We start from the raw sequence: 144,179 nt of genomic DNA on the forward strand, positions 1-144,179 counted from the left end.
CATTGCTAGAACTTATACGACGATCAAACTTACCAGCGCTGAAAAAGTTAAGTTTTTTTATAAAATGCAATTTCTTTTTGGCTATGTAGTAACGGGCAAAAAATATTTTTATACTTTTTAAGTTTGGCCAATTGATTGTTATAAACACAAAGTCGCTAGCAGTAGTAAATTTGTAACAGGTTGTTAACTATATTGCTTGTATGCATCTGTTTATACCTATTCATGGCACAAATACAATTAATCAGCTATACGTTTTATAAAATTAAGGGATCTATCTTCAACCTATACCTAATTTAATAGTCTTTACTGAATATAAAATAAACAATTACAAAACATTTTGATATTCTAATATCCTTACCCCCATTATAATAATATAAAGTTAAGATAAAGTTCAATGAAGACCAAACCACAAATTTAAGGGTGTTTTCACTGGATAGCAATAAGCGTTAATTTTATTTGTACTCGGGTGCGATATCCGGTTTCGACGGAAGTTCACGCCTACCGCCGCTACCGCTAAGTAATGAGGCTACTGTTACAAACATTGTGCTCATTGGATAAGGCAATAAATCAACTTAACCTACACAAACCATTTTGAACTTTATGCGAAGGGAAAATAACTCTATTTTCTTTATATCGAAATTACCATTCATGAACCGGCATTAATATTTTGGATATTCTTGAACGAGCATCAATGGAAGTGATCTTTACTTTCCACTTTATATATATACTTAAGTATATTATTATTTTATTTTATTTTAGTGTTATAATTTTAGAATTATTAAATCAGAAAAGCGATATTTTAAGTTTGTGTTTTAGAACATCCGTTGACAGTTGGAAAGCTACCGATTTACTAACGCAAAGAACATAAAGCTTTATAAATCAAAAGCTAATTTGGGAGTCGGCAAGCGATGCGTACCGTAATGTGTTCTTTACATCAAAAACACATTTAAAAGAAGTTAGATTGGCTTACTGGAGTTGGCGTGGGGCCATACGTAGTTGGAGCCTTTTCGCCGCCCCAAAGCCAGCCTAATCTTCAAAGATTTGCCCCAGATTGTTTGCAACCATTTTGGTCCATCAAAATATGACGGCGTAAAACTTTACTCTGATAAATTATTTCAGAAACAAACATCTCTAAAAATATTCAGAAGTGTAAGACGTGAATAACTATAGGTGTGTGAGGTTGCTCTAGATTTATTGTAGTGTAAGTATAGTATAGAATGGAATAGATGTCCACTTATAAAAATTTATTCCTATTTGTTCATTATTGATGCATCCGTGCGAAACTGAGGCGGATTATTATTAAATAATATAGTGAGTCGAAAATATTTGTCTGCTGTTTACTTTTCACTGTTATACTAGTAATTTCATTATACAAAGTTATTTTTAGTATAGCTGTACTAAAACTAACAAATATACACATATGTGATTTTAAAAATATCTATGCATAGTGATATTAATAGATTATATATTAGATATTTAAGTGTAATATTATTTCCATTCCAATAAATTGATTAGATAATCCATAAAACAACAGATATCTTATATTTTTTTACAAAAACATGTATTCTGCCTAACTTAAACACCTATATTTTGAAATTTGAATAAAAGATTCATATTTAAAACAAGCTTTATTTAGTTTTAACCTAATCATCCTTAGTGTCCGTAGTTACGTAGCTATCTTTACAGTCATTCAGATTCCACATAATTTAAACAATTAATACATTCTATCATATAAATACACTTCATTGCTTTAGCTTAGGGATATATTTACAAAGACTATCTAAGTAGCTATTTTCTTATAATTATTAGCAATTTGGCAACATGATTAACGGTAACATTTAAATACAAAAATCTTTATTATATAAACTATAATTGACAGAAGAAAGTTGGTTTTCGTAAGAAATTATGGACAAGCATATTGTGTTTTGAAATAACACAATTACAATGAAAATTAAACCGTACTGATACCAGGCATCGCCATTATATTGAATCCTGTCACAAGCCTATTTTTTTTAGACTTTTGGTTTTGAATGGTCACATACATTCTTATGGTCATTCATAATGGTCATAATACATTTTTAATTGTTTCTTAGTAATTTCGTTATAAGTACTTAAACACTACAAATAATTTTCGTAATAGGAAAGCGACAGAATTCAACATTAGAAAGATAAATGTCCATGAAATAAAAGTACATCTGGTACGTCTATGTACAATTCATAGTCTGTAAAAATTATTACTTTACCTTTTATTTATTTATCAATAGATTTAATATAAATAATCTTTATTTTCTTTGTCTCCACAAGATTATTAACTCCACTTCCACATATTTAAACTATAATGTAGTTTAAATCAATGGCCTATTGGACAAAAATATAAATTTCAATATTGATCAAATTCGTACCGGACTGGAGTTACCTATAACATAAAAAAAATATATTTTACAGGTTGGTTGGAAAGACTATAATATTATATACTCCCCATTTAAAGAGTGATTTGGAATAAATAATATTACTCATGTAACATCTTGCATACATTTCAAGTTAAATTCTAAATAAAAACTGTTTATAGGTAGTATGGTTCAAACTAGAATGAAATAATGCAGCCTAAATAAAACATGGCTGTGTAATATCTTTACACATAGTACGAGTAACTACCATTAAATTTAATTTGGCATACCCAGTACTTCATTCAGTTTTAGGACTTATCACAGTGAACATGAGGTTTAAACATGCAGTAAAATAATTATTGAATAACCATTCAGAGATACGATTATTAATAATATATTCATTCAGTCTTACTCTATACAATACAAAATAATTATTATGATATAATAGTGCACTTTATTTTATATCAATACGTGTGCAATGATTTGCTATATTATATTGTGGTTTAGCAGATGCATATTTTTTAGTTCATGCTCCCGTATGTTAATTGCCCTCGTAAAGTTAGCCCAGATAGAACATTACATAGAAAAAAAATACTAGTCTCTTCCGTAGTAGGTGTGCCTCTAAATTATTAATAAGAGAATGGAGTGTATACTTATAATAATGTTCAGTGTATTTATAATTGATAAATATATGTATATATCGGAAATTAACATCAAGGAGGGTATTTATATCGGGGTGAACCACGTTTGAGTCTTATTTTATAATTTAATACTGAATGAAAACAAAACATGAAATCTACTAAACCACGATATCAAGTTCAAGGAACTGTTGTATACCTTAATTATGTGTATATATTTTATTTAATTAACAACAATGTTTATTTATATAATAGGTAAACATCGCCTGATACGAACAGAGGTCTATTAACTATTGTATAATTAATATAACGACGATGTAGCTTCTACCTTTAATATATTTTTACACTAATTTACCTGTTTTCAAGGACATTTAGTCTTACTTATATGTAATTATTTTTCATTCAAAAACTGCTTTCACATTATGCATCTATATTTAAGTTTTGGTTGTATTTTATTGATTCAAAAGCATTGTACCTACACTAAGCTCTTTACATATTTTTAAGTTATCTCGTATGTGTTATTTAAAAAATAGCAAAATTATAGAATAAAGACGGCTTTTCTGGACAATTATCAAATAGAAAATCTGTGAAGTTTATTCTGTCAAACACTAATAAATTTTGGTGTAAACTACATATTTTTATAATAGTACAAACTCGAGCGCTATTGTTTTGTTCACAAATAAGGATAAATAATAGTATCATTTGATACGGCACTTAATTGCACAGAGACCAGAAACAGACCCTAATTAGATTTCTAATACGGGGACCAGCGTGCTTCTTCTTCCCTCCTCCTTGAGTCCATATGGTAAGCCGTTAGATTGTTTGACAATTCAATACATGACTTTATCCTCAAGTGTCATTGTAATTGGCAATAACTAGACCTTCACACTTACAAGTGCGTAGTGCACTTGTAAGTGTGAAGGACTAGTTATTATTTCGTTATACACATAAACAAATATAAACATGTAGATGAACATTAACACTTAAACAAATTACACTTGGAATGAGGTAGGTATAATAGGAGCCGCTGGAGCCGCCAAGGAATCTACTTGGGGTTTCGCGACTCTGGCAAAAGGCGCGAGATGGAACGCGGCGAGATTTTAACCAGAAGTCCGGCAGTAATCTCCAGTACCTACCATACCTACCCGGGGATTTATCCACGTAAAGAAAAAAAGAAATAGTTTTAGTTTTATTATCGAATAATAAACATCATTTAGATAATTTGTGTATATGAGTTTTTGTTTTGAAGAAACGCAGTCTAATTTTAAAACAGAACTTTGAGAGTAATGCAAAGGTCATATATAAAAAAATATAATTAATAAAAATACACAGTCAACAAAGAATCCAAATTAAGGTTTTTATTCCTCATGTAAACAACATCTTATAGGTTGTTTTTAAGTTCGAAATAACAAGACATATAGGTAGGTTATTTACGTTTTACCGTATAGTAAAAATGAATATTAAAAAATATCTATAAAAAAACTAATTATAATTTCACTTTCTGTAACTAGTTATTAATTGAATACGATTAAATATTTATAAATAATTATATAGACTAAAAACGAATCATAATAATATCGGGAACAATTTCAGATAGGTTGCTGTAGCTGGTGCTTTTGAGTAGATGATTTTTTTCTAACCTTAGCGCTATTGATATAAGCTAAACATTCGTAATACATTGAATAATTGTGTATAAAATGGACTGTGTGGATTTGGATAAATATAATTTGATATTTTAAAAATAAAATGGTGCAATCGATATTACTAAAATCCATAGATGGCTTCTCCTCCAATCTGCACCGCCTGAAATAAAAAGATGTATAATTTAGATACCTACTACATATATACAATCCTACACAAAAATAAATAGAGATTTTTGACAAGATTGTAGTACGTTTTGATTGCATATAAACAAACTTTACACAAATAATAGCTATTATCAAAAATATTCAATAGATAGCTATTACGAGATCTCCGTACAGATAATCAGGATAAAGCTGATATTTACCTGTAACTTGGGAAGCACCACCCACCCAGTTGAGGTGTGTCTTCCCACCACCCTCGTCTGTTTTCTGCTTCTCTTTATCAATCTCATTTAGATTGGATAGATATTTTGTTCCTGTCAAAGATGGAAATTTATGCATATATGAAACATGCAATGTAAATATCAATAATATTTACAATATAACCATTTTGTTACGTTTATACGTAATTAAAGTTTTCTAATATATAAAATTCGCGAAATGGCTTAAATATATACAATCCTGAATATTCACCCTTCTACCATCAACCCATATTTTTTAATAGCGATTATAATTTATAAGGCGAAACAACGTTTGTCGAGTCAGCTAGAATACTAGACAATGTTTTCTTTTTTTTTTTATAACAATCACTTACCATCAGGTGAGCCGCATGCTCGTTTGTGCCCGAGCATGCGGCTCACCTGATGGTAAGTGATTACGGCCGCCCATGAACACCCGCAACACCAGGGGAATTGCAAGTACGTTGTCGGCCTTTTAAAAAGGAATAAGCTCTTTTCTTGAAGGTTTCAATATCGTATCGGTTCGGAAATACCATTGCTGGAAGGTGATTCCACAATGTGGTTGTGCGAGGCAAAAAGTTTCTAGAAAACCGCACTGTGGAAGACCGTCATTCATCCAGATGATCCACCGGCGGGTGGTACGGTGGTGAAACTCAGCAGCTGGTATCAATCCGAACAATTCCTCAGAACACTCCCCGTGATATATGCGGTAGAAAATGCACAGAGATGCAATATCTCGCCGCAAAGCCAATGGGTCGAGTCTGTCACATAGACGTTGATTACCAATGATTCTGGCTGCGCTCGGTTCTGAATGCGGTCAAATGGAAGTACCTGGTATTGTGGTGCTCCCGTCCAGAGATGAGAACAGTATTCCATGTGCGTCCGGATCTGCGCCTTGTATAATTGCAAGCGATGGGCCGCCGTGAAATACCGTCTCACTCTACTGAGCACACCAAGCTTTTTTAAGGCTATTTTAGCCTTGTCTTCCAAATGACTGCAAAACTGAACGTCATTGGATATATCAACGCCAAGGACCTCGAGATTTGGCTTCATATCAAGGAGAGTGTCTTGAAACTGAGGAGATACGATAAATGGATTCTTTTTAGCGGTAAACGCGCACTTGTGTCTTCTTGGGGTTGAATTGAACACAATTTTCCTGACTCCAAACCGAAACTTGATGGAATGAAGTTTCGATTTGGAACACAAGTTTGTTCCGGTACTCTATAACTTTTGCCTGTGACATATTAGCATGGCCGCTGTACAAGGCATCTCCGGTACTGTCATCCGCATAGCAATGAATGTTGTTGATTTGTAATATATCATTGATATGCAGAAGGAACAGAGTCGGAGACAGCACACAGCCTTGTGGAACACCAGCATTCACAGAGTGTGGAATGGTCGGAGCAAGCACCATCGACAACGATCTTGATGCTCCGATCAGCAAGAAAACTGGCGACCTATTTGTATAACTTCGCAGGCACCCCGAAGGATGGTAGCTTTGAAAGAAGAGCTTTGTGCTAAACCCGATCAAAGGCATTCGCAATATCCAGACTAACAGATAGGGTACAGATAAGACAGATACAGTAACAGATAGAGTAAGGGGGAGGCCCTTACTCTCAATAGCCTCTGCCCATCGATGTGTCAAATACACTAGAAGATCACCAGCTGAGCGACCCTGGCGAAAACCATACTGACGATCAGAAATCAACAGGTTCACTTCTAGGTATCGTAGGGGTTGACGGTTGACAATCGACGCCATGGTTTTTGAGAATAAGGAGGTGATGGCTATGGGCCTGTAGTTAGCTGGATCTAAGCGATCTCCCTTCTTAGGGATCGGATTAACCAAAGCCGTCTTCCAAAGTTTCGGGACTACACCTGTAGATGTTTAAGCGCAAGAATAAAATTAGACCAGCAGACTTTACCCATTATAAAAATATATCTACACGTTATTTTACGTGCACTTACAAATACTATATCAAGGAATAAACTCCTAGAATAAGTTGACAAAATAAGATTCCACTACGTATCTACTCGGAAACAAGAATGTACCTAACATTTATTATATTTCTTACAGAGATTGTGGAAGTCATTAGGTAAAGGATTCAATATGGCAAGGGACAGTGGACAGGGGTCGGCGAGCGGCCGGTTATTGAAAAGTTGCCCAATATTGTCGCGTGGTTGGCCCAGCGTAAATTCGTAATGGGTGCAAAAAATAAGCCGTCTGTGTTGACGTTGTGCAGCCGCTACGTCCCGTCCGGTATAAAAACAACTCGTTGCCGTAGCAACCTAATGGATTTTTCAAATTCAACGATGTATTTATATAAAACATGACCAACATTAATTAAGGATCATATTCATAAAAAACCCTATTGTTTAATAAACTATTGAACCTGTCGAGCTAATTTCTTAATTTGATAGAACGTAACAAATAAATCTAACAATTAAAATGTTTGTAGAATGTCATAATCTTTGTCTATATACATAATAAAGTATTGTAGTAAAACTGTAGCGAAGGTAAACAATACTATCTGTTAAGGTTTCTCGTAAAATTGAATGTAAGAATTAGGATGAAATTTGAATATATTGTTAAATATAACTAAATATTTTTGTTACTATATTTTAATACGTCATCCACTATTTTAATAAATAATCTATTAATAAAATATTAAATTGCGTCGTAGATATGCATTATTCATTGTTGTTGTTTGATGAGTACAATAATTAGAAAACTTGTAATAAAATTATATTATTTGGCACTGATATGGCGCAGAAAGGAACAGAAACAACATATGACGATAATATGGTGTAATGCAGGATGTTTCTAAGCTGCGTCAGCTGTAACATAACTAAGAATAGTCTAACTTGCCAATATATCCGGAGTAATGGGGCAGGCTAAAAACTTATGTACCTACAACAAATAAAAATGTCGAGTACGTCATGTTTATTCTTTGTAAGTATCATTTTGGTAGTAATAAATACGTATGATATTACCTGCATCGTAATATCCGTTTTTTTATTTCTATAAAATCACTAACCACCTACTTGGTTTTAAATAGTCGTAACCGGCTACGGATATAGCGGTTACTGACATGGAACGGCAGATAATCTTGTATTATAAGATATTTGGTATTTATATTCAGCAAAGGAATATGCGCTATTAAATTGTGTTATTTCATAATAAAGGTGCTTCAATACTCGGTCATTAAATTAGGACTAATTAATTTTTATAGCATCCTATTGCTGTCTGTAGATGATGGACTGTTATATTGTTATAGCATAGATAACTTCTCTGTGGGTAATAATATATTATACTGTTCAATTTAATTGTAATATACACAGAACTCAAACATTATAGAATCTGTTTAAAGTTTTGGTCTATTAACTAATCATAAACCCTAATTTTATCGTTTGTGATAAGAGTAAAATATATATAGTACCACTTCATAAAACGTTTGCGTATAAACGATTTGTTTATGTTTTATGAGGGCCCATAATATTCGAAGCCAGTTTACAAACTACAGGCTGGCGACAAGCAGATCGTCGTTTCGGTTTATGATCAATAAACAAATACGTATAACGACCACTAATAATAACTGAAACAGCAGCAAACAATGAAAACTGAACGCTCTTGTGGATTGATATGACTCGTAAAGGTAATATTATCTCTTAATAAACAGAATCACCGACGTAAAATTGTTGTTCCATGCATTTTATTGACGGTATCAGATATTGATGAGTTTGTTCATACACGAAATATTATAAGTATTTTTTTTATGAATTAATAAAATATTTGATACTATTATTCGACTAACATTAAATCTGAACTGTTAAGTTTTAATTGACAATTTATGTGGTATAGTTCAACATATTGCCTCAACTTGCGAAGGTCATGGGTTCGATCCCCGTACAATTTTGACATTGGTTTTAGTTTAACATCATCACGTTAAGTCTGTTTTCATTCTTCTTTTACCATACTAACTGAAACCCTAAAGAAACATTATTACTTGCGCACGATGCTACGTTAAGCAGCTCCTGCTATTTCTCTATATGGTTATCATAAATATGAAAATGTTTCCAACTGTTTGTTCATATCATCTTTTCAAGATAGGTTGTGTAATGAGGACGGACATAGTTTCGTATTATAGGATTTATTATTATTAAATAGACATGTTATACCTTCCGATTTCTGTTTGTAAATATTACCTTTATCTGTTAGCGGCGTATCTCTGCGTGGCGGTCTTGACGGTGGCGGTACTGTCATAGCTCTAGGATCTGGAGTTGTAGTCGGTGGCGACGACGCTGATTAAGAATTATATCATATTAAACTAAGATTTAACATATAATTTGATTATTGACTTATTGTAACTTAACTGACGGTGGCTGCATCTTTGTTTGTTACTTTTTTCCCGGATATTAATAAAATTGAACTTAAGAATAGATTTTATCATGAGGAAATTTTATGATAAGATATTTTACGGCAATACGCCCGGTGTTTTGCCTCAAAATATAACCTCGAAGAGGGTGTAATAAAAGAAAAAAGTTTATTGAAGCAGATGAAATCTCGGGTAACAGGTAGTACTTTAAAAAACTATTTGATTTTAATAGTGATTAACTGCCAATTTTGTTTTTGAGTTCACAAAACTTTGTTGTTTTTGAGCCATGAGGAGGAACATAAAAATAATTCCTACAAACCTTAATACTTAATGATGTTTTAAGTTTAAGAAGTAGTTATAAAATTTAAGAAATATTTTCCTATAAATAGTATTAAATTATTGATTACTTACTGTATAAACGTATCGTTCCATCGGATTCTCCTCTTGGATTCTTAGCAACACATTTGTAAGTTCCATAATCTTCAGTGGTAATATGTCTAATAAGCAGTCTCATATGTGTTTTATAAGCTGGTACACCGACAGTATTTTCCATGTGATATTTTGCACTTTCATGGATCATATGTCCATCATCTCGTGTCCAATAATTTAAAGAAGTAGGGTGAGCTTCTGTGAAGCATTCCAGAGTTACGTTATAGAAGAGGGGAGCGCCGACTAACTGATGAGGAATCCATAACATTGGGGGAACTAAAACAAAAAAATTTCGATGAGAGTTCCCGCAAGCCGAAACTTACTGCACAAGTTATTACTGGTTTTAACTTACAATCAACGCTAACTTTGACTCGTTTCGACACTGTTGGTGGGACTCCATTACTGGCTATACATAGGTAAGCACCCATATCTAATCTGGAAATGCGCGCCATCTCCAAAACTTCTCCCTCCCATTCGGAAACTGAAAAGATTAAGTAAGCCTTACTCGTGATCGCAGTCGAAAATGTAAAGGGGTATCATTAACAAAATCGATTTCTAACCGGTATGTCCTTTACTGATGGATATTTTTGAATTGTCGTCCCGTTTCCACTTGATGGTGGGCTTAGGGGAGCCATTAGCGCGACACGTCAGGGTGACGTTGGCGCCTTCTCGGACGATAACGTCGCTGGAGCTCAAAGAGTCATCGATCGTCGGTGGCACTGCAAATTAGAAGTCCGTTTTACTTAAATATACAAAAATTAAATTAAATATACAAATACTAGTAATGTAACTCATTATTCGATATTATCAAATAATGAGTTACCCTTACTAGTATTTGAAATATTTTAATTCGAAACATACATGTTCATATCATATCATATTATTATGGAAGTAACCTATTATTTTAATATCATAGGTAGGCAATAAAAACATGATATTATAAACAACAAATTAAAATTGAAAAGAAGGAGCTAATCAAAGAATTGGACTGCTATATACGAAACTGTCTTAAATCAGTAATATACAAATAAATAATTTATTATCAGTGACCTCTTCATTTTCACTTATGTTATCTTCAATAGAATGCAATTTTATATTATTTTGTTACTAAAATCATATAAATTATAAAATCTTTTTGTTTATAATGTCTATAACCTTGATATAACTAAACGGCTGATCGTGAAGTACAAACCATTTTTTTTAAATAAGCAAACGGTGGTTATTAACTATGGTGTAATATAATGCGAATAATCTTACCAACTACATGCAAATAGCCGAATTGTGTTTTTGCAGTGACAGTGTTGATCTGGCACATGTATCGCCCACGGTCTTCCTCTCGTACGTCAGATATATGGAGAAACCATGTACGGTGTTTGTCATGGGTCACGCTCACTCGAGGATTCCGTGTAATCACATGATTATGAACAGTAAGAATAGCAGATTGTTCGAAGTGCATCCACGCCACCTGAATAGAAAAAAAAACAAATATTTTTATTATGTAAATAACAGCTGTTATAATATCTAGATTAGAATTTGTGTCGCTTTACACGTTGGTATGAGTTTCTGATTGCATTAACAGAATAATTGTAGTTTCTTTCCATACCCAAGATTATTTCAAAACTTTAATTGAATAATTTGATGTATATTATGAAATATTTTTTATTGTTTACCACAAGTAATTAAATTTACGTTTCAACATACATATACTCGTAATGTAGTGAGGAGAACGAAATAATCATAATTTTAAATAAAGCTTATAAAACCACAATATTAAGCCAAAAATAGACAAAAATTATAAAAATATTGATTTTTATTTTGTCAGTTTCCTAAAGTTTCTCTATAGTATATATTTTTTAAGATATCTTTCGTATATGAACTATTAGTGTCAAATTTGTTATATAGACGAGAACGATGTGATTCGAGCTAGATGTAGATACTGCTTTTGGCCTTCATCATATTTTCTAATAGTATTAAATATCATCAGAGCATTAACCAATAATTTAGTAAATCATCTATTACTAATGAAGAAAACATTTTATTGCAAATATTACTGGCGTGTAAATCACGGAGTCATTCAATCATGACCACACGAGAAAAGCAAAAAAAGAAACGGATTTTTTTATATGAAAAACATGTTACCAAAATATTAATGTATTTTTAAGAAACGTTAATAACGCAAGAACTTAGGGTGGAGAACATCGTGCCTCAATGGTTTCCAATCGTTCTTCCAATTGAAGCAGTGACGTAACGGAAATTAAAGAAAGCGGCGTTCTTCCGCCGATATTTTTTTAGGAAGAAAATAAAAATACTTATAAACGACATGATTATACAATGCGACATGTTCGAAATTTGAAATTTGACATTATGTTAATTCTGAAGTAAAAATATTATTATTGGTTGGTTTTAATATGTTGAACAATTATTACGGATACGAACATCTGCGTAATTCGTAGAATGTACAAAGTTACGTAACAGTTTTTGGCGTATCTAACATATCACACATATCTAACCTACGTTACATTTTATGTGAATAATATGAAAAATATAATAAATAATATAAATAAGAATTATTTTCTACCACTAATAATAAACATTATAATCACTACTTGGTTGACTATAAGAATAATTTCTACCTTTTACTACTTTATAATTATTTTAAGCAAATACTACCTAAACAATCAAGAACCTTTCCAGTATATAAATAATTTGATATGGATATATATATAAAATTAATTAAATATTTAGAATTTCAAGAATTAGGTATTATTGATTGTGTTTAATGTGTCGGTGCTCATTTAAAGCAATATAAATGGCGAACTTGAACCTTTACGAGTAGTCATTAGATGTCGGGCTGTAGCACGACATCTGTGTAATTGCACAGAGCTGCCATCGCCTCGCCATACCGCGTGCCGTCGTTCGTTGTCGCCGCTTCACACCAATTTCCGCGGCATTAAGCGCTTAAAATGCATTTTACAGAGATTGTTATACTTCCAGCAATCTCGCTACTTTAATTTTAGCTCCGGAATGATTAAATCACATCAAAACAAACTTGGAGAAACATGTTTAGATATTTAAGATTACAAATAGCTAAATTATAATTTGTCTAACTCTGTGTTTGTGTCTAGACAAAATCCTGCCCTTTATATGTACTATATATATTACGTACGATTGTATTTGAAAGTCTGGTGAAGTCTGATTGAAATTGATCACAAACGCTAGAAATAAAGGATACTTGATATTATATGTACCTACTTAGTCAACTTTAGTATTCCATATTAATATAATCTAAATATATATAACTCAAAGGTGACTGACATAGTGATCTATCAACGCACAGCCCAAACCACTAGACGGATCGGATCGGTTGAAATTTGGCATGCAGGTAGATATTATGACGTAGGCATCCGCTAAGAAAGGATTTTGATTAATTCTATCCCCAAAGGAATAAAATAGGGGATGAAAGTTTATATGAAACTTCAATTTTAAACCGATCGGGCTGAAAAGATAAAGCTACTATTATATAATTTTGAAAGATTGTAACTTATATAATTATATTAAACGTATATAATTGTAAAATCCACTAGTGGTGCCCGTGACTTACACGTGTATATTTAGAGGCGTCATCTATTAATACAATTATATGCGGCGTATTTTTTCTTAGCTTTCTATGGCCAATATTTTTATGTTGGTCTATATTTTTATGTTGGTTCGTCCTAATGCTGTCTTCACGTGAAATCTTAATACACAAACAGATAGTTTTCACCAAAATTCCAATTTATGTAAAGATAAAACCAAAAATTCTTGTCATATTTTTTGTGAAATATAAATACCTAATAGTTATTTTATAATAATAAACAAATTCAATATTACCGAGTGCATTTCTTTATTTCGTAATTCAATCGCAAGTTTGAATCACGGTTACTGGGTAGTTCTTTTTATCAAGATTGCGATGGCAATATAGGGGAAGTTTGGTAGCTAAAACTCGTGCCGGGTCACATCTTACCTATCTTAAGTGATGCGGCTCTCAACCGCTGTCTAATTTATAATGGACTTGAGGAAACTTCGCCCATTTTATTATGCAATGGGACGGTAACCCCTCTAATGACGGCGACCTGACTTGTCGGCGTAACCTGGGGCTCAACGATATTAAACAAGGCTTAATATTACAAGTGATTTATGTTAAAATAATTTCATGTAAAATTTAAACTTAACGTTCTTAATTAGAAAATTACCATCTTATCTCATAATAAAAAATACTGAACAGATTTAATTCAGCTGAAATTTTACCTCTAAAGAACAAATAAAACTTTTTACATTAAATTAAGTTACTCATATCATATATTGATTATGCGGTCTTCGGTCGGTCGTATTCATTTAATGATATATCTATACATTGTAATGTGTTTAAAAAAGGACCTGCTAATTAATTTAAAGGTAACTCCTATCAATAATTTCAATTATTTAACATTGGTTTCCACTTTCCATGCAAGTGCTGTAGTTTGTATCTTGTCTGCAATTAAAAATATAAGAAAATTATGAATGAATAGACTGAAGTTCTACTAAATTAACTTTAAAAAATCATTTTAACGTATCATTGTCAATAGCCTGTATTAAGTTTTATAGTCGAAAATAAATGCAAATTTTTAGTAAAACGTAGAACAGCGGTTGCCTAGTGGTGAAATTCGATCATAATTCATTTAAATTTTAAATTTAAACGTTGTAAATATTATATTTTCAAAGACTAAATATATACAAACTTATAAGAACATTTTTTTAAACCAATTTATAGTACTTTTTACCAATATTCAAAACTAAATGTTATGTTCTTTAATGGAGTAATTTACGTCTAATTTAAATAACTTTTGTCCTCACATATATATGGTTACTAATAACATTGATCAACGTTTATATCGTTACATTTTATAATGTTTTCAAAGAAGTGTTAGATTATGAGTAATGTGAAGGTGTCGCTGTTGATAGCGATGTTACGACAACGGAGACCGAGACAGCGGCAGCGGATGTAAATCTGATCTGCGTAATTGTGGCCGGCGTCTAATCTAATCACGGTGCGGTGTCCCTCTGCATCGCTCTGATTGAATTACAAGCCTCGGCACGCCTCGCTTCGCGTCTCTTCACCGTTTAGTGGACGCTGTTTTTAATGATCTCCAGATGACGACGAGGTAGGTAATCACTAAGTAATAAATTAACATTTTACAAGATAGTATTTATTTTTATAGCTATTATACAAATATTATTCATATATAACAATAAGTGATCACGGTTAAATTTCAATCATGCTTAAAAGCTTGGATGGATGTGATTAAAATTGTTGTACAGAAAGGTGCTAGCTGCCCGCGACTTGATTCACGTGGAATAGTAATCTCGACCAAATAAACAGAATAATCTAATATATTTAAAAATAATCCAAAAAATATAAAGACTTAAAGTTGAAACTTTATATGATATTAATTATAATGAATGAATTTCCATACAAGCTCTCATCACCTAATTTAATTTTTATCCTCTTAAGGGTACCGGTATCTGTGTACCAAATTTCTTTTTAATCGGTTCAGTAGTTTTGGCGTGAAAGCACGACAGACAGACAGACAGAGTTACTTTCGCATTTATAATATTAATAAAGAAAAGGATAAATCAGCTATTATTTTAATAGCGTTCACTATTACATTTTGTAATAGTGAACGCTATTAAAATAATATAAATATATATAAAATTGTAGAGCCAAGTTATGTGTGATTATTAAAATATTTGTGTATCTGTCTATACATCTTAACTGAGTTTAAACCGGTAGTTTATATCTTGAATTACGTATATGAAGTTGTATGTAAATTAAATTTTGGGTTTGGCAAATTCCGCTGTGTTTGATGAGCGTTCTTCGCTATAAAAGCACAAAGTTTAACTGGACTTCGCTTTATAGATACATATACAATTTATCCAAATCCTTTGGGTTATCGTGGATTCGTATAAAACATAAAAGGTATTCTTGAAAGTTTCCTTTTATTGTTCCCACAGTTAAGATAAAATTAAGGAGGAATCAAAATTGTTAGCGGTTAGAGATAAGCGTTGAGTGTTGAACTTGACGAAGTTGGCATCGCACGGTCGGGGTCGACACGAAATATTTTGTAACGTCCCAAGTTTGTCGGAATTAGGATTATAAAATTGCTTAGTGAGGGAAAGTGCCGAATGAACGAGAATGAAATCGGATTCAGAAATAAATTGCGGTCTTTCCGAGCTGACGGAGATTTCTATAAAACAACCCTGAACACGACCAAGTTTTTATAAAATATACACATTCAGTATAATTATAAACATTGTAATATTGTAGAATAATGTCGAATAATTTCTTTAATAATTTTAAGTATTTTTGGTTAACGAGTAGGTATTCTGAATGAGTCAGCCATCATAAAATTCTCTCACAGCATAGAGAGGTAAATTTCATTGTACTTGTATGTTACTGGATACCTATAATTCTTAACTGAGTTTTAGAATTATTCCCTTTTTAAGGAATAAGGATTTAAACGTACGTGTGCGTTTGATTTTTTGATGCAAACTATTATAAATGACTAAGAAAGTTATGAACAATATCGTTATTTGTACTGTCATCTGGAATTGGAAAGTTTTTATCATTTATTTTAGGTATCCTTGCCGTTAATAAAGCAATATTCTGATCGGTAATTCTCATGAATTATCCTATTCTATCATCTTCATAAATCTAACAAGAAATAAGTTAATAAGAGAGACAGCAGGCTATCTCTGTTCACTCTGAATATAAGTGAATAATGAAGCTACTTGATGCAAATATGATATTAGACATAGCGGTTGCGGGGACCTAATTTCATTCGTTTGCGGATCCTAAATGAATTAGGATGCGCTGCTCTCCATCCTGAAACTTATTTTATTTCCTTTACATTTGTCGCGTATCTTTAAAAAATAATAGTATTATAATTTATCCATACCTATTTCAGAAATAGTGTTTTAAATTTAGATTTAAAAAGTAATTATAACATATTAAAAAAATAAATCTACATACACTCCAATGAGTATCAAACATAAATAAAAGTAAATACAATCGATAACAATTACCAAAACTAGCAATGAAATTCGATATATATACAAACTCATTGTTCATTTTTTTATAAGTAAAATAAATAAATAAAATCGTTGATGTAACATTCTCAATTTATATAAATTACATAGGCGATTTGAGATAGATTTTTGAGTTGTTTAAAAATATATATTAAAAAATTCTGATATTTTGAGGTAAAGTTAAAAATGACTAATTCATTTTGCGATTGTCCGTATATTAATTATATCAATCCAATCAATCCAAATAAATTTATGAGACATTTATTTACAATACTAGACCAAATCAAAGCGGAGTGCTTTGATTTAGTCTAGTACTTATATTTATTTCATTGTCTCTAATAAGTATGTTAGTGCTTCAATCAAATATCTAGCACGTTTATAAGCACCGCATTTTGACATTTGAGTTGCAAAGTTAGAGTGGCCTATTAACTCGTTATCTTTTAACCACCTTTAATTTAGGCCCTTCTTTCTTTTTATCTTAATTGTTGAGGCATTAAGGAGGCAAAGTTGAACTTAGGAGGCACGGGAGACGCTCGTCCCTCAGGACATGGCTCGGAGGCGTCGTTTGATTTATAATGGACTCGTTGGAAACTTTACCCATTCTAGGGTACACCCGCACGCCGCACACCGCACCAACCTCTTTAACGACGGACCCTATCGCCGCAGGAGATGATTCGTGGACGTGTTTAATAATATTACGACAGATTTAATTATGGAACGTTTAAGAAGCTTCATCTTACTCTGTTATCGTACTTTGTTTGTTTCGAGTTGATGCCTGCTTGTAGGGTCTTTGTTGGTAGTTTTATTTTATGTCTAAGTTCGCGATACAGTTTATTTAACAAATAAAATCAATTAAATCTTTACTTATCAAATCCAGCAAGTTCAAATTTCGTCTAACGAAACATTTATTAACAACAAATTTTTCGTTTATATAAGTAATAATACTTATAGTCAGAAGTTTTCTTAAATATATTTTCTTCAAAGCAATTGAAACTGAGCAATTATTTTACAGGCTGTGCCCGCGGTTTTACTCGTATGAATCTTATTGCATATGTGTTATTCTGGTGTGTAAGTTATATATTACTGGAAAGTTTCACCAAAATCCGTTCAATAGTTTCTGCGTGAAAGAGTAACAAACATGTATCAATCCATAATATCCACATAATTCCACACAATCCACATAAACATTCGCGTTTACAATATTAATAAGATACTGTGGTTTATTGTTAATTAATCTACCCTTAGATACTAGTTCATTTTAATTTTTAAAAAAATTTAGCTAGATCTAAAATAGATAGAAATAAATGAGACTAAAAAATAGTTGGTCAAGAATAAATAGAATGAAAGCCATCTATTAAAAATATTCCGAAGTAGCAATTAACAGACAAACAATTGACAATTAACAGACAATTGTTTATTATTGTATTTTTAGCTGTACATGATTTTTCCGGGTTTTTTAATACCCTTTAATACTATTACCATTTAATATACTCGTGGTCAAGTCCTATTTTGAGTATCAGAGAAACTGATGAAAAGTAATAATTGTTTATTTTACAATGAAAGAGTATTCAGTACATAAAAAGTTTATGTAAATTGAGAAATGTAAGTACTGAAACATATAATACAATATGCAATAGACTAACACAGTCTAATGCAAGACGCTAATGGCATAGACAAGAATCAGTGAACATCGTGCACCAGACGGCTTAGCTTACTTCTACTAAAAGCCCACTTAGAAATCTCTTCAGTCGCGGATTTGTGCCGAGGGCTCTCGAACTTTTCGCGATTTATACAGCCAATAAGTTATTTTTGCTTGATGTCACTTTACTATTAAGTAACTATCGTAGAAATCTTCTCTAAAATGTTCCAACAAGTATAAATAGGCCTGTAATAATGGAAATGTATAAGTTTTATAAGGAAGAGTCCACGAACGAACATAATTGAAATAAATAACATTTTAATATGTAACAAATTTTATGAGCTAGCCTACTATCCATGTATTTGTGTATCTATATTTATATATTATTGATAAAAGGTATAGTTAGTAGTATTAGTAGGTATTACTTATTTTTTTAATCTCCATTTAGTCTATAAAATTTGACTAGCACAGACTTATCTACGAATAGTTCTTTTTACGTACTCCTAAAATAGGAGTACGTAAAAAGAATTATTATTTTATATACATGCAATTTGCAACTTTATTAAACTGCATTGTCCATTGATTTTAATGGATATAGACTAGTTTGTGTGTGACGGCCTTGGTGGTATAGCGCTTCGCCTTACTTCGGATGTCTCATGGGCTCGATTCCTCGGATGATGCAAAAATTTGTACCGATGAGTATGATTGCTTGTCGTCGGTCTGGGTGTTTTCGTTGTATTCTATCAATTTTCTTTGTATATTATAATTTTCTTTCTATCAATATCATTCAAATCAGACTAAAAAAAGAACTTATTTATAAAATAAATTTATGTAATTGGTTATTCATACAATTATAAACAAGCATAACTCAGATTGTATAAATAAAAAAGTAACATCTGACATTAATATTGGATTATATTACTGGGAATACGATCTTAGATAGATATATTAAAAGCGTAATATCTAAAACATGTATCATTTTAATTAAACATAAATCTATTCTCAATAATTTCGATCATTTTAAGAGCAACAATGTGGGGCGGGGGGCTGCTATTATTTGCGGAATTGCGACAAAAGCTCGTCGTCCCCTAATCTTACGCTGTTTGTTCATATTAAGCCGTATTAGAGCGAGCACACATTAAAGACAGAATTATACTAAAAATATATAAACTTTATATTCATAATTCAAGAACAATAATTTACATGAAACATAAAATTTTACTAGCATATCAAGTAAGATAATAAGAACTAAATAAGATAATGTGCGTATGTAAAAAGATATAATAAAGTTTGTAACAACATAATAGACAAGAGTATAATATACATAATAGAACATTGTGTTGTAATTAATGTAAATCTGAATGTCGCATTGGAAGATTGTACTTTATTAGTGTATGGATATCGGATATTGGAATGAATTTCAGATACTATCTGAATATTAGAGTCGACGCTAAAAAGGCACAATGTCTATTATAACAAACGACATAATGTGGTCTTTAATGCATTTGTTGTATGAATTATGTAATATAAGATAATGGTTATACTATAATAAGATATATATTGTCGTATTGTTATTGATTTCGTATTTTTGGCTTTGTTTTTACAGGATAGTGTATTGTGGCCCTAAGCGCTCTAGAAATACACCAGAATTTGAACAGCCGGTCCCCGCGTGTGCCGCGAGTGTAGCATTGCTGCGACTCATTGTGGCATGTTATTGCAAACCCACATACGTGCTACAGCCGACTATCTGACATTTCATGCCGATGAACCTACGTGCGCAGCGCATACTTTCAACATTTGCATAAAATACCTTACCAATATATTTGTATTGCTATAAGATGTTACATTATCTTATTGTTATAACTATAGAATAATTATCACACAATATATAATCATGGTATTACAAATACCTGATCACAACTAATGCATTTAATGAAATCGCATACATTTCGTTATTTAACTACCAGCTAGAAAATATGAAAGGTTTTTATTAGTTAAGTTTCTCCACTGAATGATGAAAAAATATTTATTGTATATTTCTCTATATAGAATATTTACAAGCCTAGATATAAAAAGGGTTTTTACTTTCATCGTAATATTTCTCATGACTCAATAATTCAAAAAAATACGGACGAAGAGACAAATCTTTTTAACCGATGCGGGAAACTAATGGCACAGGCGAGGCTTTCGGGAAAATCCGCTTCTTGTTGTCAATACAGGGCAACCGTGATGCCTCCCCCAGTTAAGCCTTTATTTCAAAAGTACACTATCTTGGCTTTTATTGCGCTCGCACCACAGACAGTCACAGATGTAAGTAAATGCAATAAAATGAAGAGAAAAACTCAATCTGATATCAATAGATGGATATAAAAATAGTTCTGTGATTTTACTGCTAGTCCCTGATGTTTTATTATGTACGTTCCCATGTTGATAAGTTTCATGGTCAGAAACTATGTTTAATATAACATTGTAAACTAAGAAATAAAATAAATATTTTACGCTGTTTGCTATTTTTGTTATTTTATTAGATACGAATATTTATATTTGCAACATGCACTGAACATCTATACTAATATTGCAAACGCAAAAATGTACTATTTGTTATCTTACCAAGACTAAAGTTATAATGGCTGAATGGATCTTAATGAAATTTTCTATGAAAATAGATTCTATCACGATTACATACTTAGATTAACTTTATCTAAAAAAAAAGTAAACGAAGTTGCTGGTAATACCACCAGCTAATACTTCCATGCCTTAACTTGGCTTGATTTTCAATATATGGAGATATATATGCGCTTCTGCAAATAGTAAAAACGACAAAAATTTAAATTCGACTTATAGTTTACACAGGACCAGAACATCAAATAAAGTCAAAGGAAATCCAACAGGCATATACATTTTCACGATAGGTTAATTCTTATCTGCGATTTAGAACAGTAGCCGATGGGGAGAGAAACCCAAATGAAGCAGAGCCCCCGGTGGGAGAGCGCGGTCGGGCAGTTAGGCGACAACGGCACCTTGCGGCTTATCGGTCATCCGGCTCTTCGCTCGGTTGTCGCTTCTAGTGCATTCCGATTTCAGTATTAGGTACCAAGTTAGCGGCACTCGGTGCTGGCGACAGCTGCACTCTACATCCGTCATTTCCGTTTAGATAAATTCAAACCTAATTGCAGCCACAGAAGTTTGAGAACCATGATGCCGAGTGCAAATGCTGTATATAGTATTAATCTGCTATTTCTACAGTATGATTTTAAAACTTTTACTCATTTTGTTGTAAACGCAACGCTTGAAAAGCTTATATTAAATTTCATATATCTGAATCTAGTGATGTGTGGGCTAAGCCTAGCGACGTCTCTCGGCTTAATCTTTTAATTTGTTGTTAGTGTTTCATTAACGGGGAGAAATCAGACGGAAATATAAATTGACGTACAAATTTTCGGCGTCTACTATATTAAAAATTCACGATCTCGTCCTAGGCCGGGGAAGTAAATTACTAGGCTATCCACTATTACTTTTTTCCTTGTTCATATACATCTGAATATGAACAAGGAATAAAAGTGTACATCTAAACTCTTCGCGAATTTTTTAAAAAATTCTACACAACATGTTTAATTTAAGGCTAAGTCAGTTATAGAAGAGAGGTGCAAACTCGGCGTAGGGGTTGTAAATCATATCCTTCTCCATTTATATGGACACTTTATTACGACGGCGCGGTTTAAATCAAATGATAAAATACTTCTTATTTTATGTTTTCTTTCGCTGCACGTATATTCACCACAAACATTCCTTTATATATATATATTAAAGAATAAATGTTACCTATGCTATACTTTTAGAATACTGACTGTGAGCAACTTTATACAAATCAAAAGCTTCTATTTCTTTTGAAGAAGTTATTCCAAATATTACGACTTCATAATTGCGTTGCTGGATGATATTGATACTCAATAACCATCATGTCTTATATCTTAATAATATTAAATAGAATGATGAGTTTATTATTAAGTACTGAAATAGAATAATACCAAAATCACAAAAACAAAGTACTTCATAATAATTATTAATAATTAAGTAATATATTATTATTAATTTTATAAATAATTTACCTTGTAAGAGCCGAGGTTCTTGACTGAGCATGCAAGTCGAACACTGCGACCCGCGGGTACTGTTACATTCTGAATGACGTCGGTGAATTCGGGCTCCTCCACGACTAAAACAATAGTAATAGTAAATTAGGTTAATTGGCAATCGTCACTAGTATCTAATATTACTAGAGAATATTATTATTTATATAAGCTATTTAAATATTAGAATCAGGAATGGCACATTATTTTCATAACGCATGATTGGAATGGTATCACAAGAGTATAATAAAAAACGATTAAACTGAAAGAAAAATTAATAAGATAATCGGTAATAAACTAACAATAATATAACTATAAGAAGCTAATAACATAGCAACATGTACTTTATATGTAGATAACTATAGACAAATCACATGTACAAAAAATCTAGTATCAAACTAAACAGTCCTAATTGTATGGGTATTAGGCTACGGATAGCTTTAATTCTTATCCTAAACTCGTTCTTATCATAAACAGATGCGCTCATGATTTCATATAATAATTTTAATGCTAATTGCTTAACTTTACTTCTTTTGATTTTTTATCTCGTATTATTATATTCTTTTAGTTTAAAATAACATATTCCAGTCACATAAATACAGATGAATTGGAATGATCTCTCTTTGCTTATCAAAAATCTGGCAAGACTTTGCAGTTATAAGGACATTTTTGTGTCAAAATACGATTTGTAATTTTCAAATTATCAAAGCAGAACGCTTTTAAACAAATTGAGTGGGCGATAAGGAATAATGTCGTCGTTTATCAAGCTCCAAGATAGATGGCTGCTGCTCTACTCTGCCCATTTTAAATGCGTTTGTCTACGACTTGCCAAATTGGCGCTCTTTGTTTTTCTCTTAGCTTCTTATTTTTATGTACCCGTAGCATTACACGACTAAACGAACATGTGTTGTTTTGTTTTTGTTTAGCGTACCAGTCGTTTAGTTTTGAGTGCATGGAAAGTGTAAATAAACAATTGTCATGCAGTGAACACAGAGGGTCGAAAAACCGTCTCTGGATCGCATGTCGGCCGGAGCGGCGGCGCCACGTCGCGCGATATATCGGTGCTGTTGCATAGCCTGCATGTGCTGCACATCGTTGTTTGTTGAATAAACTTGGTCCGTAGTCGCCTGCTGCAAACTTGTTTACGTATCACAATCTCGCACAAACTGACAACAATAGATTTATTTATCCCGTTTTCGGACAATGGATTTTCGTATTCATAAAGAATTTCCGTGGCGTTTCATGCAAAATAGAAGTAAGATTATAGTACTTTTAAACTGTATATTAGTGAAATAAATTTTCTTCGGTTAGCTAATTATATTAAAGGTTATGCCGTTACCTAAAACTAAATAATAACTAGTGTAAAATGTTAATTAACTATAATAAAAAAACTTAGTTTCTATGTACACCTAAGCATATAAAATAATGAAGGCTCTATTACTCAGATTTATATATTTATCTGAGCATGTCAATAAGATATACCCGGCTGAAGATGAAAGCGGTACGTATTTGCTCACCTGATCGTATTAGCCTAAGCACGATGCTCCATTTTCTACTTCGATGCTCCTAACTCAACCCATGTAAATCGCACATTACGATCCATGACGCACCCTATTAGCTGTGTATGCGTTTCACAGCCGATCAATATATTATTTGATTAAAATTGTTGAATTTGATTCATATTAATTAATTTGAATGCCATTTCAATTTATACTTCATCCTTAAGAAAAGTATCACTGGATCATTTATAACACATCCCCACTTAATAGGTAGTTACAAAGAATGCGGAAGTGAGTTCATTAATTTCGTTCTTCTTATGGCTTATTACTAGGATAGAGAGACAATTGACCTAAAACAAAAAGTTCTAAGTTGATGATATATTTGCAATCAATATAATTTACTTTATACCTAGTTTCATACATTAGTATCGTAAGGACAGAAGTAGCATATTTATGCAGCAAAGTCTTAATTTTATTCGTTTAACAAAAGCAACAAGAAATTAAAAACACGCATTGTATTTCAGTAGTCACACACATACCAACTCAATTAATTAATATGCTTGAGTACAGGTAATAAGAATGAGGTAGATAGATAATAAGAAGCTCGTGTTGCGGAGGACTTCTATTTGTTTCAATAATACCGTACATTTAAATTAACAAGGGTAACGTTGGCAATAATCTTACACGCCGCATAAGGTGATGTGGCGTATGGAAGGGTATTTAGAGGTTAATTAAGAAACCGCAAACATTGGCGTGCGGGGCGGGTAATCCCTTTGTAACCGATACACAGGCTGTTCTCCCATGACTATTGTGTCCTAATGTAAAGAAATTAATTTACGAAGTTTGTCTAAAAAGAATCATAGTTTATTTTAATATATTTATTCTCAATTACAGTGGTAGACTTAAACAAAATTGAATAACCATAATATCAAAATTTAAATGTTTAAGCTTTCGTTATTGTAATTTATGACCTATAATTTACAATAACAAAATTAAATAATGATAGCAAGATTTTAATTACAATCTTATTTACATGGTATCTTTTATTGTTTCTTATGAATATAAATTCGACTACATAGGCGAAAAATGATACAAATGTTCCAAAATGTAAATCGATACACTGAGTTATCTTAATGAAGGACAGTTTTTCGTAAATATAAAATAAAACTCATCTTCGCTTACATTATATCTAATAATTCTTATTACATTATAGTAAACTCCAATAAATAATATTGAAAGAGTTTATTGTTGCAACGAAATTTTCGCACTAAACTGATTAATTGGTTTAGTTGTAATTTGCCAAACAGCGCGTCGATGCGAGTAGCAATTCTAATAATTGCGGCCAGGATTGGGTCGACTAAATATTCCAAAACTAATAATGAATAGGAGGACCGCTTCGCCGGACGCTCCTAACTCGAGAATAATCTCATATTAAAGCTGCCCCTTATGCAAATGAGAAGCGGTCATTCGGAAGTCATCAGACTTGAAGGGCCGGACTAAGCCGCGGACGGTCCTGACTCCGCCGCTATACGGACAGCGGCAGGGATGTGAAAAATAATCGATTATGGAATTCAATAAAAAAATGGATTTTAATATTCCAAAAATAATTGATTGATAGATTTAGGTAATCGAACCCTTATCAAATTTTAAAATACCAATTCTGGCCCCTATTCCATGGCAATAAAATTATACTATAAACCTTAAACAAAACAAAACAAAACGCTAAACACTTATTACAAAATCGAAGAATACTTGCAAGATGTAGATGAGTAGTATTATAACGTCCGCCTCACATTGCAATGCCTAAATAATTTCCCTAAGAGTTTTTTGTATCCACATCCCTTGACTGCGTCAACGACGCGGCGACGGCCGACAGCGGTAGGGCTATCACCACAAATTGACAGCCGCTGTGCCGCCAGATTGATTGCAACCACGCGCTCACCTCGTTATAACAACAACGATATGTTCCTGACAAATAAAATATTCATGTCGAATGTTTGTTTTTAGAAATGTTACAAAAAAAAACTTATTAAATATTACAAAAAAAAAAAAAAAAATTTATAAGTTTCGTGATACATTGATACGCAATGTAAATTTGAAAATTAATTAGTATGGTTATTGAGTACTACAAGCGGGATTCTTTCCCAATTAATATAATAATAATCTCATTTAATAAAAAAATATACTATATAAAAAATATACCTTTCTGACAAAGTTTTGAACTTTATATTGTTTTCTTTCTTCATAAGGAAGGTAGTCTACTTTTTATATATTCAAATGTTAATAATAACTTTTGTTTACTCAAATAATATTTCTTTTTAAATAATACTTTAATAAACAAAATGAAAAGTAACTCATTCTTGACCGTATAATAATATTATCATTTTTTCATTTCGTCGTGATAAACGCGGTCCCAGTATACAAATGTTTAAGTTTATACGTCCCTTGTCACAGATGTTGTTTGTAATATTCTCTCATACGATCAAATTCTTTTAAGAGATCCGTAGATAAAGTACATGGCGTCGGGTGTTTGGCCGGTCTTGGACTTTCACTTATTTGTATGCTCCACCCTTCGCTGGGACGGGGACGTGACTATTCGAGATACATAAACCCTGAGTGAATACAGAAAATAGAAATAAAGTAACATATTATCTTTTAGTGGACGGATTGTGGAAAAAAATAAGTATCTATTTGTTTTATGTCTAGCTTCATCATCGTATAGGTAGGTTTGAATGATCATAAAATTGATTGTAGGTTACTTTTTGATTATTTAAATATAAAATCGATCACATGTGGGAACTCCAAACGCTATGAAAATTCAAGTTATCCAAACTAGAGACTACTAATTATGTATTTAATTAGTACAAGTCAGTATTTTATAATAAATACTGTTTTAAATAACAAATATATATATACAGGTAATCTGTACACATTAAGAGTTATTCTGTCCGCGTGTCCATAGGAACTTGATCGCTTTATGTTAGGTTAATTGAGAACATTTTGTCGTAAGTTCTCCCGGACAAGTAATATCGCGGTCACTTAGTCGGAAGCTCGGAGGCAGATGTTGACAAGCCGCTCCGCCCTCTTATCGCTGTCCGCCCGTCCGGCGTCCGCCTGTCATCAACGCTTACGACTCACGAATCACCAACCGACAACATCCATTCAATCTTCTTTGGTTACTTACCCAATAGAAATGTTATTGCCGATGTATTTTATGTAGGGAACATTTATAGTATCGGTATTAAAAAAGACTTAATATCAACACGGATATCATATACACTGAAAATATTTATAGAAATCGTAAGGAATTAAATGGTTATACATTTAATTCGACATCGATTATTACAATTAATCCATTTCATCTATACCTACTATTAAAAAGATGCTAGTTTTTGATATATATAAGAAATATCCATTCAGTAATAAAATTAGTTAAATTCCATTTAACCGTCTTCTGATATAGTAGACTGTATGCATGTCCATTTAAAAATAATATATTTTAGATAATATATTATCTAAAATATATTATTTTTCCTTACTATTAATATAATTAATATTTATTTGTAACATGCGTAGCAAATTTTCGTGAAAATAAAAATATTTATATATTATTCATATTTACGAAGTTGGCAAGTTCAACAAGCTTGACAAAGTCAAGGCCAAGAACGCGACAAAGGGCAAAAAGATCAACATAAAAATAGGTACGCGCAGCATAGTGAAGTGAGTACTCGAGCGAATCAACGCTCGTGTAATAAAGTTTCTTAAGGCTGATCACTAATTGAACAAGTGTTTTGAGGCTGACGGGCGTAAGTCGGGAGATCTAATTAAAGCACCTACCGCGGTGCGCCACCGAGCGCCAGTCGGAGCCTATTATCACGCCTCCGCCTCCTATTAGCATTGTCTCCTCGAGGGCGATACTTATCTTTATTTAAATTCACTTCTTGGTAATTGGGTTGACGAGTCGACAACGTGATTTGCATTGATGAAAATTGGCCGGTGTACTCGGTTCTCCTAACTTACTTGACGCCTAATTTGTTTTTATTGCGTTTGTAAAACTGAAGCGATTTTACGACTGATACCTTTCTGTTTGGACCGTATAATTAACAATAACTTTGGGATTATCCCTGTTGAATTTTGGTAAACAAGCTGCACTACAAACTACAAAACTACAAAAAAAAACTGATAACAAAACATGAATATAGAAAATTAAGTAGATTTACAACTACAATTGTAATACTTCCATTATATAGCTATTGTCACTTTCAATTGAATAGTAAACAGAGCTTTTACTTTTTTGACAATCAATTCGAATTTTTACGCGTAGTTTCTATGAAACCAAATGCATACGACCCACCAAAGGCGTCACTTGTACCATTTTTGTTAGCAGCTCCAAACGAGTGCAGTCAAAGAGGATGCGCTTGGTTATTTCTCATTACGGCACACGCGATAAAATCACACAGAGTCGTTGCCTCATTAAAATCTTCTGGTGCGCGCATCTGTAAGCCTTTTGTAAAGTCGGGAACGCGCCGCTCTTGACGGCTTTCACGTGTCATTTCGGGCACAATGCCGCACAGCTAGGGAACCCACGCTTGGCAATTTTTGCTCCGACATGCCAGCGCGTGCTTTTTATCAGTTTATCGAGGAATATTTTATGCGGATACTGTTATTATATTCGCCTCACGTTATATTTGAATTCTGTATGAGTGACACATCTTAGATATAAAGTAATACGATTTATTTGCGTAGATATCTTTGATGTTGACAAAGTTGGTGTGGTATAGTTCATAATGGTTGGAATAGTTATTTCAAAAAATTATATTATTTATTTACACCTACTGCGATAAATATTATAGATTTAGAGAGAGATTATTTAATGCATCGAGACTATTAAAACTTGATTTACAGAATAGTTGAACATTAAACATTAACATTAATAAACTAATAAACAATTAAGTTACAGTACAAAATAGTGTTCCCTGCCAAGGAAAAGTTCATTATAGATCCTATGTTATAAAACTTAAAATACTTTTAACTTTTGTATAGTTTCGTGATATTCACGGTAAGAATATCTTGTCAGATTTAAGAAAGTAATATATGAAAGGAATACCGAGTTTTTTAAATTCGTGTATTTAGTACGATGATCAATTTCTTTTCAGATTTTACTATACATTTACCTTTAGGAATAAATTTCATATATTATTTTTCTATATGAAACTGTAATAAAAATGTAATCACAGTGTGTATGCAAAAAAACAGTGAATTATGTGATATCAGTGCCGGAACTAAACGGATTACGATAATTCTTTTTGCTATCTATAGAATTTAATTCGTTGTAGGTCTCATACGATTTTTAACAACATAGAAATACAGTTTTATATAATGGAGCGAAAAATAGGTTGTAGTTGATAAAATATTGAAAATACAGTAGTACAATCGGGCGCAATACGCTATCTCGAATTTAACGAACCCACTTTGCATATTCACAAGGCGGTGTGGCGGGTTACCGCTCACTACCGTCGCCGCTCACCTACCGACTTGGAATGGTAATGCCGGCCATTAGCTGCGCAGTGTGCAGCACCCCTGTGGCCCTACAGCCTCCTAACGGTTGCCCATTACCTCACTCTTGAATACCACAAATTAGCTTCACGCTGATTTTATTAAATGTTCTATTTATGTAAGCGGCATACCATTTCTAACAAAACATTTATTAAACTCTTTATATAATTATTATATTCCGTGCATATATAGATTCTGAAATGAACTGCCTGCTGTGGTTTTCTCTAGAGACTATAGCCTGTAGTTTTTCTAGACAGACCTGATGTTGCAAGCGTCTATATGCTACGATAACCGTTTAACATTAGATGTGCTGTGGACGCTTGTTTGCCATCATTGTAGTATAAATATCAACTGACTTTAACAAAGCGGAAACTTTAACAAATATGTTCTTCTGTTAACTTCTGAACTACCAATCAGAAGTAAAAAAAAATAAGGTACATACTTAGTTTTTATTCGTCCATTAGCTATATACTATGCCTCGTCACAATAAATTGAAATGGCTTTGCTTGCGTGAACCGGATAATTGAGAACAGTTTCTAATTCAGGCGTCATATCTGAGCAATATAAATTTTCTCTCCAAATCTACCCAAAATACAAATTATAATCTAAAACCTCAAAACACTGAAATATGACATTTCTAAGAAGTCCAAAACAAGAAAAAATATATTTAATCATTCATCTGTATTTATTATGTATACAGATTTTTCAGTATTGATTATTTGTTAGATAAACAACTTATACGTAAAGTATTGTATATATATATATATATAGGTACTTAATTTTACTTACAGGTACTATTAAGGATAGCAGTGAAAAGATATTTGATTAGCTATTGATTCCGATATTCCTTGCTTCTCTAGAAGCTTTCAGAACTATTTATTGCTCGTCCAAGGTTTTAAGAAACCTTTTTTAATTAAATGTAATTAACTAAGAAAATTGTGTGTGACTATTTGCTGCGCCGTTTTTATTTCAGTTCTAAAAACTTCAGTAGAAAATTCTAGATCAAGTAGAATTACATTTTTCGTAGTTAGAAACAGATGCAGGTCACGACCGACGGTCGCCCCAAGAACATGCACGCACGTAATAACCTCCCACATGCTTGCACTACGCGACGACAGCACCCTGCTTCCTTGCGCAATCATTACTACTTGCACAAATATTGTCTGTGGTAATGTGTCCTTTATTTTATAATTTCCTTGAATCCATACTGAGCATTCAACGGCTAACAAGTTCCATATATACCAATATAAAAAAATACGAAAATTAGGATGTTCCTTAATACCCGATAGTTAATAAATGAACTTATTTATTATTTTTCTAACAATAATTGGTTTTACGGGGAATTATTTCAATAGAAATGGACATATGCTGTTTTTTATTCTCATTATCTCACTCATGCTAAAATAGTAAAAAAATAAAATTAACTTATTGTTATACTTGAGCAGATATGACTGAACAAAAACACATGAGATTCAAGTCCGTGGTAGACTAGATAAGAAATTATTTATAAAAATAATTCGGTGATATATAAATAACTTTTTGTCTAGCTAATCAATGCACGGTCATGAAATTCTCCACATAAGTTTCTTAGAACATCGTTAAACATAAGTGATTATTAACAGTTAAAATTGACAAGGGATCCAAATATAAAACGTTCCAATTGCATAAATTCATGGGAAAGAGGTAGTATTGTAGTTTAGCAACTTTAAAATGGGTTTTGTATATTACTACATTCGAATTTTTATTCAATGCCTTTATCATCTCTCAATTTTTTTTTATTACTTTAAAATATTTATTCGAATAAGTATTTGACGTTCATGCATCGCTGTTAGTTAGGTCTGCATTGCGATGCAGCGCACGGATGCATGACGCGGTGTCTCTTGGGAATCGACATTCTACTCTTTGCCGTTCCGATTCAACCGCGATTGTGTACTCTCCTTGATTAAACCCGGTCAGCGAATATAAAAATTGTTATCATAACTAATCAATTCACTTTGGACACTCGACTACTAGTGAATTTGCTGTATTACTTCGTATAATGCCAAGTCAGTACGCACCCCGCAGGAAGATGAATGAAGCGGAATGTCATAGCGACAACAACACTGACTGAGCACTTTCTCCCTGTTCAATAAAGAAAATCTGTTGTGTTAGATACCTTTGATCGGCGAGCGTTCCGTTAGTATGTAGATATATGCTTAGCGAGTGCAGTTACGTATTCTGTCGTCGGCAGCGGATCGTTATCTGTTTCCACTAAAGGAAACTGGCTTTTCTACGAAAGAACCACCCCGACGGTTTCACCTCCCCCTTCGCTCGACACGACTTCTCCTTTTTGTGTTATTTCATTTTTCTTTGCTAACGTGCACCTGCTAGTTAGCTGCCGCGGGCTCTCATTGCTCCTGCAATGTTAGCCGGACTTTTTCGGACATCATAAAGAAGATATAAAATGTGTCTTCCATGTGTATCTACGGTAAAGTCTAATACTAATTTTGAATAGTAATTACGATTGAAATCAATCTAATAAATTTTCTCCGTTTTATTTTTTTCTAGAAATGTTATTGTGTAACCAGTTGGACATGTTTTAACATATTAATTTTTAAAAACAAGTATATATATATATAATTCAAATAATTTATTCATATCCAAGTTATAAATTATTTTTTTAATTTACCTTATCTATTTTTTTTTGTTATCATTTTTTTGTTAGATTCATAAATTATGGAAATTATTTTTGTATTTGTCATTACGTAACTGATTTTTCTTATTTATAGTATAAATACAATATCGTAAATACGTAAATTAAGTTATTTTTTGCGTGAAGAGGCAAAACTGTTAGAATTCTACCGCTAATAAAAAAGGTACAACTAAAATACATTTTATTCTCCCCTTCAAACTTTCATACGGAAATGGTTAACGAATTTGCGTGACAAAGAATGTAGTAGTATAGAAATAAATAGATGTATACATATATCTAATACTGCCAATACCATATTAATATATTCTAAAAATCACGTGTACACCATGTTCTACCACTATCTACCACGTCTAGATACTACATATTTAAAAACATGAAGCTGCAATATGAAATTTAATGTAAGGTATCAGTATAAAGGATGGTGCTCAAAGCATCGCTACTATCCAGTTTCCTGATACATTTGTATTCCTTACAGACAAGTAATCAATATCTGTTCGAACGCGCTGAGAGCGCAGATAGGCATGTCTGTCGCCGAACGTATTTTTTTCTCTTAACAAGTGCGCAAGAGCATTGCCTTGAGTAAAACTCTGTTGTAAAACATTTAATATATATATTGGAAAATATTAATTACTCAAAACTAATAATATACTAAAATTACCAAGATAGATTGTAATATGTTCAAAATAATAAAAACATTCTTATATATGAATATAACTGTTTATATGGTATGAAATTCTAATCAGAGACGGCACCAAATAATGAAAATAATATTCTTAAACAATTACATAGATTGTTTACATATTGAAATAGTATATTAATATTCGTTTATATAAAAAATATTACCTATTAGAAAAAAATATAAATATAATAAATAAAACAATAATGTAAGTACATACCGTCAATACCGTTATACCAGATACCCTATCTGTTCTAATAGTACTGAATCAAGAGACACTGTCAACTATTGATGTTATGATGAAATGCTTATATAATATTAATTTTTGCTGAATAAATATAATAAAGGCAGGCAGGAAGTTAGCCTACAGTTAATACTCTAATTATTATTTTTTGTTTAATATCAATATTTCCTTCACGTTTTTTTGTGACAACTTAGGTGTAAGTGTGTGTAGTGAACCACTAAGCTAAGACATTATGTTTATAATGATCTAGTCCAATTGATACTTAATTTATAAATGACATTTGGAATTACTATAGCAAGTTTATATTACTATAGCAAATATAATTTAATAATATACAATTTATTATAATTATACTCGATTCAACTTGTGACCCGAATATTTGAATGAAATATATATTAACTTTGATTCAGGCGAATATGCAATCAGATTGATTTAAATAGCAATGCACATTTACGTAAATAACAGCATACTCCAATATTACGAAACAGAATTCATCCATTTCAGGTGAAAATTAATTAAGTTTAAGCACTAAATAAGTGCTGATTTCTGTGTATGTATATTTACTTCGATCTACACGAATTGCGAATACTTACTCAAAAGACATCTATATAAAAATGTATACTGTCGGCGCTCGGTATGAGATATTCTTGTATTGCGAAAAAATAAAGCTTGTGCGGTGTCACGCGCGTGAAATAAAATAACAACGGCATGATGCGGATGGCGCTTGATACATATTTGAATACATTACCGAACACGCAGATAATGCCGGCAACATTCCATAGGTATTCATAACGCCTTCGCAAACTGCGTATGAATACAGATATCCGCTTGACTGACAATGCATTTACAATCCAATCAAAATTTTACGCAATGCTACGTACGATGTTTATTTACACATATATTAAACTCAGTTGTAATTAATTTCATTACAAAAATAATTATTTACAGTACAGTTTGTTTACAGTAAGGCAAATAAATAATCAGTGAACTCATATAAAGTTGAATGTTGGAATTTATTTTTTTGATAGTTTTCGCATAAAACCATTCCACTAGCTGTCTAGAAGAGACAATTACAGTTACAAATAAACGATGTTTCTAAAACTCGACCTAGGCAATATGTATAATGCATTCAAGTGCATGTATTATATTTCCTATTTTAACGGAACTAATATATAACTAACGGTAAGTACCCCGTTATACTACTACCTCAGATAAGCTTCTTCAATAGTTCAGGACTCGAAGTCGTGAGGAAGGTACAGAGATGATTTTCCAAACTAATGTAGAATACACGCAGGAGAGATTAGATTATATAGATTTACAAAGGAACCACAGTATTAACTAGCCGTTTTGCATGACAACTGATATTCGACTACTTTGGCTATGCGTTCAACTTAAAAGATATAATCATTGCTGTTAACGGTAGCTGACAAATAAATAGAAATATATAATAAAAAAGATTATTCAGAAGGTTTGATGTGATTTTTTTTACATTGTCGAGGTGATTTTTATTCCAAGTTTTAAATGGAATTATTTTAAAATAAGATAAATTTATGTATGTGGTACGTAGTTTATTCAATATCACATTTTTAATATAAATGTGTATGATACTCACAGCTCATTTCATCTACATTTGTATATAATAGATTTATGTGAACGTAGTGTATTAAAAATATAATTTACGTAAAACTTGGAAACAAATCTCAAAGTAATAAAAATGTTAGAATTCTTAGCTACATCAAAGTAAACCATATGGTGTCTCCTTAACTAACATTGTGACACGAGAATTTTATATACATAATATCTTATATATTATATAAAACCCTCGTGTCACAATGTTAGTTACCATACTGCTCCCAAACGTCTTGACCGATTTTTATGAAATTTTATATCCATAGAGTCACGTGGGGCAAGTATGCGCAGTGAGTAAGTGTACGCACTCGAAGTATTTCAAAAACGGTTTATATATACAAACTGATAACACCCCTCCTCATTAGCGCACAAACAGCTATACTTAGTGCAAGTTTGTCACTGTACGTCGGTGAACCATTTTGTTTCTGTAAGTGAGTATTGTTTTTTGCTTGAATTATTGAGATTTTTGTCTTAAATGAGAGACTCATTCCTTTGCAATATATTTATACTTTGAAATTATGCTTTATACCATCGAACAGTACATTTTATGTAATATAAGCCGTGTTTAATGTTTTGGTAATATTGTTCAGTTCTGGTTAAATTTTATTTTGATGGTTTGGGGCAAGTGTGCGCATACGCATGTCGGGTAAGTGTGCGCATGCGAATACTTACCCCGCTCCGCTTTGGCTTTGTATTTATGATGCAATTTGTTATTTCAGCGTTTAATTATACATAAAAAATGTCTCGATTATAAAAGAAAGATGCCGGATAGAAGAGCTGTCACAGAGGAACAGCTAGAAGCTGTTATAAGATTAATTTCGGAGGCTGGCAGCAAACGACAGTGTGGCACCCGCCATAATGAGTGTACCTTCGTCTAGAAATGAATATGTACGACGACAGTCGTATGGATATGGTATGGTATGGATGACAATCCATCCATCCAAGAAGGCCGAAGTTGGCCTTAGGCATTTCTTGGATGGATGACTGTGATTCAAAATCGGCGAAAGAAAGGCAAAAAGTCAATCATTGATACTGCAAGTCCTTATAAAGTAGAATTGGAAAAAAGAAAAAACAAGAGGAAGAATAAATTGCCAAAAAAGAAGATACGACTTGATCTGAAAGTAAATAAAATGATGAGCAGGAATTATTTTGCCCACTGTGCGGAGAAAAATACATATTTCCACTGAATGAAGACTGGATCCAATGCAGCATCTACAAGAGCTGGTGGCATGAACAATGCTTTATTTATTTACTTTGAAAAGGAAATATTTGAACTGATGTATTATTAGGTTGAGGATGTCTATTTTCTGGTTTATCGTATGAGTCTGACTCTATTTACTGTACACGTACGTGTTACATGTTGCGTACACTTACCCGCACTACTGCGTACAGTTACCCCTATACTTGGGTAAGTGTACGCATGTAAACAGTTTTGATTTTGTTGATTTCCAAAGAATTTGTGTAAATGATAATTATTTATTTTGCGTTTAAGTTGTTGATTATTAAATATTTTATATAATAAACCTTGTTTTGTTCCAGTTAACTTCAAATATTTTATTATATAACACTTCAAACCTTAAGTGCGTACACTTGCCCCACGTGACTCTACTAGCTTTTGCCCACAGCTTCGCTCGCGTTAAATCTGACACAATTATAAATGGTTTTCGGGCATGTGGCTTGTGTCCCGTTAATTTATCCCCTTAGGGGTAGAATTAATCAAAATCCTTTCTTAGTGGGTGCCTATGTCATAACATCTACCTGCATGTCAAATTTCAGCCCGATCCGTCCAGTGGTTTGGGCTGTGCGTTGATAGAGAAAGAGATGTCAGTCACCTTTGAGTTATATATATATATATATATATATATATATATATATATATAGATTCAGTAGGTCTGAGAATCGGCTACTATCTATTTTTCATACCGCTAAGTGATAAGGGTTGTCCCTAACATTATTTTTTGTTTTATGGGCAAAATTTTTATTTATGTTTTTTTATTACGTGTCATTAAAAAATTCATACAACCCTAAATTTTCTCCCTTCTATCACCAACACCCATTTTTTTATAGTGTTATTAATTTATATGGCAAAACAACGTATGCCGGGACAACTAGTATATATATATATACATATATAATATAGCAAATTAAATCTGGCCAAACTGACTTTACAAACTTGAAGAGAATCGTTGGAAAATTAGATTTACATAACGTTGTCGAAGTCGTATAATGGCAAATTTATTGTGCATGAAGACTGTTTACGTATGTAGCAGTCTCCGGGTCGAGGAGGCGTTTGCTCTGATTTCCTGTAAACACATCTATTGTGTTCCGACACTCGACGCCAGGCGTGACACGCGGCGTGTCGGCTACCTCACTCCATTCATGATCAAAGTGCCCCAACAATTAATTATCATACTTCCTACTAGTATTATAAATGTTGAAGTTTAATGTATTCAATGAAGCATAAATGGATAATTGATTTTAAAAAATCGTAAAATTGTGACGAAGCTAATACAGTCTGTACATGTATAAAATTTTATATATATATTAATACACTGTACATGTGAAAACTGTTCGTATATGTTAAAAGTTATGTATAAAAGTTTCATGTAAAAACAGCTGAAGGAATTGCAATTAAAATTTTCACAGTATATATTGTTAAATATTGGGCATACTGGGTAAAATGTAAAAAGTTAAATCCATCATACTTAACATTATTACTTCTCTACTGTTCCTTAGTAGGAAAAGTAATAACATACATACAACCCTAATGTTATGTATTCAAAAAGATATTATATTTACTGTTGTATATGCACTGAATATCGAATAATTAAATGTGGGTTAACAAATGAGCTGACATAAAAAATCCTACATAATAGCCCGCATGCGGTATTTTAGTAGTATTTTCTTGTAATAATAAATAGGCCATTATTATTGTAATTAATGTATGAATAAAATAATTGACAATGTTTTGTTTTGCCGTCTGATTATAGTTAATATAAATCTTCGATATCTACATATATATAAGTAATAAAATAATCTCTTATTAGTTTACTACAATTTATTATATATGCCGGATCTTGAAATGGTACGAAGCCGTAATAAATCTGACCGAAAAGTCAAATAAATATGTAAGTTACCGAAAAACATTGACCTTTTTCTTGTCTTTATTTGATACATTAAATAGATTAATGAACGTATTTAATAATGTTAATGATATAATAAATTTATTAATTAAATATACTTGTAAGTTATAAACACAAAGGAGTGCATCAACAAGGAAGTGAAATTGTACAACAGTGTCAAGTGGATCGGTGAGAAAGGCTTTAAGTTGCGGAGATTAGACAGGGCTGTCACCCTTCGAGAGGGCTCTCGTCGATATAGAGTGGCTCTCGAGACGAGCGGGGCCCATTGCGACATTTGTGAGCAAACATGGCCTCGACAAAATATGCAGAACACGCTCTCAAATTAAGCCGAGGACAATAGATATAACACGCAAGTTTGTTTTAATGATCACAAAACCTTCCGACTTGGTTATAGTGATATATAATTAAGAACTCAAAATTACATAAACTTCTCTAGCAATCTGTTTTATTATGCTTAGAATAGTTCATCGTTAATATTGTTATTTATATGTTTTATCAAAATAATGGGTGAGAAAATTAACTATCCTGTAATTTATTGAAAAGTAAAGTTTCTGTGTTTGTATCACAGATAAGATAATATTACATAGTTTGTATTAGTTAACGAATTATGTTGTGGAGTAATAATTATTATGCAGATGTATACTAAATTAAATTAGATAATAAATAGTGAATCAAAGAAAGTAATTTGCGAAAAGGTCTATTACAATTTAAAAGCAAAAATGTATGGTTATAAAAACTATAAACAAAGACATTCAATCAACAACTAATGTAGTCAGAAAGATCTGACAAGAATGTTCGACATGATAAATTTAATATGTAAATGTTTTAATTATCATTTAACAGAGATGTAATTGTGGTTATAATCACAATATATATTTGTAAGCAATATACAAAATAAATTATTCAATATTGTAAACCGTAACTGGTATGAAGACTTCAAATCTTATACAACCATTTTATGTAAAGTTCGGTGATAGGTCAAAGTATGAAATTCACAGTATTTACAGTCATTATATTAAAAAAAAACTGTATGTATGAAAGAGTTAACTGGCAAATGTTAACTAACATTTGCTAGATCAGCGCGAGAGCGCAGAATAATTAGAAATGTTCAGGCGCAGTATCCGCGAGTGATTGATGTAGTGGAAGCCAGTACCGTCTCCGACTACGGTCGCGATTTCTCGATCGCCCCTCCTGTCCTCCACCTTGACTACTTGGAGACATTAAGAATATTTAAATTGTAAATTGCTCCCCTGTACTGAATACCTATTTGGCAAAAGTTTGCCCCTTTATAATTGAGATTTAGCTGTTGGATAACTGGAGGTGTACTTATTAAAAAAAACATTCGTGACTATATCTTAAAAATGGTGGTTATAAAAGTTGTAAATGTATAAAAGATTAATTGGGTACAATTTTTTTAGATTTAAATTTTACCTATATAATAAGGCAAATATACCTATGTCTGACCAGCATTAAAATGGTTCCTAACTGACACCTAAATATACTAATTGATATCTCATTTTCCTAGTCGACAATCCGGTCATATATGAAATATAAATAAATGTCATATATTAGCATAAATTTCAGGAATTGCACTATGCATGATAATCCACTGTAGTATGAGAATTACCGAATTATAATTGAGTATATTTTGTTATTTTTTTAATAATAATAACTTAAGTAATAACAAATTTTATTGTTAATAAATAGTAGGTATAATACGCAATTATTGTAAATAATATAAAAAATATAATAATTATAAATAGTGTGAGATAATTACCTATCTATTTACATTACATACATGTTATTTCATTCTAAATTTAATTTATTTCCATATGAACAAAAGCTACCATTGTAACTAGAAAACACAATTTATGAAAAAATATGATCTAATAGAGATGCGAACAAATGAAATGGAGCAAAAAGAACTAGAAGTAATAACAATAAGCCTCGTGGATGGCAAATGTAACATGAATATAACAAACTAAAGAGCCGGTCTGATTGAATCATCCGCTGTTCTTTGTCATAAATCCGACAACGGCCGGCCATCCAACAATGCGTCCTCAAATCGTTCCATTTCTCATTTTGTTACTCTCCCCTTTAATCTCGCATCCGTAGAAAAGTAGATCAGCGTTGCAAAAGGGCATTGCAATGCAGACGCGCCGCTGATTAATCTATTGTGTCCGTATTAGCCGTTGTTATTTTCTTAAATAAGCTTTAGAAACTATTCAAATACTGACATATTAAGATTACATAATACATTTGAAATAAATTCTTAAAAATTCTAATGTACTTTACTTTAAGAAATCGATCATCTCTATTAATCGTCTAAACTAATGAAAGAATTAAACAGAGACCATTTAATTTTTAGTTTTAGATGAGATTGGAATTATCTGTTATGTGCTAGCGGCACGGCGGATTGGCTAGACTAAAAATCGGCTGTGAGTCGACATAGTTTATCATTTTTGCCTGGCTGAAATGAATGTACAGACAAGAGAAACATTTTTTTGTGTGTAATGTTTATTTTACACAAGCTACTCGCCTCGGCTACGCACGGGTGTACATGTATTATATATATAAACCTTCTTCTTGAATCACTCTATCTATTAAAAATAAAAATTAGTTGCGTAGTTATTATATAATATAATATATTTAAATAAATATTTAAGCATATATAGGGACAGACAGCGCCAGCGACTTTGTTTTATACTATGTAATGATGATTAACATGTTATATTAGACACACAATTGTTATCGTACTTAAAAGTACATGCATTACATATACTGTGCTTTTAATAATATTATTTAATATGTAATGAACAATAATTAATTACAATCGTAAAGAACTAGGTAGTAAATAGGTAAAAAACTGATTACCATAGCTCTTTATCTTTACCTAAAATTCTTTTAGTTTTATAACTTAGTCCATGAATACAAGATAGTTCCGGAGACTCTTAAATAATATGATTAAATTTCAATACACTTAAACGGTACTTATAAACTACAGGTACCTGTAACTTAGTATGTAAGTTTCTCTACATCTTAAGTTTATCTTCCAACGAGCACTTTGCATATTCGCTAATATTTTTTCCATTATAAGATAGCAGATATAATCTGTTAGTATCTATTTAAATATGTTTTTAGTGATGAACAATTTCGTATAAAGATATATAATTACCATCTATATTAATACTTTTTCTGTACTTTGTGCATTAAAGTTTATTTACTAATCATTTAATTAATTATTAATCATTTATCTGGTTTCGTCCATTATTCTTTCGCCATTCAGGCAATCAAACTTTGGAACGACTTACCCCTTCATATCAAAACCGCCACGAGTAGATTTTCTTTCAAACGTAAATTACGGGAACGTTATTTAAACTTGTAACCATTTCTGTGTCCTGTTTTCTCATTGTTTTTTATTTTTACGTATACGTTTTTTTTTATTTCCTTTATTTTGGCAGTACATGATATTTCATTGACAGATTATTAAATATGTATTTATGTATGGTTATATATATATGGTTATTTATTCATATATATTTTTATGTGTATCGTTTAATATATTTTTTATATTTGCACCGCCAACAATTATTCTCTGCGCCACCCATGGTTGACTGGTAGATAATGCCGCATGGTGTTTAGTCCGCCATATGTACTTTCAATTATGTGCATTAAAGTTTTAATAAATAAATAAATAAATAAAGTACATATATAACTACGACAATAAATAAGTATATGTATATTCGTAAACGTGTCTATTTATATTAATCTATACAATCACTGGGAATATATATACAAATAAAATAGATCTTTATAAGTAAATCATAGTCAAATCTCTGTATATGTAGTTTTAGATCATTTTATATGGAATGGGTTTTTCCACAAGTCATTTTATATCTTTCGTTCGTTTATATATTTCGTAATATTAAATATTTTTAAAAATATTTATCACAGAAGGTCTCAATTTATAAATAAACACAAATTTCAGAAACTAAGTTTATCCAAACCAGTCAACATCCTAGCTTGAAGTGTAGCAAATGTTTTCACGACATAATGAGAGCAGATGGGAGGCTATTGACGGAAACAGTATCCTTAGTGCGGCCACTCCACGCACCCCTGTCAGTTTGTACGGGAAAAACAGGGGATTTTATTTTCTCGGGCTAATTTGAGGTTACTCTACGACTGACGCCACCGGAATTCCGAGGTCAACGTATCCTTTATTCAACAGATTCTCGATAAACTCAGAAACTATATATTTAATGTAAGCAATAGGCTGATCAGTATACATAAAGGAAAATAATAACTACAAATATCATACCTAAAAGTTGTATTTATACTCGCGTACATAAAAATATTATACCCATTAAAAATAGTATATATATGTACAAACAAAATAATAGCGTATTTCTTATTAATGTTAAACACATGAATACAGAAAGCTGAGAACTACAGTATTTTTTTATGTCATATTAAATAATTACTTTTACATAAAACCTCTGCATCTGTATAAAAAGACAGTTGTACGACGTCATAATTTTAAAATATTATTACATATAAAGAAAAGATGTTCAGAAGATAATAATATGTAATTAAAGTTTAATTAAAAAGCTTGCTTAAAATATAAGATATTGCCATTGCGTCGTATCTACGGAAATTCAAATATATAGGTTTACTTGGTTAGGTATAAATGTTATTCCCTCAACTGTAATATGTGTAAAGTCACAAACTAATGAACAAATTGAATCAGAATATTATAATCTCTTCTCATCTATTAAGTAGAGGAGATTAGACATTAAGCCGTTACAGACTACGTTTTCAAAGTTTATCGTATTTTCTATGCCAAAAACTAGTGAAAGAATAAAATAAAGTTATTTTTTAAAATAATCATAAATAAAGCTAAGCGAAAATAATACCAAAAATCACATAATTGCATAATTCCTGGTTGCAAAGAGTGGGAAATCCGAAACAGCCGAGATTACAACCGTTAACCAACTGATCCCCGCTCGGAAGAAAACAGAATGTCTCGCAAGTTGGATAATGTTAAATTTATTGCAGCGCTAAAATGTTTACGGATATGGTGCGGGAGCGAGAACGCCCCGAGGACGGCGAGCTCTACTCACCCTTGTAAACACGTTTTATTGGCTTTATAATATGTTTTACGCGTGACGTTTTACAAACGATCCCAGAGGAGCGTCGAATTATTTTTACGGCACGTACACGAACGCCGCGCGAAAACATCGGAAAATTCGGTACACGAGGGATTTTGTAATTACACCTCAAACAAACACTTTTTGTTCTTTGATATAAAATAAAAAGGGATTCCAATTTATTTGCAACATTTAATTTTAATGACGGAACTAATCAAAATCTTATTTACCTAAGTAGGTATAATTGCTTTAAAATTGAAAGAATTTTTGGAATTTTAGAAAGTAAAATATGTAATAATTATTCAATTTTTACTACTACTAAATACTAAATTCAGATGCGATACGTTGGCGTTTTACGTTGTTATAAGAGTAGAGTCATATTCCTGAATAATAAAATTATAAATTCCGAAATATTTATTGAAACGAATCGTTGAGGATTATTGATTTTTTTTAATTATTTTTGTTAATTGACAAATAGTTATAAATAGTACAAACATTACGAACACTCTTAACCCACTAACTTTTATAATTTTGACCCCCTTCAAGACATGGGTGCTAATTTGTGAAATCACAGAGTGAAATATGTGTTGTGTGGAGCTTGGAATGCGCCGCAATAGAACAATTGCACGCCCTAATACCAGTCAACCGGTTGATGAAGGTCCAGTCGCACCCGCCCGCCATGCGCCCTCCCCACTCCCAGTCCTAGGCCTCTTGTATACATCATGCCACGCAGGCACCTTAGTAAATTACTAATATGTCTACGTATAGTTGAACATTCACAAATAGATAGATACTATATCTAATAATAATTAATAATAATATCTAATTAAAATTAACATTCCATTATAAATTACTATATTTTTTTTATATTTGACGGCCTCGTCCATTCGTTTTCATGAGTGTGGTTGTTTGTATCGGTTTGGGTGTTTTCAACGCATATTATGTGCGTATTAACAAAAAAATATCTAAGTATTTGTATGAATTGTCTAGTACCTACCCATATCATAAGCTCTGTTTACCGTGAGACTAGATGGCGCAGTGTTAATTGTCCAGAGTTATTTTTTTATTTTGTTGTTATTTAATTGGAATGACAGACAAGCTGCCGGCCCACAAGAGAGTAAACGTTTACCGTTACCTATACATATTCCATAAGCAGTACCCGTCGTACTGCTTATGGATACGTATACATGATGATGTAATATCCGTTATTACATCATCATGTAGAACCCACAACGTCCATTGCTATTTAGAGAACTAATATATCCACCCTTTTATAGTGTAATATCACTGCCTAATCTGGAGATTCAGATCAGCTGTAGGATGGACCCTACAGCTGAAATACAGCATACAAAGCAAGCTATTTGGCGGTAGAAGGAGGTTCCCACGCAGACGACTTTATACAGTCTACATCTCAGTGCATATTCAGTAATATAATCAATAGTCAGTATTATACTACAATACCGGTGTCTAATAATAGATTTCAATTACTGTTGGAAACACACTGCTTAGTTTAATACAAAATAATTTGTTATATAACAATTTAATCTGTATTTACTCAGTTAATTTGCATTATGTCAACGCTGACTGATTGCAAAATATTGTCTCCATAACCATATGTACTTGTCTCCATAGAAAACCATAGTTTTAATTTTAGATTATATTCGATGGTGAAGTATTCATTGTAACAGCTATTATAGAGAACATCTCTGAGTACCCCTTTTCCTTACATTATTAGTATTATTTTAAGAAATTATTACTCCATCTTTTCTCAGATATCTCAAACCCTTTGCTGTCAAAAAGTATCTGTCACTCAAGGAACCGTATAAGGTAAGAGCTGTTTATATAAATGCAAAACAGATCGGCAGCTTGTCAGATCGGCTCAGTGCAGATCCTACTGATCGAATATGGATTTAGAGTCTTTCCCATTTCGTCCGCTCGACGCACCCCGTTGCCCCGTAGACGCAGTTGGACAACCGAAAAATAATCTTTTAGTCAATAGTATCTACGTATATTATTTTACTGTTTACGTAAAAATATAAAGATTTTTTTTGACAATGTTGTCACTTACGTTGTAAATGCGAACGCCAGTTTATTTATTTATTACGCTATGTTGCAGTAACAACATAATTATCATCATGAAATATCATATACATATGTAGCATTTGTGAAGTAAAAGAAACGTGGGCTGCTTTTTGTTATTAAGCTTATTTTAGACATCACAATGCGAAGGGTTCCTGGAGTCATGAGATACAGATCTCTTTTTGGGTCCAGTCTCCTAAAAGTATAATCATTATGATATTATAATTTTTCATGTCGCATATTTTATGTTCAATTTGTGAAGAAAATAATCATTATTCATACGAACACGTGAAAGAAGTCGCGGGAAGAAACTATTACGAATTATAGAAATACAGAGGAAGACAACTATTTTTGTGACTTATTACATTCTGATTAAAACAATATTCATGAGGGTCTTCGTTGCATGAAGGGTTTGCAGTTACAAACATATCATTACGCAATTTGCTAGTCTCAAATACTTAAAAAAAAGCAGAGTTGTAAATCTATTATTTTCAGTATCAGTCGAATAAGAATGAAATGTAATGGAATTAAATACTGAAACCGCAGATATCATTAAAACAATATTTTGTTATGGAAGTTTTTATAAATGCAATCAAAATGTCAAATGAAGTTTTGATGAAGTCTCGTTCACAAGATATGGGACCCCGAGGTGACGAAATGGTTGCCTCTCCCCAACCGCTTTAACTTTTAACCATGTATGAAAATATATTTTCTAAATCTAATATTGAAAGGAATCTCACAGTACTTATGTTCTGGTAATATTGCGAAATTTCAAAGTTTATAACAATTGATATTGATATTTATATCAAAATAAAAATAACCCTGAACACATAACATTGGTTTATTATCATATAGCATAGATATGTCATTTCAAATAAATATATTGTTTTATATATGTATGTATACTCTAGTATCTATTATACACAGGAAAACATCATCAATATATATATTTATAATGGTTTTTACTGTGCCTGGAAACACAATCTGAGCTTTTCACCAAGACTCTGACTACCTCATCTAGGGTTACAGTCATAAAGGGGTAATATATATCAGGAGTAAATATACGTAGGTGAAGACATGAAACGGGACACGGGCTAATCTAAATCAGACAGAGCGTCTTGGGCGATTCCCCTATCAGAATTTGTATTCATGTTCAATGGTGAATCATTTCCCTACATTCCGGTCGTACGTTTCAACTGCGGCCGAATCCAATCCGAGAGATATTAAAACTTTCCGTCCGCACTTCCGTAGCCCTTTGTAGTTGGCACTGACTGGAGTGCACCCCTTACTCCCACACATAACTCGATCTGCTTTTTTAAAGATATGCAGTAGCAGGTATACAACTTAATAACATTATTATTAATAAATAAATATAATGAACGAGCAATGAGACTTTTAAAGTTATATATGTACGTTAATGGTTTAAATTATTATGTTACAGAGTAGTTTTTATAATACTTTGACTATGAAAGACTTTTTGTTTCATTATGTTATTGTTAATTTTTAGCAGCTATTTCTATGACAAATCTGACCTACGCTGATGATTTATTAAAATATATTGTATTTTAATGAATCACTATCACAGAAGTAGCATAACTAATCCTAAATATATGTCCTAATGTTTAAAGTAGAGGAGTCTGTTTATTTGAACATACCATTACTCTAAAATTTCTAGTCGGGTGTGGAGTACTGTTTTCGCATTTTACCAAGGTAGACTTTGTACAATATCCTCTGCTTGGGTACCTCTGGAACGTAGACCTTAGTCCTCCTGTATGGTACAATCCTTGAGTAATGTTCACATACTAGTATATAGGTAAAAATAAGAAAATATCATAAAATAGGCAGTCAGCTTTATCGCCATTCCAATTACGTAGATAAAAAAGTAGCCTATGTCCATGCTCTTTCCATATCATGTTTCCTTAAGACCTGTTCAGCCGTTTATTAGTGATAATGTAACAAACGTTCAGACAGACAGACGTACTTTCGAATTGAGAATTAGTATAGATTAAAAATCATGTAAGGATATTTAGAAACCTAGCAACTAGAAAAATGTTCGAACAAAAGTAATTGGACGGGCGGATGATGCGATGTAATGCGGTGGGTCGAGGGACAAGGGTGACCGCCATTTGTCTAATACAAATCGGCGTCTGAAACCGCGTGGCACAGTTAGTGTTAAATTAAAAAGCAGAAACCTTGTGACTTAAGTACTTAAGACGTTCATATTTACTTCGTACGTTAAAAAAATGAGAAAATAACGTCTTTACTAAATTATTTTGCAATTACCTTCAAGAATTTATCCATTATTTGGTTAAGTAGATTGAAATTCTTTTTTTGTATTTTTACGCATTGAGCAAGATTGTGTTTCTTCATTATTTAGCCTGCAGCGCATAAATAATTAAGGAGTCGTTCGACACAGCCCTCCTCGACTCGGCCCAAGTGAGTACTAATTAGAATTACTTTCATACTTTGAAACGAGACGGGCAATAAAAAATAACTATAAAACTCATTAAAAATATAATACCTACTTATTCGTTTATATTACCATAATAAATTAGTAATGTTATGCGAACAGTGTAAATACCTAAGTAGTAGAAATAATAATATAAAAATGACTAAAGCAAATAAAAGTAAGTAGCTAATATCTATACTAATACAAAAAGGTAAAGTTTGTAAGATTATAAGGGTAATTAATCTATGGATTCTATTTTTAAAATTCTTTTACCAATAGAAAACCACCTGATTTGTAAATGTCCTAGGCAAAATTATCAAACATTACTGTACGACCTAGAATCGGAGTTGCAATGCAAAATATTACAAAAAGATGGAAAATGTGACACCGACCAATTTTTTAACAACTTGGTATTGTATAGAGTTTTGTGATATATTTTCCTTTTTTAATTTTTATTTATTAAAATCATATTTGAAATCAATGTCTCTCGGAATAATGGTAATGAGAAATATGTATATAGTGACTAAAAATACTGGATGACACACCTATATAGATCATCCATTTTTTTTCAATCAATTAATCAAAGAAATCAAGGTATTCAATCTAATGTCTTTTTATTCTACATAAGTTGGGTAAAAAGGCATTTATAGAGAGTGGTATTATGGTATTCATAAAGAGTGTCGTAGTCTAGTATGTAGTTTAAACTCACGCCGAGTATAAGCTACATACTAGGCTACGACGTTCTCTATAAATACAATTTTCAAATTAAGAATTACTTATAGATAGACTAAAACAATATTATAACTTCTGGAATACACACTGATATAAATTCTGGAAGTTTCGTTCTTATTGAATGATCGGTTCTGCTTTGTTGTTTTTGATTTGACATGCCTTGCAGCGTCTACATAAAAAAAATATATTATTAAACTAATTATTTGTATGCCAATCTATATGTATCTACTATTTACTCAACTAAGAACGCCTAGATACGCCTTCAAGTGTTCATCATGTTGTGGACAGTTCTCAATCCATCTCAATAGTGAAATAAACGATCTTGGTTAATTCCTTATGAATTCGCTACGATAGGCTAACTGCCCTAAATTTATGTTCATCCTTTCATAATTCACTAGTATACACTATTATCTCAGGTGAGTGCATCATTGCATTGCCAACTATACAAAAAAAATGTTTGACAACTCCATATTGAATCACATACATAAAGGTGTATAGCGGAATATATTTAAATTACAATTTCTGTCGCAGTTAAAACAAAAATTCAGAGATTGCACACATTAACTAGTTTTGTGAGAACGAAGTCTGTGTCTTAATTTGTATTCGACCCTCGGTTCGCCCGGGAGGCGCAAGCGTGTGCTCTTCCTCCTTTTGTAGCTTCAGAAACCAATTTGTGTACCAGTAAGAAAATTAAAAACTTCTCTTGCAAGTTTTTGTATTTAGTTAACGTAATAAGTGTTACTTTAACTTAGATCAATAATAACAACGATAAGATTTAGAATACCATAAATATTATAATATGCAAAAACAAACCTGTTACTGTATATCTACTTATATTAATTTATACTTGTGTCATACTACTGATGCATTTCAAATATATAAAAAAAATGGTCAGTGACAAATATTAGGTTGCTGTTTTATGAAGCATGGCTTTAACTAACAAAATTAAGTCGCAATTATTCAATTTATAATTTTGTTGCCTCAGTATATGTATCCTCTAATCACAGATGGAATTATAAGTCTCACTCGTAATAATTGAGACCACGATGGAATTAAACATTTACAGCATAAGTCTAAAGAATTTCTGAATTAAATGTAAAGTGACATTAAGACAGATGTTAAGAGCCGGAACAATAATTAAGAGGCTGTCGGTTTGAAACCGCGTCGTCGTTGGCGAGATTTAATTAGCGAGGGTACAATCCATGGCGCAGTTTGCGGGCGGCGTACGGCGCGGCGCGGCAACCGGCTGCGCTTCCTGGCCAGTAACGGCATACTAGGAGTCTAACAAACGACCAGGGTTGCCATTTTTAAATCATTTAACCTCGTACGAAGAAACAAATAAGCTTGATAAACTGTCATATATTAGTTCAATTAGGCTCTTCAAAATCTGGTACAAGGACGAAAAAGCCTTCTTACCGAAGACCAAAATCTCGTAGGTTCCTGTATGTGAATCTCAAATGGTTGGCGTCCCTGAAATCGCATACATTTTTCTTCATAATTATATCTTTATACAATACTAAAATTTAGTCATATAGAAAAAAGAGTTTTCTTATTATGAAATAAACTCAGAACGAACTAAAGAAGATATATATATAATGTACATATGTAAGTTCTTACATTTGCATTTTTTTCATTCAGTTTCTTATTTAAAGACATTTTTTTATTCTTCCAAAGATCTTATCTTCAATTACTGTGAACATGATAATAATAGCGGGAATAACTGTTTCTGTATTCTTGTGATTACATAGTCTAGAGCATGATCGCGACTATTACATGCACGGCGCCGCGCCGCCTCACTTACCAGTACACATGATATACATATAGACAAGTAAATAACATGTCAGTCAGCTCGTAACTACGGCTAGTGCAACCTAGTCGAAACGTCGCGAGAGGTAACCTTTATTTGCCATAAAATTATTCGTGTTAAGACCCGGTTAATAATTTAAATAAAGTAAATAACATACTAATGTATACGTAGTATTTTTAGACATTAGTACTAGTTTTTTTTTATTTATCATACTACAGGTTTATTACTTATTTCAGGCACTTACGTATGTTTGTTTACCTCTAGGCTAAAAAAACATTAATACTATTTATATAACAACATAAAACAAATTCTTTGTGAGAATAGTAAACGAACTGTGAAAATAGATAACATAGTCGAAATAATATTATATGTCTTTCCATTATTACATTATGCACATAACTTTAGATATTCTAAAACAACGTCGTTGTTTTCATGAATATCATGTATCTTAAAAATGTGTATCATACTTGTGGGTTTCCTTATTAAAATGTGATATGTTTCACAAAAAGAGTCCGATAATACGACACGTCTGGGACTACAGGCAAATCCGATTTCCCTATCTCCGCATATTTGTATTCGAAGCCCGATCCATCTAATATTTCCTTCCAACTCCGCCGGCGCTATCTGCGTTCCTTCCTGACACTGAATCTAATCGGAATAGATATTAAAACTTTTCTTACCACTGAATCATTCCTCCGCGGATATTACACAGATAATTTCTTTTCGAGTTTATGCAATATGTTTTATAAATTCATTAATAAGTCTGGGCGGTGAAATCCTATAGAATTCCAATTCTAAATAGTACGAAACAGATGAAAAAATGAAAAGGATTCGAACGAATTCGAATACTGTGCTTGAATAAACACTCAAAGGATGAAGTCTTGATTAAATGAAGCGTCCAAGTTTAGAAAGCGAGGCAACAGATAGTATTCACGTTTTCTCTATGTAGTCTGCGGTAGCTAGCTTTATAAGACTTTCCACGAGGAAGCGATAAAAAGAAAAATTGTACTTTGATTTCCTGATTTATGCAAAACAGTATAAGCGCGTGTACGAACGAACCCGGAACTCTCGAGTGGTACCATTAAAGAAATCACAATTTTGTTAGGCAAATAAAAATAATGTATGAATCTCTTTCTTGGATAAGATAGAGAATATCGTCGTTCTTGTTGTTACATGAAATTAGATATTTGAAACACATGTATGTTAAAAACATACAGAGTATGATCAGAGATTACTCCATGATTGCTACTGAATCATTCTTATAAAACTAACACGTTAGCACGTTATCCCCCTTTCAGCATAATGGTTAATTCAATACAAACATAAAAGTGTTGACGTCACGAAAAGTCGGCAAGGATCTGTGTCGGCATATATCCTGTCTTATCTAATTTATTTAACTGTTATCGTAGCCGGATCGAAAACAAGCGTTCAGTACTGTCAGACTAAGGAGATAGTTTCATATTACTTTCATAACAAACCGTACTAATTTAATTTTTCCTTTTCAATCATAATATTGTTTATTTGAAAAAATCACTATTATTATTATAAGTACTTGCGTAATTAACGAGAGTTTTTTCATTTAAAAAGCCATTATAAGGCTTTTTAAAATGAAAAAACTCTCGTTAATTCTGAATCGTGAAATTAACTTTCTCCTATATAATATTTACTCCGATTGACCATTATGAAATAAAAATATATCACGAATGTATTTTTTTTTATAGTGTGTGTATGTGTGAGCAGCTTCAGCCGGCTTTTAGCCAATTACAATTTCAATGTTGTTTTGTAGTAATTTACAAATTTGCTATGTACTTAGGCTCGTACAGGTATGTTTACGTCAATATCCTGCTATGAATATGATCAGGAGATCAGTTTAAACGATTTTTTCTAATTAGACGACATGCATTTATATTGAATATCAGCCTACTGTATAATTACAGTACAGTACAGTATTATACTGTAGGTGGCAAGCTTAAGGTAATTATTGATTGATGCATCTGTTTCGGAATTGGTATGACACATGTAATTGAAACTACGTTTTTGACTATTGTCACTTTTTGTAAGTGCCAGTTATTATGATTATTACGTTTAATTCTTTTTTAGTTTCTCATTTCTATAACATTTTTCAGGTAAGAAATTAAATGCGAATTTTATGTGTTCATATAAATAAAAAATATATACGTAGCCAAAATTCTCGAGCATAAAGTTACCTCTCTCTCTCTCTCTCTTTCTAGCCTCTTCCCATTTCAGTTGAGGTCGGTTCTTCTGGTCAGTCTTCGCCAGGTACGTCTATTCTGGGTCGCCGAGTTGTAAATATACCAGTTTTTTCTTCAAAACTATTGATAACAGACTATCATATCAGTATAAGTGTTCCTCATCTCTTTGTGTCAGTTTTAAGGTTCAGGAATTTTAGTTACTTACCTATTAAAGTTTTGGTTAAATGGAGTTGCTAGTATGTAGATGAATATTAAATTCATATTAATTGAAAGAATATTCGACTAAGTTAAGTTTTACAAGTGTCGCTTTACTTTATTCATTTATAGAAATGATATCACGCCAGGCATGCTACTTGCTTGGAATAATTTTTGAACGATTTTATTTTTAGTCACATGTAACCTATTCACGTAGCTTTGACAGCTGCGTTTGTTTATTACATTTGCATTTTAAAAATAAATTAATATATTTCCGTTTTAGTTTTTTTGCTTAAAAAGTTACCTACCCTTATTTGATAAAATAAATTTATTTTCAAATAAATTATAAGTTTATATAAAGTTAACTAAAAGTATAGACAATTAAACTGAACATCATTTACAGAAATGTGATACTATTCAAATGACTACAACATACCTATCTAGTAATAGGGTCGCGAAAACTTTTATTATATCAGAGTATTTTTCATCTCCTCTAAATAAAGTCGGATGAATATCAATGAGTATGTATCACAAAAAGAAAAGAAGAAACTATTTTAATCTAAACTAGAAGAAATATTGCAAGTTATGTGTTGTGAGTCGCGAGGGGCATAAAATATTTATCAAAAGACTCCCGACTGTGTCCGGAGTCCGGGCCCCTCGAGACCAACGTCGACTACACTTCACTCCCCAAGTCCCCACTACTTAGCACCTCTGAATAACGATTTACTTCACATCACATCGTCTATAATAAACTTTCATTGAGTGCAGCGATCCGTACATTAAATCATATTATTTATATTCAGAATTATTTATATCTATCTACAATGCACTAATATAAGTATAAATCGTAACCATTAAAAATAACTGTAATACTGAATAAAAAAATACTATTTTGAGCGAGAACCGAATTTGCAATTATACTTAGTTATCCTCCTACTTAACTTGAGTATCTTTAATTATTCCACAATACAATCAACAATGTTAGTTATAAAAAAAACTTGAATACAAATTAATAATTTAATCTGTATTCGACATAATGCAAATGAAATTGCGGTTCATGCTTTTGAATGTATTTGGTTAGGTGTATACAAATTATTTTCTTCTTTGTGCTATTACACGCCAGAGGGTACAAATAATAATTGTGTTTACCAATATTCGTATGCCCGAATGGGGTAAGCTACGAACAGACCGATATGCGTTGCTTGTAGGTATGATTCTGTTTCAATTGAAAGGTCGCAAAAACTTCGGGGCGGAAAAACGATGCAGCGGCCCGCGAATGGTCGTTGACGTTGCTTTGTACAGATACGCTATACCTGTATGCCTGAGTGAATCGCGTTTCGTGTAGCACTCAAACTTAAATAGATACAAAAAGATATTTCATATATTTTGCAACAACATAGTGAAAAGTAAGTTTGTGCTGACATGTTATTAATAACGTGCTGATGGTTACAATATTTAGTTGTATAAAAAGTTGATTTTACAGCAATTAAAAATTGGTTCAACGCAAAAGTAAACTTTATAGATAGCAATTGGCTAAGATAACAGGTAACACATAAAATTTGTCGAACTGACAATTATTTCATTTTTAGATTTTGATAAAAAACAAAGGTCTACAGAGCAAGAATTGAAATAATGACAATCTACGTATTTACAGTAAAAAGAAAACAGAACTCGAATCATACCCTCATTCAAGCACATATTTGAATAGAGAGTTATACTAATAATGTCAAGAGTTTAACAATTTTCAATACCGTTTCGATATTACGTGCAGTTATCTAATCAACATATTATAATTTATTATCTCAATAAAAATAATTCACCGTTCTTAAAACAAAACTTCGACATACTTTAATTAAATATCCTGTCATGTCTCTGAACTGTTTGTTTTTATTTTTTAGTAAAATTAGTATAGTTAACACTGATAAATTTCATATTGAATTATAAAAATAAACAAATAAAAATTCATAGATTATTTTATCAACATTTTTTTAAAGTATAAACAAAGTTAGCAAAGTTCACTTCAATTTGCTAATTCTAAAAATATCCCTAAAAGTGTGAAGGCTACTTTCCACCGTTGTAACACTGTGTAATATTATCTTATTTGAAATCATACTAAGCGATAATTCAACGATATTAGTTAATAAATTAAATACCACCATCAATTAAATTTACTTTAACCTCTCTTGATATTTCCAATCGTTTTCTCCAACTGTCCATTAGTTCAAAAAGTTCAAGAACCAATATAGGGATACTAATAATAAACGAAGTTTTCGTTGCAGAAGGGGTTGTTTCTTGGGGACCACCCGGGGAAGTTATTGTGCGATGTTTCAACGTCCTACTTCGTCGCAGAGTGTACGCTTAGTGTTCATTTAACAAGAGTTTCGTCGCAAAACTACAAAATTGTTTCGGATTCGAAATAGCATCTCTCTATATTCAAGCGAACGAATTAAGTATTGAAGTATCTTTATATAACTGGGAATTTAGACTAAAAATTGTCATTTATAACAACATTACTATGAAAAACAAAACCTAATACTATAACTAATATTAATTGGGAACAACCTGCCTCAATATAAAACTCAACTTGTAATGGTAATTCTAATCTTCATATTGATTTAAATAAATAGAACATTCATAAATTAATTTGGATTCTGGAAATTGTAACTATACGAAGAACCGTAATTAATAATATATTTTAATAATATTTAGATGACAATATTGCCTACTATGAATTTGAATTTGAATTTAAACTTGTTTGCTTTACTATATACACAGATATAATTGTGATAACATTGAATAAACTTTGACATGACATGAAAGCTTCTACGTTCATTATTACTTTTTTATGACCGAAAAAAATAAAACGAAGAGGATTATGTAAACATGAATGCAAATGAATTAATACAGCATAAAAAATCCTTAGCCTGTTACCATATTGAGTGTACAGGGCTATGGTAATTGTTTTACAGATGAGCACACAAGCGATTTCATGAATTTATGTGTGGTGGTAAGGGCGCGGGCGACGGCCGGCGGCATGTCCGCGAATGAATGGCCATTGGAAAGCCATCAGTTATGTAGGGCGTATCGTCGCGCGCCATGTGCTCGCCGGCCGCTTCTCTACGTAATTTTTCCGCTGGCAATTTTCCGCAATTTTCCAAACAACGATCAGAACCGCTTCACCCGTGCTCTTTATTTAAAAACGTACAAAACCAAACGTTTAGTAACTCATCTTTTTGAATGCGTGAAGCAAGTGTTGAATCGAACGAACAGATACGTAAAATAAAAATAAAAATTTAAGTAAAAATGTTGATATTCATTTTTTATGCTTCTGATGTTGTTGCTGTTATAATAATATTACATTAAACAAAGCCTTGACATATTAAAAACGACAACACTGCTATAGCATTTAGAGTCATTTAAAAAAACGGAACGATAGCTATTTATTGATATCATTGATATTATTAAAAATATTACCGATTAATATGTATTACGTACTTAATAATATTAAATTTTAAGTATAAGAAAACAATATTCCCCTATGTCTTAATTTACCATAAATATGCACTAAATTTTTACCAAGTACATTACTATACAAACAGGTAAAGTTATATTGAAAGTTCTTAGCCAAAACAAAAACCCCTATAAAAAGTTATGCTTCATTTAGCTACATACAAGAGAGCAATAGTTTAGGAAACTGGTGCAACATATTGCCGAAGAAAATTAATAAAATAGGAAAATGAAACAGACGCTCATATCATGGCATAAAGCAAATGTTACTGACATCGAGCTGCGGTTTCTTGGAAAGCAATAGTAGTTAATTTTCATCAATAATATATACAATATATACAATTATAAATGCAAATATATATCTTAACCTTATACAGAAAAAAAAATGTGCATTGTCGCCAAACATGCTTTACCCGTTACCCTATCCATCCATTCTAATAACATTTCTAGGCACTGATTAGACAGTAATCCCTTTCTGTAACTATGACTGTGAGACATTTTTGTTGAAAATGACGAGTATATAAAAAGTAACATTTTATTTGGCAGTCAACCGACTGCAAAGCAAACATTTTTTAAATCAATATTTTAAAAATACAAAATGTGGTAAGTAATGCATACATTTGTTTATTTATTACTGTTTAAAATGGTGTTCAAATCAGGGTAAATTAGATTTTGTTTTACAGTACAAATAAATGTATTCTATCTTGAAATGATAATGAAAGCTTATTGTACCTCAAAAATATCAGACATAAAATAACCACGAACTCCAATGTAATAATTATATTTCGAACAGTTCGGTACGACTGACAAGCTCGGTGCACGATAATTATTGCATTTCAAATACAATTAATCGTCACAAAATTGTATATTATTTGAAGATCTAGTTAGTACGTAAACATTTAAACCGACGTGCATTCATTTAGTTAACGTTTAATTTCTATATATTCAGTTTCACATACTTTCAATAAAGTACTCGTAATTTTATACTAATCGAAATATTGTTAGTGATGATTACTTATATAACTTATATTGAATCACTTTATTTTTATTATTATGCTCTTTCCTATGGTTGTCTGGAAGAGATTTCGTTAGCTTCTGTGCCTTCTTTTTTTTTAATGTATTGTTGTATATATTTTTTTATGTATCTGCTTGGTATCTTTATGTATCTTATCTATATTGGTGCAATAAAAGATATGATAACTCTATAGAACACAATTTGACATACTAAAAAGTAAAAATTACATACATCTAGATATTAACCAGGATTATACTTTCAAACATACGTACATATATGACGATAAAATTCCACTTAGTGCCCTCTAGACAGTCACCAGAATCGACATTTTTGAACTATCGACAATTCAAAACTGACTCGATTAATACATTTTGATGATATCAATTATCGATAATTGTTACTATATGTCTTAGTACATCACGAATCACAAACTGTAATAGGTATTGTCATGTAATTAATGTTAATAAATTAATCTCCGGTTACCGGAGACAAATTAGACGCAGCCTGCTCGACTAACGAGAGACTATTTGGGTTAAATGGAGGGTTGATGTTTATGATTTACGGAGGCTGTATAATTGTGGCGCCTGGCAGTCGCGGTCTGAGCCCAGAGACGCGCGGTAAGAGCGCGAGATACTATGTACGGTTCTGATGAGACCACCACAAGACCAATCTTACAGGCGCCATGTCGCGGTACTAAATTCTCCTTCCACGTTACTTTCACATCGACACAATAATTATATAATCGCCCTGCAATTAAATTTCGTTTAGCGTTTTAAGAAAACAAAAAACACCTTTTCTTTCTATATCATTCTAGAGTTACTGGATTAATATGTGGTAAACATAGCCGTAATAGCGGTATTAAAACAACCATGATCAACTTCGTAACGAGGATACAATGTGCTGTCGTCGGCATGTTGACTATTCATTACGGCATCTCGCCGTAAGACAAACAATCCTGTTATGTTATTAGATTTCCTGCATAGTCGCAGCTATTCAGTAACATATAGACACAAACGTAAAATGAGGTTAATTAATCTACAACTGTGTCTTTACACGTTACAAGTATATAAAGTTTATTAATAATGTTATTGTAATAGGTTTCAAAAATATCCAGGTGCGGAATCTATAAATCATTTAAAACAACTAAGAAGTTAAAACGAGTTATTCTATTCCGGGGAAGACAAATACGTACATATGTATCGGAAGATCCGGAACTAAAAAGACACAGTTTGTTTGTCCTGGCAGACTAATTAAAAAGTTTGTTGCCTGAAGTTCGACGCAAAAGTGGGGTCGAAGTAGAGCGGTGCCGACTTGGTAGAAGTGCCCATAAATTTAGATGGCGACATGGATGGACGTAAAAATTAGTTAATAACGAGATTCATTTGATCACAGAGGCGTGTGTCGTCGGACGTTATATGAATATGTATGGGCGAGTGGACATGATCCTACAGATAATGGAATCTGCACACGGAAGCGGATCCGATTAGTCCCGCCACAATTAGCAGACGACCTGGCAAAAAAGATTTAGGAGACGTAAAAGATATCTTACAACTATTTTATATTTAAAAAATGTAGAATTTAGATGTAACAATTAGAATAAAAATAAATAGCTTTAATGTCACCGCGGAGGAAAATCAGATAACAAAAGTATACTGAAAATTAGAAAATATTAATACTGTTTAAATTACCTTTTATCAATAAACTAGAAGAAATTTTATTTTATATTAAATGTCGTATCATTGTCGTACCTATTATAATATAAGTAATTAATATACAACAAGTTGCAGAGAAATATAAATTGTAATTATATTGTAAATTCTAATTACCTTTGGATGCAATTTGAAATTTATACATTTGCTTAGTTTGCTTAATTGTTAGTAAAATTTTGACAGTTACCCTAGGAATCCACATAACACGGTTTGTATCTGAAACTTGTTTCTTATATGCGACGCCCTTGGTGGTCAACGGTAAAGGACACCGCTTTTCTACTGAAGGTCGCTGTTTCGATTCCACGCACGGCACAAGCAATTGTATTCGTGAATACGATTATTTGTATCGGTCTGGGTGTTTCCTATGTATAATATGTATGTATTTACGAAAAATAAATATGTATGTACTTGTATCAGTTATCTAGTACCACATATAACACAAGCTTTAGCTAGCTTAACTTGGCTTGTCTAGATGGCGCTGTGTGAATGTCCTGGGCTATTATTATTATTATTATTATATTTATTTAAGTTTATGCATAATTACAAATCTATAAATTTCCAGATCTTTTAAATGAGAATGAATTGAAATATTTATATTGAAGCCTTTGAATATATCATGCTTTTATTACTTACAATTTCAGTAACTTTTAGCTGACTTCAGTAATTTTATGAGCATGTCGATTCGTTAGGGCTCTGATTTGCATTAAATTAATACAGATACGTATAACAAATATGCCGCCAAATTGATTATACAAACATTCAAAAAGGTTAACGTATTCCATAGCGCACCCCACAATGTGGCAACTTAAATGAAACACGAATAAAGATTTGTGAATAAAGCTGGCTACCGCGATAGTATAACTCTGTCATAAGCACGTGCTTACTTCTATATCCTGATGCTAGTGTAGTCTGCGATACTCACATAAAAATACAAAGAGACGTCTAAAATTGTAGGTAAACAGCCATGTCTATTAAGATACTATATTTTATATCATGATTACAGTCGTTGGTAACATAGGTATGTAATTTTTTTTACGTCGAATAAAAATAAATTATTTTGATTATCTTCTTTACAACTTTGTTTTGCTTTTTTATTGTACATGAAGGTGAAATTACCTATAATAATTATTATAATTAGTAGTAAAAAATCTTATACAATTTTAAAATAAATGAAGACATACTTTTAGTAAAGGAGTCGTTGTTTGTAACTATAATCCGTTGTGGGTGAGAAGCACCCACTTCGCACAGCCGCCGCCAGCGGCGACGACGACAGTGGCGGTGGTATGATGCGCACCGGCGCTAAGCCCACTGGTACGCCCTAATAAATTGCGATTTAACTTGTCTCCCGGATAACGCCAACTTTTCCGCGTTTGTTCCGCGCCCGACACTTTTTTCCGCCTCTTCATTTCCTATCTCTTACTTTTGTATTTTCCGTTCTTTCCTTGCCGAGATAAACAGGCGAGAAACGCTGAAAGGGGCTTTACAAATTCAAATTGAACTTATCACACAACTTTTTACATTTGTTTCTGGTCTCGAGTTCGAAGGAAAAGAGCGAAGAGGCATTTAATAGTACAATCTCGGGTAAGATTGATGATTTTGTATCACACCTCGCTTCGGGCGGCTCGTAACGAGTCAGATGGCTCTCGACGTGGGTCGTGCTGCGCCTTATCTGGAATGGGATGCCGCTTTATCTCAAATTACATATTTTACTTGAGACGTTCCTGGAATCACACTCTTTTACTTCCGATATTAGCATTGTACCCAAAATACTCGTAAGTATACCCGAATATGATTCCATATTGCAACGAACCATGCTTTATATGTCATAACTAGTTTTTGAAGTATGATGCTGTTCGTATTGTATGTATGTAAGGTTAAATAAGGTAAACCATCTGGGGATCAAAAATTAAAAATAAGACTACAAAATACTAATTAGATATTAAGAATTACGTATTTTAATACAACTGAAATTAAAGTAATACGAGACTTGAAACAACTCAAGTGACTTCATCGCCTTACTTATAAAGCGTGTGTTTGAACATTAACATAATGAGATGCAGTTGACGTGCGACGAAAAGATGCGACAACGCAATAAGCGTCCGCTCCGCAGACGTCTTGCATTTAATAAGGCAAATGTAAAGGTAAACAGTCTAGTTAATCAAGCGAGGAAGGAAGTTTCCCGCCTGCAGTAAATAACGTACACTTAATTTGAGGCCATGTGTGGGCACATAACCGCAGCATATTTATCCCATTATGCACGGCACGACGGCAACTGTGGTGATGCGAGTCACGTCGTCTGAAACGAATCGCATGTGACATTATTTGTGAAGATCGTGCTCTATCTTCGTCGGCGACATCGCAGGGACGTGGAGGGATTACTCACAAAGAAGTACGATTTCATCGGTACCTACGATAAAGAAGCGAGAAGTTACACATTGACTATATTCTCTTTGGGATTAACGCACGGATAGGTTTCTTTGTGTACTTTTATCATTATATTGATTCATTCTGATTTTTATTTTTTATAGTGACATATTTTATGGCCGTAGGTAGATATGTTGTGAAAAGGAGATTATTTCTATATAGGGTCATCGGTATAAGATGTGTATGTTTATAAATATTTTATAAGAGAGTAGGAAGTACATCAAAGATATTTATTAATCCTAAAAGTTTTATTTTTCAATAAGATAGATATCATATTTACGAAATATTAGTTAGGTTCAAATAAGAGTGGTAATTTTTAGAATAATGTCGCGAACCCCGATTTGAGTAATTATACTCAGACAATCAAGGTTATGCATTGATTAATTATATCCATTGATTTTCTATAATAATAATTGAAATTCTATATTCCATCTTCTTTGCAGGCTTCTTACTTTTTTAAAATCTACTTGCAGTTATCTTACTTTCCAAGGGAGTCTCAAAACAAAAACTATTAAGAACCTCAGTAAAAAGTATTTCATGAAGTTAATAAACACAAATCAAAATAAATGAAGTATGTATATATTTATTGTATAAACATCCTTATTATGGTGATGATACTGACAACGTTAATTAAAAAAGTTTCAGTGATGTAAAAAGGAAATAACGGTAAAAGGGGCACATTAGATAGTTAGGTATGTGAGTCAGCACAATATTAGCCGAGGGCTGGTGAGGCCGTCAACTGCTTGGTATTCATCGCGTAACATCCCTGTCCAGTCGATGTTGGCCTTGCGCTTGGCCCAACATTACCTACTGTTTCTAGACATTGAATTAAAATTATAAACAAGTTTACTAACATCTAACTACAAATTCTCTGTTCGCCGTTGTTACAATAAATTCGATGATTTTATATATAATTAATCAAATGTAATTACACCTGATTACGAACAAAACTACGTTCATGAGTAGTTATTACTTGGGATTTTTTTCGATCGATAATGAAGACTATTGAAATTCTTTATAATTATTGTTCCCAGAAAATGTTTTTGAGAGCAACAAAACGTAAAAATAATTATTTATGTTATATAAATGCAATGTTAAATTTATAATTTTATTTGACTACACAAAACGCTATGCTAAGAAAATCAATATACTCGTAACTTATATTCATAAAATTATCACAGGAGAATGTACGATATTATTATTGGATAGATATACCGAATACAAATTATTATTAAATAATATCAATAAATGCACTCAGTTGTTATATAGGTGGCAATTATTGCAAAATAGCCATTCATTTTTCCGGCGTTTCGCGGCGCGCTCAACCATGCGTGATTTTGTTTTTGTGCGTTTGTTCAATGTCTGCGCGCTTTACTGTGGTTATTTGGATATTTCGAAAACCATTTGTTCTGAAATAAAACAGTTGCCTGCTATTGATAAAGTGATATAGCTGACCACAACATTTCCTGTTTCATGCTATATTTACTCAGATGATTATTTTGGGCCGACTTCAAATAAGTTATGTACGTTGTAATTAAATATAGTTTTATTTAATTTACAAATATCCATTCAACTTGATAAGTATGTATTTACTATGGAATATTACGTAGACTTCTAGTTTATAGCTAATAATATATACTCATATTCATGGAGCCGTTCCGTATACTGTCTAGCGTCGAAAGTTAAGTTAAGGTAAGTTTTAAATAAGTTAAACATAAATTTGAGGCCTATACCTGTCCTCGCAAACCAACCTATCTTAATGTAATAACCTATGTTAATTTCATTCAAACCTGTAGAGCATTGTACTTGTAAAAGAAACAAACAGACTGACAGACTCACATTCTCAGTCGTAATATTTATATGAATAAAGATAGAAACTACTTATTATTGAGATACCTTAACACCTGTTTTTTTTTTAACTCATGTGACGCACATGAGTTTCCTGCTACAACAAGGGATATCATAGTTTTCGTGGTGTCTATACTGATCATGCATGCAATTATTAATCCATTCATGGGGCTACTAATTGTTTGCCACTCCAGTTGCATATAATATGGTCATTCTTTCAAGTATATACTGATACTAACTTACAATTTAAAGGACAATAATGACAAGAGGTCTTTATTTAAAAAGTTGAAGAGATTTCATGATCGAACAGATTCAATAGAGAAGATCCCCAAGTCCCAAATTAAATCATGAAACATCTTTGCACCTGGACGTCTCGTGAGACAATTTCCTTCGCGCCCAGACTGACGATTTGTTTTCATTATTTCCTTTGTGATTCACGTTGAAAACTTCGCTATACAGTTACAGATCATCCATTAAGTTTATAAATATATATATAATAATTAAATATTTTTATATGTCAATTTATGTTTCACTAAAATACTGTATTTTAACGCTACACAAAACATATCATTCAAAAACACCATGTGTTAAAATTCGATTATATATTTGCTAAAGTTTATTAGTTGATTAAATATCAAAAAATAAAAAGGAAACAAAATCCAAGCAAATTATCAAGTCTCTAATTTTATTAGTAAAGACCATAGTCCTTGGTGATTTTTTGATTGGTGATTTAATATTTATATCTATTAACATATAAATCACAATTTAGCTGTGACCAGATATTAGACAGACATATTGGTTAGAATTGTAATACAAGTAAATAAAATTTAAAGTACAATAAAACAAATTTTAATCATCTTTTAATGAACATTCTATATATCGTAATAATAACTGAAAATGTGTACTAAATATGAATAGGTATCTAATCAAAAGCCAATTTTGCACTGGTTATCTATATGATAATGTAACACTCTAACAAATTAAGTTGCTTTGTACGAACATATAGTACTGTGCAAACATCATGACCGAATTGCTTCCAAAAATAAAAGGTTTCTTTATCTCACAAATATCGTCGCTGTTTTTCTATATCTGATGTAGTTCCTAAAAGAGCTGCAACTTACAGTGAAGTTGAGTGTTAAGGATTTAGCGAGCAATTCGTTGGAAGGGACCACTATCTCTATCCGTCTATCGAATGTGAGAAAAAGCTGCGGCTTTGCGGACAAATTCTTTTCGATTCGGTCACGTAACGCCGAGATGGGCCTCTTAGCAGATTTCGTAAGCGTATGTTTAGATTCGCCGTACTGTTTATTGAAAGGGATTGAAACTAGATTGAGGTTTGTATATGGCGCCTCTTTATATCGTTTTATTTTTTATTCAGATTTATCCTCAAAACACAGATAGGAAATATATATATATATATGTTTAATGTAGTTTATGCTCCGATCCAATTGTATTAAAATACTCAATTATACTTTTCAATAATAGTTTAAGGTAATCTACATACTAGAAGTACCAGAAAGAATTATCATGTAAACAAATTAAATTTACACATGCTTTCATACAAATTTGTCTAAGAACTCATTCCTATTAAAGTTAAAAATATAAGTTGACAATAAACTGTTTACTAATTTTTAAATTACATCTTATTTAACTTTCATTATATTAAATTACATGAAATTTAAAAATATATTATGTTAATTGATTGACATAATAATTTCCTGAAATGTATGAACATAATGTTGCGGTGAACAAGATTACTAGTTGTAGATCATACGTCGGCGTGTAATTACGTCGCGCAGCTGACGCGGTGACACGTGCTACGCGGACGCGTCTACAAACTACAAGCTCGTAGCTGCTCTACGGTAGCCGCTATCTACGTGAATGCTACGCGACACGTAGCTGCCAACTACGGCCACGATTACACGTTATTGTATTAGTTTAGAAAATTCAATTAACCCGTTGTATTTCGCTAATAATTACTTTCTACCTATCTTTCTTATCTACTGATCTCTATGAAAATAATGCTTATAACTGTACAAATAGTGTTGTAATGTAAGTAGTCTTTTCAATATTAATTTTAATTTTTCAACTTCAACCCGAGAAGACGTGTTTTATAAGTTCTACGTGAGTGAATCTGTGACATCGTAGCTCTTATAAAAATCGATCGATTATGATACGGGTTTTTTCGTTTGTTCTTAGCTAAAATTTGTTCGAGTTTTTTTTTTTATTTTACGTAAAATTATGTTATTGTAAATGTTTAGTTAGAATATTATTATGAATAAATATTTTTGAAGAATTCCTAAAGCCTTGCTAAAGACGGGCATATATAAGTAATACTTATATTTTATATAACGTTTATAAAATACATATAAATACATTATTTATTATAAATAATTTTAAATAGTAGTTGTAACTTAGTCCAAATTCTTGACAACAAACCAGATTCAGGAAATATCTTTCAAGAGTAGCATTGTTTGTATCGATCTGGGTGTTTTCTGTGTATAATATGTATGAAAAAAATATATATCTTATTATTTGTATTAGTTAACACAAGTTTTAGCTAGCCTGACTTGGGTTCTAGATGGCCTGAATTATTCTGAGATTATTATTATAGACGATATAATAAAAATGACGAGCTTATATATGTTAAATGATAAGGATCACTGAAGGACATATAGGCCGACACCAAATAATAGGATACTGACAACAGCATGATTATTTCATACCGGTTCCGAGTAACAGATACACCAATTTATGCTTGGAATGAAAAATAATGAATGTGAATGGTATTCATGAAACTTTCTGCCACCGTACAAACAGATAATTAAGGAGCATGTAACCATTTTGAATATTTTATGAATGAGAAATTCATATGTATGAGGACGTGGCTACTAGAGGGAAATTATGTAAATTTACATTCTTAATGAGTGGATTTATGTTAAAAAATCATACGACTTATATTAATTCCTGGAACTTTTATTAAGCACTTTATATTATTTTGTATTGTTGGATATTAAGCTCTATTATTTACGCATTTCAGTAGTTTTTTACATTCCCTATTACTTATTGTAAGGAAAAATTAAAATGTTAAACCATAAGTACCAGTGATATATACAAAATGTACATTCTTCAAAAGAATTTCAATTTAGATAAAATTACTACGTGTTTGTCATTACTTCAATGATAAACACGGGGTTAACTGTATCTATTGTAATGATGACTATCAAAATTTGAACCAAAACATTTTATTGAACATTGTGGTCTTACATTTTTACAGTTGACCTAAAATGATGCAGTAATTAGTACAATAGTTTAAAATTGACTATATTTCCATACAATCTTTCATGTCCCCATTCAATCCCTTACAACCCTTTATTCACAAAAGTAGCTCATGTCCTTTGTCAGGGTCTAGACTACCAGTGTACTAAATTTCATTTGAAGTAGTTTTGGCGTAAAAACGAGACTTACAGACAGATAGACATTACCATTTATGATATTAGTAAGAATCCTTATTAATATTATAGCTATAGCTCAGATATAGATTTAATTATATTTTTTCGTAATAATAAAATTCTTTGAACAGAGAATGTTCTCATTTCGTGCAGCATCATAAGCCAAATGTGTTCCAATTCTTACCGCGCGTCATTTCTCTCCGTTCATCTGGCGGGCGAGCGGCACAGGCGCGCGCCACATTGCGCGTGTAATTGCCGCGAACGTGCGACAAGCCAACATTAATCTCGCTAACACTCGATAAAGCGCAAGTCATCGCACAATGTAATATTTATTTGGCATTCCCTAATGTGCACCCAAAACTTCGTTAAACGCTACAGATTTTAACGCTTGCTACTAATGAATATATTTAGGTATAGCATTTCGTATACACATATTTGTGTATACAAAATGTTAAGTATATAATATACTTCGAAATTATGTGCCAATCGATAGGGATTCTATATGACGGAATATTAATTACTATTAATAAAAGTAATCATAATCATATTTAATAAGTAATCATAGACAGTAGTGTACTCAGCGCCTTTAAGTTGTGGCTAAGCAGAGCTTGTGTTATGGGTACTTAACAACTACATATACCTATACACGAAACACCCAGATCAATACAAAAAGGCGGTGTGCTAAACCACTGAACCACCGAGACCGACGAAAATTAATTCCATACTAACACTCTGATTTAGTTTGCAATATTGGGGGGTCGAAATTCGGACAGTAGTGTATGAAATGTTTTTATTTGATAAAATGTATACCATAAGGTATGCAATATAAGGTATATGTATACCTATAAGGTATACAAAATCAATAATAAAAATATAATTCAATCTAGACAATTAATTAACATTGACACTTACCAGACATTTAGTCACTGCTTGTGCTAACCGGTAGTTATAGTATGCGTGTTCCAATAAATTGATATTTTGTGATTTGTGAGCCTGATCATATCTTCTGTTATACTATTATGACAAACACGTTTTCAGGTTTGAATCAGTCATTGGTACAATAGAAAAGAATGACAGTTATTGAAGGGAACGCGCAATATGCGATATGGTAGTCTCCGCTGCCAGCTCTCAGTGTTCGAGATAAATTCAATTTGCGCGAACGCCGGCGACGAGCCAGTTTGCGCTGCTAACTAGCTGAGACGTGAATGCCACCCGTGTCTTTATATTATATCGGTCTATCTAACGAATCAAGTCCTCGTTTCCCTTATCTAATGTTCTGAGAAAACAACTGGGATTTTCTAAGACTATCTCAGAATACATACTCATAGTAAATACACTAGATTTATACTACAAGTATTATACTCTATTAATATATCTATAAAATAAATCTTATAAGTATTATACTTATTATACTCTTTATAATCAAATGAGTATAACAATAGCTTCTCAAAAAGATACTGAAGTTATTACTCTTTAAAAAATGTGAAGAATCACATTTTTTAAAGAGTAATAACTAATTTAAATAATTTTATATTAATTTGAATGGTGTTATTTTTTTCAAATGGACAATTACAACAGTGCAATACTATCCTGATGCAATGCAATAATTTATTGAAATATTTACCGTCCGTAACTGCGTTCGTGACTAATTAATTAATTTGACGGCCTCGGTGGTCTAGCCGTTTAGTACACCGATTTAGCTCTGATGGCCGCAGATTCGATTCATGGCACGGTGCAAACATTTGTATTCATGAGTATGATTGCTTGTATCGGCCTGAATGATTTCTAAGTATATTGTGTATGTATTTACCAAAAAAATATCTAAGTATTTTATCCAAAGGACTAGATGGCGCTCTATTAATTGTCCAGGGGTAAATAAAAACAAATTAACTTTATTTTACTGTAATGTCTTATAATAAGACTATGTATATGCCGTTCTCCATCCAAAATACTACGTAACTAATATACTAAATTGGATCACAATTAATTGAGACTTTAAAACATCATGAATAATAAAGAAATTGCTTTCTGATTTATAATAGGTATTAGTAAAAATAATATTAATAATAATAATAACTAAATGTTGCTAATAATATTAATATTAGACAACAAACCACTTAAAGATGTCTAAGTATGGTTTGTAAATAGTGATTTAATTACTTTATTTATTTAATTGAAGTAAAAATCATTGCGCTTAGTAATAAAATTCCATTACCCATGTTTTCCTCTGCTACAGTCTTGTAGTCTAAACAAAATCTCAAACGATTCGAATCCGAAAATATACAATACATTTTTTCGTAGGCAATTTATAAGTTATAATACAAAGGAAGTAACTATTTTCGCTAAAAATGCACAAAACATTTTCACATAAAACCGTTTATCACAACGTTTGACGTGTTTAGTGCAAACGTACGTATCAACGGCGAATTAATCTTGATATCTGAAATAGCAGTCTAATATTTTCGAAGGAAACCAATTGCGTTAAATGGCGATTTTTTAACAGTTAATATACTATTTCTATATTTACCGCTGGATTGTGGAATATCTCCATTCCGTTAATTACCGATATTTGTAAAAAATACTATCTTAGGCTTGGACTTTTTAATAGTATCCGCCTTTATTAAACTTGTGGTACGTATCTCATGTGCAAACTTTATTTAAGCAGTAATAAGCTATTGTTTTCAATCAAGGCCCAGGGGGTAAACAGCGAGAGCCAAGGAAATGCGTCTAATAGCTACCGAGAGAAAGCACATTTGTCTTGTCCCAGACCGTTAGCGTATATTACGCCGAGCGCCGTGCGCCGCGCCGCTTAGCCTGAGACATCGGCGTACTAGTTCGTATTTCATCGTTAATATAAAATTAACCATTTCCAATCACAACGAAGAAATTCATATAAGGTGTATTAACAATAATAATAACCCTGGTGATTTGATACAATGCGATCTAGTCTGAATTTAATCAGAGGTTGTATTATGGGCATTAAACAATTGATGTAAGTACTTAAATACATTTTTATACATACATATACATAATATACATTGAATACCCGAACCAATACAAACAATGATAATCATGAATAGAAATGCATTCATTATGTGTATCCAAACCCACACCCATCTGAGGGTCACCGGGGATCACCAAAGCCGTCGATGTATATTGTTTTATACTTTTTTTAATGTTAATATTTAGCCTGAGTCTACCAGGATGTTAATATGTAGGTATAATGTATTCAAATTGATATACTGATATATCTTCAATTTCATTATAAACGAAATCCTATGTTTTATTTCTGTTATTTTCTAAACATAAATTTACTCTTACCTCTATATCGTGTACCGTAGCTTATTAAAAGTTTGTTTCTCAAATAAGAGACATCTCTAGCGGAGTTAACTTTGTAATAACAAGCCAGTACAAGAGCAATGCAATAATGAATAGGTGAATAGAATTGTCGAGTTCGAAATGTCGAATCCCTATTTATTTCGTCCGTAACTACGACTAGTCTCACCACGATACTCTCAATTGTTCCAAGCATAGTGGAAACTGACAAATACATTAATTATGACGTTATTCTTAACTCGTTTAGTTTGCCCGAGTAAAGTTTACGATGATATTACATATTTTTTTGTATCTCTTAAAAAATATCTTTATGTTACTTACGTTTAAAATCAATTTAATAGATTCGGTAATGAAAATGATACCAACGAAGAAACAGATACTTATGTACGAAACGAATATTTTTCTCCTTACACAAAAGTATAACGGAGTCTTTCTTACTTTGACTTTGGAAAACAAAATATATCGTTACTCGCGGCGTATGCCATATTAGGAAAAAGAAGACATCATCATAGCATCATTACACTTACAAGTAGCTGATAAAAAAATATATACAATACATGTCTTTGTCTAATATAACAAAAGAGGTATATATAATAAGTAACTCTTATTCAATAGAAATTATTAACCATTATATCTTAGAGGAGAAATAAGAACTTATAAGAAGTATTATAATAACCCAACCTCGAAATCAACATAGCGTACTTAACTTCAATTTTGTTAACTGTAGAGAGTGTGTAAATATTGGTAAATTTAGCGAAGTTCAACTTCACGGCGCTCCTCTACTTATCGAGTCAAGACGCGGTCGACAGACTTTGTCGTAATAACAAGAAACGCATCGTTTCAAATTAATGCATGCATTTCAGTTTTCAGTTATTCGATAATATACGAGATAGTACTTTTCAAATAATCTTTTTCGCTGCAATACATAGTTAGCGTATATTTATACTGTCACAAAAATAGAATTAAAATAGATGCAAAAATCTTAGAGCAATTAAATCAATGAGCTCCTTATATAAAAAATGGATAGAAAATAAAGTTTAGATTTGTAATGGGTCAGTGTGACACACGCACGCTAGATATATAACCTATTCGTTGCAACATGAAGTTGAACGTAAACTAAGGGAAATTTGTGTGTTTTAAGTATAGTGATGAAAATGCAGTTTCGAAGTGTAAACAAACGAAGTATGTCTTCAAATTAACAAATAGTTGTAGGTATGAATGTATGAACTATAGAAAACTTTTTTTTTAACTAATTTTAACTCGACTAGTATTTATTGCATCTGGCCAACAGTTATTAAGTAGGCAACGTGTCTGGCGCCACAGAGTCTGCTCACTTTTGTCCCCTCTAAATCTTATAGCAACACGGTGTCATAATGCAAGCAAGACACAAACATGTCTACGTGCGCCAAGCTTGTTAAGTGGTTTGGAAGAAAAACATCACAAAAACTTTTTTATTATAGTAGGCCATTTAAGCCATATTCCTTTGTATAGGTAAGCACAGTTTATATGTTTCAGCAACTTATGGGAGAAAAGAAATGTATTTTCTTTGCAATATTGTCACTGCTACTATTATATTATTGAGGATAGGTTCGCTTATCAGATCGACCAAATAGAAACCTAATATTGAGATTGTAGCGGAATTCGTAGCGTAAACAATGTGTTCACATTTCATTAAGTTCGGGATAAACATACATCATAACGAAAGTACTTAAATTAATTAAAATTAATCTGGGTAAAGTATTAAATGTCTTAAAAATATTTTAAAACCTATGTAAGTTGAAAGCTGACCTGCAACTTCGTCTGTGTCACACTTTCTTCATTTATGCAACATTTCTCATCACAGATCCGCTTCTATTAGCGTGATTAGTAAATACTTTGAGTTGCCTATTTTCTTATCATAAAGATGGAACATCTACATTTATATCAAAATTCATCAAAATTGGTTCTGCGGTATATTAGTGAAGACGTAACATATAGACAGCGTTACTTTGAGACATTCTAGTTATATATTATATAATGTTTGTTTATATATGTATATTAATGTTTGTTTGTTAATATTATATATATTATATAATTAAGTATTTTGGTTTATGATTCTACCTTTAGATATTGTAAACGCTATAGTTTGTGGGGACAGATATACGGGTGTATATATAAGAATTCCGCACTGGCCATTTAAAAGTCAATTAATGAAATGCTGAAAAATCGATTGATCATCCCTTGCATCATTATTATTTTTATTCTTGATAAAAAAATATACTTATATAATACATTTTTAATAAAGTTTAAGATCTATGTAACAATGACGGAACCAACCCATATCACCAGATAAGAGAACGATATAAAACTTTACGATTGTCAAATACTCGTAAAAGGATCGAAGGATAATAAAGAGAGAATTTCAAAATCCCCTTTTATGCAGTCTACATACCTACTGGGACTCTAATATTTTAGAGGTAGATTCATTCGTATTTCATTGTGCATATATATAAGAATAAAAGAGCCATACAATTTTTTAAAGTTATTCGATTTTATGATTCATATTTTCACAAACAAATCACATTGAAAAGTTAAGCTAGATACACTGCAAAAATACGGTTGAAAAGGAGTTTATAAGAAAACTGCGTCCAGACGGAGACATTTTCAAAGTATTTAAGGGGAAGGAAACACAAAGCATTTCGGAGACGTGTGTTCATCCTGAACTCCACGGTTCGACTATATTTGCCGCTTGTCCCGACAGCCCCCGCCGACTGGTGGTCCCGTAACAGCAAATATTTTTTGTGGGGACATCATAATAATAGCTCTGTATTACTTCAGGAGAAATTCCAAGAAGTTTATAACTCGAGATGAGTTTCGTGTTCCTTGTCATAAATAATAAAGCGGTCGTCGACTACAACGTTGTGCAGATTTTAAGTGAAGTAAAAATTTCAAGAAATAATTTTTAATTTTCGGGTCCCGAGTCAAAAGGAAATTGTTGGAAGTTTTTTAAATTAATGAAGATTGCGTGGATATTGTGTTGTGACTTTGGAAAGCAAGCTAATCGAACAAAAGTACTTCTCACATTTTTTTACATTAATTACGAGTAGTTTATTGAATAAAGTTATATGAGGACCGTATTCAGAGTATTCGTTGTAAGACATAATGTGAAAGGATGACAAGTCGTTTTTCATGTTTTCGCTGTCGCATTCCAGAGTCCTTTCATGAAACCATATGAAAAATTACGAAAGGTTGTGTAAAAAATGTATGTTGTTTTCGATCTGCGAAACGAGCCAAGAATAACACAAAGTGCGTAGTTACCTATCAATCTAATATCATAAATTTCGTTTAACGTTCAAACTACGAACACAACGAACGACGAAGGCACTATTCTCTCGGTGCTGTCTACAGATTCTACTTAAGTTAATGGATAAGTTGCGAAGGCAAGGAGTTTACTTTGTGTTTTCAGGTAGACGGACTTGATCGAGAAGTTTTCTTCGTTAATTTGTACTAGTAAGGGGCTCACCAAACTGTCAAGACAGATAAAAGAACAATGTACTTAGATTGCTATTTTTAATAACCACTTTAAATAATATGACAAATAATGACAAAATATGAGTATAAAGTATTTTTTGTTAAAATATCTGAATATTGTTTCACTATATTACCTACTCATTTGTTAATTTTTACGTTTTAAATTTATTAAATACAGTATATATACATAAATTTTAAGTTATGTACAACAAATTATTAATACACTTTACTACAGCTAATGTTCTACAATAGGTAAGGTGTATAATAACAAAAATTATATTTTACATTAATAAATCGTTCAACGAAAACATAAGAAGTTTCTTATGTTTTCGTTGAATAAATTCCAACTTGTGTAATGGCTCTATAATTTTTTTATTAAATTCAGGTCTAATTTATAATTAATAAGTTATTGTTGTAACTAATTATTTAAAGTAATTTTAGTTACTTATTTATTAATATATACAATTAACTATTCCAAAATTCAAGTCAAACTGATGCAAAGAAAGTTGCAGGAATATCTTTCGTATTATCTATCCTTCACCTCAACCTGTAGATCTTTTGCTTTATTCAAGTACGCATTTCAGCATAACAAATTACGACTGAGTTACAAGTTATTTCCAAAAAAGCAACTTGCCCAAAACTTCCCCCGCCTAAAGAATTATGAAGATTAGCATAACAAAGTAAGCTGAAACTGTGTTCAGGGAATGCGTCTTTTACAACTTAGAAAATCTCGTGCCCACTTTATTTATATAAGTGTCTTTTAAATAACTCGAATGCATTTTAATATAAACAATTTATATAGTCATAGAAAAGTTTCTAAGCTAATTAGTTTCGTTTGTAAAGTCGTGATCCATACCACAAGTTCTTTAACATATACACTAAAAATAGTTCATAATTAAAATATCTATAAAATCAATACCCGGTATCTAGGTATCAAGAGGTATGCAAACCATGTATTGATGATACAATACTGTGTTAATATTTATAACCATCATACATAGATATTTGTCAACGTAAAATAATAGTTACCTAGACATGATTTGGAAAAAAAAATAGGCCAAAAGGATGTCGCCACAAAGAAGCACAGCAGATAATACTAAAAGAAACATGATTTGGATACCGCAATATTAGTGACTTATTTTTAGTATCGGTAGGACCTACCAGCGTATCGTTATTCAATTGATGCGAATTAAACATATAAAATATATTATTTTGATATCTACTACTGTAAACTTAGATGGGATTCAAAACTGAATACAAAGTCCATGTCTATTTATCTTGATATCGCACAATATTTAAAGTACTAACATTATATAACTAATACACATATACGTACAGCAACAAATATTCATCAAATATTTGTGTATTGTTTTAGCGTGAATATAGTTGTGTAATTTGACCCTAACATGACAAATGTCATATACACCTACTATAATATAAGTACATCTGCCCACTTGGCAACGCGGGGTTACCCGTCGCATCGTTGGCCAGCCGTCACTACAAACGAGCCTCGATAACTGGACTGAGTACCAATTACGCTAATGGAATTTATTTCATTTCGAATCCATGTTTTTTTCCAACTAGACGCGCTATGCAGTCTCAGTACTTATAGCTATACTTAATTATCTAATGAACAAATCGAATTTTCAAGACTATATTCTGACAAAGCTCTCAACTCGGTTTGATTTATAGTTTGCTGGTACTTGTTGACTTGTTACTTAGTTAAACTTTAAATATATTTTACTGATAGACAAAAGAATTATTCCTTTAGAATTTTATAAGTCATCCACAAGAAATATGATTTAATGTATTCTTCCATTAACCGATTCACATAATTAATGAAAAAACTGATGGAATATAAGGCTCAAAGTCTACTTTTTCAATAAAGCAAAATAAAAGTTGTTCTCACATAAAAATCATTGTATATAATTTTAACTTTTTTTAACTATATATAATTTTTGTTTATATTAAAAACAAACGATGACCCACCTGATGGAAAACGGTAACAACGGCTATATACACACTAAAAGTATTACCACAGATAACATTATTTTTACATAGCTTTACGAATATAATATAATACATACATATATGGAGTCACCATCGGTTCTTCCTGTATTACCATTCTTAGGAACTAAGCTATTCAATTCCGTACACATTAATGTAATATAATATTAGATAATTTTGTTTGTAAAATATCTTTCCATTTAATAGTTATATTAAGTGTACTACTACTCGCCTCTGTTAATTAGTTCATAAATATTCGCAAAAATTCTAGTTGTGAATAAGAAACGACAGTTAAGATCGTTTCTTATTCACAACTAGAATTTTTATTTAATTTTTATTTACATAATAAAACCCCTGTCTTTTCAAAAGCAACAGTAGCAGTCTATTATTCAATCTAACCTCTACAATTAAAAATTTACAAGTTATTTAAAATGAGTTTCTCAATAACGGAGTATCGGCGCTACGAGTATCTGCCAAGTTCTCGTATTAAAAGTTAAAAAGTAGCCCTTACAAAGCTCGTACGTGTTCTTTGTCTCAAGTTTTGTGCTCACCTCTAAGGAAGTTCCCCCTATAGCAACTAATATTAGTCAATTAGGTATTCAGGGCGCGCCCGGCGTAGCGCACCCCGCTCGCTGCGTCTGGTGACTGCGGTACGCAGCCCGACTCTCTTCGCCTCGAGACTGCATTGCTGAATCGAGACGTAGATACAGAGATATATGAATATGTATACACCAAATAGGTAAGATCTCTTCTCTCTTCATATTGTACTTTATTTGAACTAAAATATATGTGTTCTACGTGTAATTCGTAGACATACAAATTAATTAATACATTGTTATCCCTTAAAGGCAATTTTTTTTAGAAGTTACTGATTTTATTTATTACTATTAAATCTGCTTATAATTAGTTAAAACAACTAATTTCCTTCTTTCTAGCCACTATTAATTATGTAGATATATAAATACATAAATAGATAGAGACAATATAATTTATTTGTAACGTACAGTAAAGAAAAGACAGAAACAATATGTTTAAGAACACATGCATAGTTATAATAATTTTATTAGCATATTGCATACATTCTATAAAACATATTTGCTTAAAAGCATAAATTCAAAATATTACTCGTAATTAATCGGAGAGACGGCAGAAGGTTCGCCCCCTGCCACGTGAAGTGTTTTTTTTTTACTAAATGGCTTTCTTTACGATGAAAAATTTATAAATAAAATAATACATAATTACATTTTATTATTATTACTCATTTCAAATAATACTTTCTTACTGTATTTAGATTGTAAGATAAATATGTTGATTTTACTAATTTCAAGATAAATAAAAAAGGAACAAAATTTAAGAATCATTATTTGTCACAAATATACGAATGACATTTTATAGAACACTCCTGAACGTTACGACTTTTATCTTTTATAAATCTTCATCCTCTCTGCATAATTCATCGCTGTGAAGTTGAAATCGAAGTCGTAAAAAAATTGCTCTATGATTCCATGTCTTCGGCGGGAAACTTTCTACTTGTCTTCCTTTGGAATCAATGGCCGCCCGGGGCCGTGTTGTATTATCAAGGATAGTAGTTTTGCAATCGTTTTTCAGTGCTGAACGTTTCTCTTGAAAAATGTATTGTCGCTAAAAGATATTGTAGAATTTATTCCGATACAGTTCCTAGAGACTGAAAATTTTAAGTAGTCACTTTGGTGGATATATTTGTTTTACACATCTTAGTGTGATCATTATTTGCCTCAAAAACATAGATTCAATTATACTAGTAATTGTAATTGTACAAAACAGTGTCATTTTTATTCCCACTAATATTTAAATGCGAAGTATCTATATCTGTTTGAGCACTACTCTACTTAGACGAAACGGCTGAACGAATCTTAATGAAATTTGCCATAAAGATAGACTGTAAATCGTGGATTATTTGCTCAGTGGTAACCCTGACTTTTACTCGCGAATTCGTTATAAATATCACAAAAGCCAAAATGTAGTTAGTTCACTATTTAATAGCGGTAATATTAGTATTAATTATTATTTATCATATACAACAAATTATAAGGGAAATAGTAATTCATCAATTAATAATATAAATGTGAAAGTATCCTTATCATATCTTTTCACGGCTAAACTACTGAATGGATTCTCATGACAAACATAAAGGAGGACGAGGACGACCATATGCTATCTTTTATATAACAAAAAGCAAAAATAGTGTGAAGGGGAACAGGTAGTTCAAAATAAACAAGCAATATCATTTTATATTATGATTTTTACTATACTAATATAATATACTTTGTAATACAAAGCGGAAACATCTTGAAGGTTTTTTTATAATTTTAAAATAATAGACAGTCCTTTCAGAAGTATTACAATATTCTAGGTGCATTACCTTCTTCACTATATCGCAATAAGCACCTACATTGAAATAGTAGAAAACTCGACAGTAAGAGCTTCGTGTGCTAAGTTTACGTAGTTGTATATCTAAGTTTTACTACTTGCGCTTACTAAACGAAGTTCGTATAAATTTTTCATTTAATATGAAAAGAAAATATTTTAAATAAACGGAAATGTATTTAATATATATTTTTTATTACATATACTCGTACTAAATAACCACAATAAAAATATACCTAATTGCTTCCATTAATTAAATAAATTTATTTAAAAAGTGATATTATTCTACTGAAATAAACGGAAGTGTACTAAAAATTCACTTACATTTATATTTAACTTATAGTCTAACTTGAAGCATTGTCGGAAGCTTCTTTACAAGAAATGCTTCAGAGGAAATTCCAAAAATTTCCCTCAACATTGCGATCCAAAGAAACAAACTTATATTAAAGTAATTTAAATAGCAGCTTTGTTATTCTTTGCCCGAAGTCAGAAGTTATGCATCTCGTATTTTTTTGCGGTTAGGCAACGATAGAAAACACGTCTAGATTCATTGACTGAATTTGAAATTAGCTGAATTTTTTGGATTAAAATATTATTTTTGAAACAAGCTTACATTGAATAATCTAATTTACAAAGCAAATAATATTATTCTCTGTGAGTGACATAACTCTGAGTAAAAGCTGAGGTCTCTCAGGTGTGTCGTTTTTTGTTGTTTTCTGGATTTATTGTTTTTTTATAAGGTGACTTCGATACTCGAATTTTAAATATACGTACTATATTATTATCTATTATAATTAGTCTATATAAAATTATAAACTAAAGTATATGAATATCGAAAACTGGCTAAAGATTCGATCGTGATATAAAATAGTTTATTTTTTTCAATTAGTAATAAATAAATCTTTTATGTAAATAACTTTATTTCAAATAAACCGAACAATTTTCTCCGTAAACTACGTAAGCAAATTAAGACTAAATTAGAATTATTGTATTACTACGTTGTTATAAGTTACCTGCAGCAAAGGTTAATTTGAAATTATAATTTTATAAGCTTTGTCTAGAGAATGTTAGGGGACGACTTTCACAGTAATTATTATTTACTGCAGTGTTCAACACGAACGAGAAATTCCGACATCTTTTAAACCGCATTTTTCGTCAAATTGTAATTTAATTATCTCAGCTTTCAAAATTATGGCAACAAAAAACCATCCGTCCATTTATACAAGCTGCTGCTAATATTAAATTCTTAAATCTTGAAGAAGGTTAAATTATTTTCATAAAAAATATGAGATATAAACCACAGCAAGATTAAAATTTAAACAAATATTGTGGTACTAGACAAGTTTATGAACTTTAATTTAATTATTCAGTATACAGTTAATAAGTGAGTTATGTCACTTCAAATGAAATTATGCTCAAAAATAGCAAATTATTTATATTTTAAAGTAGGTATTAGAAAATTAATTAAATTTTATAAAATTCTACACAAACAACAGTTCATTCAGTCTTTCATTTTAATTAAGATTATTGCTCTTGACTTCGGACCTCTTGCCACTCGTTCTGCCTTTCAGGGAGTCTCTTTATACTCGTATGTTGATATGACACTACTCCAACTTTAATCTTCTCTTTCATCTCTTACCGTCTATTTTCCCTCTAATAATAATGTTCATGAGTTTATCGTGCTTCGTGCATATTGCTATATCATGATTTAAAACAACAGCTAAGAAATAGTTTGTTTGCTAAAAATATTGTAAAGTTCTCACATGCTACTTTAAAATAGCCTTTCAGGTAAATATTTACATGTATTGAAAAACATTTATAATAGTGTTTCTATTATAGATATACCTACTCATTAATATAGTTGTAGGTATGGGTATATATGTATAGTTGTTGTAACTGAAGGACTGTATTACTGGTTTAAAATGAGACATGTTCCTAGGTGAGGTAAAATATGTTTATTCAGTTCGCTATCAAAAACGTAAAGACAAGCAATATGGCATTAGAAAATAATCAGGATATAAAAACAGAACATCAAAATATACAATTAAAAACTGTCAAAATGGTTGCCTCCGGAAACATTTGTAGTATAATTAAATAGTGAAAGTACATATGTTAAAAATAGCCTTACATGTCAGTATATGAGAGTGCAACACATATAAACGTTCAATAATTGTATATCCTCTATACACCTCTTACTAACACAACTGCTCAATACTATATTTAATATCTGTGAGCAATTATTTTATTGTTGTTTTAATCTTTAAAACAAAATATTTCAAATCATATATCTACTAATTTATTACAACAATCGACGCGACATATCTATGTACAAATAACAGGATCGTTTATATTCAGTAAGGCGATTTCTTTCTGATTTAATGTGTGGATTGTATTACGATATAAAAAGCGAATCTCCCCCAAAATGGACCGCGTGTCTGCTTAATCCCATAATAAATCATCATTTAGAGCGAATAATCATCATAAACCTTACGTCGACGGTGGCGAGTGGTGTGGCGACGGGCGAGTGAACGGCCCGGCCACGATACCCGATCATACTCATACATCATGTGGCGATTACATGTATCAAATAAACATTACGCCGCGCCGGCGGCCGGACTTGCCTTCTCATAGATATTACAATCGGGGAGCGTGTGCGGTTTTACCAATAACGATATCGTCATTTTTCCGTAACAAAATTGATTTACGATTAGATACGTTCATGGCTTATTACAATCTAGTTTGACGCGTAACACAGCAGCAGCTGACTGTCAGATACGGGTAGGGACTGAGGTTTGCATAACGGCAAATCTTATTCAGGTACATAAATCAGAAAATATGAATGTATTATGTGTATTTAATTGATTGTGTATGAACAAGAATGACAAAGGAGAAACTATGCCTAGGCACCTCTATCTTCAAAAAAGGATGGGACTAAGACGAAAAAAAACGTGACACAAATACTGTTGGCATAACTGATTAACCGACTGATTTGAAACAATCTGAAATGATCGATGTCAATTGGACACTAATATTTGTTATTTCTTCTCGTCATTTTTTTTTTACATTCCTAATCGAGTAGTTTTATGTATTTCAAGATATCTTTGTATCCGTGAATTTTTGAATGTCGTCGCCTTTGTGTTATATATAGGTCTTGTAGATATTTAATTTAAATATTTTAACTTCCCCTGTCGCATCCCTCTCGTTCACATGTGGTTATAAAATAACCCTATTAGTGTTATCAATAGTAGTCCACTGTTGCGCATAAAAATCCTAGGGTTTACTTTAATCCTACATAGTAATAGTATACAGCAAATAACTAGTAGGTTAAAAAAAAACAATACTACCTATATAATTTAAAATATTTTAAAATGTCGTCTAAATACTGTGAAGTAAACACCATTACGTGACAGTGTCTTTAAAAAATCAACTAACTAGTTTTGTTGGATTTTTCTATATTTTAACAGCGCTTTTGCAGATCATTTTTATTTAAATAAATATGTTGTGATACTTACATTACATCTAATATAAGAACAACTAAACTAACCGTATTAAAAAATTATATAAAAATCTGATATTTTAGTGTTAATTTAGTATATTTAAATATTTCTAAAAATTGTGTTGCTGATCTTACTATTACCTTTAATTTATATATCTACCTAATTAAGATTATCTACGAATTATAAATTATTATACTCACGTTTATACTTAAATTGAAATTCTGCTCCACAGGATTCGAATCAGAAAGTTAAGAGGAAAACTAGCAACCGACACTAATGCAAATATTCTACCTTTTGCCCTCCGAATCTGATACCTGAGTAAATAAATTGTATTTGTATTTTTACGAAGTCCTTCTGATTTTATCTCAGTGCTATTTTTGGATTCACAAACGTTTGTTTAAAATTCTTTATTCACTAAAATGAATTAGACACAAATATGTATAAATTGAGATGACATCCAGTATTAATTGAAGTATGTATATATATAATTTACCTATGTAATCTATACATTATCATACAAAAATACATCAATTCTCGTAATGATTTTTGTTTCTATTACCTAATTGTATTGTATACGTCATAGTTACTCTGTAATTATAAATATTTAGTATAATTAATTGTATATAGTATATTTATATTTTATTTGTATATTATGTGTAACACGCCTACCATACGTATAAATGGCATAAGGAAGAAGCAGATGATGATTATGCGTAATATATGTATTATATTTATAATACGTATATATTAACATACAATATTTCATTAATACGCCATAAACCATCTGTTTTTTCTTTTCTACCCATAGGTAGATTGTAAGAGATTGGTTAAGCGAGAAGAACGTTTTTGTACATTCTTGCTATATAGATTGTGGTCACTGTACTCGTATTACAATTCTAGTTCAATAAAGAGCAATAAGTAAAAAATGACAAATTGGTAGGTAATAGAATAAAAAAATATTATTTTTGTAATTTTTGTCTGCTTGTCTGTCTGTGTGCTTGTGCGAGAGATTTGGTGCGGTTATCACTAATGTATTGTGGTTTATTTCAATTACTTTACAAACAAAATGATATGGGTATGAAGTCGCGGGCTCAGCTAGTTCAGAAGACAAACTAGTATCACAATACACCATAGTACAAGTAGTAGTACTAACTCGTCTTGTTAAGATTTGAAACAGATAGTGAACAGAGAAAAGTAATTTACGAAGCCAGTATGATATGAATTTTAAATTGGTGTGGGGTGTATACGGGGTACGATCGCTGCTGAGAAAAAGAGCGAGCCGAACCGATCGCCTGGAGCATGGGGCGCCAGCGCCGTATTAGGCAAGTATCAAGAGTAGCAAATACTATGGGCCCTGCGCATTGTGCGATCTAAATCCTTCACTTTTATCTGAACATAATGAAACAAAAATATTGCATAATATTAAATCAAGTTTATTAAATTTGTAGCATAATTTTTTTAGATTTTACAACAACATTAGATTTTTTTAAAAACAAGTTTATATTCAGAATCAAAACCGTGGGTATCTTAAAATACTTATTCGCTACAGGCCCCGCGCTGGTATAATACGGCACTGGGCACTACGTACACCCTATATATACTACGTACCGCATCACATCGCGTCGCGACTCACGACATATACTACAACATCGATGTGCGATTAAAAATTCGACAGGGATTTGCTAATGTTATTGAACTGTACAGTAAGAGTTCTGTTATTAGGTATTAGGGTGTCGTCCTGAGTGAAATACAAAAAACTAGTTTTAATAAAAAACAATAACTTTTTTTATCAACTTTTCTGGTTTCCTGTTGCTTTTTTGTTTATGATTCAGCAAATTGTAACTTATTCAGTTACTTTATTTTAACCCACAACATAGAAAGAATGGTATTATAATCTGTGTATATAGTAAGTGTAGCAGGTAGCGCCTACATGAATTTTCGAACTAATCGTTTTTTTTTATTTGAAACTTTGATTGAAATGATTCCCTACTACAATTGATTATTACTTATTACTGAATTACTTTTTTTTTATTTTAGAATTATGTAAATAATTAATTGAGTGATTCCAAAATCCGTATTTCACATTAGGATCATTTTTTATGGAACTTAATCATACTTTTATTTGTTAGGATTTAAACAAAATAAGCAAGACAAAAATATAAATTTAATTTTCTGAGTAGGCATAAATATAAAATAATTATTGAAATAAATATTTTTTTGCTCACAGCAAGTTTACATACTGATATCTTTGAAACTTACACCACCTGAAATTACAATGTGTAATTGAACTCATCTCCCTAATGATTATTAAAATATTTTAAATATGTATCCTTATATAATAATAATAATAATAATAATCTCAGGACAATTCACCGCTGTGTGAAACATCATCATCATCATCATCATCATCATCATCTAGTCCCAAGTTAAGCTAGCTAAAGCTTGTGTTATGGGTACTACATAACTGATACGAATATATAGATAATTTTTTTTCGTAAATACATACATATTATACATTGAAAATAACCAGACCGATACAAATAATCATATGAATACAAATGTTTGTGCCGTGCGAAGAATCGAACCCGCGACCATCGGACGTAAAGCGGTGTACTAGACCGCTAGACCACCGAGATCGTCATATATATATTTGTAAAAACATCAAATTATTAGGACTAATAAAAAATGAGAATTCGCATACATCTGCAGATACAAATCATTTTTGTTTCTGTTTAAGTACATGATCATATTACATTGAAAATAACCCATAAATGCCCTATTTGTGAGGTTTTATTATGATCCTTAGTTTCTCAAATTCATTACGTGCTCAAAACATGTACACTGATCTGCAACATAAATAATCAAAATCTGTGTGGGGAATACCAGTATAATAATACATATACCTAAACCAATTTAAATCTTGAAAGTAATTTAAAATAAAACAGTATTGAACATTGTCTATTTTGTAAGATTTCGGACGTACAGCGGCGCACCCCTAATGCTCGCAAATTAAAAGGCGCGGCGCTCCAAGGGGATTTCTATTTTAGTTGGCAAAGATTTGCGGAGGGTTGCAGTCCATTCTCTATGGTCGACAAGCTACAATCGATCATTAATTACGTTTAGTCACATTTACGCGCCACATGTTAACATGTGCGTATTCTAAGCCAGCATTTATTCGACTAATATGGTTACCTATTCATATTCATCATTATGTTAAATTATACTCAATGGTTATTTTTAACCGACTACTAAAAATTTGGTTCTCGGTTAATCCACATTTTTTCTATATTTTAACGAAATTGTGAACGGATTTTATTCACTTTCTTTCATTCAAAATAAATTATATGTCAGTAGATGTGATAATTTACCATTTCCAAATTTTTCGTCCATTTCAATTAGGTACTAGAAATATTTTCTCGATACGGTCTGCTGAGAAAAAATATATTTTTCTACAAGTGTAAGTGAATTAATTAAAAAAGTGACTTCAAATCATTCACTTGTTTTTTATCTATTGTGTTTATGTACTAAGCAAGGTAACATGAAACAATTCAGAATCATAATTGCAAATTATTTACGTCAATGTCTTGTGCAGTGTTATTTATATAAGGAGAAAATTGCCGATAGAAGCATGGAGCGTGTGTGTAGATAAGCATCTGCTGAGTGGTCCCCTTGTGTTTCCCGATCGCGCGTTCACTGTTGCTATTAATTTCTGAACCCTGTCACAAAGCTAATACGTAGGCTTGGACATAATGTGATTATATTTGCAAGTAAAATGTGTGTACGGCTATAATTTTATGCAGCGATATTATCGCGCAAGAGAAAATCCCTGTGAGACCCACTTATGTATACTTTACGGTGAGATATTTGCGATCTGATAGGTAAGTTTACATGCAGAAAGCTTTACCAATTTATTGTTATAGACATAAGACGCAGCTTTGTGATGTATATTAAAATCAATGGTTCTTTTGTTTTTAAATAAACGACTATTTTTTTTATAAAATAGCATTTTTTAAGCGAATTGTGTAAATAAACGGTCATTGATTGATCTTGAAAATACAATAATACCTGAGCAGATTAAATCAGTAACTTTATTTTTAGTATTTTTAAAGATAGCAAATTTGAAACACGCAAGGTTTGTTACAAAATTATATCCGTATTTTTAATTATTCACAGATATATATGTGTACACGTGTAAACTTAATGAGATTTTCAGATTATTTTTATAAGTACCTAAATAATAATCGTAATGATATTTTATATTTCACCACGTTATTATTACAGCTATAGAGACCAAGGCTTCATAAGAAAAATACACGAAAAAGTTCAACTTTCTCTTCACCTTGAGTTGCCAATAAGGACCACGTCCCTAAAAATGTAAAGTGAGGGGAGACGTTAATAAAAATTCCACGCTGAAACAACAAATTAAACGAAGCCGAGCCACTCGAAAAGCCATAAGTACTCATCTCAATTGCTACCGATAAGAAATCCAAGCTCAAGGAATGTATTCGCGGCACGTTTCGGCTCATGGTTTTTTCTCGCTATGCTACTGTGGCGTTTAAAATGAATTGACTCTTAAATTCTTCAGAATGAAATGTTGTCGGAGTTTTATTAAATCGAGTGTAACCATTCTTGACATTACGCAAATGGCGGGTCCTCCCCTACATCTGTCGCAGGGATGCACCCCCTTAATAAGTGTTAACGTTCGCCGGCTGCGATGAACACTCCGTCCCAAGCTAAATCTCTACAAATTCTTGATACAAATTAATGCCGCGGGAGGACTCCGCGAGCATCTCTTGTAATTTCATTTCGTAATGCTACGCACACCGCGCCACCGCGCTACCGCCAACACTCCCCTACGAAAACTGCGTGAACGGCGAACGCAATGTCACCGTAAAACCATTGCTAAACATATTTAATAGAGGACGTTACTATATATGTCACAATATAAAAGCAAATGACTCAACATTTATATCATTAGTGTAGGTATACGTACCATATATAAAATTCAAAATATTTTTATTTCAACAACTTTTGGCTTGACATATTTTGGGTACCATGTACCATCCGATGAGATAGTACTCAAAATATGTGTAAAATTTTAATTTACTTACGTATTACACTTCCAAACCATTTTTTAACACTTACAGGTGTAGTTTAGAAATGCTTGTGTAAACCACACTAACCACAGTAAGTAATGTAGCGTTGAATATAGTGAGAGCAGTTTTCCTGTTCAGTTTCAGTTCTTCTCTGTTGGCAGGTCTCCCCTTATAAAAAAAAGATTTCGTCTATTGTTTCACTACTCGTATCATCAAAATATTACTTCTTGTATTCCCTTAATTGTCTAATGCGACAACCATTGGATGAAACTGCACTGCAATGATTGTCGCATTAGGCAATTATCTCTAGTATATTACAGCATAGTATATGTGTATACGTATATTACAGTATATGTGTCCCCACCACTTTAGGGACACATTTACCTATTACACAGTGTTTAGAATGAATTACGACCACTTTCATTATTATACCACATCCATAAATCTGTAAATCATAAACGTGTCAATGAAAGTGTACATTATGTAATATATGAAATAGCATGATACAAAATGCAATTCATTTCTATTTTTCAGACCATTAACCCTGAACAATAACACGGCAGCATAACGGGCGAGAGTAAAATAAACGCAGGGTGAAATAGTTCGGAACTGGTATCATCGTTGCAAATGTAAATGAACAATTAAAGCGCTTGCCGTGGCCAGGACAATGATGATAATTATTTTAGTTTGCTGTCGGCGCGGCTGTCAGTCGGTGTTGGAGCGCACCCACCCGCTGAATCGCTGGAATGCTCCTCGGACCCCTATTTTCGCCATTAAACAACGACACTTCTGCTATTCGTAAATTATTATCAGCTAGCGCTTTCATTACTCGGTCCTGTAACAAAGGAACTCAAATATACGTAGTGATTCAACTTCGATTTGAGTGCGCCTTCTCCATTGTTAACACCCAAAATCGTGACTCATATTAGACCCGAGGTGAAATTTTGATTAATTCGTTACTGTGCTCATAGTTATCGGTAGTTTAAGCCAAGAAACTTATGAATGGATGGCGCGAACTATAGTATAATTACATCGTTATAATTTTAAACAGAAATTGCATTGTTGTTATGTTAATGAATTATGACTTTATTGTACCTACGTGTATTATTAACCTATTTAAAAATAAAGATATATTTAACTGTACTATATTGTATTACTATGAATCCTGTACTGATTGTACCTAATATATTTAACAATGAAAGATGATTTAGTTGTATGGTACAAATTAATCATGAGTTACACTATAATATTCTTTACATTAATTTTGGTAAGGAATTGAAAACCCACACAATAATGTCATATATTACCAATAGATTCTTTATAATATTTGTTTTAACAGTTAATCAATTCAGACGCAGTAAGCGGCGCTCGCATAACACTTGCATGGCCAATGCGTCGCTAATTAAATTTCATTGATTCAAAGCTCATTTGTGAAGTGCGTCGGATGCCTACATATCAGTGGCCGCGCGAGAGCTGCAGGGAAATGGAAATGGCTCGAATTCGGCAGTACCGGAATGCTTTCAACTCGCGTAATTCAGTTAAACGAGTAATTTATGACTGGCCAAATTACTGGCATCACTATGTCCGACAATTTGATACGAGCCTTAACAACAATACGATCCATATAGTATTGCAATTTGATAAATGCAAATTACGCGAATTCCTACGAGCCAGTTGACGTGTGAAGTATGATATATAACATACTAATTTAGGAGTATGACGCATAGATACACAAATATTTTGCATAATAAATATCCAAATAGAGTAATATTTTATCATTACTTTATTATCATTTTGTATTTGTTACATATTTTTTTAAATAACACTGTTTTTCTCTCATAGTAGTCTTATAATAAATGTTATAAATGCGAAAATGAGCCAGTATGTGTATTTATAACCTGGTGATTTCAGTGAAATTAGATGAACATAGGTTTTCGTTTGTATAAAAAAACAGACGAAGTTGCGAGAAAAACTAAAACACTGTTGTTATTGCAGTGGGAGCAATGCGATAGTCAGATGTGAACATTTCATACCCCAGCACAACAATTCATATCCCAGACTACTTATAAGTCAAATTTTATATTGATAAAATGACTTATAAAGTTACGAAAAAGAGAATTATTAGTTATAAGTTATAACTTTCAACCATATAAGTTATAACCTTTCATCGGCATGAATTAATTTACCAAAATATCAAAAGTCGCGTGATCACTGTAAAAATGTGGTTAGTATGACCGTGTGTTATCATTTATATACTTGTAGTATAATATACATATACTCTCTTTTATAAATACAAATAAAAATATTCTTAGCATTTAAACGTGTTTCAACTTTCAAATTAATATAACTCATTTCTGAAATAATATTTTCCTAAACATAGCAGTAGTATTGATAATAGGTAGATATTATCTTATATGTTATAATAGTAAGACAAGCTAATGGTCCAGCAGCCAAACTAATGGATAAACCGTAATATCAATAGCACTACTGTATTCACAAAATAAACTATTAAGTGAGTTCCACCTTCACGTCTTTCATAATCAAGATTACATAAATTATACGTCTAATATATTTCTTGAGTGTTATGTACACGAATAAGTAGGTGTTGTTCAAAGCCGACGCCGCCCACTGCCACTCACAATAAAATAGGCCATATATTTTTTCTTCCATAAATTCATATTGTTCCTAAATCAATAATAATATTTCAACGGAGTATTTTTAATATTTTCAACATTAATTTCTTACTGCAGTTATTATTCCATTTTAGAAATAATTTATATCCTACAGTGTTCAATTCTAAGGAGGCGGTGCGTGAGGCGTAATCTATGTTACATTTACATGTTGTAAAATAAAATTATGGAACAATAATCCAAATTAATAAAAATCAATTGCCGTGTAAGTGCACCACTCCAAAATAGCTGCACTTATATGGATAATTCGTTTTGTTACTTTTTTTTAATTGCTATGCTTGTATAATAAATATAAGGAATATAAGGAGTGAATTATAAAATCATAATATAAAAATATTGGTAGAATTGACAGATTGATATTTTATTTCAATTCACGGTCTTACTGTAAAGCAGAGTCAATATTTCTTTATTAGTATAGGTAACCGAGAGAAGCCGGACTGGCAATTAGTAGATAATAATAATTTCACGGGATTTATTTAAATTCTGCAAGAGTTTTTTTATTCAAGTATAGGTATCATTGTCACTTAAAATAATTTAGTTCGTTTACGTTGTTCCTGCGGTGTTAAGTACAAGAAAAATATCATATTGTGAAAAATATCACTCGTGTGACTACAAAATGTCTTCATTATTTAGATTCAGAAACTTACACTTTGGATATAATATTTTATTAATTATGTATAACTAGTCATCAGTATTACGAATTAGGATAACTAGGTAGGTATATAATAAGAAATAACACGAACAGGCTACTAATCCAAACAAAAATTTGTACTTACGACTATACCTACATGTTAATAAAACATAACGACACCAAAAAATCACAAAAACTGCGTACAAACTATTATGTGTCGTTTAAAAATAAGCTATAGTTTACTAAGACTACTACTACTTCTACTTACTGTGTTACTGTACTTCATGTGGGTAATATTTGAATAACGTGATTTGTAAAAAAAACAGTTTCATTACATGTATAAAGTTGGATATTACACAACTATAATAATAATAATATGCCTGAACAATTTACACATCGCCATCTAGTTCCAAGGTAAGCACAGCTTGTGTTATGGGTACTAGATAACTGATATAAATACTTAGATATTTTATTTTTTTAATACATACATAATATAATACATAGAAAACACTCAAACCAATACAAATAATTATACTATATATATATAAACTAAACATAACGAGGAATCGAAACCGCGACCATTGGAACTAAAGCGGTGTGCTAAACCGCTATACCACCGAGGCCGTTATATTTGTATAATCTAAAAATAGTTCGACAACAATTTTTTTATACAATAGAAAATTTCTAAATATGAGTGTGAGAGTGAGAATTCAAAATGTTTCCAAGATGTACCTATATTAAATGGTATCTACTATATTCCCAGTGTCACAAAATGTAATCGAAATAAAAATATAATCTTAATAGCTTAAAATATTAGGTATCTAAACAATCTTCTACGAATGTATTAATATTTTTTTACAATATTAAAATTAGAGTACACATTCGAAAATAATACTTATTACCTACCTAATATGTACAGCTTTTTTCAACGCTTATAACAAAAAATGTAAAGTTAATATAACTAAAAACCCTAATAATGATGCCTTATATTCAACATTTATGTTAGTTTCTACTATAATAGGTAAATGTAACGAACCATACGTTAAATTACACCATAGATATTATATTACCTAATAACACTAATTTAATTATCCACTCTTCTATAAAAGTGAAAGATAAGTTTTTAAAATATTTCATTAAGGTACTAGAGGAACATCCAGTAGTAAACTTCAGTCTAAGTTTATAACTTATGTGTAACAAAATAATAAATAAAATTATATTAAAAAACTTATACAAACTTATAAAGTATCATATATCCGTATCAAATAACTTGTACCATTCTTTATAAATTAGAATGCTTCCTAACTTCGTTACCTACATTCTTCAACCCCATACCTCTCGCTGTTTCCATTTATATTTTAATCTTCTGCTTAAACCCTACCTAATAAATAGATATATGCGTGCGTATAATTATTACTTTTACTATATTTTATTGATCTCAATCTGTGAGTAATCATTTCTATTTTTAGTTGTTAAATGCAAGAAACTTAAATAAGTAAGATACCCTTTAAAGATTAAGCATTCTAGGTAGGTATTCTTTGCTGCCTACCTATCTCCATTGATATGCTAGTTTGCAATTTATGTACTTAGAAGTAAATATGATATTATGGGTCGTATATCAAAACAATTCATAACACTAAATATTAAAAATACCTGAATTCGTGAGAGTGTTATCACCAAGACCCGTTGAAGTATCGACATCCGCATGAGCATCAGCAGATGCGGCTACAAACAGCGCGCATGCCCACGCGCATCCAACCACGATAAGCCGCGCGCACCAAGCGTTTCCGCAACCGTTCAATTGTCGATTAGCCATATCACATCACCAACTTCACCGTTTTTAAACTCTAGTTGACACTTATCAAAACTTTTAATAAAAGTACTAAAGTTATGTCTTACTTGGCCAAAGTTTTGTTGATAGTTAAATTAAAGTTTAGAAACCTGATACATTTATTTACAATCAATTGTTCGTGTATAAGTGCAGTGTACAGTTAGAATTGCAAAGTCGCGTGCACTGTCAGCGACGGCGTGCACTTTCTGTGGTTCGTAAGTAACGGCAGTGTGACGACGTGGTCGGGACAATACTGTCCACGGGCGCACATCGCGGCCGCGACCGGCTCCTTCGGAGTCGCAGCATCTCACACCAGGCTGCGAGGAGGGCCACTGCGCGCGCACCGCCCTCACCAACCAATCGCACCACGGGGGAGGGACCGCGCGTAAGACGCACGGAAGTATATGCGAAGGCCTATGTACAGATGATAGCGGACAGGTGGTTTCGCGGCCGTAATTAGCCTTCTGATAACTTATTGCGACATAAATATGGTTAAACGCTGGACGATTAAGATAGCGCCCCAAACTGCGCCGACCTTACCTCAACGACCTATTACTTACCAATTACCCATCCACGCCTACCTGCAATATTATGCGCATTTTAATATATTCTAATGAAATTCCTGTGAAAACTCGCGGTGGTGTGGCCTTCACAAAGTTAGAAGGGCAGCAAGCGTGTTTCCTGTAGTTTAAAAGTAGCCAATACTTCTACTTGGTATATGCTACTCTCTGTGTGTATAATAAATATATATATAGGTATATATAACGCATATAACAGTATTAATATATTATGGTAAATTCCAACACGTTTTTTTTTCGGATTAAACGGATTTCGCAAATTTGATAAAAAACAAAGTATCATGATATAGACATCGTTTTCTTGAATAATTACTTACTTATAAATTGGATACGTATGAATTTTTTATTGTAATGACTGTAAGATTAAGAATGTATCCATTAAAATATAAAAATTTTGAGATGTCTACAACAATTACACCGATGTAAAGTTACGTTGATGGTTAGAAACTAGGTAGTAGAGTACTCAGAGTACTGAGTATTTTCGTAAAGAAATAATTAAGACGCGTTGTAACTAGATAACCAGGCCATTATAATGTGATATCATATTATTTTTCTTAAACTCTTTATATCCGTAATATTTTATAAAAGATTATTATACTCGATACGTATAAAAAATGTAAGTAAGCTCCTACCTAGATACAAAAATTAATGAATAAATGAAATCGATCGAAGGTTTTATTAAGTATAAATTCAGTTCATATTTTTTTAATTCTTCCACTTATTCGGAAATATATAGCTCAAGAAGAAAGAGTAAGAAATATACCTATTCATCTGTTAGAAAAATATTAATAAACTTCTAATTTTTAAGATTTTCTGTAAGTACCTAATTCAATCTACCTGTAGGATTACGAATCCCGTATAAAGAATAAATATATACAGAGAGTGGACTGTAATTTCTGAAAAGAATACAACTATTAGAAAAGTAAGGAGAATTACTATTTCGGCCAGGACGAACGTCTTCCATACTCCGAACACTACAAAGTAAACAATGCAACACGAAACTTACTCACCATTGCTCAGGAACGTCCCGATGTGTAGTACAGTCTAAACCACGTACTTACTCTAGAGAATATATATTTTAATAAAAACAATTAATTGATTAATTAAGAAATTTATTGATTTAGTGAATATAATATATTATATTATATGTTTTTATTGGTGGCCAGTATTTTCAAGCACCCTTTGCTCCAGTAAGCAAGTGGATGATACAATCTGCTTATACTAAGAAAGTATTCGGAATGTGGAACATTACCAAATTCACAAAAGTAAATAAATAGTTACTTGAGTAACAAATTAAGATCAGTCACTACCAACTGCCATTTTTCAATCCAGCAACACCTGCCATTATTGACTAAAACAATTTTTTATAGTCTGACCCAACCCACTACGTCACAACTTATCTGGAAATTAGTAATAAGCATGACTGACTCTTGTCACTCGACCACGTCAATACTGATATACATATTCGTGAAATTGGTATTTACACAATATACGTATACATTAGCAAAGAGCAAGTATACGGCAATCGATGTACCTACACACAAATATTTCATGGAATCACATAATATTTTCAGCCCTGAACATCATAACATCTTAAGTTTTTTTCTACCGAAACATTATTCATAAACTGTTCTTTTTTTTGTAATAATATGCTAACGTTGTTATTTTTCCTTGTACATAATATTTTAGTAAATGCATTGAGAAGCGAGTTATTTTCGTAACGAATTTGCCTACTATTGGCTAATTGACCTAATTTATTCTCATCCAATTATAGAGAAGGTAACTTTTATTGAAGACTTAAATCTTAAACCTATCTAAGCCTAGACATATCCGTATGTAATCCTAATTTCACTTGTGCACAATCCAGCATAATAACATCACTTATGAACATTTATAACTATCCATCCGTACGTAGTCCCTATTGTACTTAGTTTATTAGTAAAAAATAGTTGACTGAATAATCGTATATAAAAAAAATAACTATTAATAAAATATTTGTTATGACTATTCTAATGATAATGAAACTGTTGATTAAGCACTGTATAATTTAAAAAAAAACATTAAGGTGCAAAATAAAATGCAACTTCATTGCTAACAACTAAATTTTACTGAAAACCTTTTAGTAATGTACCTACAATATAATAAAATTGTATACAGTATATTAACAGTAATAGATTTCTACTCTGACATAAAAATAACACTAATTGCCAGAAAGTCATCATCTATCAGCCGCAACATATTATGTAGCGCCCTATAGTAGAACCAAACATTAAATTGTAAAAAATATATACCATTTTCTTTAAAATATTTAATAATTACATTATGAAATATCTTTTAGAATGAAGTCTGTAATTTCTTATAGCTGTCACTATACTTAAGTATATATACACTATACGTAAATTATTATTCTAGCACTACTAGATTATAGGTAGGTAAACATTGTATAGGTACATTATCTTTGTAAGTATTATCTGGTAAACTACTATATATATATTGAGATTATAAATGTTACTAATATAAATTTTATAAATAACAGTAGGTAATAGGGATATAAACATTCTTAAAGGAATTTTAAACGCGGCTGGATAATAGAACACCTCCTTTTCATATCATAACTAGGCAAACCTACTTATTACATCCATTAGTACAGTCTATTCTGCTGTGCAATTGCCAATTTAAGATAATCAACAAATTTGTATAATAATTGCACCAACGCCGCTTATTGGAGGAAATTTAATTAAAAACAAAGACTGTGTTATAGAAAGTTTTCCATATAGACAGGCTATGGGTGCTGTAATATACGGAGATAAATAATAACGCACCCGTTCACTTAGCTGTTATATTTCGGAATGCCGTTAATAAACTGTTTTGTCTTAAATTCTACCCGCCACCTTATTATTATATACAAGTATCTTATTACCTACAATGTATAAAACTAATATATAAATACATTACAGGCGCATTATCATATTTTTCAGTAGGCATAAAAACCAACGGTATCTATTTTTTTATTTAAAATATATATAGATGTAATATGATTTATTTTATGTATGTATGTAGTTATCTAGTAGATTAATAGCTTTCTGCACATTAAGAACAAATAAATAAACATACTATAAAATAATATTATCCACCACATAAGTTCTAAAATTGGACTAAAGAATTTAACTTTAAATTCCTTAAGCTTCCGAGAATGTGAAAAAGTAGGCATACTACGTGTCTTGTTGACTTGTTTCTAGGCAACAAACTTTAAGGTCAATCTTGTAATAGAAAAAATTTCCTTGTACATGTTTATACTTTTTCGAAACGGCTTGACCAATTTTGATGAAATTTTATATGTATATTCAGTAGATCTGAGAATAGGTTCATAACTAATTTTTACATCCCTAAGTTAGTGCACTCCAAAAAATTTTTTTTATAATGAATGTTTCGACAGAATTTTATATTTTAATTTATTTATAATGTGGCATTAAACAAACATCGCCATAATTTTCATCCTTCTACCATTAACCCCTATTTTTTAATTTATATGGCAAAACAACGTTTACGGGGTCAGCTAGTATTAGGTACTAAATTCTCGTGTCACAATATTAGCTACCATAGTCTTCCGAAACGGCCTCCTATTTGAACGATTTTTATAAAAATTTATATGCTAGTAGCATATAAAATTTTATTCAATTTTATTGAAAATTTTATTTCAATCTATTTTTCATACCCTGGGTAGGTATTAAAAATAGATAGTAGCATATATTTTTTTTTTACCACCATAGTCCACCCTTAACATATTTTGTATTACTTTTTTAGAAAATTTTTAAATAAAATTAAAAATTTTTTAAATAAAATTTAAAAATTTCTAATCTCTTAATTAAAAAGCATTAAAAATAAATATGTAGTATCCTACATTTTCACCCTTCTGTACTTACATTTAAAAACGATTTTCATTTATATGGCAAAACAACGTTTGCGGGGTTAGCTAGTTATATATAAAAATATATATATATATATATATATATATATATATATATATATATATATATATATATATATATATATATATATATATATATATATATATTTACTTTAAAAGTTTAAGCAGATTAAATTCCCAGTTCCGGATATGTTTTTATGACCAACGACTTTTTTGTAGTATTATTGATGAAAAAGAAACGAATTGCAGGGTATTTTTTCTTTATTCTCTAATAAGGCACAAACATTATTTTAAACTTTTAGTTTTTACTTTTAATTGTATATCTATAACAACTTGTTTCTTGAATAAGCTAATTAAATCATCTCTAATATGGGATTTAATGGGTTGTAATCTACCGCCACCAGCACCACTTATTAATTTGGCTATTTTCTCAGATGGACATTCTACAGCCACTGAACTTACGATCCTATCTTCTATTTCATCATCATAATATTCCAACTGGGTTTTAAGACTGTATGGAATTTCTTGAGACAGGAAATCCAAGAATTTTGCTCTGACAGCATCTTCTATAAGTGATTCTGGTGTTTGATATGGAGAATAGTGTAAACTAGCTGGTTTTGCATTCCCTATAAGATAATATATATATATATATATATTTTTTTATTTCTCCTTTCCTTTTCTGTGCCAGGTATTGGTTTACCGGCAATATGACCATTTGTCAAATTCTTTATTGTGCTTAACAATTGCCTTTTTGATTTTAATTTATCAATATTCCACTGCACTTAATTCCAATTTAGTTAATAGGTTTACTATATAATCATCTAAATTGATTAAGGTGATTTATATTCACACCCAAGAGATCCAGAAATTAAATTATCCAAAAAACCGAATAAGAAGCGATAAAAAATTTGTAAATTTATATTTCTAACCGTTCCCAAAGACGGAAAGACCGATATCAAACCAAAAATTAATCTAAGAGAGAAATTAATGGCAGTAGCTTCCCCCTACCTGCCAACAAAAAGCAAAATAAAATGCAACTATCGCGTTCACCACAACGTCGACAATTGGCAACGCACCATATTGTTAATTTTTGATTAAGTAAGTATAATTTATTATTTTTAAAATATTTTTGGCCGAATATTTCGAGATTTCTAAAATGACTGCTCAATATAGCTTATTTTTAGGTTACGTATGGCAACATGATTAATGCGAAAAAATAAAATGGTCACACTGCTAATCACTGCTTAATCTGAAAAAAAAATAGTGTTTATTTCTATAGTAATGATAAGTAAACAAAATTAAATACTTTTAAGATTATGTACAGTTGTCGTTAACGGTTTTAAACAAAGAAAATGGACCAGAATAATCGCACTCGAAGAACTGATTTGGATATTGATAGTTTCCGTAGTGATGAGCCAGGTTTTGATAGAACACGAATGAGAAGGCAATCAGGTGGCTTCGTGGACTTGGGGAATGAATCACAATATGGTACAGGTGGCCATCAAGCCTCTGGAGCAAATGAAATATTTGCTGATATACAGGTATAGCTATGATACATGCTGAATAAATAAATTATCTTAATTAAAATAATCCAAGCAAACTTGACAACTGGAACCTCAAAATTTTTTTTGGGGAACATATTTTTTTAGTAATTATTACTTTCAGGGCGATATCCCATGGTGGAAATCTAACTTTTTTATATCCCAGCCTGTCCTATTTGGCACATGGGATGGAGTATTCACATCATGCCTGATTAATATATTTGGTGTAATTGTATTTCTAAGATCAGGATGGATTGTTGGACAGGCTGGTTTGGTTAATGCTATTTTTATAGTAATTTTTACAGGTAAATATAATTTTGAAATACATATTTAGTCTATTTTATGTATTTATCACTTAAATTATTTTATATTGTATAGTTTACATATGAAACTTATAGATTTGAAATATTTTTCCAGTATTTGTAGCACTAATCTCAGTGTTATCAGCAGTAGGTATATGTGAAAGATGCAGAATAGAAAGTGGAGGAGTATATTTTTTACTAGCACATACATTGGGTTCAAGAATGGGTGGAGCATTGGGAATGGTTTATTGTTTTGGACAGGTAATTTTTTTTATTTATTTTGCTCATTTTGCTAAATACATTAAACATCCTGAGTTTATAAACCCAATTCACTGTAATATTCTTGTATAAAAATATATTCTTTAAAATTCAAGAAGAACAATTTTCACAGTGTATTTTATCTAATAAAATAATATTTCATCATTTTGCAGGCTGTGGGTTGTGCCTTAAATGTGTTTGGTTTTGGTGAATCAATGGCCAGCCTTGTGGGAACTGATAACACATGGGCAGCCCGTGGTTTTGCTGTAGCTGCTGTCCTTTTACTAGGCACCATTAATGTGGCTGGTGTCAAATGGGTGATAAAGTTACAATTTATACTTCTTCTTATTATACTTTTGGCTGCCCTTGATTTTTTTGTAGGGTCATTGACTACAACACCTGGTAAGTTAAAGTTAGACTCTATTTTCATTTACACATAAAAGATTTTGTACTTCGTAATATTTAAGTCTGTGATTATGCATTTGTAGTTTCTTTTATTTATATCTTTAGGCGAAGAATTCAAAGGCTGGCTCAGTGGAACTATGGCTAATAACACATGGTCAGATTTTCAAGATAACTACACATGGTTCAAATGTTTTGGAGTTTTCTTTCCTACTATAACTGGAATATTAGCAGGCATTAATATGAGTGGTGATCTAAAGAATCCTTCGATCAATATACCAAGTGGCTCACTTGCAGCAATTAGTACCGGGTAACTTGTTAACTCTTATTTTGTTTAGTATTGTAGAAAACCAAGCTGAGTGTAATTTTTTTTTTCTAATTTGTTCTGCAATCAGTTGCAAGACTATAAACTGATGTGTTGAGTGCTGCTTGTTATGTAGGCGAAGAGGTCCACTTCTGCCTTTCTATAGTATATTCTTCCTCTTCAGTCTCTTGACTATGTGAGAAGGCTCTCTTAGTTAAGCATGTAAATTGTACATACTATGTTGTTAAAAGAATTAATCATTTACATGATAATATTTAATTCTAATCTTTATTATAAAACTTTATGTTTCAAGTGTAGTTTTATATCATTTGGTATACCTGGTAGTTTTATAAACTCTATAATGGAGATTTAAAATAACATGTGCTTTGCAGTACATATATTATATTAACATTACATAGTACATGTATGCTTAAATCTTTAAAATTATGGAACGAATTTTGAAGAGGTTTTTTTAATAGATAGAGTGATTTTAGAGGAAAGTTTATATATATAATACATGTACATCCGAGCGAAGCTGAGTCGAGTAAAGTTAAATATGTAAAATAAATTTTGTCACTCGACTGCTAAATATCAACATTGCAACCTTTCTTTCTACTTCACAAATAAATAGGAAGATACATTATGCTATAATTGAAATAGTTCTAAAACAACGAAAATAAATAAATAAACTTTTGTTTAGAGATTCTAGCCTTTTTGAGACCATATTTGTATAACAATATAAACAAGAAACTGTATATTTTCTAATGTAACAGCACAATAAACAAACACATACTATACTAAAATAAACACACAGGTGTTTCATGCACCACATACAAACTATCATACATTTCACACTTCAAATTACCTCACAAAACAGATATTTTAAAAGATGTAGATCCTGTAGTACAGATCTCGACCTAGTTCAGCATCCAAACTCACAAGAAATAACTATTGTTGTACCGACTTGAAAGTTCAAGCAAATTATATTAAAAGGATCCTTGTAAGCAGTAAATAAATATAATTACTATTACATATTTTCTTTAAAATGTTCCAGAACTTTTCTATATCTAATGTTTATAATAACATTAGCAGCTACAGTAACCAGAGATGGATTGTTGACAAATTTCTCTATAACAGCAGACATCTCTGCTTTGAAAGTGTTACTTCTTGCGGGATTGTATGTAAGCTCAATGAGCTCGTGTCTGGGTGCTATGTATGGAACTCCACGTGTTCTTCAAAGCATTGCTAATGAAAAAGTAATTCCTGGACTAGAAACTCTTGGTCATGGGGTAAGTATTAAAGTATTGTTATAATGAAGTACAAAGTCCTTTATAGTAAAACAAATTTATATTTTATTGCAAATTATATACTTTTACTTTATTATATACCTTTCTGCTATAAATTTTAAAGTTGTCTTTCCTATAAGTATAATAATGTAAAATGACTTAATAGTTTATTATTAATGAAGTTAATCGGGTTTAACAAAAATAATGTATTTTTAATAAACAATAGCATGTAATAGTTGAAACTTCAAGAGACGAAAATACCGATTTTTACATTTACCGTAATTCTTGTTGTTAGACCTGTTTAATTAGCTAGCATTGATATAGTATACAAAATGCAATGAACGTAAACACAAAAATGAATTAATTGTTATAGAAAAGCATCTCTTTACTATGATTAATTTAATGATCTGCATGAAACATAGTAGTATAATGGATTTTAAGTCATGCTTGCTCTGTAGTTAATGCAAATATTTCCAATAAATCTCGTTGTTGTTCCACAGAGAGGGCCCAATAAGGTGCCAATCTATTCAATGGTGGTAGTAGCGATAATAACCGTCACCTTCATCATCATCGGTGATATAAACAAGCTTGCACCCATCGTCACCATGCCATTTCTTATCACCTACGCTAGCATAGATTACTCTTACTTTGCTCTCGCCCAAACTTTTGATTTGCAGCACAAACGAGAAATGAGGTATGTTTTTTATCGAAATGTTTCTTTTATTATATATTCAATTTTTTATTTCGATGTTTTCATTTTAGAAGATCTATACTTGTTTCTCATTGTTGTTAATTTATTGTTAAACTTTAGACTCAAACAGTTGATACATAGTAAACATTATAGTTAAGATATATAATGGTGTTTCTAACCAATACCATTTTTGAGAAAACATCACAAAATTCTACAAGATCATGTCGTCTGATCTTATAGAATAGAATTATTTACCTTCTAACAAATATATAAGCGTTTATTACACCTTCAACGAATTTGGAAATTTTGGTTTAAAAAAATTGTATTTTTCATAAAATATTTCTAGTTGTTTTGTTAATTTCTTTGTTGCATGTTTATATTGCAATGGTAATTTTGACAAGCTAATACGTAGATTTAACATATTTTAGTAACTATGTATGGGTTACTTAATTTGTCCCAATCACCAAAATCTACTTTATTAATTCATTTAGATGCTTTATAGACACCTACTTATACATATAATATATGCAATATTATTTTAGTTAATAATTAATAGACTGTCATAATAACATCCAAACATATTGAACTTATATTACAAAACCCCTTTTTTGGAGTCGAGGGCCAGAAATAGAATACATATAATTGGATTGTAAACAAGTGTGTACTTGAGTCATTATTAGATTAATTTTCTTCTGATAAGAAGTACAAACTTCTTATTCTTCTTATATTTTGATTTGTGTCACATATTTATGTTCAGATTCCAGGGTCAATTGCAGCGTGATACCCAAGTATATGGTGCCACTGGTAGTGATCTGGACTTATTGTTCCCTGAAAGGATAAGACACAAAAATGTTGGTGTAAGTTGACGTTAAATTAACTTGTAGCTAACAAGTGTTATTTTGTGAAATAATATTTACTGTTAATCATTATTATGACGAATTAAATGCTATTGTAAAGTATATAATAAAATATTTTCTATTTCAGGATTTCACTCCATCTCCAACTGAGTCTGCAGTCATGAATGGGCGAATGCCAAATGGAGATGCTCGTCGACCTAGCGTTAGCATTCATTCTAAAAATAAAAATTGGTACTCCCACCTCTGTAACAGATGGTTGTCATTGATTGGGGTAAGGTTTACACAACACTTCTTATTGACAATAGTTTATTGTTTAAACAGTAGGGACCATAGAATACAGTTGAAATATATATGTAAGGATTATGATATTCTTATTATTTCTATTATTAAAAATCAGATACAAGACGCACCTCGAACATTTCAATGAAATTATAACTTAGTTTATTTTTAGCTTTTCAAGTAGGTAATCTGTAAAAAACCATTTTAAATATCCTTTTCAATCGCTTTACATTGTTGTTACATAACATATTATATTCATATTTGAATAATATTGTTCAAATAAATGATGCTTTTTTCAGGTTGCTGTAAAAATTCTCCTAATGTTCTTAGTTCATTGGGTCTACGCCCTTGGCTGCTTATCTATTCTGTGGTTGTTGTGGTTATACATCGGAGCAGCGAACCCCGCCGTGAAACCCGGTCGAGCATCAGAATTTCGCTTCTTTTACTGGCTCAAAATATCATTCTTACAAGCAATTGGGTATGATACATTAGATTAATATATCAAAATTTTACAAAAGTACACTAACTTTTGTAAAATGTTTATGTTCTTATTACATATAAAATATTTGACTCAATTAAAAGTTGTTAAATTAAGAATACGGCAAATAAAGCACAAAATAATTAAATAACTGTAATAGCTTTATTGTTTTTGTCAATAATACGATATGTATATATTAAATTTTCTGACACTTGTTTGAACCAGGGTGTTAGGGTGCCAAGAAGGAAAAACTAAAAACCTAATTATATATAAATATCTAATTCAATTAATGCAGGAAACGGCCTCTAGAATATGAGCAACTAGTGGTGACTCCCGTACATGCAAATATCTCAGTTGAGCAGGAGCGACTCAATGACGACAACGAGGACTTCGCCTCACGTCGTCGCTACCACCAGTCTACTGCGCTGCAAACTCACCTCGTCAATGTACATAGTTAGTCCTAATAACGAAATGTAAATATAAAAGCTTAACACGAAGCACACATCAACAAATCCAGTAAGAATAAATAAAATAATACTGCTAAACTTAAAACACTCTGCAGAGCACAGCTCTACACCGCTACAAACGTTAATGGCGGTAATATAATAAATTAATATCAAAGGCATATATATGTACCCAAAATGGTATATTAAGCGAAACAGATTCTATACTGTGTAAGTGACCCTTAAACATATTCAGTATGTTTATGAGATCTCATAAAATACATTTTTAACGCTTGCTGTATCCAGGTATCCAAGCATCGCCTATATGATACAATGATACATAATGACTTCTTTCTTGTTTCTTCTTTATTTCATTTATTTTGTATATATGATGGAATCGTGTACTTGCAACTATTTCATAATATTAATAATATGTTATAATATTTTTGTAGGACAGTAATTGATCATATGATCAATTACTAGACTTAAGGGACTTGTTTAAAATTGATGGATTGATTTAAAAGTATCCTGGGATTCTATTTCAATTATTTGACAGTTGCGAGTTCATGTAATCATTACTGAGAATTTTATTACATATTACGTAGATATAAACGTATTATGAAAGCTTACAAATCTAAATTGGAATATAATTATGTGGGAACTAGTACCTGACAACGGTATCGAAAGAAAACGCATCACAACCAGGTCATAAAAAGTGTATTATCTACATCGTAATTACCTAATAATAACCTTAAATGTATGTTATTTAAGGTTAATAAGTAAGGACGGCAAGACGTACAGTTTTGTCTCGATTAATATACTATTTTTATTACATATATTGTTTGAAATAATACACTAAGCAAGGAATTGTTAGTTATTAGCCATACAATAATTTTACTTTAAATGAGAGCTTTTATAATTTACCATATGATACTATTGTTGACATCCACAAGACCACCAATATTCATGCATGACACGATATTTATCGTAGAGAACATTAAAAGTATATATTATATACTTTTAGTTGTTTTAAATGTACATTTAAATTTCTCACTACTACTATATTACAACAATACATACAATGGCTAAATATTGATTTCTTATGGTGGTACTGAATGGAAAATCATAAAAGCAATCATTATATAGTGAGATAATGCATTGAATGAGCTTAACACTGATGACTGATTTTCTACATTATAATATGATCCAAATGTACTATAATGTAATACAACTATTATTCTTGACTATAGATACTAAATTAATTATTTATTTACCTTATACTGCTAATTCCTGATTTTTAGTATAATTTTATATATAAAATTACACTAATAGCCTATTATTTTATTACATTGTCACTACTACTCTATAATTAAATTATGAGTAAATTTTGAGTAAAATATATATATTATAATTTCAACCAAAATACAATCATTCTTAAAGTACTAATCAATTTATAATTAATAATTTTTAACTCACTAAAAGTTGAATATCCTTAAGTAGAATATAATCAACAATAAACACTGACATTTTTAATTTCATGGGTAAGAATAAAAAATTACATAGTTAATTAAAATTAACTTTTTATTTAACAATAGATAGCTATTAGTTATATAATTATATGTAATGTAACGCTACTTTATTCAATGTTTATTAAAATTGGAAGTTGACGATATCTCTGATTACTATATCGGTAATTGCAATTATGAGAATACTTATTTTATTCATCTAGTACTACGCAAATCAAATCTGATGAAAAGTTAATTGTCTGATTGCAGATGACATAAGACAAATTTAGTACTACGCTAATCTAACTAATATTATTTTTACCGCTGGATAACATAATATACAGGACTACCAATACTCATGTTTCGAAGTAGACCAATTTCATAAGTATTCTTCCAGACTTACAGGTTAGTTTACACTTTATGACTAACCCTATAAATATGTTATGTATGCTGTTTTTTTTTTATTTATCATACATAATCATACCGTTGTATTTAAAATGGAGTTTATAATAATAAAAGATACAGTATGCTGAAATGCTTCACAGGGAGCATCGTTTTGGACTGTAGCAAAAGTGTGATTATGAGATTAATACTACAAATGACCGTCTCTTAATTATATTTACAGTATAAATTGAATATTAAGATGTTTGATGAGTATCTATTTATTTTATTATATAGTAAATATGCATTGTTTTATATTCAATAGAAACAAGAGAGATTAATAAAAGAATTCGTTATTCATAGTATTTTACATAATATACAGATATCACAATTGTATAATGAAAATTAACTAATCTTTTTTGATCTCACTTTAGTAAGTATATCATATAAATATTGTGCAAATAATGTAAGAACATAAGTACTCATTAAATGTGATATTTGCATTCATTTATATTTTAGTAAAACTGCAAAAGAAGCTTTGATTAGTTAAATAAATATTTATCTTTAAGTCATAACAGTGTATGCCACTAAGGTTAATTTATAGCTAATATAAAATTATATTTTAGTGCCTATTATTTAAAACGACAGAGTAATGAATTTTCTATATATTATTAAATTAAGATAATTTTATAATAAATATATAATTTGACATCATTTTGTTATTTGTACTGGCTTAAAATTATATAAATGTAAAGTACATTTATTTCATCATTATATTTTTATGCAACAATACATATAGGTAGGTAAACATGTACTTATACATAACATGTACCCAACTATAAAATTATTAACAATAATATGTATTCTATATCATTGTGCCTACACTTGTAATATTTCCGTCAACACTCGACACCCTTCCATTAGTACCTCTCTAGATAACATATGTAGTTTTAAGTCCCGTATTACGACTCCGCATTGAGTCCTCGCGTTATTAATAAGTCGTGTAGCGTATCCAAAAAACTTACTATGTACAATAAATAGTACAATCATTCTACCTGTATACTCACTACCTACATACATATATAAACAATCTATTAAGTAGCGACATGTGTGTATTGTGCAATTGACTACGATTAACCGATTGATATTAAAAAAACATGGATCTATGAGATACCGAGAGTATATAAATTTAACAAATATCGAAAAAAAAACAACGATAAATGTTTTTTTTTTTCTTTGGCAACACTAGTTGTGTTGCCTATTATGCCACTAAAAACAGGAAACGAGACGGGATAATGGAAAGGAACGGGTTCAATTTTGAATATACTCGGAATTAGTGATCATGGGTTTTAAAGTTTAATGTTATTATGGGAAATAAAAGAGGCAAGAGATTTATAAATTATAGGACTAGGATGAGCTAATAGGCATACAATGGATGAAGGAAAAGGAATTTCTAATGAGATGAGTGTCTCTATAAATGAAGAACCATCGTAAGAGGAGCAGGAAAACACAATATGATTGAGATCACCTACATACATCTTCTCCACATTCACAGATATTATTGTCTTTTATACGTAGTTTTGTTAAATGTTCAGGGCTGCAAACATGACCAATTCGCATACGAATCAAAACACTAGTTGATCTTTTATCAAGATGTAATTTGAAAACCCACGGTTTAAGAGGTATAAACGGATGGACTAAACAGTACTGTTTCCCTTTACATTTGCTACTTATTGTCCAATCTTGACTCCATGAGTCATGAAGACAAGATTTAGACAAGGCAGTCAAATCATGGCAAAAGTTTTTATAAGGAAAAAGATCTCCAGATAATATAGCTTCATTCGCAAGCAAATCTGCTTTTTCGTTGCCCCGAATGCCACAGTGAAAAGGAATCCAAACGAAAGATACAATATGTCCTTTGAGACGAATGCTATTCAACATATCTCGGATATAAAAAATTAGAGGATACTGTTTAGATGATTTGAATGGACATTTAATTAGAGCTTGAAGAGCACTTTTAGAGTCCGTAAATAAAACAGTTTGCTTAAGATTAAAAATTTTAATATATTCTACTGCTTTAAAAATTCCATAGCATTCACCAGTAAAAACAGAGGTCTCTGGTGGAAATTTAATTTTCTGAATTATATGAAATTGTGAGTGATAAATTCCTACACCAACATTTCCTGTATGTGTGTTCCGATGCGTCACAATAAATTTGATGATGGCTTTCCCATTTAGAGTTTACTACTTGATTAAACATTGCATTTACATTAGGATGTTATTTTTCAATGTTAATATCAAAATGAACGTCGGGGGTAAAAGTTAAAGATTCATATGCTGAACTAAAGGCAAAACTTGTATATTTTAGTTATTTCCATAGCATTATGTCATATGGCATACTGCTATGGGGTAAAGCTGCCGATGTAAATACTATATTTATTTTACAAAAGAGAGCCATACGTTCTATTTATGGTATGGGTTCTAGAGAGTCATTACGTCAATGCTTTAAAGAATCAAATATCGTCACCGTTGCCTCACAGTACATTCATGAAAATATTATGTATACAAGGAAAAACTTAGATAGTTTCAAGAAACTTAAAGACTGTACAAGTAGAAACTTACGCAATAAAAATAAGTTAATTTTACCTAAATGCCGTCTACACAAAGTTAGTGATTCATTTTATGGTAATTGCGTAAGATTCTATAATAAACTGCCAGAATCTACGCTAAATCTGACAGAGAGGCAATTCAAACTTTATATTAAACAAATGTTATGTAAAAAAGCCTATTATAGGATAGATGATAGCAATATATTAGCAAGTATAAGTTTATTTGCGGACAACGTTATAATTTATTTTTCATACTGCTTTCTTGATATATGATAGCGTAGCGGCTTTTGTATTGATTGCCGCATGCATCCTCATGTAAAGTGCGAATACTGTAACTACCATATAGTAATTTTTGTAGCTGTGACGTAGTCGAGTGGAATGAGTAGTCATGCTCACTAAAATGTCCAGACATGTGGCGGCGTGGTGGGCCGGGTCATTGGGCTCCCTAAAATATGCTGGCTCATCCGTCATACTCGTGAACGAGTGCTGCTTGTAGGGACTGGTCTGCTCTTATCACTACGACTGATTTAATCTTATTGTGTTTTTATATTTGAGCCTAAATAAATTAGTGCTGGTTGGTAATTTGTATTCACACGTTTCGACTTGTAAAATGTGAACTTACAAGGATTGTTTAAAAGTTTCTTAGTTATTCTTCTTGTGATGAGACAGCTTTCCGAATAAGCGGTAGATTTAAAAAAATGTTGACTCTTCAAAAGTGCTTAAATTAAGTTTATTTGAATAAATGATTATCTATTCTATTCTATTCTATTCTATTCTAAATAATGGAAGACAGGGAGATCGATGAGTGGGAGCTCGGATGGCAGTAAAAGTTCTGTTTAATTTTTCTAAAGAAGTGGAAATTAAAAAACACGCTTTTTGAACTGAATGGTCAATAAAATACATTAATAAATTATCCGCATATTGAAGTACAACGACTTTCTCACTGTTTTGATTTACATATAACTCTAAGTCGTATGTATAGATGTTATAGAAAAGAGGACTGAGTCGTGATCCCTGCGGGAGACCCTTCCATACAACTCGAGACAAAATATTAGAATCAGACAATATAACGCTAATGGATCTTTCCGTCAAAATATTAATAATAAAGTTGGAAAGTATTGGAGGAACATTCAAATCGCAAAGCTTTTTCCATAATATGTTAATATTGACATTGTCATACGCAGCGTTAATATCTAAGAAAACTGAAACTACCGACTGATTATTAGAGAATGCCAAACGTATATCTGAAACGAACAGACTGATTCCATCTAATGTACTTTTACCCCTTCTAAACCCATACTGACTTTCAGCTAATAGTTTTTTTACTTTCGACATACCACTCTAAACGGGTTTTTACTAAATATTCAGCAATTTTTAAAAGAACTGTGGAAAGAGCTATAGGACGATATGAACTACTGTCATTGGAAGATTTGTTGGGTTTTTTAACTGGCAATACCGTGTGATGTTTCCATGACGACGGAATATTCCCAGTTAACATTACTGAATTTATGAGATTAAGGTAATACAACATACATTCATCACTAATATTCGCTAAAAATGAATATGGAATGTGGTCATTTCCTGGAGATGAATCTTTCGTATGAGACAGAACGGTTTTAAGTTCCGTAAATGTAAAAGGACTGTCAAGAGCTGAAGAGTTTATATTTTTATTGGTGGAAAGTGGCCGCGTTATGGGATCCATATGAGATACGTAGGGTGGTGCTAAACGATCTAGAAACTCATTAGTTGTAGTCTCTGATAATGTAAAAACAGGAGAATCTTGGAAAGCAGATCTGTATCTTTTTATATTACGCCATACAAGGGAAGGATGAGTATGAGGCGAAATAGAAGAACGGAAACGTTTCCATCCTTCTGACTTCTTTTTCTTTAAAAGTTTCCGGGTGGAGGCTAGTAGGGCAGATAGATTGGTGAAGTTTTCTAAAGTCATATCATTACAATATAATCTTTCTGCCTGTTTCCTGGATTTAATAGCTATAGTACAGTCATGGTCCCACCAAGGTGGAGAAGGAATTTTACTATTATTATGTATGTTTAAAGGAAAAACTTCATCAGCGACTTGAATCAAAATTTTGCTGAGGGCTTCAGAACAGTCCGATTCATTACCAGAAGTAATAGGAGGGAGAGATGATAATTTATTTTGTACACCAATTTGGAATTTATCCCAATTATTATTATTAATTAACTTATGTTTGTAAAAAGAATTTCTTTTTCGAGGATGTTTTTTATGAATTGGAAATGAAATTATAATAGGAAAATGGTCACTCCCATATGCAGATGAAAGAATAGATCATGATAGAAAGGAAGATAAATTGGAAGAACAAATAGAGAGATCTACAGCACTATTTCTTTCAGTGGGAGCAGTAATACGAGTAGGTACTGGGTCATTTAAAACACACAGATTATGGGAATCAAAATGGCCTAACAATTGCTCACCATGGTGAATATTATATAATTAGAATAGGAGCCGCCCCAAGCTTGATGATGGCAATTGAAATCACCCATAATTAAAAAAGGTTTAGGAAGAATTGAAAATAACTCATTTAAATATGCAATAATTGAAGAGGAAGGACGAGGTATATAAAAGGAGACTAAACAAATGTTGCTGACAACAGCAGCAGCCATAGAAATATTGTTTTTGTCAAAAAGAGGCAAAGAAATAGAAGAAAAATAAGTAGCTTTATTGATGAGTAAGGCGGCCCCACCATACCCATCTGGCCTATCATCTCGAATACAAGAGTATTCTGATAATTTGAAATTAAAATCAGGTTTAAGCCAAGTTTCAGTTAGTGCAATAACAAGTGGTCGTTGATATTTATTGATTAAATGAATTAAATCACTTTTTTTGCTAAGTACACTTCTGCAATTCCATTGTGGAGTACTTGGTCCATTATGCAGTAGATTTTTGAATATTTCTATAAATGGGACAACGTGGAACGGTATTATATTAGAACTTACAAGTAAGTTGATTAATGAAATAACGCATATAGTAAAATAAAAAATGATACAACGATGGCGTCTGAATTATCTTTCCGGTAAGGATAATTTCGCTGCTGATGCCTTATCTAGAATTTCTGCTTCAGCTAACTTCTGTAAAATTAGATTGACTTTCATTTTTATACAGACTGTTAAGCGCACAGCCATTAGAAGGGGAGGGTATATTAAAATCTTTTATAATATTCTCATGGGCAACTTTATCATACCCAACATAGGATGGACGAGGAGATTTAGGTTTTTTTATAAGAGTGTTTAAAAGCAGTATCATTAGAAGTTTTTGATTCAGATATATGTTTTATAGTGCTGAATACTGCTGAATGATGTTCCATGTGCTGATGGCGTTGAAAGGACTTCAGCAAAAGGCTTTGTAACAGCAGGGTGCAATTTTGAGGCCTCAGCATACGAGATATAATTTTCAGCCATATATAACTTTATTTGTTTTTGTCTATTGAATTCTGAACAAGATTTGCTAGTAGAAAAATGATTTTCTGAACATAAACAGCAAAAAGCATATTCAACATCACATGTTTCTCCTGTATGATTTTGACCACATTTAAAACAACGTGGCTTTGACCTGCATTGAATTTTAGTGTGACCATAACGACAGCAATTAAAACATTACATAGTTGGATAAGTGTATAATTCCACTGGTAATGCATTATAACACATTAATATTCTTTTTGGTAGTACCTGACCATCAAATGCGACTACTACTGTCTGAGAAGGTTTCCAGGTGGGAGAGCCATCAACTACAACTTTGTAATTTAGCCGTCTTACTTTAAATATTGCCACAACCGATAGGAATACAAATATTTTGTAATATTTCATCTGGACTCCAATCACTCGGAACACCTCGTACCAGACCCATACGTGTAATATTAAATGTTGGTATAAAAGCCTGTAATTTGTAATCATTTAAACTGTTAAGATTAATGAATGTATTAGCATCATGGTAAACTGAGAAAGATAATGCAATTTTATTTCGCCAATGCGTTTTACACTTCCATTAATAATATTTTTAAAATACTGTTTTTTGAGGAATTTATCAAATGTCACAGGGTGAAGTGTAGTACCGTCATTTGGAAACTTTTCTTGTCTTACTACATGAACTAAGTATGGGGCATGGTCTGTGGGTTCATACATTTTCCTTCCTACTGGTTCAGAAATATTATTAATTCCATTTGTTTCTTTAGATGTGGGTGGATGAGGGAGATCTAAATTTACAGATTGTGGAGTGGAAATTACTTCCGTGAGAGGTTTTTGTATTACAATGCCATCATTTATGTCATCTGTACAGTGGCAATCTGTAATTTTATCTGAAGAATTTTTTCTTCTCCGTTTATTACAACTTTTACAAAATCTTTGTAACCGACTGCGTTTTATTGATCGGTTTGAACAAGACGTATCGGTTTCCATACCCGATTCGGATGAAATTGTAACATAGTTAGAAGCCGGAGGGACGAAACCCCCCGAGTCGGGGGGATCGTCCTTTGAAATGAAAAAACAAAAAACTTACCAATAAAACAGCTAACTATATATACAAACTACAATAAACAAACTAAATAATGAAAAATAAGTATAAAATTTAAATCAAAAGAAAAAACGCGCCCGCCAAGTTTAACGTTTCCCGCCCTTTTCTCGAATACATTTATTATTATAGATAAATAAAACAAGTGTTGTATGATGTGAAAATTTTTAAATGACATGTGTTAAGAAAAATCCTACCGTACAAATTTCAACTGTCTTTTAGTATTAAAGTAAAATATTCTATACGATATCACGTTACTTTGAGTTTCGACTGACCTTTTCTATCGATGATTTGATATAGATTTAAAAATATCGATGTTTATCAATCAAAATTTAAATCCCTATTAACCCTAATTCAGATATTGTTTATGGACAATGGACATTTGTGGTTATGTTTATTTGACGTTTACGGCTTTGTATATTAATCATTATATTTAAAATTTAGTCATAATAATAGTGTTTTTAGCTATGGCCGAAGACTTAAGAAATTATAAACTTCAGTTACAACAGGTAGATATTACACAATTTTTTGAAACTACATCTCAAGTATAACTTTGTACTGTCACAATTGTTTATTTTCAGGTGGAAGCTGCCTTACTTACAGATGCTCAAAACGAGGAATTACTAAAGTTGAAGGCGGATTTGGAAGAAGTAATTGAGTTGACTCAAGATCTAATTAAAACTCAAGACGGTGATTCCAAAGTGCCTAATATTCATGGTTCTAGTAATGATGATGATGTTACAGCGTCCCTGCTGGCTGCAGAGGATGGAGAACCTGCAGACAACTCCTATACAAGCTGGCGAGTGGGTGAAAAATGCATGGCAAAGTGGCGATCTGATAGCATGTAAGTCTCACACAAACATTGTATTAACCCAAATAATCTAAGAAATGGGATTTACTTCACTACCACAATCTACTGACTGTATATATACTGTAAATAAATAAATATAGGTTCTCTTAAGTTCCTTTAAATTTGTAATTTAAATACCACACTTACAAATATTACAAGTATATTTGTAAGTGTGATATTTAAATTACAAATGACTTGAATTTGAATTCATTGATTGAATTTGAAATACATTGCACAGAATGTACTAGGCTGAATCAGTAAAATAATTTACTGACATAACTTGTAAAGTCCATTCTGACATTTAATCTTTGTGGAAATCACTTCAGTAGATATCAGTAATAAAATACTGTTGTAATTCTAACTGAAACAACATCTGTTGTGATTTGAATGACAGAATAGTCAGCAATGTTTCTGTTATACAAGTGTCTTGACAACCTAGCACTTGGACTATATTGCCTCTTTGTTTGGATTCCAACTCTAATCCAAAATTTGTCATAATTTTGCAAATATACTTAGCCTGTACCAAATATTTTGAACTACTGTAATTATGATTAGGCATTATAATATATATAGCCCGAAGAATTGCGACTTTGAAGTGGCAATGGGCAGGGCACATAGCTCGTAGGACAGATGGCCGTTGGGCAGTAAAGTCCTCGAGTGGCGACCACGGACCGGAAGACGCAGCGTGGGAAGGCCTCCAGCAAGGTGGACCGACGATCTGGTCAAAATCGCTGGAAGGCATTGGATGCAAGCAGCGCAGAACCGATCGTCGTGGAGATCTTTGGGGAAGGCCTATGTCCAGCAGTGGACGTCTTCCGGGCTGCGATGATGATGACGATTATAAGTAAAACCTAATAACTGTTATTACTTAACATGTCCTTATTCGACTACACAGAAAGTAATAAAAAAACAGTTCATTATCAACCTATGTACCTAATACGCACAGATCTTATAACTTACTATATCTATAGGATTGTTATTTATTGTAGAATTGAATAATGAATAAAATGTTCAATTTTATTGATATTTTAATGTCTGCCACAGACCTACAAGCGGCACTTTTTGAGCTATATATAGATAAGGTATATAATTTATATAATGATATTACCCACATACATGTAGGTAGTAGGTTAATGTAAGCTGCCATAGCCAAGTTTGCTAGTATTGTATTAATGACAACAGACATACCTAATAATACCCCTGATTACTCCAAATGAAATAATGCTCCTAAGATTTTTATTTTATTTAAAACTAGCTGTACCCGTGAATAAACAGACAGGCAAAAGTTGTATAAAAAAAAGTAATTTTGGTGTATTTTGATAAACTTCACCCCTAAGGGGATAAATTAACGCGAGCGAGGCCACGGGCAAAAGCTAGTCCGTAATACAAACTCTGCTTAGTTTGGGAGTAAATGCCATAATGTGAATTGTCCATAGTAATAATAGTAGACTTGTAATTGTATACTGAGGTTTGTTTTTTATGTTTGTATAAAACATTTTCTACAGTCAACTCCAAGCACTGAATTGTAAGTATTTGAACATTTTAGTTTATACACTAAAATGTTATTTTCAATTAGTTTGTAATAATAATAATATAAAATTAATTTCAAGGTATTATGAAGCATTAATAGAAGAAGTTGGTGGTGATAATTTAAAAGTAAAATTTGATGGGTACACAACCCTTGAAGTGGTATCACTTAATGATATAAAACCTTTAGGATCATCCCTAAAAAGGCCATCAAGTGGAGATGAAAGCAAGTAAGTATTATATATATATTATTTATTATAAAAATTACTTGTTACATTGTTTGTCTGTGATAGACTCCTAAACTACTGAACCGATTACAAATTTGATTTGCACATTGTCTGCAATTTGATCCAACTTGAAAGATAGGATAGCTTACATCTCAATTTATAATTGCAATATTATTTAACCTTAGCCAATGCAACGCATGGCCTGATATATGCTTCAAATTGTTTATTTATACTTCCAAAAAGTATTTGTTATAGAACGTCTGAAACAATCATACTTGGACAATGTAAATATTACAGAATAATGAAATGTTTCTGAAAAAGAAATAAAACTGTTCAAAATCAAATATAGTAAAGTGATCTGATTTTATAACCACGACTTGCCTTATATTGTGCAATATACTATCTGGAATAATTTACTTTTCAAATGCTGCAATTTTTTTTAAATATCTGATATAATTTCACTAGTTTACTTTTGAAATTTGCAGGTTCAAATATGATTGAATTATGTTAATCTATGTGTTTCTTAAGTATGTTGTAGTACTCATACCCATAACACAAACATTGCTTAAATTGGGATAAAATGACACTGTGTGAATTGTCCAGGGATTGTATTATTAATCGGCTTGACACGCTACCGCGTGTCTAGATAATTATTATAATAATACAATCAAATTTTTATAGACGCAATTCATATTTATTTTAAGATGTTTCTCTTATTTTCAGACATGGAAAAGGTTACAATAGAGAGTATCAAAAAAAGAAGAAACAAAAGAAACAACAAAGGTTTAAACAGATCGAAGAAGAAAGAGAAAGTGAGAAAAATAAATGGCTCTCTTTTCATTCAAAAGCCACCAAAAAGGCTGGAGTGAAATCAAAAAGTATATTTGCGTCACCTGATAACCTTACGGGAAGAGTAGGTATTGGAACTTGTGGCATATCCGGCAGACCAATGACTGAATATACTCCAGGTGAAAAGTGGAAGAAAGGGGGATAACAATTTTATATGGTCTCGTATTCCTATTATAGGTTAGGTTCTGTAATATTTTTAGTTTCTTCTGTATTTAAATAATTATGAAATGATTTGTCATTTAGAATAATAAGAAATGGCATTAATCTTTCCATCCAATTATGGTACTCATCTGAAAAGTACAAAGTTAATTACAATTTCAAGAACCTCTTGATATTTGTTTAATTTTGTTAGACATATTCAGTGGCTGTATTGTCATTAAGTTTTCAAGTTTACAATCTAATTCAGCATTTCTATAATCAAATTGCAACATTTTTGTCTCGTAACTCTAGTGATTGAATGACGTAAAAGTAGCAAGAAATTATTTTTAATTGGTTAATTAAAAAAATATAGCTAACCTGTGATAGTAAGCTATCTCAATTAATTTTGTTTTTTGCGAGTAAACGTATGTTAAGTGATTAATTATTAACGCCCGAGTAAAGAAGTCAAGGGGCTCCAAGCTGACCAGGTTACTTACAATCTAGATAATATTATATTTTTATCCAAATAGCACATCAAGTTAAAATGTTCCAAAAAAGGCGTTTTGTTTCTGTTAATTTTATTAACAAGTTCAAGGTTTATATGACATATATTATGTATAGCTAAATTGATAAAAAAAATATTGAAACAAATACCATTCTAATGATAAAATTAAATAAACAGACGTAAAAACATTGTATCTATTTTTATTTTACAGTATAAAATTAAAGTAATTCTCTCCTTAAATAATACTTATACTCTGATAAATATATTCACTATTCAATAATAAAAGAAAAATAGAAGGTAAATACAATTGATCTTTTTTCGAAATCTTTGAAGGGGTGCCGCCTTTTATTTCTCGACAAATTCTGTTTCAACTCTGTATTCTGTAATATTGCAATAATACATGCATGTCACTCTCAAGAGTACTTATCATCGTATGACTGTTCATAATCAACATACCAACTTTCTTGGGTACGAGACGCCAGCTCCTTTTCTTTCTGATTACTAAGAAGTGGTTTCCTCCCTAACTTGGATTTATTTTTCTTTTTCTCTGTAAGATATCGTCGAAGTGTTCGTCTGGGAACTTTATTGTTTGGCAGCAGATAAAACCTTCATTTCACCATTTTTGACGACTGCTATTGCTGATTTCATATCAGATTCTGACCAATTTCCTCCGATCTCATTTGTATGTATGTATCATGAAGCCATATTCTGCAAGGAAAAATAAATAAATAAAATTAAGATAAACAACGACAAAACAAAGTAGTAGGTGCCGAAAATATGGCCACTAAGTGGTCATATTTTCAGTCATACTCGATATTTCACTTAAAAGATAAAAACCAAAAATATACAAAAGTAAGCTTGAGAATGTACATATACATATGACGTATGAATACTAATGACAAAAATAGATTAAATGCTCTTAAGTAAAAGTCAACAAAAACAAAGAAACTCATCGAAAGTTACGAGTGAATATTTGTATCCGTGACACGTGGTTTCACTTCGACTGCCATTGTGGAGCTAAAGGGGCTGCAGGGAAGATGGCAGCGACGCCTGAGCATTACTCATACATAGACGTTTTAACGTATATAAATAAAGTTGTAAATGGCGCCATAGTTTTGGTCCTGTAGGGGTATGGCCATATTCGGTACCCAGAGAGTAGTACCCAGTAGACCCAGGTACCTTACATTTATTTCCCATATATCAAATATTTTTTTCTGTGTCTATCCTGCAATTAGTCGAAGACTATGAACAGATGTGGTAAACGTCGCGTGTAGAGTGTGATTCCCAGCAGAATCATCGTCTCTTTTGATGGTCCTTATTATCGGGTTTCAGTAGCCTACGCCTTTTTAGCTGACGTATGTTGTCAGGGACTATCAGTTGGTTGGCCAGCACGTTAGGATGGTTTACTAGCCGTGTCTTGTACTTGGAGTAGTACTGTTTTATCTCTTCGGCTACTGTGTACACTTTATTGTGTTACGCATGAACCTCAGATATTTTAAACCATGGCGCATTTATAAGCTGTTTCAAGATGTCTTGTGAGCCCTTTGTATTATGCTTATGTTGAAATTTGCAGCAGAATCCCCTAATTGAATGCCATAGGTCCAAATTGGTTTCAATAGAGTTGTAGAGAAGTTTGTTGTCAAGGTATAATTTTGAATTTCTGCCTAGCAATACATCCCTTTGTATGTTACGTTTATTTGGTCTCTAAACTGGGAAGTCAAGAGTCGATGTTACTCTGTGCCCGGACATTGATTACTATAAGCTGGCTGGCACATACTAGCTACGGACGACTACAGTTCTGTTGTGTATCTATAATAGCCCAATAAGACGAATAAGACAATGACGGCCAGACATTCGTCTTATTAGTAAATGTGAAACATGTTCTTGTACATGTGTCCCCAACACAGGTAAGAACGACCCCCACCCATGAAACCTGGATCATGGTTCCTTTGCCACGTAGCAGGTAACAAAGATGTAGAAATTTTCATATCAAATTCGTTAATTGATGAAACAAATTTTTTTCACATTATTCTCGTAACAGTATTACAACTTGCGCTATTCATTGCCAGATACTTAGTATGGTTCAACCTCCCGCCAGACACCTCGAAACTATAGGTAATATTTTACAATTATACTTACGTTACATTATGAAACCTGAATTTTATATGTATTATACAGAGAACTATTAAACGGAGTTTCCTTAATTGCCAAACAGTTTTGTTGTTTCTATCACCCTATCAGACGCATTGAAAGCGTATATTGAGTAACAAAGGTGTACCGTGTCAGAAATCGAACTCGCGACCATTGGAAATAAGGCGTATATTAAACCCAAACTAGTATATTACAAAACTTACCCAGGCCTGAATCACATACGTGTAGAGCAAGGTTTCCTTAATTGCCAAACAGTTTTTTGTTTCTAGCTCCGAAACCATGAAAGCGTATATTGAAACCATCGGATATCCGATATAAAAAAATATCCGTATCTAACCTTTTCGGATAATATCGGATAGGGGCGGAGCCTAAAAAAACTGATTGTAATTCCTACCAAATGTTGACAAATAAATAAATCCAGTTTATTAGTTATTTGTATTTTACTTTTGGAATTCCTTAAAAAAATTAATATCCGTATCTAACCGAAATTATCCGAAACTAACGGATGATCCGAAATAATTTGATATCCGCATCCGTATCCGGTAGGTATAATAATCATTCGTATATCCGAAACCAATTCGTATCCGAAATTTCATATCCATAACATCCCTGGTGTATAGGTTCCACCTAAGTATATACCTACTTATAGGAATAATGGACAGGACCTTTATGTTGTATCCAACCATTCTCTTTACAGACAAACGCGGGTAGGTAAGAAGTATAAAAATTGTTCGCAAATCGCATAGGGTCAGCCAGCCGATATTGACTGGTGTACGGACATGCCAAAAGCTGCTGCTGCCGCTACATGTTCCGCTTGATGAGGATCCAATCTCAACCGGTCTGAGCTGTATATCGACTGAATATAAGATGCAAAACACTCCGCGATCTCTTCGTCACTTACGATTTCACCTTCCTTAATTCACATTGGCACTGTTCCTGGCCCTGGGGTGGGATGGTTACTACTTCCCATACACGACCTGTTAGCTTATTCTTCTAGAAATATAAGAAAGTAGTCAATGTAGTAACAAAACATTTTGGCTATGTGTAAGAGTAAGTCTAATATATATAGTAGTACATTATTAACTCGATATTATACCCGACTTTTGTTCGCTATTTCAATCAATCCGATTATGAATTAGATTTCTATAGGAAAGTAAGTAATATATGTAGGTACAGATTCGTATTAGATTTAACTTTATGCAGCTGGTTACTTTGTATGCTTCAATAACTAAATGTGCAATTTTGAAAGTGCCTGCTAGGTAGGTGCACAGAAAATAGGTTCAATTACTCATTTATTTGAGATTTTAAACTGTGTATAAAAAGTTCAAATAAGTAATTTTACCTATTTTCTATGCATCTACCTACTACCTACTTTAACAATCGCACAAGTAGTGTTTAATATTTGAAAGCTTCCCCTTGTTATTGATGCATTGCTAATGCAATGTGAGAAGAACAGGGCACCATTTCCGTTGGTAGGCAACGGCAGAGTTCTCATTAGGGAAATATGTATAGGTCAGCGATATCCGTTGACCTAGTAAGTTTTCCTGCATGTTAGGATTCAGTACGGATCTTTAGGATTATAATGTATTCTATTCGCAATCATTCATTTAAATATTTCTTAGTTTTCTACGCTGAAAAAATTGAATAAATTTTTAGATAACCAAATTTAGTTATTGGATTTCGACTTTACTATCAATTTTCTCCTTCCTGAAATGCTATAGGTACCTACATAGGTAACTTATACTAAGGTACCATCCTGTCTCGGTCGCCAATGTAGGAATGGCTCGTTTTAGGAAAAGAAAAAACTAATACCTATATGTAAAAGAAGACAGGAAAAAGATTGCTTATTGAAAAAATTTCAGGTAAATATGACATAAAAATACGGCATTATATATTTTCAAAACATAAAGTTGTATTCTATCTACACGTCTACTTGTTGCAGATTCCTATACGAATTATATAATGTCTGTCCATGTTTCTTAGTTTATTACCTATTACAGAACAGCTGAAAGGAGTTTAAATAAATATGAGTGATATTGTGAGGATGACAATTGGCTATTTAGGTACTAGCAAAAAAAACAGACGAAATCAAGACTAACTGCTAGTGCCTACATTACCTGTTCATCAACGTGGGTGTGTATTTTTTTATTAAATGTGTTTGAAATGGTTAATTCTAGGAGAATTCTTCAAAATGGGCTAACTGAGCTGATGTCATCTTCATCCTACCATCCTCCACTGGTACCCCGCCAGCGTGTGTGCACCATCCCATTATTATCCATAAACCTCCTCACTATAACTTTATACTTATATGGATATTAACTGAAATTTAGTTTACAAATTTATTTATTAAGAATTTTGTTCTGTGATTGAGAATATATCTATACGTAGGGGAAAGAGGGGTAGCCCCGGCCAATTTCATTTTTTTGATATTGTGACTATATTATCGAGAGTAATACAACAAAAACTACAAAAAATAATCAAAAATATATTTATTCGTATTAGAATATTAAAAATTTGAACTTAAATAATATCCAATCATTGTTAAACCCACTTCAATTTCTGGTAAAATTTTGGTATCTTTTTAAAGTGGCGGGTAGGGGCCAAATCGTGTTTTAGCGACACACACATTACAGTTGTAATACAAATCCGATGGATTTATATCTGCGCATCCAGTCCTCATCGAATGTTTCACCACAAATCATTTTTGTGAGCCGTCGATACTCCTATCACGTCAGCATTATAAATTTGAGAGGCTTGAACATTAAATTTTTCATACAGATTGAAGAGGAGGTCAAAACCGCTTATAGAACGCATCTAGCTTGTTGCCTCTCTCAAAACATCTTTTCTTAAGCACCGCTTGAATTGCTTTTTTCGTGTTTTCTTCACTCCTGTCTCCGCGATTCGTAGTTCTAGTTTTAAATTTCGGCTTTTATGACACTGCAAACAAATATTTTTTGGAATGAAGACTTACAATAATAACATCAATATAGAATAATAAATATCCAACATATGGCCAGGGATACCCTTGGGGGTATCCAAAACTAGTGGCCGAAGTTACCCGACTTGACTTTCTTCAGAAAAAAAAATCTTTTTAAAAAGCAGATAATTATACGTAGAAATAAACTTCAAAGAAGAGCAAAATAGAATAGTATTCCATTATGTAAACAAAATCAAATAAATAATTACTTACGTTTATCCAATGAATAATATTTTTTTAAACAATTGAAATCACGTGGCCGTCGTCAACAAAAAAGAAATTCAGTAATTACATCCGAACGCAGCAGTCAATCGACTTCAGCTGTTAGCATTTGACGAATTACTCTTAAACGCACACAGAGATCACACGAAATTCAAACTCACGCCGCGCGAAGTTCTAATATTTGCTATGGCCGAGGCTACCCCCCGACCGGGGCTAACCCCATTTCCCTATCTAACACTGCAGAATGATAATAATTAATAACTGTAATACTGTATCGAAGAGTTCGGATATTGACGTAAGTATTTCCAAATTTTACTAAATCAAGTCAGTCACTCAAGGACACAATAGTACCTATACAAAAATCAAACCCAAGTACAAGTAAAATGAAATAAACGTTTATCATTAACATACCTACATATACATGGATAGAAGCAAGAATAGCACGTCTTTAGGTGACTACTGTGTTATACTCCTCACGCGTTGCCATTCTTGAGGACCATAATAAGTTACGTGAAGTTCGTCACTTTACCTTGTGAATTATTCATTCGAAAGCAGCTGCCTTTATCAGCTAGATTTCGATTTGAATGGCGATAAAAATAGGTGAGACAGAGGTACAGACGAGGTCGACTTTGTATAAAGTTCACCTCGCTTAATTGATAAATGATTAGTTATTATGATTACGTACTCTTGTGTCTATTATGCATATTAGCTAAAGAAAGCAATGTGCATGACAATGTAATTTATCGTAAAATTGCTGCATTTCAAACATTTCATAAAATACATACTTAATCAATATATTACAAAAACACAACCTGTTGAATAAAATGCTCAATACTTAACCCGTGTATTTGCCAGTATAGCTATTGTAGATAAATAGGTTACTACATCAACGACTACCTACTTGTATCGTGGGTATTATATGTACTACCTACGCTAAATTACAGAGCGTAATAAATGTTGATAATGTAAGCAAATCAGTCACTCATATTGGACTTCTTGTTTAGTTTATCTTTGTTTAGATGTCGATTTGAATAAAAATGCTTTGTACTTAGATTGCCAGTCACATCACTAATATCTGAAACATTAACGAACGAACAAACCGATACTCTGTCTACTCTGTAACATACAATAAAAGTTATGAAGATCGCCACACCGATAGATTTTATTTACCTATCTCTCTGTGATTTTGTCGTATGTAGGTACCTACCTACGTTATAATTTTAATTTTGTTTGGAATAGACTGATTCGTGTTGTCAATTTCATGTTTACTTATCTAGATGACATGTTTTGATACCTACGATCACGAAAGTGATACTTGTTCTATTGCGATAAATTTGGAACAAAAGTACCTCTTATTGTCTATTGTAATTGAATGTAAAATGAAGTGACCTCGGTATGTCCTGTATGATATATAAAATATAATATCTAAGTAAATCTGATCAAGTCAAATAAAAAACCCACATTCATTTTCAGTTGTCAGTGAAATAAACCGCACCACAAAATTTGAGCAGGAAGTATAATTACCTAACATTTAATAGAAAGTTTCACTCCTCAGAAACTGGATCAAAAGATCAATACTAACACACTTTTGCAGGTAAATACACAAACGCTCGCATTTAGCTCCATCTTGCCTACGCAACATAAACAATGAATGAAGAGATAAACTTACAATTAGTGAGATACAGCTTCTCCTGTTTATTACCTGTTATTTCTATGAAGCCGTTTAGTAGTTGAAATTCACATCATAAATAGTTTTCAATATTACGAAATCTGCTGTTATAGGAACGGAAAGTACCCAAAGTACATAAGTACCCAAATATTTAAACATTAACATTATATAATTATTTTGAGTTTTAATGTTAATCTACTTATATAATAAAAGAAAATATACCTTCATGACCGAGCCCCAGAGGTGGTAATTGTCAAATGGCGGCGTTGTAATTAACGTAACAGTTGACATGCCCACATGCATATCCCTGAGCATTATTACCTATTTTGAATTTAACATGGTGGGTATATCTAACACCGTCTCCCAGAAGATTACAGAATTATTTTATTACTGTTTTTTTATTATCTGTGGTTCTATACCTACCACTGATAATAAAAAAAAAACTATCAGTCAGTATTGGGATTTTATTTATGCAGAGGGCAAATAAGGAATATGAATTTACGTTTTTTGATATCATCGAAATCGGCTCACGACGGTTTTAGTAAATCAGAGTAGTAATCCACTACCATAATTTAGTCATTAATTTATCTTAGAACATGAGAAATGAGAATATTTTACAATTGTGCTTGAAATTGTTTGAATTACTTAAAATAATAAGAAGCAAAATTTTTAAGTACATTCGCCACAGTCGAAAAAACGTTCTTTAAAAGTATAATATGAAATTAAATACCACAGAAATGGGAGGTATTAACGCGAAATTACCTCGGGCTCTTGACATAACTTGGGTACTGAGTAGCTTTTTTTAACCGAGTTTACTCATGAAAATGGGGCAATAAAATGATTAGGTACGTACCTATACCTAACAGTAATAAGCCTACTTTTGCAAACCGACTTTAAATTGTTTTCATTAATTTTCTCTTTTAATAAAAAGTACTATAAAAGTTAGCTACACTTAACTATATGTATATGTAAATATTGAAGGATAGAGTAACCTCTGTCCATCTATAACATATCCTAATATATTTATTATGATTATGAGTTTGTATGTGGAAATTTATTCATTTATGTACGTCATACTAAGCGAGATTTACAGTTTCGCAATAGGCCCACTTAGGAAAATTGTAAAATAGAAATGGCAGAACCACTGCAGCTATTCCATATAGACATATGGTTTTATACACATATACTTCAGAAAGTCTAGTTAAATCATGTACAATAATATTTCCTTCTCGAGGAACTTGAATTATCAGCTGAAATAATAGATTATCAATAAAACTAGTTTTTTGATGCAACTGGAATATATACATATTAATATATGTATATAAATATTATTTTGAATTGCTGAAGAAAATACGAAGACATTTTCACAGGGTGTGTTGTTAAATCTAAGCTAAAGAACTCTGAAAAATACCACCCATATTGAAATTAATTAATTGCTACGCTACCAACAATTTAATTAATTAATAAATAATAGATGCCAGTGCAAACATTTTTTATTTATTGTTAAATTATAACAAATATAAACACGTACGAAGCTGAAGGTACCACCAATTTATAAACATGAGTTAATTGCATTGCATAAAAATTAAATTACTACACGTTAACGGTCGTAGTCATTATGTAGTGGGATATATATGAGGCTGATGTTATCCGGCATACGATAGATCGCCATTGGTCCGTACTGGTTGGTACACTTTTGGAGTGGACTCCCTATTGCTGCTTTGACTTGATCGTTCCAGTACATGGGTCCACGGGGTCTAGTACCATCAACTCTACCATGTATGACAAGCATCTCTATGGATGCATCGTTTCTTTGTGAGACGTAACCGACGAAAGTAAGAATGCGCGATTTTTTTTTTATATATTATAATTTGAGCGCGTTTGACCGCAATCTCACCTGATGTTAAGTGATGATGTGGTCTAAGCTGTTACACGCAAGCTCAAATAGTGCCTATTCACTCTTGACTTGAAAGAATTGTGTTATTGCTGATATGATATTGCGAGTTCTGCCAAACTTCAGTCCATGATACCCGAAGCATTCTTTCTCCAGCCCCACATTTCCAGAGCGTCTATCTTTTTCCTCTCGATTTCACGCAGGGTCCACATCTTCGTACCGTACAGAAATATACGGACTAATCTAGTAATCGGTTTCATATTTTTTTCAACTTATCGAAGTACTACTTCACTATTTCTCGTTACGTACTGATTATAGTTGAAAATATATACCTATGTATGTACGTAGCAAAAGACCTAGCGAACAGTTAAGAAAATATATGGTTACATGTGAATTAGTGTTACGTGCATAAAGAGCATTGTGAGAAGTACCTAAGTAGAATAGAATAAGAGAGAACCAATAAGTTGAAAATAGTTTGCCAGTGAAACCACATCGTATCAATACGGAGGAAATTACGGTTCGGCCGCTAGGCAGTAATAAAATCACCAAGCCGCAAGCTGCGCAGGAATAATCTTCAATCAATTACTTTACCGTCTACCTAATACCTATACTCAACCTCGTTGTACTCTTGTATATATATCTATTACTTTCATTTATAAAGACATCTGTTAATACTTTACCATTATGGACGTTAAGTTCAAATGGTACCACCCACCTTAAAATCTCGATTTTCTATGTTACGATAGTTAAAAAGGGACCCTCAAGGTAGTACTTTGATAGATACATATCAAAAAAGCCTTCCCCCGCTCGTATCCATTACGAGGTTACTGAGGTTAAAAATGCGAAATATTTGCGTTTTTTAACTTTATTATTAATAATATCCGTTCAGATCGATTCAGTACTAGTTAGATCTGCACTTTACCGAGGTAAAATCTGGGTTATAAAATTTTATATTAAGGTATAAAAAATATATGTACTTATGTATAAGCCTAGAAGTGCAAATGTAGAGAATCTAGAGTGAGTAAGTATAAATATACCGTATACACTAGATACCTATTCATAAACATCATGACATAGTATAAAATAAAGTCGCTGTCGCTGTCTGTCCCTATGTATGCTTAAATCTGAAACTACGCAACGGATTTTGAAGTGGTTTTTTTAATAGATAGAGTGACTCTAGAGGAAGGTTATATATGTAATACATGTACACCCGTGCGAAAAAAATTAAATTTTGGTTTAAATTTTGAATAGACAATTAATAATTTAACCTATCTTAACAATGTTTAACTACTTTTCGAATTTTTTTTTTATTAATTTTATTTATTGTTAACCAATTATATGTTTTATATCTTTTTGATTATTATTAATTTTCGATAAACATAAGGTAACACTGCAAAATAAATGGTAAGCCATACATAAAAATCTGTAAAGAGGAGATAAATCCTATCACATATTTTACTTGTAGGTACATGTCTCGCGAGGTATCGCATACAATAGGATTGGTAGGCTAGTCCCATGAGGCTTTCCGTTCCGCATTATCTGATTCTTCTTATACATAGTAGATAGTACCTACTCGTCAGTTAAATAACTATACACGTATATTCTACATAAACGTGAAACAACGTGTTTATAAACGCTAAAAATACTTTATTTCATAGTTATGTAAAGAAATACAATTTTAATTAAAACAAATCCATTCAAATTGCATTTCTAGAAATCAGTGGATATGGTTTCTCTTTTAATTTTTTTTCGTTCGAGCATTTGTGTTCTCTTTTGATTTTGTTTTCTTTTGAACCTTATATCTTCAAAACAAAGAATTTGGTATCTCAGTGTTCTTTTATGTAGCTGAAAAGTCAAAGAGAATGACATTCCAGACGCTGGAAAGCGTAACCATCTGATATACCTACATTGAACAGCACCACGGAGATAACAAAATGAATGTTAACACCCATGGATTCTAATGTGTTGCCAGTTCTATATCTCAACTTTAAACAATTAAATCTTCAGTCATGTGCCTAGTTCTAATTACAGACGCTTACGGTGAGTTATATCTACAGTCATTTCAGAAAGTACTACAATCGTGGAATTTATTAGTATAAAAATTTGTACATAGTACTCAAGTTATTAAAACCACAGAAATTATAAATAATCTTTTCTAGATATGTGGCGATGCAATATGCTTTTTGCAATCTGAATTCTTACTCCGTCAACACACGGAAATAATCTGCAATTTTAATCTTGTATGTTTTAGTGGGATGATCAGTGATGTGTATGTAATACCCCTTTATAAATTAATAACGTGTATTAAACATGAAAATTTATTTATTCGGACTCTGTTATTCAGTAATAAACGAATATCGTAATAGAACGGATGTTTTAATATATTACTTTTCGTATCTTGCTTTTTATACACAAGTGATACACAAAATAAAAAAATATACTTTTTTAACTAGTTAAATAAAGATTAGTAGTAGAGGCAGATTTTGCATATTTCAGTCGATTCCAATCATCTTAGTCGGGGGATGAAACACTGGGTCATGTTCAAAACTAAGTAGTTATAATTATTATATTGATATGTTTACTCATACCCTTCTATATAATCAAGTAAACCGAAAACAATAATAACTAGTATCATCTTGCTCTTCTAAAGTGAATGAATATTTCTAATAAAACAAGAATAGGCAAGTATATTGCCGCGCTATAAAAATTTAATATCGGAGAGAATCAGCGTCTATAAGAAAATGGGGTCAAATACCCTATCTACCTATAATAAAAAAACTGTACATATTTTGTAGTGTAGTATAACTAAAGAAATAAAAATAATAAGTACCAATATGTTAGTAAATATATTAATACAACGGTCAAAGTTATCCCATGGATGTGTCTATGCAGCTAAAGCACTTTGATAAAATATTCATCTACCTACAGACGCGACCTTTAATATTTGTGTATTCAGAAAATAGGACTGTATATGTTTTCTTTTTATATCAGCAAGTTGTAAGCAAAAGTTGCAGAAAGATCAATAATATATACTTATAAGTAAATATGAAATATATTATGACCTTGCTTATGTAGATGAGATGAGCTATTTATTTGAGAATTGCATAGATGATTATTAATAACTACCTTTTGCAAAATAAATATTTAATAGTACAGAATATTCCTGTGTTAAGATTATATGGTATATTAACCTGAAAAAATCTCTGTTATTATCATAAAATCACATTGAAAATCTGAATGCAATATATGTACCAACAGCTCAGTATCCGCCTTTGGAGGTTTTCGTTGGTATGTAAATAAAGATTGAACACGAATAACTAACAGAATTTATTGAAAGCTATTCCCACAGTTTCTTTTTTGTAATAAATAAATGTATTAATAATCTTACATTTATTTATTTGTTGAATAAGTTTGTTTTATTTCTTTATTACCGTAGGTTTAGCGATGCAAACAATTCTTATTATACTTACTACTAACTATATACCTTGACCAAGTCAACAAACTAACTAACCACGGGGAGTATATTATTTTTTGTACAGCGCATGGACTTTTATTTACGATAGATGTTTATGTTTTAAATTAAGCTCAGGCCACTGTTGTTACGATCCCTATTTGAATGAAATGTTATGATATGTTAGGAATGGCAATGGTATCGATGCGTAGCGCCCGGGCGTCGAAAAGTGCTGATATGGTTTCATTAAGGTGGTTGTCTTTGCCAGCGAAGACGGTTTACTGTATCGAGATATATTGTGATATCGAGGTATGGACAGACCCGCATGAAGCATAGGGAGGTTTGATATCATTAAGACCCCTTAATCTCATTGGGATCAAAAAGAAATTCGACGTTTCACCTCCGAATCGACCAAATTGATAACGAGATGTTCTCAGTATCTCGAGCGCTACTGAACAGAATTGAATAAGCGTCAAAACGTTATGAATTTGAAGTGCTGGATGGTAGCCAGTTCCAGGTCACTGTGAAGTTGCGAACGAACCATAGCCCGCCCCCAATGGATAAACGCATAAACTTATTTTGTACAATTTGTAATAAAACGGGGCGTCGGGACTAGCGTATTTGATAATATAAAGGAAAAAGTAGTGTTAATAAGTGATATTATATTTAACATTCACTATGGTTGTATAGAAAGGGGTAGAGCCACCTCAGTAAAAAAAAAGATACCGTTACGGACTCGTTCGATATGTGGTACGAAAGTTATCTTATCCAAAGTGACACCTAAATATTTAGTATGGCTGGAGGTGGGTTGCTCATTTAGTAGGCCCATGGAGTTAATGGACTACTGGAGGGGGATGAAAATTTGTCTCATCGTAGAGTTTACCAGTAGACTTGTGCAGTCTGATGGGGTAAAACTTGGTGGTGTTGGGTTTATTTTTGTACGGCTCTGTACTTCCGTACATTTAACTTATATATATTTAACTATATTACCACGGGACGCGGGTTGAACTCACGGCATAAAATATGTTTACTAGGATAAGTAAATAATGGCCTGCAGAATTTTTACTAGTCTGTTGAATCCAAATCGACTGTTTTATTAGTAGTTTATCCATTAACTAAATCATTATAAAGAACAAAATTTAATTAACAATTATTACATAATAATTGTTAATTAAATTTTGTTCTTTGACTAAATGAACTAGTCGATAAATACAAAATTCAAATAGTTACCGGTAAATAGGTAAAATGTATTTTCATTTAATTTATAAATTATACTACTATATAACAAAAAAAATGTAAAATGACTGTGAAGAAGAGTCCGTTAAAAGGTGAGATAATACTAAAATTACATGATGTGGAAGCATGACATCTTAGTCCTACGGTATGACAACGTATAAATTAAACTACAGCGATCACTTGATAATGTGATAATCGTGATATACTGTTCATGTACGACGGTTATTACAGAAAAATATAATTACAGAAAAAAACATAAATTCTTTATATCCCCTATTAATAATCATTTATTGTACTTCCAAATAGGTCATTTTTAATACAATCTTATTAGTTCAGCTTCTACCCTAAACAAACCCTACAAATAAATGATGAAAAACCCTCTTTCATCACTTATTTGTAGGGATTTGTTGAACAACAAAATATGTCATAAAAGTATGACGAAATCGTATGGTTTCTATGTTAGTAAATCTTTTCCTAACAATGTCGTAGCATTAAAAGCATAAAATCTTACAAAATTTAAAAAGAAATTAAGGTAACTTAATAATATTTACTTGCGAATAATATCGAGAGCACAGGTAGTGTCCGAATAAAATATTAAGATTTTCGCCTTACTTTTCATAAACTAAGCACCTAATTCCAAACAAAGCCGAATATTGTATTAAATATGCAAATTATAACCGGGTTTTTTGTTCAGGGTAAAATTTAAATGCAGGTACGATGACCTGATTCGTCGGAGGTGGCCAACAATTAGAAATAAAGGAGTGCGGGGGACAGGGCGCGAATGGTGTTGGGCGGGCGGCGGTGGTAGCGGCGGGCGGCGGGCGCGTCAGTCGGCGCTCGCAGCCCGCGCCTCGTGTCGCGCACCGCGCCCCAGCCGCGCCGAGCTCATGAGTGCCGGGTATTATGCCGGCGCTCCGGGGCCGCTGTCCACGTGCCGCGTGCTCGCCGCCGCCGCCGCTACCGCCGCGTCGCGCGCCACCACCGCCACCGTCGCCGCCCCGAATCCGCCGCCGCCTATAGCTCGCGCTCCTCGAGACCGTACACAGAAACGCACGCGATCACGCGTCCCACGTCTACCGGAATGTAAATATTTATGGATGTCAGTTTTCAGTTGTTTAGATTGGCTGTGAATTTTAAGGTACGTAAGTAACGTCTGGTGTGTCGATTTTTGCACGACATCATTTACCTGCCGTCCAGTACGTGTCGTTTATGAACATTTCTATAATGGAATTAGTAAATAATATAATTGAAAAAGCATGTTTCTTTGAATTCGCATTGTGTTTTATATCTCTACTATATAAAATCACTACCTAATAGGTGCCCACCTATAACTTCACTTAATAGCGTACAAAGTACCCTTCTAAATTTGGATCGATAGTTTACTATTAAAAGTAGGTAGCGTTGGGTCGAACAGATTTTTCGCATTACATTACGTGATTAAAATATGACGGCGGTCGGCTAGCGCCAGTGCGCTAGTGCGCCGCCGCGACCATGCCAATTTCCTATTCACAATGCATAAACAACAAACACAACTTGTAGTCTGAACACAAGTCCATCACTACAATATTTCATTAATTATTTATCTTATATACTGTGTTTGACGAAAAACACTGTTGTATTACCACTAATATCATCTAAGCTCATAGTTAAAATGAAACCTAGAAATCTGCCAATATACCGCTTATATAGATGTCGATTTGTTGTTATTAAGTTTGACCTTTCAACCCTCATACCGCCGACCTCGTAGTACAGTTATACCTAGCCCGAGGGAGAACAAATTGTGTAGTATCTAACCTGGGTCATGTTGCAACAATCTTATACACACATACCAACCCAATACGTGACTCTCTTTCGTATCTTTTATAAACATACATAATTTATAAGCTAGAGTATCAAGAGTCTCTCTTTGTTTTTATCGAAGCGACCCAAACAAAAGCCGGTTTGGCGACTAACAAAGGATATTTCGATTTCAATGTTACACATTTCACTTCATACAATAGATACAACATGAATAAAATTATCGTTGTTATAAACATAACGTATAACATATTCATTGGCATCAAATGTTTAGGTGAAAATGAAATCGACCAGGCGTGTTCGGGTACATGAAGATGCTATACGTCATAGGTAATATAATCATTCAATATTATTTATATATTTAATTCGTAGTACTTAGTAGATCATAATTTATTTGGTTTTGATTTTATTAAAAGTAACCTAATCCTACTAATTGATTTATTTTTTGCTACAGTAGCTAGATTTTGGACTTAATTTAACTTAGAACTATCTTCTACTTAATTTAATGTAATTTGCTTAAAAAACTAGCATATTATATAACTCTAGAAGCATCATGTACATAATTATAATAAACTTAATGTATCTATTTCGTGTGTCTTGCGTATATAATATATACAGCTACGTGTATCTTTGTAATCTAAAATTATAAGAAAAATACCAATTTTTAATTAACTTTAATGAAATTCATATTTTTTTATGTTTTATCAAGTGTAAAATTATAAATTTGCTTAAGGAATATTCATATTCAAGTTGTATTTTAAAATTGTCCTAACCGAAATGTAGATAAGACTACATTATACAAAGATATTATAAGATTACATTTTTTGCTGCAAGGACAATTTATCGTTACAATATTTACAATTATTTTCGCTATAAAGTTAGGCAGATTATGCATGATATTTACTGTCACTAAATTATGAGCAGTAGAAGGGTAAAACTAATGTACAAATATTCTTTAACGAAGTGTTATGTTACACATTGAATTCGTCGGTTTTTCAATTTACTGAATTAAGTTCTACTTTATATAAACTACATACTTCACTCTATTTTTTAAGTGCTTAATTAACTATTACCTACCATCCCATACTATTACCTCATAATTAATTCTATTCGTTAACTACTCCAATTTGGAAAATGTTTCATAACTTGATTTCTATGATTTTGTCCTATTTGCTAGTTTGCTCACAAAATATCAGATTATGATAATAGAGTTGGCCTTTGCTAAGTAGTAGACCATTTTACAGGTTAATTGTATAGTACAGTATTTTTAATACTCGGTTTACCTGCTGTTTACATATACCTACTCATAACAGAATATAACGTGGTTGCATAACTCCTTCATGCAATGCGTTCTCCACAATACTGCACACTATTCATGAGTACGGTTTCTATAACACAGAAGCAAACATCTAACAACGTGCACGGAACTCTTGCAGTTGTTTCTTACTGTTTGTGAGTTCATAATTACACCGTGTGAATTTTATAACGTGAAACCGATGTGACCGAGTTATTATCAATGGTATACCTCTTCGTGAACTAGTAATCTGCGCCAAACTATTAAACAAGGTTCATTAAATTAAAAAAATGATATAGTTAACTATTTTATTTTCTGAAATTCATTTTTCATTATTCAGTACCAATTCTAACTATCTGTGTCGAAATCTTCATGAAGCACCCATTAGAATATCTTAGGTACGAATTCCATACCTTATTTTACCAAATTATTTAAGATATTAGACAGGATTCTCTCCTATAATATTGACGAATATGTAAATAATGATTGTTGAATCATGATTTGAATTACGGGTGATAAAGTATTAAACTTCTCTCCATGATTATTTATTTAATAATTTTAACTGCGGTCATGAAGTGTGCGGATACCGTGCGTGACGTGTGTCGGAATCAAAACCGAATAGATATATTTTTTACTGGAATATATAAAAAATATATCTATTGGCAACTATATTGAAAAAATGAAAAAAAATAAATTTAAGGAAATAAACATTTTTTTCATTTTCATTTTTTCATCAGCTAAGTAACAGATATTATACCACTAGCATTGCCGGGATTGGGCTTTCCTAACATTCTCACTTGTTTTCCAAAGAGAAGGAGCTCTTTGCAAATATAGCCAGAGAAGTAGAATAACTATACAATGTGTACTCGATAAATACCTCTCACAAATATTATAACCAGAATGATGAGTATGATAGAAGTATGCATATGAGCTATACATTTAATATTCCTATGATATACGCTTCTGTTTACAAGATAATGTAAACTACAATTCAAAGGATATATCAAGTTGATTCTAGCATCTTTTGTAACTGATGTAATTACAAACTTTGAAGATAGTTATGACAGGATGAATGTCATCGTATGTTATAATGTAACTAGGTATGTTTATGCTTTTGAAATGAGATTAAAATACCTACATATGAAATCTTTTGAGAGAGTAAATATAAAAATTAGGTGTACTTATTCAAAGCTAAACCTATACTAATTCTAACAGAGGCAGCAAGCATTATATGCCCGGTAAAGCAGCGCCATCTATAGAGTCCAATTGTATTTCCAAACAATCTAGGAGTTTATTTTAAATTTACACACAATATTTTATCGAAATCGGTCTAGTGTTTTAGGAATGGTTAGATGACAACTCAACGTATGTAATTATATTGAGATAGCATTACGCAGAAAGAGAATGATAGAGCCAATTTTGTTATGAAAAATTACTTTCATGATAACGAACTCTGGCACCACCACCACAAATTTGATTTCACAAAGTTATGAGCCGCCGTGAGTACGCCAGCACGGGACGTCATCGTATAAATACAAAAATTATGCCAAACCCAAGCGGTTTCGTCCTTCGTCATATTATATATTAAAAAATATAACATATGCTCAAGATTATAATCCTGGGATTATAGAGCCGTTTCTCAACTGTTACTGTTATGGTTAAAGTTAATACGATTCGACGAATAAAAGAACAGAATCATATAGATATTTTTCAGGATATCAGAGTAACTACTATATCAGAATTCTACTAGAATTCTGATATAACGGATCCTCACTATTTTCGATTTAAATAAGTATTCAGCCTGATATCATGATAAATATATGATTCTGTTCTTTTATTCGTCGAATCGTATTACCTTTATAGGTACTTTATAAGTATAGAAGTTTATACAATCGTTGAATATTTGTTAAAATTGCTTAAACAGTTTAACGGATTGGAATGCCTAATTATCTGACGGAATTTTTACCAGTATTACCTTACTTCTTAGTTTTCAAGTATCAAAAATGTGCGTAAACATTATAAGTATAATTTTAGATATATATAAAATTCTCGTGCTAAATGTTAGTTACCATACACCTCCGAAACGGCTTGGCCGATTTTTATGAAATTTTATATGCATATTCAGTAGGTCTGAGAATCGGCTACTATCTATTTTTCATAAAGTGAGTAAAGTAAAGTTTTCCTAAGTGAAGGGTTCTCCACCCCTAACATTATTTTTTTATTTTTTGGGCAAATTTTTTTATTTATATTAATTTAGAATATGGCATTAAAAAATACATACAACCGTAAATTTTCGCCCTTCTAGCATCAACCGTTATTTTTAAATAGCGATTTTAATTTATATGGCAGAACAACGTTTGCGGGGTCAGCTAGTATAATATAATAATATGAATATTGCTTTACACGAACTGATTTATATCAGTACACAGATAAAGTAAGATTATGCAGAAAGTAGGAATTCTTAAAGACGATTGTTATTATGGTGTTTATTGTTTTTTTCATAACTTCTAAATACCTACTTAATATGACAAAACCAATAGAATTCAATCTCAATTAAAATTTAATATAAATATCATATTAATAGACAGTAGGTATGAGATAATACTTTATTATTATAAACGTACAACATTTATTTGAAAATAATACGAGCTGATTTTATTGTCTGTGCTTCTCATCTCTAAATCATTCCGAACAGACGGATTTGACGTATCATAAGAGTCTGTAATAGACCTACTATGAATAAAAATAATTTGAATTTTAATTTTTTTACCAATTTTATTGTACTTTCCGCAAGACTTATGGAAACGAATGTCCAATTGAGCATACTTCGGTGAAATCTTAATTGAAAAGGTCTACCATTTTACTTGGTATCTACTGTCACATTGGTTATAAAACCAATATGGCAGATACGAAGGTTAAATAACACAATTACGAAGGAAAAAACATAGGTATTTCATTATTGAAACTGTTTTTCTGTTAAAATTTACCGAGATCAAAAATATTTTGCGTGGGAATTGCATACAGGTTAAGAGACATGCTCTGAAAAGGCAACGCCTAGAATCATAGGTGTCACATGATAACGTGACATTTAGTGATGTTTATGTATGTATATATGCGACTGTTATCACTTACTATCACGTGGGCCATCAGATTGTTTGCTAGTTCAATAATATAAAATAAATTATTTATACCTTCGTACATCTTGTAAGGTACACAAAATGATATATTGTTTTTGCTGACGGCCCATTATGGCTATGATGGAATTTTATTAAACATTAGAAAACGTTATGTCTATCCTATCCGTTAACATTATTTAAATTAAGTAGGTAGCTACTGCTACTATATAAATAACAAACACAGCTTTACCTAATAGTCGTGTTGACTGACTGTACATTTATTAAATTGGACGTAACATATTATGGTTTCTATTTACTTCCTTCTTATAGCTGTTAAAGTAGAACATTGATTGAAGAGTTTTAGTACTATATAGTTGTACTTACATTCTGTAACACAAAAACAACTAGAGGAATTTAAATAAATAATTAGGAACTATAAAAGATAATACCTACATTGTCTATGAAATAGACGTCAAGTAACATTGCTGTAAATCTTTTCACTTATAGATTTACGATCGTGAATTGTACCACAACAAACAAAACATTCCAAACAATGACTTTCATCTGTAACACCAACACTCGTGTTACATTCGTTAGGAAATGTATAAACTAATGGAAAAAAATTTCATTTGGCGGGTACTCTTTTAAATTTACTATTATCTATTAACTCGTTCACTCATGTACTCCAATATGTCTATAATACAAATCTCTTGTTGTTTAAAATAAGCTTGCTTTATAGATATATTACTACAATATTTTTCATATAAATTACGTTGATATACGTAAAATCTATAATTAAATACACAAAATAAAACATTTTTATAATAAATGCGTGTTAATTATTATAAAAAATGCTTTACTTGACAGCCTAAATAGGCAAAATTAAGACTAAAGAAGAATAGAGTGTAGCATTCATTTAAACTACTATAAATGTACAAAACTAACCGTATCTAGCAATACCTGGCCATAAGTACATATTATTTGTGATACAAAACATATGTTGTTGCATATGTACTTGCTACAAATAAGAAAAACTACATTCGCATATTATTAGAAAGCTAATGAAATGCTTAAACTAATTAAAAATGCAATAAATTAATCTACCTTGGTCTACTTATTTGTATTATTAAATAATGGATTGAGTACAACAAATACTAAAAAATATTGGGCCCTAAATTTGATAAAAACCGTGTATAAAACAATATGATACTATATACAAGATACATACATATATACCTATTGACTCATTATGAACTAGCACAATCTCGTTTACATAACAATATTATTCTAATACTGACTACTTCAAAACCAACAGCGAAACATGTATTAAATATTTATTTTATCGTATTTGCTTCCAAATGTATGTATATATGTCATCCCATATGTAGGTATGTTATGAAATTAAACTGTGAATAACAGCTAACGCTACAATAACCTACTTATATATTGAATCACAGAAAAAGCTATTACATCTCTAAGAAATGTCAATATTGTAAAATAAAACCACCTACTTTGTATAGCAACCCTTATTAAATGAACCAGTTGCACAAGGCAAATCGAAGAAAATTAACTTCCTAACATAACGCCAATGTTTCTCGCTAGCTAACTATAGACATATACATATATACCTAATACCATATTCAACGCGTGAGAATAATTAAGGCCGAAACTTTGGCAGACATGTTACCTTACACCCTCATTCAACAACTTGTTTATGATGCTATTGAATTGCTGCGTAAGTTTTGATAAATTATGAGCACCGTAAAAATTTTATACTACAAATTTACTAAAGTTGATATAGGTAGACTGACGTATATCAATCAGTTCGAAATGATTGTATAAAATATACAAACAAAATAGGTAATTTGTTATTTATATAGGTAAAGTATGTTGATATTAAATTAAACAGTATTGATAAAATTTCCATGACAAACACAGAGTAAAAAAAAATACTTCGTACAAAATTATTTTAGTATGGACTTGTAAGTTACAGACACACAAATTACGTAGCATTACGTAATGCCAAACTTGTATTATGCGGGAATCGAATCGCAATTGAAGCAGTCTCGGAAACTACTGCACTGGATTAGAAATTATATTAAAAAGTTCTAAAAAAACAAATTGTATTGTAATTGTATTTATATTTCAGCGGTGTTGTGTTCCGACTTCGTGTACCCATTACGACCAACTCCGTAACCTTCATATGTACTCATAGAACTATCGTAACTTTGTAGATACCTTGCTACTAATTGTCTATAATAATTGCGCATTAAAACTTTTGAATGAAAAATATTCACAATTATAGCTAATACCTTGATTTTTAATTGTGAATATTTTTCATTCATAAGTTTTCATAGGTCTATCCTATCCTACCTATCATATTAAATTGCTATTTTTTATTTCTTTTATACTATTTGGAACTCTTAATGTTAGTCGTGATTCGTAATCATATGGCAATGTATAATTCTGTATAACATAATAAAGCATATCTTAAATTATCCACATTTAAACATACTGTCGTTATATAACATTACATTCTTTGTTCAATTTAAGTTATGTTTTATGAATAGATTTTTCCTTAGCTTAGCGAGTGTCTTTAAAGTATTTATTTACATAAGTAATCACACCGTTACACCGTTTCATTACGCATGTAACTATATGGGTATATACGCTAAAGGCAGGATTAATTTAAAAGTGAAATAAAGTGCCTACGATAGTAAGTGAAAACCATAAACAACATAGCTATCTTCACACAGTAGCTCACTTGTAGCTCGTACTCACAAATCCGACAGACATTCGTACTGACGCGACCCTATCGACAAAATTTTAAACTACAGTATTTATTTGTTACGGTATTGTCCTCGAGTATTATATGAGTACTTATATTACGTTCTCTGTAAGTTTGCTTTAAGCGATAATTCCGCCTTTCGTTATACACATGCAATTAGTAATATTTTTTTGAATTAACAATAGTTATACATTAAATAATAGTAAATTTTATTTTATGATATTCTGAGCTCCAATATAATTTACACTACAATTTTATTATTTCGATAACAATAATAGAAATAATTTAGTGTCTATTCATTATTAACTTTTAATTTCTTTCATAGTCATAAATATAAGCGATAATATGAAAAATCCAAGTTAGTGCCATCGCTAAGGCATAAATAATACATATTTCCTTAGTAATCAATATATTACAAAATCACACCATCAATACATAATTATGTGCCTCATTTATTATTATAAACGAGTTGTTGACCTAAGTCTACATTGACTAACATAACATTATGTATTGTAGTACATTGAAATATTGTCAACTAACATATGTACCTAACGTGTGTGTAAAATGAATATTTCGATAATGTATATTTTGCTCGTTATTCAATAGAAGTTTTAATGTATATATACATTCATTCCCGAATAATCTTCAGTTAAACAGTTTTCAAAATAGATGTACTGTCACTGCAAGCAATATCTATTAGAGATAATCCACCTGTGTCAAGACTGTGTACCTACTTATCTAAATATTTTTGTATGCACTTTATTGAGGTATAACAATTTTTTTTAAATATACAATTAATATCATATTAGTCGTAAAAAATGGAATTTATTTTTCTTCTTTATTTGCCTGTATATGCCTATTAAAAAATCTAAATCGTAATTCTAAATCTTCACAGAGGCAGTGACTAATTCTTTCAATATAAAATGTACCTACATAGTCAGTAGCCGGTAAAAGAAGTATCACGTATGTATCGTTTACAATAATAAACAGTATTCTGCGTTGTCATAATCCTGACTGTATATATAAATAAGTAATCCGATACCGACAGACCGACGTATCGTGCTATTCGTACTATCCGAGTAGTAACAAAATAAGAATATTTCGTGTACTTCGTCTTTTTAGAATACGCCTGCAAGAGAAAGAATACTTATAATGAAAACATTTAAATCTACCATTGAATAATTTACTGAATACTGCGTGAACCGTCATCCTTGGAAAAACCGTATCGTCTAATAGAATAAGTATTATATGTATATGGTACATATAATACTTACTCTATTAAAGGCATAACAAAAAAATACTGTAATGCTATAGTAATTTAAAAGATAGCTACATATTTTTTTTAAACCTTTATTTACTGAGACATTTAAAAAAAACTAAAACTGAACGGTGTATTGCCCATTTTTCTGAAAAGTAGGACCCTACTTAATTATTTCCGGTCCTGCTTTAAATAACTGATTTCCTAATGTATACCATCTAAACTTCGTTAAAAATGCAGTGCATAAGAAACAATAGCATCATAAATTATATTTTTATTAGGAAATAATATAAACTTGTATTCGGCATACATTCTTACTTATAAGTTCGGTACATGATTTTTTTTAATTTGACAAAAATACTAAGTATTTTCCAATACTCGAATAATATGTTAGTTATAAACCAAAGTACTGAATTAACCTAAATATTTTCTATTGTTTAATTAGGCTAAATATATATATGTCCGAGTATGTGTTAATAGAAATTAAATAAGATTATCATTCGTATATGTATTTATTTACATAACAAAATGTTTTGCAAATGACCAACAGATTCAGTTAAGAGCATGAAATAACTTCACTATTTAAATTATTACAACTATTATATATATTGGGCACAAACATTAACTTTTAATTGTTTTTTTAATTCTAGAAACCTAATCTATTTGTTTAAATTGTATTACAAACGAATGACCTAACGAAACCAATTAGGTATAACAAGAAAATAATTTTTTAGTATATGACAAAATAGCATACGATAAAAATGTAATGTCCAATAGTTATATATTAATATGCTAGTGTTATATATAAGGTATGAGATGTGTCCGTATCAATCTTTGCAGTGAGAGTAAGAGTGGTGGCGACCGGCTGGCGACGCCTCGGATGTCTCTGCTGGGAAAACCGCTCAGTTACCGCGCCACGCGACGCGACGCGCGATATCGCCGTCTACAGTCCAAGTTCTACAACTTCCTCGAACGACCCAGGGGTGTAAAGGCTGTCCTGTATCATATGATTGTGTAAGTCTTCTCCAGCGAGACATTAACCCACTTTTTCTATTTGTAAACAACACTGTTTTCGTGATACTTATCAACTACCAGAAAGAATAACAAAACACTTTGTGTCGAGATTAATGTAAATAACGGTTAGAAATTTATGTATAGCACAAATTTACAAGCACAATTTACTTGCCATATTAGTTGTATTACTTTTTTGTCTCCCTACAGTATCTAAAAGATTTATGCTAATTCTCCTCCTCTTCCTCATAATTGCCATTTTATTTTGAGTCTATGAGGTTCTCGCCTTTCCTCATGTAAAAAAATGACTTTTTATCTGAGAGCGAAAAACTTCATATACAATCGTTTATTTGTAACAATAAATCTGAATACGCTATACTTATTTTAATTTTGATTTTCACTGCAAAGAGCATTTCACGAGGTTGTTTGCTGTTACATTCACAACAAATGTTTGAAGCCGTCGGTCTGTGAGTTTAAAGTTTACTAGCTGTCGTACTGTGCTCTCTTATTATACATATATACTGTGTACTCGTATTTATTTCTAACTGCTAAAAGAGAGTCTTAATTCGACTTATGTACCTACGTTATCTCCGCCCAAACTAAATTAATTCCAATAATTACTTTTACGATCGATTTATTCTTGTGTTGTGTTGATTTCATATGCAAATTTACGTCACAAATGGTAGTCGTTATTTTTAGGGATTACCTACTTAACTTTCCCTAAATAGCATGAAAAGACTTAACAAAGTCAAGCGTTACTTTCTTACCCGTAGGTAATACTCATAAATATCCTGAATAAATACGTCTGTATTTTTATGCAGGTTCCTGATGGTGTTCATGTGTTTGTCGCTGTCTGTATTCTCTACGATCGAAGAATACGAGGCGAAGGCTGGGATAGTTCTGTTTTACATGGAAACTGTTGTTGTAATCTGGTTTGCTATCGAGTTCTTTCTAAGGTAATTATTTCTTTATTAGCAGTATACTTAAATAATAAAATAGTACAGCCCCTAAATAAATAGCGCATCCTCACAGATTTAATTAAATATTATACTTTTTCCTTTAGCTATTTAAGCATACGTTTTATAAGAGTTAGCATCTCTCTTATGAGAATACATCTTATAAGAATACACTCTTCTGAGAATGAACTCCACATTCAGACAAAACCTTCAAAGTTAATGTATATAAACAATTGCTTACAAATTAAGCTAAAAAAAACTGCTTATAGGTATAAATATTTTGTTCTCAAGAACGCAGACCTGCGTTCTTGAGAACAATACAAATATTTTTGTTAATTAATTTGTACTTGAATAATAAAAAAGAATACGTATGTTTTATTTAAGCGAACTGTTAGTTTGCCTCACAATATTTAAATTTTGCTCCCAAAGAGTTATATATTATACATTTTTTTTATACCACTTAGGTGGCAAACAAGCATACGGCCCATCTGATGGTAAACGGTTACCGTAGCCTATGGACGCCTGAAACACCAGGGGTGATACGCGTTGCCGACCCTTAAGAAACCTTAATATACCCTTCTTGAAAACCCCCATGCTGTAGTCTCTCGAGAAAACCTCGGCACGTAGTTCATTCCACAATCTAAGTGTACGCGGGAGGAAGCACCTCTGAAACCGCACTGTCCGAGACCACTTAGGTTCCAGCGTGTGGAGATGAATTCCCTGTCGATGGCGAGCGGTGCGATGGTAAAAGGTACCCGTAGGCATCATGTCAAACAATTCATCAGAACACAGTCCGTTGTATATTCGGTAGAACACACAAAGCGATGCGAAGTCTCGCCTCAAGCTAAGTGGTTCGATACCGTTAGAGAGATTGGGATCATCGAAAATTCTCATAGCACGTCTCTGAACCGAGTCAAAAGGACCGAGCTGGTATCCAGGTGCTCCTGCCCAAATATGAGAGCAGTACTCCATGTGCGGCCGAACTTGCGACTTATACAATAGAAGTCTCTGGTTCGCAGTGAAGTACCGCCTCGCTCTATTCAGCACACCGAGCTTCTTGGACGCCAGCTTGACCTTTTCTTCGAGGTGACTACGGAACTCAACTGTGCTAGAGATGTCGACACCGAGAATCCCAATGCTCTTAGAGATGGTAATGGACGTGTTCTGGAATTGCGGAGCCACAGCAAAAGGGGTTTTCTTAGCGGTGAACGCGCAGGCTTGTGTCTTGGTAGGGTTGAATTGAACTAAGTTCAATCGCCCCCAATCGGAGACTCTGGTGAGAGTACTCTCGATTTCAGACACAAGCTGTTCGCGCTTTGATTCCGAATACATATTGTATAATACATATAAGGATCCTTCCTTTATAGGATTATTAAATTATTATTATTTATAAATTATTTATATTATTATTAAATTTATGTTTATTATTGCCATCACATTTCTTGTGACCTACGCATTTTACCAAAGTTCAGTTATTTCATTTGTTCGGTTCTTGTTATTAATCGCTGTGCGTATGTATTTATTTTAAACTTTCAAGGGTGGTGACATATTGGATTCGTAATCAGTCACCATTTTGTATTTCAGTAGAAATATATGTGATATGCACGTAGCATTATAATAAATTATTTATATAGAATATTATTTTACAATATTTTACACCTAAGTACACGGTAAAGTAAATTGATAGAAAGTCGTTGATTTAATTTGTTTATTATAAATTAGAATGACGAATAGGTATTATATTAATATGTATGTTAATAACTAGCGATAATTATAAACTTTCGTATCTCCAATGCCATTATTTTTTTCATGCTCAAAAATTTTACAGTTTCGGTCTTTAATATATATTCAAAAGAAAAATGAACTGCCTTGGTATCTTGATAAGAATATAGGTCCTATGTATATGCAGTAAAGAAGTTTCGGCATGAATTACATAATTTAAAGCTACCATGACATTCCTTTGTTATGGTACAAATAAAAAAAACAAAGTATGCCCTAAAGTAGATAATATATGCACTAGGATCTTATATTTTAAGTAACATAGGAATAGACACTAAAATGTTATAAAATACTTATTTTAATATCTACGACCGGCACAGTTAACAGAATGTGACGCACTC

General features: G+C 31.7%; 4 protein-coding genes across 4 annotated transcripts in view; 3 read left to right on the plus strand and 1 right to left on the minus strand.

Annotated features, from left to right (window-relative positions):
* Window positions 1–4,531: 4,531 nt before the first annotated feature.
* LOC131854827 (lachesin-like) lies at window positions 4,532–92,028 on the minus strand. The gene is made up of 9 exons (XM_059206032.1): window positions 91,581–92,028; window positions 22,721–22,824; window positions 11,126–11,333; window positions 10,429–10,587; window positions 10,221–10,349; window positions 9,851–10,144; window positions 9,270–9,365; window positions 5,034–5,144; window positions 4,532–4,828 (listed from the first exon to the last, which is right to left on the minus strand). The coding sequence occupies exons 1-9, from the start codon at window positions 91,741–91,743 to the stop codon at window positions 4,761–4,763; spliced, it is 1,332 nt and encodes a 443-aa protein (XP_059062015.1). The 5' UTR covers window positions 91,744–92,028; the 3' UTR covers window positions 4,532–4,760.
* Window positions 92,029–97,486: 5,458 nt separating this feature from the next.
* On the plus strand, window positions 97,487–104,122 carry LOC131854919 (solute carrier family 12 member 8). Its single transcript, XM_059206137.1, has 11 exons — window positions 97,487–97,805; window positions 97,930–98,110; window positions 98,223–98,368; window positions 98,539–98,767; window positions 98,876–99,077; window positions 100,126–100,360; window positions 100,858–101,051; window positions 101,806–101,905; window positions 102,033–102,176; window positions 102,484–102,662; window positions 102,958–104,122. Exons 1-11 carry the CDS (start codon window positions 97,617–97,619, stop codon window positions 103,118–103,120), a joined length of 1,962 nt encoding a protein of 653 aa, XP_059062120.1. The 5' UTR covers window positions 97,487–97,616; the 3' UTR covers window positions 103,121–104,122.
* An 8,374-nt stretch (window positions 104,123–112,496) lies between these two features.
* On the plus strand, window positions 112,497–116,413 carry LOC131849492 (survival of motor neuron-related-splicing factor 30). The gene is made up of 4 exons (XM_059199919.1): window positions 112,497–112,652; window positions 112,725–112,987; window positions 114,604–114,750; window positions 115,471–116,413. Exons 1-4 carry the CDS (start codon window positions 112,611–112,613, stop codon window positions 115,739–115,741), a joined length of 723 nt encoding a protein of 240 aa, XP_059055902.1. The 5' UTR covers window positions 112,497–112,610; the 3' UTR covers window positions 115,742–116,413.
* Window positions 116,414–140,953: 24,540 nt separating this feature from the next.
* The window catches only part of LOC131855463 (potassium voltage-gated channel subfamily KQT member 5-like), a 22,134-nt gene continuing 18,908 nt past the window's right edge, over window positions 140,954–144,179 (plus strand). The window contains exons 1-2 of the mRNA XM_059206776.1: window positions 140,954–141,106; window positions 141,925–142,059. Of these exons, the coding sequence (XP_059062759.1) occupies window positions 140,973–141,106; window positions 141,925–142,059 (269 nt within the window). The 5' untranslated portion in view covers window positions 140,954–140,972. The remainder of the gene's footprint in view (window positions 141,107–141,924; window positions 142,060–144,179) is intronic.

Source organism: Achroia grisella, unplaced genomic scaffold (assembly GCF_030625045.1).
Source record: "Achroia grisella isolate CSIRO2021 unplaced genomic scaffold, CSIRO_AGI_Agris_v1 utg1023, whole genome shotgun sequence".
NCBI classification, from domain to species: Eukaryota; Metazoa; Arthropoda; class Insecta; order Lepidoptera; family Pyralidae; genus Achroia; species Achroia grisella.

Coding starts and splice junctions, on each gene's coding strand:
- LOC131854919 (XM_059206137.1), top strand. CDS start 97,617: ATGGACCAGAATAATCGCACTCGAAGAACTGATTTGGATATTGATAGT. Junction 98,369..98,538: donor TGGTTTATTGTTTTGGACAG/GTAATTTTTTTT, acceptor ATCATTTTGCAG/GCTGTGGGTTGTGCCTTAAA. Junction 101,906..102,032: donor TAAGACACAAAAATGTTGGT/GTAAGTTGACGT, acceptor TTTCTATTTCAG/GATTTCACTCCATCTCCAAC.
- LOC131854827 (XM_059206032.1), bottom strand. CDS start 91,743: ATGGCTAATCGACAATTGAACGGTTGCGGAAACGCTTGGTGCGCGCGG. Junction 11,334..22,720: donor AGAACCTCGGCTCTTACAAG/GTAAATTATTTA, acceptor TTTTCTATTCAG/GTGGCGTGGATGCACTTCGA. Junction 4,829..5,033: donor TGGTGCTTCCCAAGTTACAG/GTAAATATCAGC, acceptor TTTTTATTTCAG/GCGGTGCAGATTGGAGGAGA.
- LOC131849492 (XM_059199919.1), top strand. CDS start 112,611: ATGGCCGAAGACTTAAGAAATTATAAACTTCAGTTACAACAG. Junction 112,653..112,724: donor ATAAACTTCAGTTACAACAG/GTAGATATTACA, acceptor GTTTATTTTCAG/GTGGAAGCTGCCTTACTTAC. Junction 112,988..114,603: donor AAGTGGCGATCTGATAGCAT/GTAAGTCTCACA, acceptor ATTAATTTCAAG/GTATTATGAAGCATTAATAG.